This window comes from Desmodus rotundus, chromosome 11 (assembly GCF_022682495.2).
Source record: "Desmodus rotundus isolate HL8 chromosome 11, HLdesRot8A.1, whole genome shotgun sequence".
Lineage (NCBI taxonomy): Eukaryota > Metazoa > Chordata > Mammalia > Chiroptera > Phyllostomidae > Desmodus > Desmodus rotundus.
Genome location: NC_071397.1, coordinates 97,708,407 through 97,852,009, shown reverse-complemented (window position 1 = coordinate 97,852,009; position 143,603 = coordinate 97,708,407). Strand labels below are relative to the sequence as shown.

Below are 143,603 nucleotides of genomic sequence, written 5' to 3'. Positions count from 1 at the left end.
TGGGGCAAGCCAAGTACCAAAGGCAAATAATTCTGTGCCTGAACTTGAGAAGCAGATGCTACATGTATAAACATACAAAATACGCATGTTTATAGGACTGCAAAAATGACAATAATGTATCCATTTTTCCCGAGGACATAAGAAAATAAATTGGATCGTCTTTCAAGCTCATTGTTTTGGGTAAAGTAACATAGATGTGCACAGATAAATATACAAGTACTGGCAGCAATTTGGGGCTTGCCACAATAGCTTAACTCTGTAAAACTTATGGGGTTTCCCTTGGGGGCACCATATTTACCCTAAGATGGGGTCTCTACAGAAACACATTTGGCAGGGGGCTCTGTCCTTCCATAGGAAGACTGTCACCCACTTGGCCCGGCTTAGGCGTGTCCGTTCTTCCCGAATCTGGGGATGCAGACCCTTGAAGTTCTCTTCCAGGGCACTAAGAGCCCACACACACATGACATTCTTAACAGTTACCATGTTTGGAGATGTCATTTAAGACAGTTTTGATTTTCTGCCATATTTCCTTAGGGAAAAAGTAGAAGTCATCAATAACATTAACCATGTAACCCCCCAAACCTTTGAGGACAATGAGAAATGCCTTTAATAATAGAGAAAGCAGTAAGCTCTAAAATGAGTTTATAGTATGGCGGGCGAGCTATGGGAAATTGGCCATTGTACTCTAAGTCAGAGAAAAGGGAACCTGTTTAAATTTGCCCATCTTCTTGGTCTTGGAACCAAGTTCACCCTGGGAAGCCTCCACTCTGACAGAGAATGTAGGTTCTCCTAGTGACATTGGCCTGGAGAGAGGACTAGCTCTCTTCATGGAGCCCAAGCACCTATGGCTGACTTGGACCCTTGGAGTGCCTGGCCGACTCTGGCTGAAATAAGAGACCTCAGTCCAGATGCTTCGCTGAACAGCCACTGTCCTTAAGCACTTCCCGGGATTCAGTGTCCCATGGAGACACAGGACCTGCCCCTTGTCAGTTTTTGTTTTTCAGATCCCTGAGCCTGCCCACCCCTTTGTCATGTGATTCCCATAGGACCACCAAGAAACGTTAGCAGAAAGTCTAATAGAACTGGTTTGATCCTATCTTCCAATAGCAGTGGGAGAGTTCCTTGGGATTCAAGGGGTCCTATGGAGAGTTTGTCCGTTTCTCTGTTAATTCACTTTTTTGCAGATGTGTCTGGTATTTCACTTTCTCCTCTAAAAACTTAAAGAAGTTGTCCCTGATTTTTATCCTCCATTGGCATGTTCGTTGCCAAGTTAGGTAAACCAAAATGAAGAGTTTGCTGTCAGCTACATTCTGGAGTCTGGGATCTTATTGCACCAGTAGATAGGAAGGACCAGGGCCTACAGAGGAGGTTTGGTTTAACTGCATGATTTTACTGCTAGAAGCATCAACTAAACCCGGCCTGGCTGCCCGATGGGGTGGGCCTGGGACTCCTGCTCTGGTCTGAGGGTAGACTGACTCAGGGACGAGATTCCTGCACGCAGAGGTAAGGACAGCTTGGAATGTTCCTGGCTTTCTTCAAGCCCGGAATCCGAACTCTGCAGGGATGAGGAAGCCCAGGTACCTGGGCAGGCTCTTGGTGGTTTCGGGAGTGGTTCTGTCTTTATGCAGATAAACGGAAGGCCTGATAAAGGGTACTCCCTTTCTGGAGAGGCCTCGAACCACCTTGTCTGGTGTCAGCCCTTTGAAAGAGTCACCACGACAGCAATGATGGACACGCCCTGACCTGAACCTTGGATAGAAAACTCCAGAATAAAGCTGACCCTTGTTAGGGCCTCTCTTACGGAAGCTCTTCTCCCTGGTTCACTTACTTTTAGAAGATTTACTGTCCTCTCTGGTTCTTTCCCTGCTGGTCCCTTGACACAGCCTCTCCTGGACACAGTGCTCTCCATGGACCAGCTCACCCAAGGTAACCCGGCTGGCCTGACTGGCTTTTTTGGATACTTACAACCTAATGGCTTCCGAGTCGGTCAGAGCCCACCCCTCACTGGCAAGGTGTCTGTCATCACACCAACCAAAATGAAGAGCTAAAACTCCATGTTCCCTTTCTATAAGGTCGCTCTCAAGAGTGAACACTGGTTTCTCTATCAGTTAACTTAAAATACATATTTTCCACATTACTAAGAAATCATTGTTTATTATCCTAAAAAGGAGAACCTGTAGATAGTTCACACTCCTGAAAATTCCTGCATAAAGATACCCCCAAGTGGAAGGCACCCAACACGCCCCTCACTGATGTCTCTGGGTACCTAGGATGCGTTCTGCTGATACGTGAGAGCTCGTTCCCGAGAAAACGCTTGTGCAGGGACCGTCTCGTAGAACTAAATTCACCTTGACATTGTCCTCCATTAACCCAGCCACCCACGGAGTGACAAGCTTTCATCTAAGAGTTTCCCTTTAGTGAGTGAGAGAAAAAAATTGGCAGCTGATCATCGCTAGTCTGATTCCCGTGAGGTCTAAACCCATGAACTCAAATGTCCTTCTTATCTCACATGGTGTCTTTGTTCTGTTTTGTTATAAAATGAAGATTTGTGTTAGTGAACTTCTAATCATGGGAAAATTCCATGAAGAGTAGGAATATAGAGATGGCTTTGGTATAGAAATAGCAGGGTAAGTGGACTCTTAAGTAACCTCAAAGAGTTCATATTTATGAAGCCCCAGCCTGGTGCTGAAGAATACAGTCCCCCCCACAACCCTACGAGGGGGTGCTGCCTTTTCTCTTCTGCAGGGGAGCGAACTGGGAGGCTCTGAGCTGATAAATAAAGTCTTGGGGGTTGGCTAGCTGGCGAGGGGCAGCCACTGGGTTTGACCCCTAGTTGGTGCCAGACCCCAAAGCTACTCCTTACCCATCTGCTGGTAGGTGTAAGCCATCCCTCCCCGCAAGCAACCAAGAAGCAGCCCCCAAACCTCACAGGCTACAGTGTCTTTGTGCCATGTGAGCAAGGATTAATATAGCTGACCTGGGGTTAATGTAGCTAACTACTCCCAAAGTGACGACCCCCAACTAGGGAGCGGAAGTGTTAAAAAGCAGTGCATCAGCCCAGCTCCCAACGGAGCCGCGCAGTTCCGTGAAGGTTTTAATTGTGACTATTAAGATTGCTGTTTGAAACCCAATACGCTTGACAAATGGCCCTGGCTTCAAGCCTCTCCCAGTTTCCACATGGCTGGGTTATTACACTACAGTGACGATGTAGGGATTTGTCTCATTCCAAGTGCATTTTAAAGTGGAAAGTTTGTTGGACTCTCCCCCAGCTCTGATCCACTGCCTTCCTCGTGGCTTTCAGTCCCTGGCCCAGGCCACAGCTGCAGGAATCCCCTGCCACCAGAGCAAAGCGGACCGGGCCCTGGACTGTGTGAGAACCGGGACATGGGAACCCGCCTGGCTGAGTCCAGGGGCTCGTATGGCCTTTTCAACACTGTGCTTCACACCCCTCATTCCCTTTCCTGCAGAGCTCAGTTTACAAACGCAAGGATTGCCTGTTAAGCTTGGAAGCAAATATAAAAACAAAGCTTCAGGATGCCAGCTGGGGTCTGCTTTATAGCATCTGTGAAGAGAAAATTCTATTCACTAGGGTTTTAGGCAAGAACGTGACTTGAGGCTAAAGTGCAGATTCTCAGGAAGGTGTTAGAAGGATTTGCTTTCATTGCTAAAACTTTACTTTGCTCTGAAACTCACGTACGTTTTGAAATTTCAGTGTGGAACATGTGTATTTACATAGAGCCCACCTCACCTCTCCTTAAGGTGCGCAGGCCAACCCTCCAACCCTCGGAAGTCCTCATTCCCATGCCACCTCCAGTCTAGCCGCTTTTGTCTCCAGGCAGGTGAAGCACACGTTTCCTCCCCGCATCCTGTCAAAGCTACCTGTGGTGCCCAATGACTAAAAACACAAGGGGAGAGAGAGAAGTACATTTAATTAACATTAAAGAAAGAAAAGAATAGATAATCTGACATTTTCAAAGTCTTAAGGCTTGGAGCTGTTTTTTCAAAAATGAATGCACTATTCTTGTTATTGTTGTCAAGTTAAGGTAAAAATCGAGACTCAACTGGTCCCTTATTCACAATTCAGTCGGGGTATATTCAGCACGTCAGCCTGGCTGTTCTGCCCTGAGGACACATGGACATGCCTGTGATGCTGGCACCTAGCATGGAACACGTGTGTGTGTGCACAGCAGGCCCCTGTAATAAGTGCAGAAGAGCCCCGAGGCACACGGTTGGCAGGACGGGCACCGTGCTGCCAGCTGCCAGCAGCACCCCATCCTGCGGCCCCGCCCATCACGAGGTGGCATGGACTTCCCTCCCCTGAGTCAGGGCTGCTCGAAGACTGGCTGGGCCACCAGCATGTGGCAGAGGTGATGGTATGCCATGTCTGAGCCTGGGCCTCAGGAGGCCTCCCCACTTGCATCTGCTCCCTCTTCCAAGCCAGCTGCCAGGTTGGAAACTTGTGCTAGACCATGAATGGTGAGAGGTCACAGGTCACGGGGAAAGGGAAGCCACATAGACGGGAATGGAGCCGTCCAACTGACTTCTCTTCTCAGTCCTGCCCAAACTCGGAGGCACAGGATCGCGGCAGGGAGATGGCTGTGGCCGAGAGCCGCTGAGTCTTGGGTGGTTTGTCAAGGAACAAAAGGTAATAAAGCAACGAAGGCGGCGACCCACACAATAGGGAGTGCAGAGAGAACATGGTTAATTCTACCCGCCGCGTCTGCATGTGTCAAAGAGGCCACGCTGCCACCTGTGACAGGACCTCCTCGTCAAGGCCATAACTACCAGGCTCCCAGCTGAGGACACAGTCACGGGTGGCCATAGTGAGTGCCTGCCTGCGTGACACTTCCCTGTGCCAGGTGCTTAGCCTCACACTCATCAACTTACTCCGGCCTCACAACGCACCTCTGAGGCCGGGGTGCTGTTACCAGGGGAAACAGAGGCTCCAAGAGGTAAGGACCTTGCCCAAACTCACACAGCTAGTAAGTGGGGTACTGCCTCAGCCCTCCGGCCCGCCAGCACCGCTTGAGGCTTTTAGCCTCTATGTGTGTGTCTGCCTAAAGCCGGGGGTCAGGTAGGAGCCCCCGCTTTGCCCGTTGGCTCTCAGCATCCTGTTGGGGGAAAGATTGTGCTGATGAAGGCACGTTTGAAAACCGCAGCCGAGATGATCAGCAAGGTTCTAGGATTCTGCGACTTGATTGGCTGTGTCTCCCAAACCCCAGACCACAGACTGCTGGATGTCCCAGAGCACACGCCTCCTTTTCTGTCCCACTCCCCCTTTCCTGCATCAGTCTGGCCATTTCTAAAGGCTGCAGGCCCAGTGAGTGACACAATCTGATTTCCTGACTGTGTGTGACGCCCGTGCAGGGCAGGGGCGAGGGGATGAGGGTCTGTGCCAGGAATCTGTGCCATTCTGCACCAAACCCGATGACAAGCGTGGCTAGAGTGCAGCCCTGTTATTTAGTACTTTGAAGTTTTATTCGGATTTTTCCAGGAAAAGGTCATTTCTTATTTAAACCCATTTTAAAGTTGTATTATATGCTTATTATTTGGGGACCATATCAAGAACAGTCTGTAAAGTTTGGTGACGTTTACGTCTGAGGGTGACACTGATTCTGCGGAGTGAGGTGGCCCCCCCGCATGTGTGTTCTCTGTACTTTGCACCCACAAGACACCCCAACTTAGCAGAAGTGCAATTGGCTTAGAAAGCTTTCATTTCTTCTTGTGGAAACTGGAAGCGACTCTATCCCCGGGAGGAGGGTCCGGCGGGGAAAGGCTGTCCTGCCACAGAGTGACCAAGGTTGAGGGGCTCAGGATTATCTGAGGTTGACCAGCAGTGACGCAGCCTCTGGGGGCTCTGGGCTCCATCTCACAGCTGCCTGAGGTCACAGGCCTCCTTGCACAAACACTTGAAAACCTGCCCCCTCCCTCTTGGGTCCCTGCCTCCTTCCTCTCTCGGGCTTCCCCGCTGAGTGCCCGGGGAAACACATGGCTGGTCCAGTTCTCCACTCAGCTAAGACCCTCACAGCCATCTATGTAGGAAACCGAGGAAAACAAGCCTCCAGGCTGGCGATGGGCTGGGCCAGGGGCTGTGGGGGACCCCTCTGGCCCCAGGCAGACCCTGTGCGGCAGCAGGACGGCGGAGAACTGCATTCTCCCTTTGGCCCTGACACTTACTTACATCACCGCTTAGATTCGGCGAGTCACCGTCACCAGGCCAAGACAACCACACGTGTTCTCTCGACTTCACAGACTGACCACAAGGGCTCAGTGAGAAACGGCCAGAGCAAGTTCGGGCTGTCCTGCGCACAACATCGGTGTCATCTCTTCAATGAGGACCGCACGCCATACGGAGGTCCTCTGGCTCACAGAGCTGTGGCTTCTGTGCCTTCTGTCTCTGTCATCTCTGATGAGAGGTGAAGCAGGGTGAGCTTCAAAATATTAATCTCATGCCAACCTAATTTCTTTCTAGTGTACTGCTAACAAAAGCCGGTTCAAGTTTGGTTTGCTGCATAGGAAGAAGCACTATGTGAGATGTTATAACCTCAATACAGAAGGTCAGTCCCCATGGACTGTCCCCTGCCTTTCCGCCAGCTGCTCGCTGCCGGGTCACAGGAGCGATTCGGCACATCAGGGCCCCAGCGGGTGACGGGGAGCTCAAAGCTTCTGCTCGGAGCCCAGGGAAAGCCCCGCCCAGCAGTGGTGGCTGAAGAGTGGACTGTGTTTCAGAGGAAAGGGCTGTCACCAGCCCTGTGGTGGGGACGCTGAGACCCTGATTCAATCACCGTGTCAGATGGCAGTAGCCCCCTGTGTCCTCTGAGTGAGTCCACGGGACCAGAGGGCCCTGGACAGCAGGCCTGTGGCTGCAGAGACAAGAACGCTCATCTGGGAGGAGGCAGAGCCGAGGGAGTTTATATTGGAAGCTGGAATCGGAACACGGGTTTCTCTGCACAGAGTGGCCCCCACCGGAGGGCGGTCTCACTGACCGCCCTGCAAGGGCAGCAGAAGGTGGGACTGAGGCCCGCTGTTCCCAATCAGGTTTCCTGCTGTTGGAGCAGAAAGTTTCTGCGCCCCCACAGTTGGCAGGAAGGCTGTTTCCCTGCTCCCCGCAAGTTGTCTTAAGGGACCAGTGGCCGGTGAGGGCTGCCCTTCTCCACTGGACCCAGAGCAAGTTTCAGGAGAGGCTGGCAGGGAGCTGGGGCCCCAGCAGGGGAGACCTGAAGCCCTGAGGCTCTCCTGAGACTTGCAGAACAAATTAAATCTCCGTTTACTGTGCCAAAAAGCTTTTCTTTGTCTAGTTTGCACTCTGAAATGCTTTACCATCATTAAAGGTGATGTCTAGTAAGGGAAGTTCCACAGACCCACGCCCTGTCGTCCTTGCTGCCTCTGCGCCCTGGTGCTTGTGCCTGTGGCCGCTGGGAAGGAAGCAGGAGGGACATCCCCAGTGTGGCGGGGCAGGGAGGACCACGGCGTGGACTTGGCAATAATAGGAAAACGGTGACGTTTCCCCTTACTCCCTGCATCTGTGCCCATGCCCTCAGCCCGTTTTCAAACTGGGGAACTTTTCAAACATTGGCACAAATGTTTGTTCAAAACCCTTAATTAAAAGGCTAGACAGCAGATGAAGTCGGGCTGTTGATTCGGGTAGGGGCGCTTTCTGTCTGAGAATGAGACAGATGCCGTCTGCACAGCAGAGGGCCACCCCCGCGGGAGGCTGGCGGGTGTGGGGGCCCTCAACACCTTGCCCAGGGCCACAGAGGGCGGGGCACATCTGATGTCATATTTTCAGGCTATTTCTTTTCGAGTGAGCTTTGGCAGTTTATGTCTCTCAAGGAATTTGTCGATCTCATTTAAGTGGTCAGATGTATCTTTCTATAGATATTGATAATATTCCCTAATAATCCTTTTTAATATCTGTAGACTCTAGTAATATCACCTTTCTAATTCCTGATAGTTTCTTTCTCTCTCTGTCTCTCTCTCGTCAGGCTGGCTTGAAGTTTATCAATTTTATTGATCTTGTCAAGAAACAGCTTTCATTTCATTGATTTTTCATACAGCTTTCCTGTTTTTTATTTCATTGATTTCTTCCCTGGTCTTAACTATTCCTGACTTCTGCTTACCCTGAGTTTAATTTCCCCTTTTTTCTCCAGTTTCTCAGGGTAGAAGCTGAGATCGTTGATCTGAAGCCATTCTTCTTTTCTAATATAGATGTTTCATGGTATCAATACTCTTCCAATAGCTGCTTTTTCTGCAGGCCCCCCAGTTTTTGATGTTATGTTTTTGTTCTTATTCAGTTAAAAATACTTTCTAATATTCCTTTTTATTCTTTAGCAATTGATTCTTTAGAAGTTATTTATTTTCCAAATAGATAACTTTCCAGATGAATTTCTTTATTAATTTCTAACTTAATACCATGTGGTCATAGAAATACTTTCTATGACTTTAATCCTTTTAAAGTTATTGAGATTTGTGATATCAGCGAAGAAATAGTCTACCGTGACAAATGCCCTTGAAAAGAATGTGTAGTTGGTTTTGGGGCATCACACCCCACAGCTGTCCGTGTGGTTGGCAGTGTTGGTCCAGCCTCTACGGCCTTCCTGACGTTTTCTCTGCTTGTTCTGTATGACGGAGAGGGGCTTTGAAATCCTGAGTGTAACCTTTGATTGGTCTCTTCTTGTTGTTCCATTGGTTTCTGCTTCGTGTATTTTGAAGCTTTTGATATTATTGAGTATATAAACATGTAGGCATTTATATCATCTTGATTTTTTGATTCATTATGAAATTACTCTCTTACCTCTGATATTTTTCTTCTAAAATGGACTCTGTTTAATATTAATGTAACTACCCCAGTTTTTTTCTGACTAGTGTAAGCTTAGTTTATCTTCTAGACTTTTACTTATAATGTGGTTTTGTCTTTATCACTTAAAGTGAGTTTCTCGTAGACAGCATATAGTTCGGCCTTGCTACTTGCTATTTTTGCGGTCCTGACGGCCTCCACTTTTGCAATGAAGCCAGACTCCTCTGAGAACTCGCCCCAGCGCCCCAGAATGATGGACTTGTCTAGTCGGCTGGTGAGACAGCATCATGGCACGTCCTGTGTCACTTCCAGGTACTTGTTCCTCTAATCTTTTTGGATGTTTCTGACTGTCTGTCTCTCTCTCTCTCTCCCTCTCTCTCTGCATCCTGTATTTTTTTCACGTGCACAGGTTGAACAGTTCCCTGCTGAATATACAGGTGGACTCTGCAGGCCACTGGGCTTCTCTCTCTGTGAAGTCCTCTCCTCTCTACCACGTCTCACTGGGAGCTCTCATGACCTTGGTCTCCCTGAACTGGAGCTCCGACCTGTTTCCTCAGGCTCCAAGCTCCACCCAGTTCCCCCGTCTGTCCAGCACCCTGAAGGCTCAAAGCAGCAAGCTGGGGCAATCATGGGTCTTACTTCATTTGTTTCCCATTTCTCAGGGGTCACTGTCTTTCATCGCCTGAGGCCCAGAGTCTTGAAAAAAAATTGTTTTGCATGTTGTTTCTTTTTTATCAGTTGTTTGACGTGGGTGGGTAAACCTGTCCCTGTCACCCCATCTTGGTTGGAAGTGGACGATCCGAGAGGGAGAGCCCTTCACTCTGGAGTGAGCAGAGGCCGAGCCTGGAAGGAATTTGATGAGCCTCCCACTATGCAGCTATGAAGAGCTGCATGCTATTGTTTTTTTATCTTTATTTTTATTCTGACACTGTTACTGATATCCCCGTTTCCTCCCCCCTTTGCCCACCTCCACCCAGCCCCCGCCCCCCTTCCCTCTGGCCATCCCCACACAGTAGACCATGTGTAGGGGTCAGGTATACATGTTCTTTGGCTAATCCCTCCGCCTTCTTTCACCCAGTCCCCTTTCCCCTCCCCTCTGACAGCTGTCAGTCTGTTCCCTGTGGCCATGCCTCTGACTCTACTTTGTTTTTCGGTTTATTTTGTTCATTAGACACCACATGTGAGTGAGATCGTCTTGTCTTTCTCTGATTGGCTTATTTCACTTAGCATAATAATCTCTAGGTCTGTCCATGCTGCCGCATGCTATTATTTCTGAAACAAGTCCAAAGTATAAATTGAATTAATCTACTTAGTTATTAGCTATTTTCATCTTATCTTAGACTTTGCATGCTCTGTGATTTCCTTTTTCTGTGGAATTTAAAGATGTAAAATTATGGGAAGGTAAATTATTTTTTATACAACCCCCAACAAACTAAATAATAGATAAAACCTCAAGGGTTTTCGGCAAACATTGGGGCCCATTCTGGATGCAGATTTTCATCTTAGAATCATGCGTCCGAACCATGGCTGTGGAGCGGCCACCCCGACCCACAACAGAACGAATTGCATCATACGATTTCGAGCCGAGGCGCATGCCTCTGAGGTCAGTTTTCTGTATACATAAGGATTATCTCCAAGTAGAAAAAACGAAAGTGAAATCTTTCTGTGGGCACAATGAAAACTAGATTTGCCGCAGGTGCTCTCCTTCCTCTCCCTGTGGAAGGGGAACGAAAAGGTGCACTGATTTTGTAGGGACCCCAGCCACCAGTGTGTGCTCCGCAGAAGGCAGCGGGTCTCTCTCTGGCCAGGGCAGGGTCTGGTTACAGACACTCAACAACCTTCTTGGAGAGGCCAGACAGATATTCCAGGGGTAGAATTAGGAAAATCAAGGGAGGAGGAGCACAGGACATTGGGAATGAGGACAGTCTGTGTTGGAAGAAGGGACAGGGAACATGAAAAGATGGTAAGCTGTTGGAGAACGCTTAGAGTACGTTGATGACAATGAGGACCAGGCCTCCGAACAAACTCCCTCCCATTTCCTCTGTTGTCAGAAGTTAGACATGTAAACATAGGGTCTCTAAGGGTGTTTTAAGTGCTCAGAACATTTGTATGATTTAATGAGGCACCAGGAGGCAGACATCTTCCAGCTCAGCCTTCCGGAGAGCACGATGTTCATACATCCGATCTGGATCATTCATTTCAGATCCGGACCAAAGGAAGATCAAAGAGTGGGTGGGGTATCAGGGAGGTCCTCATCTGAGAGGGCAGGAACCTTGTCCCAGCGGGAGCTCACTTCCTGTTATCCTGCTGTTTGTCAATATCCGAGGCAACCTTCCTTCCCTGCCCCACAGAGTACATCCAGGACTCCACATTTGTGGAGGCCAGTTCCAGACACACATGGAACAGAGTTTTGGAAGGATGCTTTACCTTTAATCAAAAAAAAAAGTGTGAGTGGCTGGAACATTAAAATTATCATGGGGAATTAAAAACAAGAATCTGTTGGGGGTAGATTTTCCATTGCATTAGACTCCTGGAAAAGTGTGTTTGTCTTCCTATCCCCTGGAAGACGTGCTGGCAAAAGGGACATGTGTGTCTCATTCCCTCTGTCCTCGCAGCTGGGGACCTTGAGCTGCTCTGTGCTGGTACCTTTGGAAGGCTTCCAGGTACACCTTGTCCTGGCCCCACGCACCCCTCATGTCCTCCATCTGCTCTTGCTGCCTAAGGTCTGTGTTCGCAGACGTGGTTTAGTCCACAGGCGACCACCCTCTTGACACCGCAAGAGTGGCCCGGCAGCGGGTCTCCATGGAGGTGGCTCTCCAGCGACTCACCGAGCTTGGGGCCAGAGTCCTGCCCGAGAGTGGAACAGTGTAGCTCATTCGTTGAACAAAGCTGAGCTGGTATCAACAGGTGGAACTGCACGCTGAGCCAGCTCCTAACTGATCTTTCTCCCTAACTGACAGCAACCCACAATGCTCATTTACGTGAGCCTCCAGAGATGGCTTGGAGTGGTTGCAAGGAGAAAGCAGGAAAGAGTGTCGATGAAATCAGATGTAGTGGAGATCTCACTAAAAAAGTCCTCCTTGGGGTGGTATTGAGAAACGCCGACGTCGTGTGTGGTTTCAAAAACACTCTGAGAACAAGGAGTAGGACATGGCCGGGGATAAGCCATTCATAGTAAATAACGCCCAAGGAAAGACCCCAAAGGTTCTAAAATTAGTAATAAACACCCGAAAGAACAGGGAACTTGACTTAAAGTAAAAACTTTACTGATGTGATTTCCAACTGTGCAGTACACAACGATTTTCAGAGTATACTGCCCATCCACCCTGCCCCCCATTATATTCTTGGACCCTTGGAGTCAGACGGGGGGGGGGGGGCGCTGTCAAAAGGCAACCCTTTGAAACTGATTTATATTTTACTCATCTTAACAGCATCTATGTATATTTGGAAAGTATTACATGCCAGACCCCTTTGCCCTCTGCCTGTCAAGGAGCCCCTGCCCAGAGTTTGGGGACCACTGGTCTATTTGGCATAATATTGATGATGCCACAAGGAGAATTCTGGGAGGACATGAGCCTTTGAGACTCACTTAGCTCGTGTGTCTGAAATCATCAGTCCACTTACTTAGGTGAGATTGCAAGAGAAGCACTCTTCAGAGGTGCACGCTTTCATCCTTGATAAGCAGATTATCTTGGTTGACTTCCTCCTGAACTCCCCTTGAATCAAAGATGGCAGGGGAATTATATTCTTGTCAAGCTGTTAATAAGTAACACCTTGGTTTCTGGACAAAATATGAATGGAGATTACATTTCTAGAAGCGTAGTAGGCAGTGAGGCATGGGCAGAGCAGAAACAAGGGGCCAGGTGCAGAGGGCCACCAGGTGCCTGGCAATGGGAACATCTACAAGCCCTTGCATGACCACTCCCGTAAGCATTTAACCCTCGAGGAGGTGACACCTAGGCCTCAGCTGTGTTTCAGCTCCAGGCCCAGAAAAGCAGCAAAGTCAGACAGTGATGCATCAGGACCAGCTGCAATGGCTAATGACCCCCGCCCTGGCACCAACCAATCACTGTAGACCATGATGAATATTCTATGGAGATCCACCCCTGCGGCCTCAGGTGAAAACCCTCAGGGTAGGGCACTCAGCTGGCTTTCTCTATGGAGCACTCCCTGCCTTTCCCCACCCCCTCCTTTCCCAGGAGTGCTACCCCCTCACCCCCGCCCCCAGCCACAACCTCTCCCCCCTCTTTTGTCTCTCAAGGTGCAAGACTCTATCTCTCCCCACAAACCGCCCCCACTGCCCGCCCAGCCAAGCTCCAAGGACCTTTCTTTTGCTGAAACTTGTTTCCTGAGCCCATTTGTTCCATGGCTCACCTCTTCTACCTCTACAATTTTCTAAATAAACTTTCCCTTATAATTTGAATCCTGGCTCTGAATCCTCCCCTTAGCCAGAACTCCAGAACGGAGGTTGCTGAACCGCAGCTGAGGCCTGGTGCCGTTTTCCACCGCTGACAGAAGGACTCGGCTTTTTCCAGACCTCAGCCGCTCCAGGTTTATATTTGTCTAGACGGCATGAGGTGCTTTCGCCAGCACTGCCATCGATATTCTCGCGTGTGCGTTGCCCTTATGAAATAGGCTTTGTCAATTATTCAAGTGTTTTTTAAAAGTTAAGACATTTGTTTTACTTCTTAAATTTCAATATCTCATTTTAATAAGAAAACATATTTCACATGGAGCACCATTATTCAAATGCCCAGACATCTATATTTATGAAAAAGTCACGGCACACTTTTGTGTTGGTAGGTTTTATGGGTCTTAATAAGCTGAATAGAAATGGCTGGTATCCGCAACAAGCTGCCCTAGGCACCGTGGACAGATGAGAAACTTTCCCACAGAGCCCAAGACAGGAGCCAGGACCCTCTGTCCACATTTGCCAGGAAAGCCACCCATACTGCCAGGCTACTTCCTCTGTCTCCAAGGATGTTGTCGACCGGCTCACAGTGGCCTGACCCAGCCTCCAGGGGAGGTGAGCCTGTCTCCTGCAGCTGCATTGAAAGGAAAAAGGGACTCTCAGTGGGTATTAAGTGGCCCCGTGCAGACATGATCTCCTTGGAAGTGTAGTGAAGAAGGCCCACTGTGGGGGAAAAACCTGTCAATGCGTTTCCTCTCTACTTAGTCATGGTTTAGGAGGAGCAGGGAGGCAGTAGATGGAAAGGCAAGAACAGACAGATAACTTGAATGGAAGAAGCTCACAGTGGAATCAAGGAAAGCTGGTCAGAGAGGAGGGGGAGCAGCAAGGATGGGAAGACCACGCTCAATTGTGAGTGCCACCTGCAGCTCCCCTTCCCAAGGGAAGAGGAGGCCACCTGAGGCCTCTGAGGTTCTGCGGGAGTGGGAGGTGAGGACCCGGGCATGAAGGGATGGCTCTCGGACCCTGGCCAAAGCAGGGCCAGAGCCAACAGAATGGGATGCCCATGCTCACCTACCTCAGGGCCACACAGAAGCAGGGTAGCCTGCTCTGTCCCCACCAGACTTCACCAGGTCCCATGCCCCTGGTGGAGATAACCGGGCCACGCCAGAGAGCTGCGGAGTCCGACAGAGATGTGCTGGCGAGGCCACATCAGCACGGTGGTGCTGTGTAGTCCAGGAGCTGCACACAAGCACGCTGTCCCTAAAGAACCAAAGACAAGTGCCTTTCCCGCTTGAGAGCTCGGGTGATAGGGGGCTTCAGCCCACAGGGGCCCCTCACCAGGGCACGCTGTGCCAGGTGGGGCCTGCCCAAGGGTATGCAGACCCCTCAGCGACCCAGTCTTTTCCTCCCTCCCTCCCCAGGCTATGGGCAGGAGAGGAAATGCAAGGCGCGCGGGTGAAGGAAGAATCCAGTAAAATGAGGGGACACGGAGGCAATGACTTAAACAGTAACGGCCCTGCGCTGGCCGGTAGCTCATCTGGTTAGAGTGTGTGGGTTCAATCCTGATCAGGGCCCACACAAGCATCAACCAGTGACCGCGTCAGTAAGTGGGACAACAAATCCATGTTTCTCTCCCTCTCTCAAATTGATAAATAAACATATAAACATTGAAAAAATAACTCAATTTTTCTAAATCATGGGATACCCTCCACCTCTTTTACATAAATGTCCCCTAATCTGGTGGTTGCCACAGGAACCAGGAGTGGACATGGCTCTGTCGCCCCACGTGCGTGGACAAGAAAACACGGGCGACGTGTCCTCTTTGCGGAGAGGACCGGAGGAGCGCTGCTTTGTAAGACTCTGAGGCTCCTGCTGCCGCTGGGCTGTCCTCTTTTCGCACGGGCAGGCAAGGACCGGGTACATTTGTTTCCTTCTCTACTTACTACCTGTCTGGACAGGAGGTGGCTCCCATGCACAAAACCACTGCAGCCTCTGCCTCTGGAAAGTCCAGCCAGCAATGTAGGGTCCTACCTTCCCATCCCCACATAGCACCGGCGTCTTTGCCTTCCCTGGCTGTGTGTCCCCTTCTGTTCAATTGCCCAGCAGTGGGCTAAGGGGCAGCTCCCTGCATTGGAACACGAGCTCCGGGCTTCCCTGCACCATGCTGCTTTCAGCCAGCAGCCGGCCAGGCTGGCCAGTGAACAGGCTGATGGCGTGTCAGCTGACGAGTGGAGGACATCCAACACAAATTTCCCTCTCTCACCACAATTTTACAGAACTTTGCAAAGATGCACATCAGCACTTCTGCAAGCCGGGCTTTCTTCCGAAAAGAATCCTGCCTGTCAAAGCTCCTGATTGTATGCTGTCATGTTTAATGGTTTGATCAGTTACCCAGCACATGACGTTCCTGTAACCCTAACCCTAAGCCCTAGGAAGAGGGTTGAATACATGCCAGGGTTTCAGAAAAGTCCATTGGCCACATCAGCCAGAGTTTTACGGAACTCACCTCCTGTTCAGGGACTCACTTAGTGTATTTCCTCCTGTGCTCTCAGATTCTGGCCTCTTCCCTTTATCCTGACATCTCGTTGCTGGTTTTTTACTACACTGGAGCACATTTAAGTTGACTCTACCAGGCGGCGTTTCCATGAAACATCCTCCCAGCCTCGGTTCATAAGTGGATCTCCACAGCGAGGGCTGCTTGCTTCGGCTGACGGTAATGCTGCAGGAGAGGATGAAAGTGTAGGTTATTAGCAGAGCGACAGCCCCCCCACCCCATAAAAGTGCATCAGGTTCTAGCAAATGCCAGAAATATATTACAGGCCGCTGACCTCACTGTGCTCTCCATGGCTAACGGTGCAACTACTTAACTTTTCTGTGTTTCTCAGACAAACACTCAGAGCTCTCCAGTGGGAGAGGCAATTTCATTGTCCTGACCTTTACTCTTCAAAGTGAATCAAAACTCGTGAATGGCGACAGCACGTTTCAGAATCAATATTGGGGTTTCCCTTAAAGGGTAACGTTTTCTCCCGTCTGTGCCAAAGTAAAACTTGGCGAGGAGTTATTTTGATTTAGAGGCCTGACTGGTCACACACAGCGTGAGCTCTTTGAAGGCAAACTGATGCACAGTGGTCCTCTCGTCCGCACACCTCAGGAAGGACTCTGGTAGTGCGATGGGACCTAACACTAGGGGCTCAGCAGCCTCCCAGACCCCGAGAGGCCCCTGGCCGGGGCTTGCACAGCTGCCTGCCTGGCCTCTCCCTCTGCCAGGGCAACACTGGCTCACCTCCCAGGACCCCCCTTTTCCAGAGTCTTCCGTAAGCCCCTTCCATGCCCTCCCTGCCCCTCCCGGCTGCACCACAGTAGATTCGGCCATCCTGTCCACTGAGTCCCCGCCACCTCCTATACAGTCCTGGCACCGTGACACACCTCAACTTCACTGCACGTGCAGTTTGACACCCGGATTTCACTTTCTCAGCCAGGGCCTCTCGGTCTCGGGACTATTGACCTCGTGGGCCTGGTAACTCTTTGGTGTGGGAGCTGTCCTGTGCATCGTGGGATCATCCCTAGCCTCTACCCACTACGTGCCACTGGCACCCCTCCCCCCCCAGTAGTGACAACCATGTGTTGTCAGACAAATGTCCCTTGGGAGGCAAAATCGCCCCTCTTGAGAACCATTGTTTCAGGCTCTGAGGTTGGAGGGGGATGACGGTGTCACATTTATCTTTAAATTCCTGGCACCTGGCAGAATCCCTGCTCTATTGTAGGCATTTGGTAAGTATTTACTGAATTTTGAGAATAGACTGAGCCAGACCACATTAAAATTAATATTCAATAGATGTCACCATTCTGCTGTTACCTGGAACTGCGGCCCGTCTCAGCTCCAGTGAGGAGTCACACCTACTTCATAACTTAGTGGTGAGGACTGTGCGGTGCTGGTGCCTAGCACCTGGCTTCCAGCATTGGTTGACTCTGAACTTGGGCTGACCTCTGTGACAAGAGTCACGATCCTTGAGACTCTGGCCTCTTGCCAACAGGTGTGACCCAGACCTCTGGTAGTCCTGGCTTCTGGACTCGTAGTGCTTGACTTGAGTGGCTAGACCTTGCTTCTGGCTTCTGACAGGCGCCTGGCCCGGGTCTCCAGGCTGCAGACGGCTCGCCTCTCCCGACTTGCGAAAGGACGGCTCCTCAGAAGGACGGCTCCTCATCTGCGGTCAACCAGACCCGCTGCCCGTTCCTTCCTGCCTCAGCTGCGCCTGACGAGTTAGCCCGTGTCCCACCATGTGGCTCTTTTGCCATTTTCTGGACCATACAATTTTTTAAAACTGTGCAAAATCTGTAAGATTTTGAGCTTTCACCCTGTGTGTATCAAACTGAAGAGAGCCAGTTGCAAAGTAACCAGTGCTGGTCAGCAATTGAGTTCGGAACTCTGCACCAGGGAAAACAACATCCTGACTGATACTTTCAGCATCTAACTGCTTTGCTGCTTTATGAAGCTCACTCGTGACAGAATTCAGAGAGTCCTACATAACCAAAGCGGCGACTTGATCGACTATGGCCGCATTATGAAATTATTCCCGCAGAGCCCTCAGTAACTCTGGCTACTGTGGGCCTGGGCCGCAGCTTGGCCAATACCATCTCTGACATCTCCCTTCCACACTGAGTTCGCAAAGTGACAAAGCCGTGCGAGCAGACGTCACAAGAGAGAACCTGTCCACAGGACTCTCACCCCCAAAGGCATTTCCCGAACCTGGCTGCTCACGTATTCACGCCCTTCACCCGGCCATCCGCCCACCCACTTGTGCGCTCATTCGGCAGATACTGTCTCAGCGCCCACGGTGCTCCTGGTGCCGTGTGTGCTGAGACCTGGCACTCGGGGCCCAGTGAGAGTGACGCAGCCCCTGCTCTCGTACAGTTGTGGTCAAGTGGGGGAGACAGGTAATAGCAAGTAACCATGCAAATAAATCTCAATCAGCGCTGCGGCCAATTCTGTAGCAAAGTCAGGGAAGGCTTCCCTGAGGAGGCGATGCTTAAGGTACGTTCTGAAGGGCAAGTAGGCATTCACTAAGCAAAGTGTCAGAACAACAGGGGCAGCTTAAAGCACTTCCTTCCCTCTAGGAGCGACCTTCAGAAATTCTCATTCAGGAGGTCTGGGCGCTTGGGGGTGTATTTCCTGAAAGCAAGCGGGAGAACTGCCTTAGACTGTGCATCCCCTGCAGGAGGAGGCCCCTGACCCCTGAAGGCTCTGTCCCCGACAAGACCACTCATGGGGCCAGAGAACCGTAAGCACGTAGTGCGGAGACCCGACAGAGGGAGTGCAGGTTAGGGAAGGTCTGATCTATGCCCCCACTCCAAACCCCCGTCCTGATCTGTGCCCCAACACGTTTGGATTCTCTTGGACTCTTCTCCTTTCAAAGATAATTCCCATTTAAAATAATTTCTAATGCTCATCACTTTCAGTCCGTGTTGGTTGCCGTCCTGTTGGGTGTTGGCTAAACTTGTTCATCCTTACGTCCTTTGTGCTGCTTACTAGTATCTGTGTGAGACCCTGGTCCCGATGAGAGATCCGGTTTCTGCAGAAACCTAGAGCTTGCAAAATTAGCTGTGAAAGTTTATCCTGGAAGGGACACTCCAGCAGTGTCTTTAACTATTTATGAGTGAGCAATCAAGAAGCAGGTTTAATTTGCCTTTTTTCCCTGTGTGAGTTCAACTTCGATTCCAGCAGGACTGAGTTCATACACAGGATGAGGTTGGGAAGCTGGAAAGGCTCTCCCACGTCCCCCCCACCCGGGTCAAGGCCTGCACCACCCGAGACCCTGGAATGCGAGAGCCGGGTCACCAGACGCCTGTCATGCTACCGTAGCAGCGCCAACCTTCATAAAATTGTCTTATTCATATATATATCAGACTTAAAGAAGGGAGCCAAGCAGTAAGTTTTGGAGGCCCTGACTCTGACCTTGATGGCCCATTGCAGTGCAGGGCCCAGCGAGTTTGTTTGTGGGGTAATAAATACAGCCTTTGGAAGGTCTCTTAATGTGCTATTGAACTGGTGTCCAGAGGAAAATGTCAAAATACTAAAAAACAGACTGCAGTTAAAAATCTGGCCCCCAATCCATTAGAAGTTTATTCATTCCTCTGATTTTATACACACAGAGGTGACCTCACCCTGTCACATGCAGTGGGAGCAGAGTAATATGAAAACAATCAGATGCTTGCACAGAAGGTCCAAAAGCAGGACCTCGTGAGTGAGGGCAGGGGTGGGGGGAGGGGAAAGGCCCTCCGCGAGAAGCAAAGGCTGACTCTCAGGTCCATCTGCTCCAGCCTGGCCCCCACACCCAGGATCTCCACTGACCTCCATCAATGCCCGGTCCAGCTGTGCTGAATCAAATCTAGCTGATTTACAACCATTACCACGTGCAGAGTTGGAAGAGTGTTTAAGGGGTCTCGTTTAGTTTTCAAAATTTGTTCTTCAATTGCTAATGTCCCTTGCAGAAATTCCAGAGATGCCCTAAGATACAGCTGAGAGGGAGATAGCGGGGGCCAGGGCTCAGGCTCCCAGCCTCCTCTTCAGCCAGACACATCATGTTTTTATCTACTATTTATATTGGGGTACTGAATTCAGATCATTTTTAAAAATGCTTTAAAAACATTACACTCCCTAACCCCTGGTGAAGCTCAAATGTACAGAAGGGTGGAGAGTTGCCCAAGATTGCATAATTAATTGCTGGAAAAATACAATGGAATCTTGCTTCTCTGTCTCAATACACTTTGCAGATTTTGAATTTTCAATCTCAATTTCAGATTTCAAAACCCTCTGATTAATCCCTCAAATGCCTCTTTGCAGCCATGTATAAACTCGTGCTGTGAGTCGACTGGAAAAAATTCAGTAACGATTTATTTTGTTTTAATTCATTCTCCACCAACAGATCCTTGTAATTACCAATCTATGTTATTTTCTTAAGCACAAAGCCTATAGGCACAGACCCAAATAAAATTCTCCAGTTTGGAATCCGTCTGAGCCTTTCTATAATTTATTCCAGGGATGGAGAAGAAGCTTAGTTAACATGCCGATGCTGATCGATTGGTAGTGACTGACGGAGAAAGACCCTGGGACGCCACTGGCCGCAGAGACAACACAGTGATGATCAGCAATGTCTGCCGTGGATGTGGAATGAGAATGTGGTAGGACTGCTCACCTTTGTCGGCCCTGGCTTCCCCTAAGTACCATGCTTTGCTTACAAATTATCTTAGAATTATCCCTTCTTCCCAATTAAATGATGAGTTTTCAAATTTAGGGACTGTGACTGAAATGCCTAGCACGTTGCTATATGTAAATGTAGGTATTAATAAATATTAATAAGTGTGATAGAACTGAGCTGAGCTGAACTAAATCAAATCAAATTAAATCAAATGGAATTAAATGATTTATCGCCAAAGGAACATCAAAGGAACACTCCACAGGGAACATACATCTACTCAGAGGCCAAAAATATTTGCGGTGATACTCAAAAACATTCTAGATTTTGTCTGAGACTATCTCCCAACAAGTTAGTTTAAATTGGCACAGGGTTTCCATAAAATTTTTGTCTGTAGGGTATCAAAGCACAGGGTCTTGGAACAAAATTAAACTTAAACAAAACGAGGTATTTTGTAATTGTGCTGTGCCTGGCTGCTGAGTTATCAGTAGTCATGGAACCCGGGAATGCAGATAATGGGAAACTGAATCTCAGACGATTCTAAAACAGCAATCAGAGACAGGAATGAATTAGATCACAGAGCAGAGCTGACACCACAGAGATTCCTACACATCGCGAGGATGGGGCTTGTCTTCCCAAGATGTTATTTTTGAGTTCATTGTCTCTTCCCAGAGACCTTTGCCCTCAGCTCTCCTCAAGAGCTTCCCATTCCCTGCGCAAAGCAGAGAGTAGCACGTTTCTGAGTCCACTCAGGCTGCTCCAACAGAGCACCGTAGAACGGCGGGGTGCGGTGGTGGAGTTGGGGGGTGCTTCAACAACAAGCCTTATCTCCCCCAGCTCTGGAAGCCGGAAGTCTGAGATCAGGGGGCTGGCACGGTCAGGTCCTGGGGAGACCCTTGTCCTGGCTGTGTCCTCACAGGGCAGGGGAGGGAGAGAGCAAGCCCTCTGGTGTCTCTTAGTTATATGAGGCCTCCACCCTCATGACCGCATCACCTTCCAAAGGCCCTATCTCCTGACACCGTCACATTGGGACTAGGGCTTCAACGCATGAATTCTGGGGCCATAGCCACTTCCAGTCCAGTGCAGATTGTGAGAAGAAGGCTGGGTCTAGGGCTGACCCGGGGATGGTCTAGACCTGCCCAACTCTTTTGGAGAGGGGACATTAGCAAAGGAGCAGAGGAGGGGAGGTGGCAGAGGTGGGAGGAAGAGGGGAGGGTGCAGTGTGTTCCCCTCCTCCTAGGGGTAGAGCTGGCTCACTGACCTCCCCGGGCTGTCTCCTGCCTGGTCAGGGGCCAGCCGAGACTTGCTATCTTACTTTGACAGGCAGACCTGTTAAATTTGCTTTGCTGCTTTTCAGCATGGGCTTCAAGTACAAACTGTCTCTAGGAAGAAATGTTATTTGTGCCTATTAAGCATAAGTCTAGTCCACTGTGTGACAAAAATGTTAACTGGATTTTCAGCCTCCCTGCCCTGCCTCCACTGGGTAGCAAAAATGGAGTGTAAGTTCATTTCTTTGGGGTGGTGGCTACATTCCATGGGGCACACGTGAAACCAAGCCATTGTATGTGTGGGAGGCAACAGGGACATGCTAGCTTCAATGCTGTCTGTCCAAGCAGGTGTCTGCTGAGACTGCTCGCCTCCCACGGGGTGGTGGATCTGAGTCCATACAGGTCCTGTTGATGGGCCCCCTGCAGCCTCAGGGGCTCCACTCTTCCTTCTGTCCCTCCTCTGGGTACAGGGACAGTTTTGCTCCTGGGTTGGGGACCTTGATGAGACTTGCCCTGTCTGCCTGGTTTTGCTGGTCCCTCCCAAAGTGTGAGCAGGGTTCTAGAAGGGACACCACATGGGCCCCCCGCCCCAATATTTCTGGTCTACCTCAGGCTTTTTTTGCCTTTGCCAGGAGACGGGATGCAGGACCACCATCCAGGGGAAGGAAGGAGAAGTCCAGCCATACTTCTGTCAAAGCTCGAGCCATCCAGCATCTTGTGGATGCTTGAATTCTCTGACTCCCAAAGAGATGCTGGAAACTTGAAGCCAGAAGAGGCTGTGGGCTCCGTTACTCACAGCTTGGCCTTTAGAACTGAGATCTGTGCGAGGCATGGAGCCCAAGAAGTATTTATGAAATGAGTTCCTACCTGACTAAACGAATGCATGCCTGTTCTTGGCCCCTCCTGAGACAGGGAGCACAGAAGAACCAACCCCGGCAGGGAAGCGGAAAAAAGGAAGAAAGGAATCTCATGCAGGGTGGTGGAGGACCTAGGTTAATATTTCCGAAATATTATCCCACCACATGTTCTTTGACCTGAATTTGTAAGGAATTCAAAAACAAATCTCCGCAATTTAAGATTACACTTATAAAGTAAATTAGACCTCGCCTAGAAAACAGTTCCCTGTTGACCAGGATTTATGGTTAGTTGAGTTGGGTGCTAATCCTTTATGTGGCAAATGTATTAAATACAGGAGATCAGACAAAAAGACCTTACTCCCAGTCAGCTGTGTGAGCTCCTTGGGCTCAGTCTACTCATTTGTAAGGAAGAGAGTTGGATTTTTCCTTTGTTCATTCAACAAACTTTAGCTGTCCACTTAGAGCAGCCGGCACTGGTCTGGGTACAGAGATGCTGGCTTCCAACCAAGGGAGAGTGGCAGCCTTTAACCGAACACCTAATTACAAAATATGCTGAGAGTAATGATGAAATGCTGAGGACTATGAGGAACCAAGGTCCCGCCCAGCTCCACAGTTCTGTGACTCCACTGTGATCTCCATCATTTTCCACCCTGGGGTCTCCACAGTCTCACTAGTGGGCATTTTTCAGGGCATTGGAGGCACGTTACAGGCTGGAAGAGATGCTGGGAACCAGTGGCCTGCTGGGATTCCCCCAAGGGCATGTCTCCTAAGGTCATTTTGTCCAGGCCTTTTCTTTGAAGACTTAAAAGGAAGGTGAACATCAGTTGAACTGAAAATATTTTCTTGGATGAGAATGAAGCATTTCTCAGAAAAAGCTTTCACCATTGAGTTCTTCCTTTGCTCTAATCTAAATCTTTCCAGTCACATCAGAAACCCATCCATTGACACTCATCCCTCTGGAGATGGAGGACACCTGCCCTCGTCACCCATCAGCTTCTCAAGGCCAGTCTCTATGTGCCCCTTGCACCTGCGCCTCTGCAGAGAGCACTTCCCATTTCTGAGAAACCCGCTTCAGACACTTCCTTCCACCCCAGTTCTTTCCAAGTTGCTGCCAAAGGGACAACATCAAAACTAGACCCAATTCTTTGGAAAGGTTTTCACCAAGAATAAAAAGAGCATTAATGTTTAACTTCCTTTTCTGCTCTTTTTTCCTTTTCAGTTCTGAGCAATGGCACATCTTGATCTTACTACATCTCAAATAGATGATCATCCCTTTCCTGATGTGTGACCTCCTAAGCACTAGCATTCTAAGGCCAGGATGTCAAAGGAAGAAGACAAAGTAGTAATGACCACCGTGCTGTGGGCCATGATGGTGCCGGCTCGTGGAGCAGATGGTGCTTTGGCAAGGTTTACGTTAAATTTCTGAGATAATCAGCGCATGAGTTAGTTGTCAGTTAGTGGTCATCTGTCTGTACTGCTGACTAAATTTGGCTTCCAGAAATTTATCCAAATCAGTTCAGACAACAAAAACAAGGGAACTTTGTTCGGCATTGATTTCATTATGAGGTGCAGTATGCTCATTGTCTAAAAGGAATCGCTGGATAAAACAGGACCTTTTTCTCCGTCTGTTTTTTAAAATAAAATTATACTGGAAACTTTGATATTTTTATAGTCTCATATTAGTCGTTTTCTAATTCTATTTTATCATTTTTTCTGAGAATATCAATACTAGGCAGACAAAGTTTGTAGAGATTTTTGAAGATTTCTCAAGTCAAAATAGATGTTATAAACAGAGGAATTAAAATTGAAGAGAAAGAAAGTATTCTACTTTAAGCAGCCCTTACTGTGGCATACAAAGAGATGCACAAAATGTATAAACAGGGAGCCCTAATTGGCCAGGAACAGAGCAACATCAGCTTCCAGGAGCTGAGCTTAAAACCCACTTTAATTAAAAAGGACTTCCTTCCTGTCCAACATCTCTTGAACGACATTAACAATCTAAATACAAGGTCTTAGACTGTAGAGTCATTCACAAAAGCCCTCCTTGTCTCTCAGCCGCATCATCGCTCACAAATTCAGCCCGTAAGACTTTGGATCCATTCCAGTCCCACGTCGCTCAGCACACACTGCTGCAATCCATACTTACCTCTCCTAATTTGTACTTAAGAATTGCCTTGGGGGAACCCAAGGGACAGGGAAGCCTGTGACTCCTCCCCTGGTCCATGGCTTTCCTAAGAATATTAGTCCGGACTGTTTCAGGTTCCCGTCTCAAGCCCCAACTGAAATTGAAGCCAGGCTAATGACCAGTTTAACTGTGACATTACAGCAGGTATTTTTTTAGCCACAGCTGGATCCAGGTGCTCAGATCACGTCTCCAGGAATCCAGGTCTCTTAGCTCCGCCTTCTTTTGTGCTGGCTTTGATATATGTCGGGCTCTCTGCCAGTTGGTGGCGATGCAGCCACAAGCAGGATTAGGCTCGCACCCTTGTAACCTTAACACCCATGGGGAGATGCTCCTTAGCCTTCCTGGACCGTGGGCATTCTGGATCCTAAAGGATAATACGGTCTCACGGGCCTGGCGCTTCTCCCTCACCCATTCCTGGAGCCGGAGGACAGGCAGCTCCACCCAGGCCACATGGACAGTTGCTGGGGTGCTGGTGGGTCTCTTTGAGGGAAACAACAGGGCTTTTCTCTGAATAACAGGAAATGGATGCTGGAGAAGCCACAACAGCAGGTGGTAGTCAGGATGGGCTAGGCTGATGTGTGGTAACCAATAACCTCCCGACCCCAGGAGAAACACAGCGGAGGGTGGTCCCTTGCTCCGGCCACACATGCAGTGCACGTCGGCAGGAAGCTCTGCCCACGGTGGCCACCAGCGTCTAGGATGGCTGTGGATTCGTGGCAACACTTTTGCCTTCACAGCACCCAAAGCAGGGAGAGGGGGCTGGAGGCCTCACACGGACAGTGAAGTCCTCCTGCCCGGGGGGTGATGCCCGTCACTTTTGCTGCAAGGACAGGTGCTTGGACAGAGGAGAACTAGAACATTCGGGAAGAGCCCCAGTGATAACAGCTGCCCATTTACTGTAAAGCCAATAATGTCTGTAACAGGGAAGAAGAGCCTCGGGCCCCGTGGACACCACCGGCAGTGGTCACACAAGCCTCGCCTCCCCCCGACTGACAGGCCCAGGTGGACACCCACAGCCACAGACCCAACTCAGACCGAACGTGACTCAGCGGCCCGCCCCCTCTGCCTTTCTCTTCTTCCTCGCCTGTTTTATCTGCAGCCTCTCCTGTCTCTACAAAGGTTCTCCTCCCTCCAAAAGAGAAAAGAAACTTTGGGGTTGGTGAGGCAGGAGATTTTCCTCACCACGTCTCCATTTGGAAGGGTCCCGGGGTCCCACCTGGCTCTCTGGCCGACAGAGCCCCGTGTCCGGCTTAGCTCTCTGGGCAGCACAGGAGATAAGAGCAGCCGGAGGTGCTGGGCATTTGAGTAACTCGGTACCTTTAATAAACAATGGGCATTGTGTCTTCCAGTATAAGTGAAAGTTCACAGTTCATTTTCATTTCAAATTCGGCAACAGATTGGGATTATTTGAAATATGAGGAAGCTCATATAAAGCAGAGACTGAGTTCTTAAAAATCCTCTTTTTAAACAGGACTTTCCACATGCCTGCTCTGCACGCAGCCTACATGCACTGTGACATGCACAATAAGAGTGGCCCAGTCCACGGGCCCTGTGACAGTTTTTACAGACACCCTTGAGCAGCCATCATTAAATATAAGTGCCTAGAGAGTTCTCCCAGTGCTCGGCCTGGCCGCGTGCTGGGTTTACAATGTCGAAAAAGTCACACAAGCGGCTCACTCAGGGCTTTCCTCCAAAAGACACTCCACAGTGAAGTTGACTTTCCTGTGGACGTGGGCAAGTATCACTTCCTAACTCCCATCTTATACGCATAGATTTAATTTCCACATTTAAGAAATCGGTTATGATGGTGTCAGAACTCAGGTGGTTTTCTTTAAGGAGGTTCCATCAGCAATATTTGATAAAACCTGCGGAAGGGGCTGAGAGTACCTTGGTGGCTTTGAGGGGAATGTTTGTTCTGCACCGACTATTATAGCAGAAACCAAGGACGAGTGAATCTTTTATAAACCGAGAGCTGCCCATATTGACTCAGATCAGAAGCCACTAAAAATTAGTGCGTTTAGGATTTCAGACTGAATTTAGATTTTTGTTATTCCTCAGTTGCAAAAATGTGGCTTTTGCTCCCCCTCCCCCCACCCAGGCAAAGCCAGTCTTCCTGCCTGCAAATAAATAGAACTTTAGTTAAAGAGATATAGATGGATTGTCAACAAAGGAATCAAGTTTTATTAATAGGTGGGTGGAATTCAAGTTGCAGAAAGAGGCTGCGCAAAAACACTTGAATTTTAATCAAACCGGAGACATCCGAACAATGGTTCTGAGTGATTAAGGAGCACATAAGGATCTCAGAGGCCCATCGATGATACCATGGTGGGTGACACAGGAAGCCGCAAGCATTATGAACATGTGGCTGGCTCCCTGAGACCAGAGAGCTGATGGGGGATTGTTGTTCATCAAATAATAGTTGCGATTTATTGACTATTGACTATCAACCACATGCAAGGCACTGCCCAAGTACTTCAAACACATTTTCTTGCTCTGTCTTCACAATGGTCTTCTGAGTAATTATCTCAATTGCACCCCTTCCTACTACTGTGTAGCTCTGGGAAGGCAGGGATTCAGCCTGTCACGCCTCAGGTTTAGTGCACACAGATGGCTTCGCATCGCGTCTGGTATCCACTCACCTGTCTGCCAGACGCTGTCCCAGGTGCTCAGCACACCCCACATCCCTGACCTCCTGGAGTTCCCGTGTATGATGGGTAATTTATTGTGTCAACTTGACTGGGCTGACATCACACTTAGTGGTAAAAGAGCAAGTGCTTTCCTCCTCGAATGAGGGACACAGCAAAGGTGTCTTCTGTCACCACTGCTTCTCACCATTGCAGAGGAGGCCCCAGCCAGAGCGACAGGCAAGAAGAAGAAATAAGGTGCATAGAGACGGGAAAGGAAGAAATAGAACTGTCCTTTTACAGGACGTTCTGGACAAGGCAATGTTGTGGGGACAGAAAGCAGATCAGCTGGTGACAGGGCTGGGGTGGGGAAAGAGGAATTTGGGGGGCTGAGGGAACTGTCATCTGTTTTAATTATAGTAATGCTTACAGGACTATAAATTTGCCAAATTCAGACGTGTACACTAGGAATGTTTAAAAAGTGAACAATAACACGTGGCGTACACATACAATGGAATATCATTCAGCCTTTAAAAAAGAAGAAAATCCTGTCGATTGTGACAACATGGATGGGCCCCAAGGACATCATGCTAAGTCAAATAAGCCAGTCACAGAAGGGCAAGCATTGCATGATTTGACTTCTATGTGGAATCTAAAATAAACCCTGGAAGCAGAGAGTGGAATGGTGGTTGGCAGGGGTGGGGGAGGGGAATGGAGGGGGATTAGCTGAAGGGACGAAGTCTCGGTTACAACGCAGATACGCGATGACCAAGTTCGAGAGATCTACTGCCTGACACAGTGCCTTTAGTTAATGCCGTACAATATGTATTATATACTTAGATAGTATGTACTTATATACTAAGTATTGTATACTTAGATTCTGCTAGAAGGAAAGATCTTACGTGTTCTTATCACACACAAAATGATAGTAAATAGAAATCGCAGGTGGTGGTTGTTTATGGATTAGATGGTGGTGAAGGGCTCACAGGTGTGCACTTACCTTCAGACCCATCAAGGTGTGCACATTAGTTACACAGAGCTTTTTGTTTGCCTATCATGCCTCCATAAGATGGTTTTTAAAAAATCAAAACCATCCCCCTCCCCCACAAAGAATGAAGCCGCACTGGGAAGAGCCCCTGGCACTTGGAAAGGACTCACTACAACTGTCTGGTGTGGATGTATACACGAGTGCATTAATAATAGTTACCTTGTATTGGAACTGTGATTCAAGCTATTTCCCACTCAACCATCACAAAGTACTTCAGAGTCACCCCGACTGCAGAGAAAGCCGACTAGTCAACAAGTTTTGTGCCTCTCAGACCACCATCTGTTTCTCATTAACTAGAACATTCTCAGAGGACAAACAGCATCAATGATACACAGAACGGAGCTGTGGTCACCAAACAAATATTTCCGACACAATGAGGCAACGCAGAAATGCTGTGAATGGCGTTTAGACAGTTTCAGAGCCGCTGCGCCTCCACGGAGCTAGAGCCGCAGAGGTAACCGCAACGACTGAACACAAAATGCCCCTCAGCTGGGTGTGATTTCCCCGACCTCTCAATAAGCCCAGCCTTCCCCGCACGGTTTCAGGGTGGACTGCCCAAATTGATCACCTGAACTCGCTCCCTGCCGCACGTGGCCCCGGGAAGTTTGTTGAATTAAAGAAAAGATGGATAAATGCTGAGCCACGAAGAGAGCCTAGCATTGCTTCTGAACATCATTGCGCACTGTGGGCACCAGCTGGGCAGCATCCACTCCCCCAACACCCCCCCAAGTCTGGAGTGGGCGCCCTCAAGGTGCTGAGCCAGACTGGGCGTGCAGGGCTGGGGAGCCCCACACACGCACAGCCCCCTCCCTGGAGGAAGCGTGAAGGTTTTCCAGAGCAGGACTTGTTCCTGTGCAGAGCTTTCAGGCCCTTCATTGTTGCGCCTCCTCTGAACTCCCCACTTTGCCATCCCGAGGCACGTCCATCCACCTCCAAACCTCCCCAGGAGGTGGTAGCAGGGTGGGGGTTACTAGGGTCTCGGGCGGGTGGTGGTCCGTAAGCCGTGCCTGCCGAGGGCCGGTGGGGGTGGGGGTGAGAAGGGCATGCCTGGCTCCCACTGAGGCAGGGACAGGGGAGGTCACACGTGGTGGCTGCAGGGGGTGGCTGGGGTCACGACCCTGTGGTCAGTCTGAGCGGGCGGGAGAGGCAGCAGTGCCTCCCCCTAAATCTGAGCGAAATTGGAGGCTAGCAAACACATGCCCTCGGGCTCTCCCTTTGGCCTCCGCAGCAGGGAGCACAGGGCTGGTGTGGACCAGAGGCTTAACAATCCTTGGTCAATCGAACTACAAGGGAACTTGGTGCCGAAGGAACCCAGAATTGTCACCCACACCGAAACTGGGTTCCACTGGGTGGAAAACGCTGATTTAGTTCAGGCTCTCCTTTCTCCCCTGTGCTGAGCACATAGCGAGGGGCCCTGAGAGGGGAGGCGGCAAGGAGGTTTGACCTTGGTGCCATTCATCGGAGAGGTCAGGGCTGGCCATGAGGCTCTTGTCTAATCAGATTCCGTATGAAACCGCCTTCACTGAGGAGCAATGTCGGGAGGGAGAGGAGTAGGGCATCCACACTTGTCCACACCCATCTTCCCTGTGTGTGGGATGCACAGGGCCCCAAACGAGATGCATGCCTGTGAATTATGTTGGATTTCAGGGTCGTTTCCTTAATTATAAGATGACTTAACTAAATGCCCTTTAAAGTCTCCACCTGCTCCAGGAAGAGAAGGGCGTTTGAAGGCCCTTTCTCTTTAATGGGCTCTCTGAAAATGGCCCTTAACTCGCGCTTGCCCACGCTGTCCGCCTGCTGTGCAGAGAGTAGCAGGTAGTCGTGAAAAGGCGCCATCCCTCCCCAGAGGTGGCGGGTGTCGCTCCAGATCCTCTCTTCCTTCCTTCGCCCGGCATCTGCCGCAGGGGCTGACCTGCTTCACACCCCTCACCTGGCTCCCATGGAGGTTTGGGCAATGGGACCCACCTGCAGGAATTAGAAGAGGGAAGGCAGGGAAGGGAAAGGAGGGAGGAGCGTGAGGAGGAGAAGGAACTCGGGCTCCCGCTGCTGTGGTTTCCTGGGCGAGGTCGTCACTTCTCTACACTGGACTCGGCTTTGAGACTGTCCGGATTCTGCTACCCAGTTCTTCCTCTGGCCCTCAGGGCTCAGGGTTGGTGGAGACTATTGGAGGTAAGGTGGGGGTGGGGTGGCGAGTGCTGTGGGGGTTGTTGCGGAGTTTCGGGAAGACGTGCGAGGGGCAGTGCAGAGGAGCACGGTCCCTGAGGCGGGTGGATGCTAGTCGGGGTCCCATGAAGAGCAGGGCCCTGCAGGCCCCCCAGGTATGTGTGAGTGAGGGGGACTGGGGTGAGCCAATGAGGTTGGACCACTCACTGCAACCTGTGCCCTATCCCACCCCGACGCGGCCTGGGGCAAAAGGGTGTTCGCCCTCAGGGGACCAAGAGTCCTGGGCCACAAGTGCAGCAAAAGTGACAAGTCACCCCTCCCCTGCTCACTCAGCAAATGTCAACTGAATCCAAAATATGTTCCAGACACTATTCTTGATGCTGTGGCTTCAGGGTGACCCAAGTATCCCCGCTCCCTGCTCTCAGGGAGCTGCCGCGCCACTGTGTCTGTGCTCTTGAAAGGAAAGCCGTGGAAAGAGTTGCCTTCAGGTCTGTCCCTGAAACACCAACTCCCTTTAAAGGAGACTTGAGAAGGCTTGGCTCCCACCTGGGGGCTGCGAGGGAGCATCCAGGCAGGACCAGGGTCCAAGGAGCCCAAGCTGGACACACTGTCAAGTGCTGCCCAAGGTCAAAAAGAAAAGGACTGACCTGTGTCTGCTGGATTCAGCTGCCAGGAGAGATGGGGCCTGGAGAGCTGAGTGTGACGCAGCGGTCACGGGCACCCCTGCATGGGGACATGAGAAATGCTGGGGACTGAGGGGGGGGGCAGGGGGATGGAGCGGAAGTGACCAATTCGGGAGCTCAGGTCAAAGGAAAGTGTGATGGGAATAGTTGAAAGGGGACCTGGGTGATGAAAACACATTTTTAAATTTAAGTTAAAAATACTTTTTTTTAAGATGAGAAAGACTAGAGTATGTGTGAATACTGGGGAAGAATCTCTCAAGTGGGAGACAGAGCCATTGCAGGAAATGAGTCTCCGAGCTGTGCTGGGAGCTGGGCACAGGTCACCCCGGACCCCAGCGGCCCCTCTCGCACGTCACTTCCTGTCCTGGGATGGGGAGGCCAACCTTACTAAACCCTTGACCCCTCGGGCATTTCTATTCTTGGCCAACAAGTGATTTCTGCTTGAGAGAGTATTGCTTTCCCAAGTTGGACCAAGAATTGTGTGTGCGTGTGTATGTTGAATTTATTGCCTTCCATTTCTATATTAATTTTATTTCACTTTTGTCATAAATCCTTCAGTGCTTAGCTCTTATTCTGATTTTTAAATTTTGTCCATTAATAATCTTACACCTAAGATTTAAAACCACACCCCCTCATGACAAACGCGCTCTGGGTTTTCACACAATGTCCGTCAGCTGAGCCTAATCTGAGGACAGGGCCGTGGCAGGGTTGGAAAGGTATCTTACTCCCTTTTAAACTCCCTTTTTACCTCCAATGGAGAAGTACTTGCATCTCAGAGAGATGGTTTAAGGCATCTACGAGGTGTAAGATGCTACGGAAGCATGGGCTGATGCTGTGGGTGGAATCGTTTCACACGTGTGTGTCGTGGGTGAGACACGTGTCCCATGCGGAGAGACACAAGCCTGTTCTAACTCCACGTATCAGCACACTCAAATTTCCCGCTCTCACGAACTGCCGAGACATGTGGCCTAAACAGGTCAAAAGGGAAAAAAAGGGAGACAAAACTCGTCTGGTGAGGCCTGGAAATCATGTTTTCACCAAATGGTAATGTTAAATATGCACACAGCCGCCTGAAGAGCATGAAGCCCCTGAGGCCCCAGTGCAAGCGAAGGGCCTGCCCAGTGCGAACTGGGACTTCAGGATCCAACCCCTCAACACAGAGTTCAGGGTCACTGGTCAGAAAACAAATGAACTCAAGTAAGAGAAAAGCAAACAAACGTTACCAAGTAGGAGGCGATAGTGGAGACTTTGCTTCCCCCTCCTTTGAGCCTCAGGAAAACTCTAACCCACGGACGGCTATGCAAACTTTTTCTATGGGGTAAGATAGTAGATATCTATTCTGGCCTCATGAGCCACACATGCTTCTATAGAGTGTTACTGGGGTTTTGCTGGTCTGTTTGGTTGGTTGACAACTCTTTAAATTCATGGACATCACTCTGAGCCCACAGGCCATGTGAAAACAGGCTGTGGGCCTCCCAATAGCAAATTCAGACATTTCCAGGTCTGTCTCAGGCTTTGACACCTCACCATTTTCCAAGGAGGCTCATGTGGCAGCTGAACAAAAATGCTTCATCATATTGAGTCATTTTCTTCCCCTTTAATTCCCACTTACGTCTACTTCTGACCTCTAGAGTTGGCCAACTCTCTTCTTCTTGGGAAACTTCGAAGCAGATGGAGACTTCTTTAGGAAAATAGTCCCGTTTTCCTAAATGGGACTTTTAGAAGTGGACTTGTGTCCTCCTGAGTGGATACAAAATGGTGCTCAGCCCACGGCATTTCTGCACCCTGGCCTCTGGACTTCACACGGTGCTGGCACCTGGACGTGACCACCGAGGACTCCTCTGAGCTGGGACGCTGCCGCATTGGGATGGGATATCGGTAATGATACCACTGATGCTTGGAGTCCATGTTCCTGTTTTGGCTGCTCTACCATCTGGGTTTGTAGTGATTTCCATCAAAACTTGCAAACTCTTCTTTTTAATCAAAGTTCAGATTTCTACAGTCAAATACAGCCTAAGGTCACAGAGAGGTTTTGAAAATCACTGCATGAGTGAATTCCAGTGAGTTCTTTGTATTTCTGTGAAGTGAGTGAAATCCTACAGAGGGAACGTGTCCTTTCATCTCTGAAATGAGCATGGGATGCACCATCTAGTTGGGAAAAGTGTGAGTCGCAAAGGAGAGAGAGCACGCCTGCTCCTCTGTGCTGGTCCGATCTCCATCTCTTCCGAAGGAGGCACGGGGCCACGGGGGCTTATGGATCAGACCGAATGACTCTCCTCGTGCACACGCCAGTGAGTTATTTACACCGAGGAAACTCATTCAGGAAATTGCACCCTGCTGGCCTCTCCCCCAGGGACCTCATCCTGGCCTCTCTCTCTCTCTTTTCTCCGATGGCCGGCTGGTGGGTACTGAAACCAGAGGAGTTTGGAGAAGCAGGTAGGAGAACTAAAGGAAGGAAGTTATGTGCTTATGAGGAAAATTCATTCATATTTAAAGATCGTATCTTTGGCTTGGCATTGTAAAGTATGTGAGTGTTAATAGAGTGAAAAATAAGGTGATTAATAATCCTACTTTCATGTACAAAAGCTCCAAAAGTTGCTTGAAGATTCCTGTCCTATTTTGCGAATGAAAATATGAGTGGCATGTCAACCGGGCATTGGATCTGTGCCCCTGAGGGACCCTCGTGTTCTCCCAGGTTGTCAGAATGCATGCATGGTCTTTACTGTTGTCCCCTGCACAAAGGCAGTGGCGGAAGCCGAGCAACATGCCGGCTATCACAGCCCCATCACAAAGACCTGCCACGTGTCACTCACTTCCTTGTAAGTTTCACCCTCAGGCCTGCAGGGTGCATCAGGTCTCACCTCCATGACACGGCACCAGCCCGACAACGGCTGACTCCAGGAGCCCGGACTGCTCTCTGTCGTGACTTCCTGTCCGTGAGTGGCAAAGCCAGCGGGGCCCAGGAAAGCCTCTGCCTCCAACCCACTCCCACCCCTGCTTCTCTCACGTGGAGCCCTGTATGAGAGAAAGCCGACCCTTCCTCCGCAGAGCTGTCAGATGGCACAGCGGAGCCACACACGTGGAACGGACACCATTCCACGTCTATTTCAAGGAGGAGATACTGAGAAAGGGGGAAAGGACAAAGGAGTTTGTTTTGTTTTTTTAAAGACTGGATTTTCAAATCATTTGGGACTTAAAATCTATAATTAATTTGAAGTCATACTGGCTATGTCCGCAGAGAGGCAAGTGGCACATTTTCCACACAGGTATGCAAGACAGAAGGCACTCCATTTGCAACTGGTTTGTCATCCGTGCGGCAGCACCCCCATCACCTCATGCTCTGCACCAAGCACAGGAAGAAGGCGGGACTTCCCATGGCTGGCTGAGCACCTGAGAGAACGCATGCTGTGGGCCCTTCGGAAAGATGTTAATAAACAGCACCTCCACTCCAAAAAGTCCCCCACACACGTATCTGGTGAACAGGTACAAATTTAGTGATTTTAATCAACGTTCTTGCAGAGAAGTGCAGATATGTATATGCATATATACATATATATATATCAAAAAGAGAATTTACAAAGAAGAGTTGATACATTTGGTCTAGCAGTAGGTAAGTCCATGGGATAAACCTGAAGTAGGATATATTTCCTTTGGTGGTGATTTTAGTAATTCAGTTCTGCATAGAAAGAGACCCAAAGCTTAAAGTGAGCTAGTCTGGGAGGAGTCCAATGAGAAAAGAGAAAGCGTGTAGCATTCCGTGAAGCCAGCTTCTGCTGTTCCCTGGAGGTACGAGGGGTCTGAACGTTGTGCCTAAGGATTGGGAATCCCCCTGACTCGGTGGGCCTCCCCTGCAGCACGGGTTTCGATTGTCTCTGAGAGGCGCTATCACAAGCAAAACGTGTGGAGAAGCAAAGTGGACAGCAACGTTGAACCCTGCATGCAGTCCAGGCCAGGAAGTGGGGCTGAGGTCCAGACCAAAGATGCCCCAAATATCCAGTGTCCACCTCGTGGCCTTGTTGACACCGGGACACCATCCTGGGCCTGGGGCCTGGGACACCGTCTTCCTTTTCTTGCTCATGGCCCCTAGTTCAGGTTCGTCTCGGGGGCTGGGCAGGGTGAGCTTTCAGGGTGCTCGTCCTGTGGTTACCACTTCCCTGGGATGGAGACCCCACACTCGTACCAGCCCACGTAGTAATAGGGGGTCCCAAAGCCAATTTTGCCAAAGCTGACGGGCTCCTGGCGGTACTGGCGGTAGTAGCCTGGAAAGATAAAATGAAAGAGAGGGAGAGAAAATGCATCTGTGATATTGCAATTTATAGTAAGAAATAGGTATTTGGTCTTCATCCCTGCTTCTGGCAGAGAGCTCCTGAAATCCTTGGGAATTTCCCAAGTGATAAGCTCAATCAATAAAGGTGTGCCGATATTTCTAACAAACCCCTTTCAACCTCACCTGAGTTGATGTTCATACGGGGACTTTTGAAAAGCCCCTCAGCACGGGGGCTGGTCACCAGAAGGACCAATCATGTGATAAGAGGGTTGGAACTTTCAGCCTGACCCCCCCGCTACCACACTCTGGGGAGGGAGGGGTACCAGCGGTGAGTTCAGTCATCAATGACCGATGATTTCATCCATAAGGCCTATGTAATGAAACCCCCATACACCCCGAAGGGCAGGGTTCAGAGAGCTCCAGGTTGGTGACCACATGGACATTTGGGGAGAGTGGTGCCTGGAGAGGGCCCGTGAGCTCCATGCCCTTTCCCGCAGACCTTGCCCTGGGCGTGTCTTCCTTCTGCCTGTTCCTGAGTTACAGACTTTTAGCATAGACTGGTTATCTCGTAAGTGCACAGTTCCCTGCATTCTGTGGGCCAATCTAGCAAGTTAATCAAACCAAAAGAGGAGGTTGTGGGAACCTCAGACCTGCAGCCATGGGTCAGCAGCACAGGGGAGAAGCTGGACTTGTGACTGGTCTGACGTGGGCAAGGAGAGGCACTCTCAGGGACTGAGCCCTTAACTGTGGGGTCTGACGCTACTCCAGGCAACAGTGTCAGAATGAGTTGAGTGGTAGGACACCCTGCTGGTGCCGAAGAATTGCTTGGTGGTGTGTGGTGGGGGGAACCCATGTTTGGAATGGGTAATAGAATCATAGTATCAAAAGTGCCAAAACCAATAGGAAAAATCCTCATACTTACAACCTTATTCAGACAGAAGACCTCTGATAATCTGGTCTTAAAACAATGTGACTTCCAAATAAACACAACCATTTTTGGGGGTGGTCACAGTAGCCCCTGAGGCTTATCGCAAGCACGATTTGTGGGGATAATCCAGGCCCCACACGTGTGGGACACAGGTTGGAAAGTATTCATTGACACCCTCTCTCTTTCTCTCCACAAGAGAAGGTAGCCTAGCCCCTCCCTACGAGCACTCGCCACAGGGCAGGACAGACCTCATAGGCCCCGGGGCCTCGCGATGTGCCCCGGCCTCAAGTCTCCAATGGTTACTTTGTGGAGTCTCTGGTGGACTCTTAGATCTTTCCAGTACCTCCCAAAGGAAAGAGTGCTGTGGCACTTCTGACCACCAATCCCTTGAAGCACAGGTGATAGCCCAACCTCCTCGAAAAACTATTTTTGGTGACTGGACCACAGCTCTCACCCTTCGGCCCTGTTTACTCTTGCCGGATGAGAGATTCCCTGCCCTTCCACCAGGGAGCGTGCTGACTAACCAGCACCTCTGTTCAGAGCCAAAACCGTGACTGCAGTCGGAGAAACGCACTAAAATAGATTCATCTTCCCTTCTGGTAAGGGGAAGTAGGGCTAAGGTCTTCACTCCATTGTACCCCTACCTTCCTGGGCTCACCCCAATTCCAGCACATGACAGGAATATTTTTTGATTTTTTTATTTTCATGATCCGAAGTGCTGCCAACACCTGCCTTCAGGTAAAGCAGAGGCAGGGCCACAGTGAGTTTTCTCCTGGCATCAGCCCTCCTCTCTCGCCCCCCGCCCCCACCAAGAAATGTGTCAGATCTTTGTTCTCGTTACCTTGCATGGGAGGGAGGGCGTCTATGTAGGACTGAGGCCCTGTTCTTCCATCCAGGTGTGAATCCACAAACTGGCAGTGGTCTTCACCTCTCCCCCAGCTGTCCCCAATGCTGTAGAATGTATCTTCATGAAGGAATAAGACATGTCAGTGACTGTTCCAAAAAAGGCCACCGCTAGTTTAGGAGTTTGCACAGGCTTTGGGGACTACTTGAATTGGGTACAGTCCTTAAAGTCTGCATCATATTTTCCATGTGTGAAAAATGGTGATGATGGTGATGATGAACAATCTATACATGTTCCTAAGGTGTCAGAGACGACATGGGTGCCAAATACTTAACAAGCGTTCACTAAATGGAAACTATTGTATTAACATTACAAGCTGTTTCAGCCTATGAATGGTAGACCTTTCTGTTCCTTGGTTTAAAACAGGGGTGTCAAACTCATTTTCACCAGGGGCCACATCAGCCTCGTGGTTGCCTTAAAAGGGCCCAATGTAACTTTAGGACTGTATAAATGTAACTACTCCTTAACAGTTAAGAGAGAGCTCGGTGCTGCCGCTGGGTAGAAACAAGGTGCCGGGCCAGATAAAACAAGGTGGAGGGCCGGATTTGGCCCGTGGGCCTTGTGTTTGCACCTGTGGTTTAAAAAAGGAATAGACGAACCTAACCTCATTGGAGAATGCATTGTGAAATAATTATGAAAGGTACGAAGATCTATAAAAATGGAGCAACCTATTTTCACGTGTAACTAGTAGAGAGTGCCCTACAGCACGAGACACTGTCCGTGGTGCTGAACCGCAGCTGCACAGTAGGGCAAAGTGGTTGTTCTCATCCCCAGGATGCCGGAGATGGCTGGGCAACCTCTCCTGGAAATTCCCAGTCAGGGCAGGGCAAGGGCAGCGGTGGAAAAAAAAACCCAGGAAGAGCAGAGAGAAACAAACAGACGGTGGGTGTTGGGAAAGGGAGAGACACTGAGAAATTGCCGGAGTCCGGGATATTGAGGGAGATTTGTTCTGACATCATCTTAAAATGATACCACTAGCATGGAAAAAGCAAAACAGCAACAACAACAAAAACCCCATAACAAGTATAGACCAGCTGAGGGCAAACTGAACAAAATGTATATACTAAAAAATCAAAAGTTGTGCAAATTTTGAAATAACAAATTTGTGTAGGTGGGTGAGTTAAAGCTAGGTGGGTCAAAATGGCATTTTGACATGTTAGTAGTTCGAAGTGTGTTGGTTATTCTTTGTTTAAATCCCCACCCATGATGAAAACCATGCAATTTTTACTTGGACACAGGACAAAGAGTATTGCTGATGTACATTTCATCATCTACAGCAGGGGTGTCAAACTCATTCTCACTGGGGGCCACATCAGCCTCGTGGTTGCCTTCAAAGGGCCGAAAGTAACTTTAGGACTGTATAAATGTAACTACTCCTTAACAGTTAAGCAAGAGCTCGGTGCTGCTGCGTAGAAACAAGGTGTTGGGCTGGATAAAACAAGGTGGAGGGCCGTGTTCGGCCTATGGGCCTTGTGTTTGCCACCTCTGATCTACACTTTTTTCTCTGCAAAGTTGTGCCAGTGGCAGGGAATCAAGGGGATGTTTTCTTCCCTCAATGCTTCCAGCTTATACTCATACCTATTATTACTGAGTTATCAGCAAAAATTGTCCATTAAGTTTGTGACAGAATTTTGGATTTCATTCCTAAAATGTAGTAGATTTAGTATATATATATATATTTTTTTTTCTGGCTGCCAGTGTAAAAACCAGTCACCCTAAAATAGAGCCTGCAAGACTGGTTTGCATTTGAGCCCGATATAAATACACCCCTGCTATGTATAAAATGTATATCCTTACACCCCTGCTATGTCAAGTTAGTGCCTCAGAGAATCAGTTTTTTCATACCCGCCACAGCCAACCACCCTCAAAGACATACCTTTCAAGTTGTCGCTGAGGTAGATCTTATACCGCAGCGAGTTACAAAGAACGACCCCCACGAACTTTTTATACCACGTCCGCTTCACATACTGCCGGCCATGGCAGTCCGTGTAGTCGGGGTCATGTTTAAAAGAGAATGGGATCCAGATGGGCTCGCCACCTTGACAACAAAAAACACACCTAGCATTTATGCTTGCACAAAGTAACAGAAAATTTGACCTATTCGCTGGGTCTTCCTCTTTTCTCGGGGCTTTTCTGAGTTTCCCGGGTTTTCCCACCTCCCAGTGGGCACCCTCTTTCTCTTTCCCCTTCTTTCTTAGGACTGAAACACAATTGGGAAGCTCCTCTTACTTGGGCTTAGTTAAGGGAATCGCAGAGTAAGAAAAAGGCTCCAAGCTCAAGGAAAATGAGCTATAATGGCAGATTGGACCTTGTAGGGCCTGCTGTCCTAACCTTTCCTTGCTCCCCCCGCCCCCCCACATAAACTCCCTCTGTGTCGGCTCCTGCTGTTCTCTTCATGCACAAGACCTGTCCTGAACTCAAGCGATAGAGCTTTCTCAGGTTTTTTTTAAAGTAAAAGTTTGTTGTACACTTAATGTATTTTGCTATCTCTTCAGCAATATAAAATATTCAAAGGGTATTGAGTGAAAATAAACTTATGTGTTCTCATAGATACTGGCCACCCGGAATGGTTTTTATGGGTATTGGCTGCTATGGCCGTGTTAAAACATTCCCAGATCATTCTCGTCCCTGGACTGGGATGAAGGGGGCAAAGAAACCATACAAGTTGTCATAAAGTTAAAAAAAATGCAAAAATGATCCAACATGTCTACTTGTGAGTGATTGTAATGAACTCATATTCACTATCCAACTTGATTACTAATATATCAAGTTTATCAAGAAGAAAACTTACCCGGTGGCCTCACAACAAGCAGAGGATTGTCTGTAGAATAAAAGAGAAATAATTGACTTCATTATCATACTTCCCAATCATGCAGTTGTTGAAATGTTTATTCTAATTGAAAGGCCTACGCAAACTGGAATAGGTAAAGAAAAATATAAGATTTATTTGAGAGAGGACAACACTTTTCCTTAGTTTTTATTTTCTAAGCCTTTCCTTTTGAAAAATACTTCCTTATTTACATAGATGCTATAGGCATCTGAATATAATATTTTGACATTGGGTCCGACAAAATAATTGAATGCTCATTACGGTTTAAAATGTGTCTATCTGGGAAAACAGTTTAGTGGTTTCTTAAAAAGGTAAACGTGCATCAGCTGTACAATCCATCCGTTGTCCTCTCGAGTGTTTATCCAAGAGAAACTGAAACACATCCATACAGACACTTACGCATTTTGTTTTTCATACTCAAAAAGCAAAAACAACCCAATGTCTATCAACAGGTGACCAGATAAACTCACTGAGGCACCACCGTGGAAAACTGCTAATAAAAGAGAGCGAACTACATGCATGTCTTCCTACTCTCAGATTTTGGACCTCTGTTTCTTGACAGATGCTTAAATCTGAATTATTTGGATTTCTTTCTATAGATCGTTGCCACGTTAATTCTGATAGTTGCCAGAAGTCCGTTTTATTTTAGGAAATGCAGCCAAAAACATAGGCGCATTCCTTGATTTAGCATGTGAACCACTGGTAATGGTTTTCTCTTGCTCCTTCTTCATTGTTACTGACAAACACACTTCTTAGATGAAGTAGGTGAAAATGCTTTTGAGGTGGTCTGCCTACATGTCCGTAGAAAGCATATTCGCACAGAAGATTTACTTCTGTTCCACATATTGAATGCAGTAGATTTTAAGTCATTACACTGAAAAATATCTTCTAATGACCCATGTTTTATGATCAAGCTACAGGTGGGAAATAATATAACCAAACAGAAGCTCCAGTTCCTAGTTCAGTGTGGAGCTGGCTCAGCTGGACTTCTGAAGGTGGCCTCGCTCCAAGCCTTAGCTCCCTACTCTCCTGCCTGGCTTCCCCTGTGGAGGGGCCGCTAACCTGGGCACTGCCTTGTGGCCAGCTCCAGGTGCGCTGCTTCAGACCACACTCATAGGCATGCATTCTTAAAGGGCCGCAGAGCTCTGCACACCAGCACACAGAGGAGTGCTATAGCTTGCAAGGCTGCATAGCATTTGCATTCAACTCTCCACAGTCAGGAAAGGCGCCTGCATCTCCTAGTAAGAGCAACATCTTAGAGACTTAACTGATTGTCAGAAGCAACTGCTTCTCAGGCCTCACGACATTTCTGCTCTTCAGCTATTTGCAGTAACAGAAATGATCTCTGCAACTAACTCTTCTACAGACAGATTCCAGTTTATCTTTCCCACAGGGCTGAAGATTAGATGGTTTTCCCCTCCCATTGGAATTTGACCTTGCCATTTTCCAGGCAATTCCAAGAAAGACCACTTTTGATGTTGTTATCTGAGTTTTAACCCAGCAGAAAGAAAATCATGTTTATTTTATAAAGCAATACCCAATATGGATTCATGAAATACAAAAGTTAGGAATTTACTTCTTCAGTTCTTATTCTATTGTAGTCATTATTCCGAACTATTTGTTTCTGGGGAAAGGAAAAGAAGTGAGGAGGGAAGCCAACTGTACCTGATTCTGTAACAAATGAGACTGAGGGGCTGATGGGTCCATACCCATGAGGATTTTTGGCTTGAACTTTAAAATAATACCTGAAATTGGAAGAAAACACTTTTTGAAAGAGAAGCTTGTTTAAGTTCTGTGTAATAAAACAGATTCCCAAACTATTGAGCACCTGCTCTGTGGCAGAATGATTCCTATTTTTTTTTCACTAATGCATACATCACTGCTATTCATATTTTTTCTGAACTTTCTCATTTTCTAACAACTTTTCAAAGTAATACAATTACCAGCACAGACATGTGGATACTGGGAGCAGAAAGAATATATTGGGCAAATAAGTCACTTAGAAAGAGTGTGTTCCTTAGGGCGTTACGGGTTGTTCTGCCCCATGAGACATGTCCCTGGGCGAAAGGCTCCTCTGTTGTCCTGCCCTCGTCCCACCCTTGTCCCAGCTCAAGAGGGAGAAGCTGTGGCAGTAAAACACACGCAGCAGAATTCACACTTCAACCTAATGTGTGTCCCTGGTCCGCGTGGGAAAAAGCAGGCTGTTTGACCCGGAATGGCCATTGGCAGAGAGAGTGAACCAGGCCAGAGTCTTGGTGTCCTCAGTGAAGCAACGTGACAACAGTGTTGTGGGTGTGTCACGCGGGCTGTGGTTGGCTCTGGAGCTTTAAAGGAGTTTCGAGTTGCACCTCAAGGAAAGAGGAGGAAGTCTGGGAGGGGAGGTGGACAGGCCTGGAGACGCTGTGCTAGAGGGTCAGTCTTTGTCTTGGAAAGGAGAATGTGCTCGGAGGCACGTGGTCTGAATCAGTGAGCTCCTCTGGAGGGAGGCTGAGAAGCCAACTGGGCTGGGAGTCGGAAAACCTCTCGCTTTGCTCCTGAGGAGCCGCAGGGCGAAAAGCGGTGGTGGGACAATACTGGAGACCGACACCACAGCTGTGACCTCTGCTTCTCTGTGGAGCTCTGGGTTTCCCTCTCTCCTGCTCTCCCAGCCCCCGGCTACTTCCAGGCACAGAAGGGGGAAAATCCAGCGAGTGTGGCTCTCCGCCATTCTGCAGAGCTCTGGCCAGCAGGAGTTACGCTTCAAGGTTGCAGAATTAATTGTTTGTCAGGCACACAGATTATATACACTAACGAAAATGCACAGCCCTGACTGTTGTGGCTCAGTGGGTTGGGTGTCATCCTGCAAACCACTGGACTCCCATTCAGGGCACAGGCCTGGGGGCTGCCGGCCAGGTCCCTGGCTGGGGGCATTTGAGAGTCAACCAATCGGTGTTTCTCTTGCACACTGACGCTTCTCTCCTTCTCTTTCTCCTTCCCTTCCCCCCTCTCTAAAAATAAATAAAATCTTATATTTTAAATGCACTAATTTTTTAAAAGGTGAACAATGGGCCTTGAGAGAGCAGAGGCCCACATATGTGCTGTCCATGCACGAGGCTCTGAGTGTCTGGGGTCCCCAAGGGAGCCTGTGGCCCCATTGACACAGACATGGTACGAGAAGTTGTGTTTGATTAAATGGAGAGCTGGCTGAAATGGTTGGAATAATGAAGCCATTTGGTAAAATTAGACTTCTTGTAAGCCTTTCAAGAAAGTGATTCACGTCTCATTCAGGAGAGAATCCTTTTTAAAATTTCATTTAACAAAACAAGATGGGCACAATTAAGAACATATGAGTTTCCAAATCTCAATTCACTCAGCAGTTCATGTTTTCCCAATTACACAGACTTCTATTCGGCGGTTGTGGAGTTATTTGAGGCAAAACTGCAGGCAGTTCAAGCGGTGGGTTTGGCATATGTTAATGATACTGGTTAAACTTTACAGATACTTTCTTTTCCTTAAAAAAAAAAAAAGAAGAAGAAATCAAAGCCTAAAGAATGACACTTATATTCTAAGGCTACATTCTCATGCCTCCCCTGGGACCTCCCTGGACCTCTTCCCGGAGCTCCCAGTTAAGGAGATGGCGAGAGGGATGGCCAGTCGATGAAGCGGAGCCATCCCAGCTTCTTTGTTGTAACAATGTGCCTTACCGCTGAAACCTAAGAGCTCTCCAAACCCACCTTCCCCGTCCGCACAATAATTCTGCCCTCTGCAAAGCCCACGTGGCCCACTTCCAAAGACATATTTCCACTTGAACTTCACCTAATGTGTCAAAGTAAATTTAAATATGCTGAGTGGAAAAGCAGCATGGAACTATGAAAAAAAAGTAAAGTTCCCATTTTCAAAAACCACAGTAAGCTTTTTCTATGAACTAATATATATATTTCATTCTCTAAATAGTCTCTGCCTCATCCAAGTAGGGGGAGGGACCCATGCCTTGCCTCCTTATATAAGCTTTTGGCCCCTTCCTTTGAGCAGGCTGCGCAGAGACAAATCCCTGCACTTTGTGGATTAGAACACGCAGACTCCAGAAAGCACACTGGCGCTGAGTTGGGCGAACAATGCCCGCTCGTGTAAAGTCAAGAACAAGTTTCGACTATGAAGAACCGCAGCTGGCTTTTACACTCTGGCTCCGCGTGGGGCCATGGACTTCTTGTGTCCTCTGGGCAGGGGACTCTGAAGTCGGTTCCTGAGAAGCCCTGGGGCCTGTGATGACCGTGGGAAAACAGACTCTGTGGAGGAAGTCCGCGGATTCCTGAAAGGAGTCCACCAGAGACATTCTGCACTAGGGTCAGGCAGGGGAAGCGAGCACCCTTACATCGTGGTGACCCTTCCTGGCAGCTGCTCCAGGGGGGCTGGAAGAAATCTGTGCAGGGAGAGGCCTGTGCTCACACCTCAGCCAGCACCCCCCATCCGGAAGCACGGGGCGGAGGGGGGAAGGTAATCCTGGGGAGCCCACAGCAGCAGCTGCTGTTCCCAGTCTGTCCACCAGGGGGCTGACTGTGGGGGGAGGGTGGGACAGAAGCCCTCCCCCCACGCCCACCCCCCTCCCACCCTCAGGGCATGCGCATCACGGTGCCTGGCACGGAACAAGCAGAAAGCCTTTATTCAATGGATCCTGGCGCATCCATACCCGTGGGAAGTATGAACAAACCCTCATGCTGCATAACCATCTCTTCGTGTTATTCAAAACTCAACATCAGTCTGGAGCAAAAGCTGTGGAAAGAACAGTGGCCATGGGGGCGGGGCACAGAAGGCGAGCTCCGGCTGTGTGGCCAGGGTGCCGGGCAGAGCACGTGGAGGCCTCCTGCAACTTTTGGACATGGCGGCTGTGCTGTAAAAGCCTCATCACGCAGCACACACCAAGTTGGGCGTCGCCCCATTTCCTTTTTCTGTTTGCTTCCTCTAATTAGTTAACTTTTCATCACTCTTAGGGAAAAGTTCCGTGTTTTCTCAATGTCTTGTTTTGCTACGTGCTTTTTAATCTGAAATTCGTAATAGCTTATAAAAGCTCAGTTCAGGGGGGCCCGAGTGGCACATTAAAATGCCCCGAGGAAGGGTCTCAGCTACTTCACAAGTCTCTCGGTACCTGCAGCTGTGGTCCAGTTTCTATTCCCGTTTGCACATTTCCGTTTGAGGACAGTAGTTTGCTCCAGCCTTCCCCCTGGTCCTCTGACCATGCAGAGAATGGGAGACCTCGGTCCCAGGCCTGCCACTCAGTGCTCTTTGCCACCTAAGTGTGGTGACCTGATGTGACAGTGTGGGCTGAAGCCATTTGTACAGGTTTGAGTGGGCTGATCGTTAAATATTTAGGAATTCTGAACGCTCACTGGTAGCTTGGAATTGGCCATGGCGGGAGTATTTACATTACGGAGTGTGGCAAATGCCAAAAACCTGGGAATTCTGTTTTTTCCCAAAGAACTGGTTTATGAGCACATCAGTGCTTGACCATCACACACTTGGTACTCTGCCCATGTTTGCCCACCAGGGAAGCTTTCCTGATGGTCATTACCATCAAAACCAGATAGCACAAAAGCGGAAATGCATACTCTCCTGCTTTGCACTCTTGGGAACAACTTTTGCGTGTTTCCCACTGAGGGCTATAACCTGTGACTCCCAGAGGGCCCTCTAGCCAGCCAGCCACTTGCCCAGCTTAGGAAGATGTGGGTGTAACCTATATTGTGTAAAATGCATCTTTCTTGAGTGAGCTAACCTTCTACATCATAGAGTTTGAGTACCAGCTAATTAAAATGTTTAGTAATCACTGCTCCCTTAACGTGAGCTGTGAAGGTTGTGCCATCTACCACCACCAATGGGTGACTAGAAATGGACCGATTCCTTTTCAACACACAGGACAACCTTTCTTACCCTGGTCTTAGGTAGTATTTAGTCTCTAGAAACCAGGGAACAAAACACCCACATACTAGACTAACAGTCACAGTACATAGAGTAAGTTCTTCCAAGAAAAATACATGTCATGTGGCAAGTGTTCATTGATATTCTCTGAGAACTAAAGGGAGAATGCAAAAGAAGTCATAAAACCATTGTGACTGGGCCTTTCCTTCTCAGCCTCAGGATATCTGTAACCATGGACACAGGTCTCAGTTTTTGGCTTTTGAATGATGGGCACATTGTACCTTGTGTTTGGCTTCAGGTTCTCAATGGGCAGATGAGTCACTGATGAAGCTTGAGCGGACCACTTGTTCCTGATGAAGTCTTCATAGGATGCACTGTAAACCAAGTAACCTGCACGTGGAGAGAAGGAAGAACCACGTGAGCGTCCAGGAACCACATCATGCCAGAGGTACAACCCCGTGGGGTTGCGGGGGAGGCAATGGAGCAGAGCAGCTCTGTGGGAGAGGTTCCAGAAGGAGCCAGCTGGGTATTGGGTGAGGATGGGCTACAACGTTGGGACCTTCTGGTGATTCCAGATGCTGGTAACATGCTTCCTGAGACTTGCTAGTTCCCTACTTCTGTTCATTCTCCTCATCTCCCACATTCCCTGGCCTGCCCCCTCTCCTCAGAATGAATCACCCTCAGTTAGACTGTGCAGCGGGAAAGCGGAAGAGAAGAGCAGTGACCGGCACACAAGTATTTGAGAACTTCCTGGTAGAGACATCTACAACCGGCCTTCACACAAAACACAGAAACTGTGGAAACTGTGCCTGGGTGGCTGAAAGAGTCCAGACTCATGGGGGCCTCCCCCATTTGGTGAGGGCTGTCCTTGGATTTCTTGTGGTTGAACACCTGTGCTTGCCTTTGACCTTGATGTTTAATGACAGCCATCAGGCAGCTCTTCTTTCTGCCTTATCTGCTCTTCACAGACCTCAGGGGGGCCCTCCAGGGCTGCCTCTGAAGGCCTAGCGGAGTTCATGCCTCAGTGGCATGCCTCCCTCCCTCCAGCCGCCCACGCACCCATTCACACTTCATCCGACCATCCACTTCTGTCTGTATTTCCCACCTACGTGTTGATGGGGACTCTGAGCATCTGCCCGGCTAGACACACCTGTTACCACATCTCCCGGGGTGGCTTTGTCCCAGTCCACAATGACAAAGGAATGGCAGCCTTCCATAGCAACAATGGTGATATTGCGGGGGGCGTGCTGTGGGGGCCGGTCACTCTTCCTCATGTCACTTGGGATGATTTCATCCAGGCTCTCCACTTGGAAGTGATCCAGCGCATCGGTCAGGGAGCAAGGGGCTGCTGGGTCCTTATTGAGGTACGTCACATACGGAGCTGTAGAAGGACAGAGACACCCCCTCCAGCTGCTGAAGGCTCTCTCTAGAAGCAGACACAGGACATCTGCTCCATGGAGCCGACCAACCATTCAGTCTCTCCCCGCCAGACAGGGGCTCCAAGGCCACCAGCCCTGGTGCCAAGTTCAGAAGCACATCCCTAGCTCTCCTTAATGGATCCACGCAGTTACACCTGTTCACCTGTGGTTTCAAAAGATCCCACTGCCCCATGAACATGGATGACCATGGCCTCAAAGTGACTGTGATAGGTCCCCAGGCCGCAGTCAATGTAACATTAGTTGGGTCTGCAGTATTTCACCGTTCCAAAGCCCAAACATTTGGGGAAGTGTGGATGGGGCCCCGCTGGGGTTCTCCCAACACAGTTCGTTGCCTAGACTGTCTTGGGACCAGAACGAAATATACATTGATCAAGATAAAGAACCTCTAGCCTCAGTCCTGGGAGGCCCTCTCTAGGGCTTCAGAGACCCCCAGAACCATCTGGAATGTCTGCCAAGGCCAGGCCTGGCCAGCCTTCTACAACATTTCCGCTCAGTACAATAATAGCTACTCACCTTTATGAACAGGTTCAAGCTTTTTCTACACACATTATTTCAGTAGGTAACAAGGGCACCAGGAGTAAGGCAGGCCTGGACGGATGTCCGGTGCCCCAGCTGAGTCTGTGGCCACTGAGTGGGGACCCATGAAACAAGGGCCAAACAGGAGACGCTACCTGCAGCCCACAGGTCTTTCCGCGCCACATGCTGTGTAAGAAGTTACAAAGGCCAGGGAAATCGGAGTTGGGGTTTATACACGCAAGACTCCGGAGTGCTCTCGTGTAACAAATTCCTAATACTTTCTAAATGTTCCCTTGCAGCTTCGGTTCCGGTTCTCATTCTCAGGGACCGTTGCAATGACAAGCAATTTTTAGCTCCTGTACTTTCCAATAATTTGTATAAAATTGGGCCTTGGGGGTTTGCCCATGGATCTCATCAGGAAGTTTTGGGGAAAAATCTACTACTATGCTTTATAGAGTTCTAGACAAATCAGAATAGCCAGACAATGGTAAGCCTTTCAGCCTTCTGAAGAGTTCTTTGGAGTAGCTAATAATAGTGCTAAATGGATTTCAGATTCTGTCATGGAACTATAGAGAGAAAGTCAGGACTGGTGAATGCAGCCAGGCTGCTGAATGCCGCAGGCCAGCCTCAGCATCGGCCGCAGGAATGCTGCCTTGCCCTAATCATCCTTATCCTTCAAGTGTGCGCAGGTTAGACACTGGGCACTACGTACTGGCTGCCTCTGCTCATGGCACAGCACTTGTTTGGGAAACAAAACCAGTGATACTAGTTTAAGCTGTTGCCAGTCCTACTTAGTCATATATTATTTTTTCCCACTTAGTAATATATTAATCTGTCTCATTAGTGAAGTTCGTTAAGGGCATGGAAAAGAAGACTCCCAAAGGGAAGAAACACAATTTCGTGAAACGGAAATTCCTCTCAAAATTGTTTTCATGGCAGACAAAAAAAGAGTAGAGTGAATTTCTAGACCCCAAGTCCTTGAGGCCAATGAAAACGATGGGAAGTAACCAGGAGAAGCATCCCCTGCGGCTCTGTCGCCTGCTCACCTTTGAGGAGGAGCTTAACAACGGGCAGGCAAAGCGCAGAGGGCGCCTGGTGTGAGTCGCGGGCTGCAGTGAGAATGCTCGTGTTCCCTGGAGCTGACGGTTTCTGAGTGCCCCTTACTCTGAGGCTGCACCTTGCAGCCCTCTCTGCTCCCCACTCTGTGGAACTCCCAGCGCTCCCCTGCAGGCCCCCCACTCCTGATGGTGTGGAAAGCAAGTCCAGTGCTGCTCGGCGGGAACGACTCCCCGAATCGCCCCGACTGGAAACTTCACTCTGAGAAAGCTCTGCTCCAGATGTGCGTCCTCGGCCAGGCCAAGGGATTAGCTATGCTCTTCTTCAAAGAACGAAAGTCAAAAACCCATGTTTCTCTCATTAAGAAAGTTCTGTTTACCAACAAATCGTTTCTTTCCAGCCAGATCGAATTCTTCTTCAGGAAAGGAACCAATGGTGCCTTCAGGCAGGATGACTCCCAGCTTTGGCTCCGGCTCCGCAGCCGCAGTGGTGGCCGGCGTGGTGGTGGCCGGCGTGGTGGTGGCCAGTGTGGTGGTGGCCGGGGACCTCGAGGTCTCGAGTGTGTAATCTGAAATGATGGCAAGGTTTTGGGACTGGGCAGAAAAGGAGCACTGTTTGCAGTCAAAAGCTACCTTCCTAAGATTGAACTCTAGATTAAAGCACATACACTCCCTCAACGCAAGTGCCCAAATGTCATTTCTTTCCAGTAAAACCGCATTTCTCCTCATTTCAGCCCCCTCAGAAAAGCAGCACAGAGAAAAGAGAGGAGGGGAAAAAAGAAACACATATGACCAGAGAAATGAGGCTTCAGAATCTACGCTAGAACAAGCCTTAGACTTCATCCAGGTTAGCACGTTCCCATCACTGGTCCAAGATCATTCTCGACCTGAATAATTTTCCCTTTGAGAGCCAGGAAGGATTCACATCAGAAAGTAAACTTGATTTTTTTTTCATTTATCATCTTGGGGATTGTTTTTTTCCTTGGGAGAAGTTTAGATTAATTCTACTAAGAGAATTCTTTAATATTTATATTTTTATTGCTCTATTACAGCTGTCCCAATTTCCCCCCATTGCTGAATTCTTTAACATTTAAAAAAGAAAGTAAAACTCTGCTCCCTTTTCAACTGCTCAAGGATAGTAAGAAAGGCGCACAGTATTTTCAAAGGTGCCAAGAAACTTTCCTGTGCTTTCTGACATGCGGTGTTTTTCTTTGAAAGATTAAACCACTACATCAAACTGTATTATGATTACATCAAAGGTGTGTAATCATAATAAATTTGTGATTTAAGACCATCGGATCTACAGATAATAACCAGGAAGACGACATGCAAAAATGAGGACCTTCTGAGTGCCAAAGGCTGGCACCAGGGTAGGGACAAGATGCCTACATGAATTTCTCCAAGTACAGAGGCAACTTATAAAACACACAGGAGGGTCAGAGGGTCACACGTATACTATTAGTCGCCACTATTAGTCACCACTCATTGGGAGACTGTCCAAACAGGTATTTGTGTTCTTGATCTTATAAGCTTACCTATACTTGGAAAGAGTCTATGATTAAAAATAATTCTACACATCTGTAGCATTGTACTTCTTTTTATCCTCACCTAGGGATATGTTTTTACTGATTTTGGAGAGAGAGGAAGGGGGTGGCAGGGAGAGGGAGAGAGAGGGAGGGAGAAGAAGGGGGGGAGAGAGAGAGAGAGACATCGATGTGAGAAGAGCACTGGTTGCCTCCTGTACACGGCCTGACCAGGGATCGAACCCACCAGAGGTACATGCCCTGACTCTGGACTGCACACAACCTTTTTGGCGTACAGGGTGATGTTCCACCAATCAAGCCACCAGCCAAGGCATTGTGTTTTTTACATGTAATTAGAAAATGAGAACAGGGAAGAATGAGAAGAACCAAGCCAAGAGAGGAAGCTGAGACAGTGGTGTTACAAAGAGCTGTGGGCGGCAGGGGCGGCAGACCTGATGGCTCCAGGATTTCCGGAGGAAGGAGGGGCTGGAAGGGAGAGACAGGAAGCTCAGAGTACCTGTTCGAAACTAAGTTTTCAACCAAGCACACTTTTTCTTTGGGTCAAAGATGTATTGGGAGTAACTTAAAAGCATGGGGTATATCCACCCTCCCCTAAGCATGGCCACCCAGCCCAGAGCTCTGAAGGAAACTGTAATTCCGATCATCCACTTAGCGACTAAAATAAGATCCTCCCATCAGGAAAGAAACTGTCCAAGTAATGTGCTTAAAATCAGTGAGTACCTTCATCATAGACCATGTAGGGCTCCTCCGTGGGTGCTTCCGTGTCGGTCTCCAATCCTGAGAAATCATCTAGGGAAGAAGGAAGGGAAAGAGTCACCAATGCCCCAGGCTCTCTTCCCAGGCGGCTCAGAATTGTGTCCAGGGCATGAGGCTCCTTCCCCGTGGCTGTTTCATGGGAATAAGTCCTCTGAGTGGGGCGTCCTGTGCTTGTTCAGCAGGAACAGCATCAGCGCTGAGAGGGGCTGGACCCTCTCCTTCGAGCCCAGGTGGGGCCCTCAGATGCCCTCCCGCAAGCAGAGGAAAAACCCTGCTCAGCATCCTGGCTTCCTGCCCAGCGAGCGCTTTCTGACCTCCCTCCTGGCCACTCAGCACCCCTCACCCTGCCTGCTGGGGGAAGGTCCCCACACCCATTCTGTCACAGGCCCAAGGACAGGCATGGTCGGGAAGCTGCAAGGAGTCTGGGGGGAGAGTGGGCGGCTGGTTCTCAGGGTGGGGACAGGAATCCGCCACCTGAGGGCTCATGGCACCTTCATTCTCTCCAGCCCACGGCCTATCACATGTTCTACAAGCGAAGTGGTTTCCTGCCTCCCTGGCAGCTTAACTTTGCAAAGCACACCTACGTGGGTCCCCTGGGCCTTGTGCGTCCCTCCCGCCTCTCACTCTGCCTCCCCACTCAGGAGATAAATTTGCACTAATCAGACATCTTTTTCTGCAGATGAAGTTTGGAAATAACACTCCAACGACTACAAATTTCTCTTTACAAACAGGTTGGGCTTCCCTTACAAAACTACTGGGTCTATTATGCCTGCAGAATTATCCTTGAAATGCAATTAATACAACTTCATATGCGACTTTTCTCTGACTCTTCCAGGAAGCCCTAATTGTAAGAACCATTATTAAAATGACCATATTAATGATGGAACTGATATTATGAGCATGAATAACAATATGGTTGAACAAGGGGAGTGATTTAAGAAAAAAAAAAAGACCACAAAGCAAAACACACTTTTGCCACCATTATCTGGGTATTTTGAACAGAAGTCTTTTTTGAGAAAATGCAAGAAAATTGATGTATTGTTTCTCTACTTAGGGGAAAGTAGATGCCCTATAAAAAGGAGAACATCTCTCTGTAGTTGATAAAACTGTAAGGCAAAAAATTTTCTAATGCAAAACAATTCAGAGGCATTTCTTCCCCCCTTAGGACCTGAAGCCCACAGCAATTACACAGAATTCTGAGATCAGTGCCCCCTTAAAAGGCAGTGGGAGAGGGGCCAGCAGGAAGAAATAACTACAATTTATTAGATGCCTTCCGGGCACCAGACACTTTCAACGCAATGTTATTGGAGTTAATCCTCACATAAGACTCTTAAGGTTCAGGCATGGACTTCTACCCACTTTGCAGCCAAGGACATCAAGGATTTACAATGTGCCTGGAGTCCCAGCTGGTGAAGGACAGAGCTAAAAATGAACTTGGACTCCAAACCCTCTGGCTCCATAGACTGTATACTTTATCCTTCACAAAACTGCCTCCACTTTTTAAAAGCTAAACTAACCAATGGAATTGCTTGTAAAGCTTAAGGTGCTCCATTAGAGTCATCATTCCACAGCATAATAAAGGGGAAATTGAAGGAGAAAGTGTATAAACCTCCTTCGCTAAAAAATTATAGGCACCAATTTGAATTTTTTATTGTTAGAAAATCATTGATCATTCCCCAGAAATATTCCAGTCGAATCATTCCACTGGCCTGTTTTGAGCCTGGGTTGGATGTCATCACGGATGTAAAGGTGCCAAAACAAACCCCACCAGCGGGGGACATTGGAGACCTCACGCTACCACCCAGCCCTGCTGAGGAACACAGGTCAAAGCCCAAAGCCACAGGGGGCTTGGGAGGTGCCCAGCACCCACGTCACCATCGTGATGGTGACACCGGGCGAGTTCTGAGGGGTCAGTGGATGGCCACAAGAGACATACGGTCAATGATCCACCCTCTGGGGTCACAACGGTCATTTCATGAAAAACTATGAAACATAATTTTTCCTGCGGTCATTCCAATGTCAACATGCCTGGATCCAAGAAGAATCACTGCTGGGCTGGTTCAAATCAGGCGGTTTTCAAGTTCACCGCCCCTAACGTTTGGGGTTATCCTGCCATTGTTTCCTAGAACCCCATTTTCTTTCCTGCGTCAATTTAGCTCTTAAGAGCATAGCCTTGATTTTTTGTCATTATCAGTTCAGATCCATTTCTTTTCACCGTTATTTTTGGCCAGGTCAAAAATGAATAAATTGTACAATTTTTGCATCTCAGAGTGAACAAGAAAGGGGTAAAGTCTGGGTTTCCGTCGTGGATTCCAGGGCCAAGTGCAACGAAGTGCTGAAATACTCCAGGGCAGCAGCAGGTCACAGAAATGACGCCTTTTACCTGCAAATGGGGATCACTTCTGGAGGTGAGTGGCAGTTAAGTCTTCTGGCAAAAGTAAACGTTGTCCTGAGTAATCCAGTGCTCCTTCTTTTTGTACAGACCAAATAAAGTCAGGCATGTTTTTCTAAAACAGCACCAACTGGATTCCAAGTAGACGTTACCTCCAAAATGTAACGAAGTGTCTTTATATTTGTTTTTTTTTTTTAAAAAAGCTGACCATCAGAATTTGCCCCACCTGAGTGCCTTTTAAACCACATGGAACTACATAAAATTGGATGTTTCATAAGTCAACCCCACATTAATGTCAAAAGTTTCCACTTCTTCATATAAAAGTAACTGCCGGCCACCAACCACAGTGGTATGGTTTATTCTCTTAGGTGCAAAATATCCCCCCAAATGTTAGGGCCTTAGGTCCAGAGATATTTTTAAAACTATACGAAATATTCTCAGGGGGTTAGAGAGGAGGTGAGAGACAGCCATCTGAAACCCGAGGGTATTTGCAAAGTATGTGGTTGGTGCGGGCCAGGTGAATTTTTAATTATTCTCTTCGCATTTTCTGTCGTGAGAGCGAGCTGTGGTGGGTGGGGCCATTCCGTAGTGACTGCTGTTTTTCTGACACAGGCCCCGTCATGGCACAAACTGCGAAGATGTTCTGCTGGTGCATCCCATTGCCAAACTCACACGGTCTCATCAGATCCGCAGCAGAAATGGAACCTGAAAGGCAAGGACCACTGGATTTTACCTCCCAGTTAGAAAACTGAGCATGCCTAGAGCTGACAGTATTCTTTAGGTAACCCGAGGATGCAGGATTAGGGGCCGTGAAGCAGAAGGCACTCTCTCTACTGCAAGGACTTCACCATCTAACGGAATGTCAGAGCAAGCAGAAAGGGACGTGTGTGCATGTGTGTGCAGAGAGAGGGAGGAAGAGGAGCAGTGAAGCCAACAATACACTGGAAACAAGCACATAATACGCATCGAGGCCCACAGGAAGGTGCCCGCAGCATGGCGTCCTTAACAAACGCAGAAGTACATAAACACACTTGAATTACTGGAATGACTGAGTAAGTCAGGGTTATTCCTGGAACATGATTTTAAAGCAGCATTTTCCAGGAAAACGGGATCATGCTTTAACCAGGGGAGCCCAGACTGTGAGATCCAAATAGATGATTTTAACACTGGAGGGCTAGAAACAAAATTTTCAGACTTCACCAATGGCATCTAATGACAAATGTCCACTAGATGAGGGTTGGGGGTGGGTGGAAGAGCAGATGTTCAGTCACCGATCACTAACGTTGGTTCTAAATCAGGATTGCTACAACGATAACCATTTCGGGCTGTCAGGCTGCAAAGTGCCACGGCCAGCGTCACTTGGTAAACACTGGCTGTGCACACGTGGACCCCCGACCTGGGGAGTGTGCACTGCGGACTGAGCTATGCTTCGCGCACCAGAAGGGAAGGGGCGTGAGAAAAAAACACAGACTCGCGAGAACAGGGAGAGGCCGGGAGCTGTGGTTTGGGTGGCTCTGAAGACTACAGTTGGGGGAGACCTAGGACTGTCCTTCTGCTGCCATCGGAGCCTCTTCCTGGTGGCCCCTCTCTGTTCTGAGTGTCACTACGGCATTTACAGAACATGTTGGTGTATCAAGGCCACCACAAGGTGTTCAACCAGGAAATGGCAAGGTACTGTATTTTACAGACGATGCACAGGGTTTTCGAGAGTAACTTTGACTCCGATTTTCACATTGCAGTTGACCTTGAACAACACAGGGGTTAGGGGCATCGACCACCCATGCAGCCGAAAATCTGAGTATAACTTGTGACTCCCCAGAACTTAAGTACTAATAGCCTACTGTTGACCAGAAGGCATCTGATAACATAAAAAGTCAATAAACACATACTTTGCATGCTATGTATGTTATATACTGATTCTTATGGTAAAGCAAGCTACAGGAAAGATGTTATTAAGCAAATCATAAGAAAAATACATTTACAATTTGTACTGAAAAAAAGTCTGCATATAAGTGGACCCGTGTGTTCAAACCTGTGTTATTCAAGGGTCAACCTTATTTTTAAAATAATGAATTATATTACATTATAATATTGTTTAAAAGGACACGTTTTTTTCCTTTAAATGTAATTTCTTCCCAGAACTTTGTACTGATGTGGACTTATTCTGGAAATGCTGCCTAGAGGCAAGTTATTATTAACACTTGGATGTTAGGGGAGCAGAAGGTCGGACGTGGGTGAGGAAAAAGCATACACACGGAGGCAGGTTACGGTGGGTCTACAGCCATAGTGCAAGCAAACAAGACAAGAATTAATAATGACGCAAGAATAAGCTCTGTTTCCTTTACTCACGACTGTAAACCTACTTTGCCCACCCTGTATATGTTTCATGATTCGCAGAGAGAAGGAGAAACAAAATGCAAAGAAAAATATTGACTTTCATGCCAAACAAGAGGCCCCAAATACAAAGTAAATGAACATCTATAAAGCCTATATAAAAACAGACAAAAGAAAATGCAAAAAATTAATAAGAGTAATTAAAATGAAGTCCAAAATAGTTGCTCTTCTGTTTACAGCCAATTGTTAAGAAAATAGCTATTCTAATTCTAGTTCAATTTTTAAAATAAACATGTTCATGTATGCAGAACAGGTCAAGGAAAGTACATAATATGTCATACCAGAAATCCAAAGGTGAAATATAATTAGCCTCCACTGGGAGAATTCTTCCCATGCTTCTCTTCTTCAGTACATTTCCTGTTCTCTGGTGTGCATTTTTTAGATGTGTGCAATACTCCTCTTTGGAACTTTCTCGTGCAATGACTGACTTCCAACAGCGTTCCCATCTCGGATGCGGCATTCAAGTTCACATTGATTGGGCTAATGAAGGTCAACGACGCTGGGTAAGGATTCTGGGCATGCGAATGGTCGCTGAAATGAAGGGTCCTCACTCTGCATTAGCCTAAAACACATAAGCCTTACAGCCGACACCGCAATTCACTTCACCCCGAGGGGAAGAAGATGAATTTGCCTCCTCCAAGCCTGAGGCAAAGGCAGGGGACCTCTTCCAAAGCTGCTTGAACAGGGACTCAGCAGCAACGATGGCACCATCCCAGCTCCACCAGGACCAGACCGAAAGTGTCCTAGCTCCACTCTTTAGGGGAAGCAGGCTGTTCTCAGGAGGGGCAGTGGGCAGCCCTGACTGGGTGCCCCAAAGCAGGGAAATGGTGCAGTGCCCACCCCCTATGGAAAGCCCCTGCTGCTGATCCAAAAAATGTTCTGCTGCCAAACGTGCTTTAGAAACACAGCTTTTCGTGGAAATGCACAATAGGACTATTCAACGATCCCAGTGATCCAACAGTAAGAAACCCATTTAACTTTGTTTAAAGCACATAACCAATCACAGAACCGTTTCTATATGTAGTATACATCTCCATCTCTCTCTCTCTCTCTATCTAGTAAGTACTAACCTCCTATACCCAGTGGGACACACTTGGGAAATGCTAGTCCAAACTAATAATGTCCCATGTTTCAGCTAATTTTGTTACTTGGGTTGTGGAAAGGGTTGCCAGATAACACATAGGATGCCCAGAACTTTAAGTAGCAAATGCTTTACCATGTAAGTGTGTCCTGTGCATTATCCCGATCTGCTAAATCTGACAACCCTGGTGTGACACAGTCCTGTCGAACACACCTGCTGGGATTAGAAATGCCCCAGGTTTCCATTCCATCACGCACCCCACTTCCCCCGGCAGCCCTTGGGACCCTCCTCTGACAGGCGGCGCACCCGTCACGTGGGCTGCCATGAAAACGAAGGCCGTTACCTTCTTCAGGGTAGCACGCCGGGACCCCCCTGGAGCCCATTAGCAGGTTGCCACCTTCATCATGCCGCTCCACAGTCCCTGGGGGACAGGTGGGGGCGGGGGTGGTGGGCTTGAGGGTGGTGGTGGTGGTGATGGTGGTGGTGGCGGTCGTCTGCGTAGTGGTTCGGACGGTGGTCGCTGGGCGCAGGGTGGTGGTGGTGGTCCGGCGGGTGGTGGTTCTGGGCCGCGGGGTTGTCGTGGCAGGCCGAGGGACGGTGGTGGGCCTCGTGGTGGTGGGGGGGGCATGAGTGGTGGTTTTGACGACCTCCAAGCCCACCAGGGGCTTCCCTCCGAGACTCAGAATGGGCTTGTCCTGGGCACTGGCTAGGGGTTTGCCATGGCGCCCCTGCCCAAAGAGGGGGAGCCCATCAGGGCTCACCACAGGGGTCCCTCCCAGATCTGAAACAAGACCAAACACAATCAGTGCAGCGAGGGGACAGAATCAGAGGGAGTAACAAGCAAATGGAAAGTGTCTTCTCAAAGCTCATGTGTTCATATCTTTCAATCAGTAAAAAGGCAAGGAAATAATTAAAAGGATATCAGCTGAGGTAGAGATATCTGCTGTTAACACAGAAATTTTTAGACTTACTATTTTGCCCATTACTCTGTGCTCTCTTATATAAATTAATGAATATGTCATCCACATGCCCCATAATTCTTTCCTCTTTCTCATTCCTACATCTAAGGAGGAAAAGTGTTACTTTGGACCAGGGGTGGCAAAAGTTTTCTGTAAAAAGCCAGAGACTAAACATTTTTAATTTTGATGGGCCAGAGAGTGTCTGCTCTCATTACTCGCTCTGCCATTGTAGGGCAAGGAGCCACGAACACAAACGGGTATTTCTATATTCAAACAAATCTTTGTGCATGAACACTGAAATGTGGATTTCATATAATTTTCACATGTTACAAACACAGTGGTCCCTCGGTATTCATTGTTACCTTACTCCAGAACTCATGACCAGTGCTGGAAATGACGGGTACTGAGCAAGCCATGAGTGATGAATCATTTTCTCTTGGGGTGACTCACGCAAGTACCAAGCAAGCGCCGAGTGCTGATACATCTTTTTTCCTTGTCAAAATGCTGTAAGTACGGGGTTTGACAAGTTCTGCAGACGATGAATACCGAGGTATGACTGTATTATTATTCTTTGATTTTTTTTTTTTTTTTTGGCAATCGTTTAAAAGTGAAAAAAAGTCTTCTGAGCTCACAGGCCGTAGAAAACAGGCAGCAGGCAGGGTTCGGCCTGTGGGTCATAGTTTGATGGCCCCTGCACTAGGCTGCCCACTCCCAGAACAAAGTTGAATGCCACCTTTTCTAAGAGGGCAGGTTCTGTTGGAAGAGTTAAGTGACGTCTATATCAGGGAAAAAGCACATGGCCAAAAGTAACCAGTCCAAGGGAACCCATTCAAAGTCAGGGAGAGGAGGAAGAGAAGCTGATATTCTACAGCTAAGCCAGGACACTTCTGTTCCTTCGAAACCATTCTCACTTACCCACAATGGTCCGGCCATCTCCTCCTAGTTTAACCCGAAGAGGATTGCCATGTGAGTCTTGGAGGTACCTTCCTTCTGCATTCAACACTAACCCACGAGCAAGGTCCACGACCTAAATCCACGACATAGATTAAAGACTATATCGGACATTGCAAAACGTTCGCATTAATCCCAGTGCATGAATACATGCATGAAACTTCCACAGAAGGGACCCTAAAGTGAGTGGAAAATATTACTTTTGTTGGCATCCTTCATAAAGTTTAAAAAGAATACAGTGCACAGCAGTTGTAGTCCATATTAGTTTCTTACCCACATGAGACGTAAATTGTTTGAAGTTTCTCAAATATACAAAAGATGTGCAAAATACTTTGCCATTTAGTACATTGTGCGTAATGCTGGAAAGTAGGAAGCAACCTAAGTGTCCCTTGATGGAGGACAGAGATTAAAAACATTTGGCACATCCACGCAGTGGAATACTATGCAGCCCATGAAAAGGATTTAGAAATTCTACATATATTTGGCATATACAGATGTGAACTCGGATCAAAGGGCTGATCATTTTTCAAAAATAAAAATATATTCTTTTTTTGTCTCTAAGCTTAAAACTGCAAAGAAAAGAATCTAGAAAGATACATCCCAGATTGTTAACAGTGATTATCTTTGAAAAGTGGTCTGGAATGCTTTTTGTCTTTTTTCATGTATTTCTGAATTGTCTTAATCTCTTGCGATGAACATGTATTGCTAGTGTATCAAAAGCATGTCCTTTAAGAAATGGTGAGATGTATTTTTGGATAACCTGTGACTAAACATTTCATGAAATCCTTCAATATGTTTTCTGAAACCTGATTGGGACAGATGGGAAGTATTGACTGGGAATCAATTCTACCATGAATAATTTTTTGATTCTTTGAAAAAATACTTTTACCCTCAACCCACCCAAAATCCCTAACCATTTATCTTAAATCCAGGAAGCTGGTCATTTAGCTTAAATGTACTTACAGTACTAATACTCATTTTTTATTTTGGGCAAACAACAATCATTGGAAGATTCAAAAGGCAATCTGACAAAAATTGCCTACTTGATCCAGGGTTTTCTTGTTTGTTCATTTATTTTTGCCCTGCTTCCTTTTACACCGGGCTTGAGACAATTTACAGAAAATTTGGGTACCAGTTAATTAAACAATAAACAAGAAGTAAACTGGAACAACAGAAGTTCATTTGCAAGGCCACGCATCAAGTTTCAGGCCACAGCTGTGGTTAGGCCACACCTTTGTCTGAGCTCTCTAACCGGGCGAGGCAAAGGAGAAACAACGCCCGTGCCTTATCAGCTATGAGAAGAAAAACTAGCTACCTAGGAGAATCAGAGATTTTTCTGATCACTGGAAGAAATGTATATGGTATAGCATATTGAACAGATGAGTGGTTAAAACTAGAGAAAAGGGGAAAAAATGACCATTATTGTTACACAACGCCCACCATTTTCCTCCCACCATTTTCCTCCCAACCGCACGAGAGCTACTGAGAACTACCGAGATGCGTAAAGAAGTTCACCCTACCCACTTTGTTCCTTGAGGGCCATTGATAACTCTCTGTCCACTCGGTTTCCCATTGTTATCAGGCAGCACTTGCCCTTCTGCAGTCGGCCTGCCGTTATAGCCTGCACAGTGCAAAGAGAGAGAGAACCCGGTCAATCCAACATTCCTGGGGAGTTGGCTTCGCACCGATCTACAAGTAGTAACACCTCATTTCAAACAGAAACAATGAACAGAATTTTACAGCAGTAGCTCATCTATATGAGATAATGATACTGCGACTTCTATGTGGCAAATATGAATGTCAGTCAAGAGTAGTCACAGTTTTCTGGCCGTAGTGGAGGAGTGGGAGTGTTCCGCATGAGTGAATTATCCAGATGAAGAGGAAAGGCCTTGGTAGCTGTAGCTTTATTTTAACCAGTTGCAAGGTGGGGGCTGGGGGCTGGAAGGATGGAGAAACCTGTCTCCACAGTGTTCTAGCTGCTGTTGTGGTCTGCTCCGCAGATTCACTAAACGTGACAACCATTTCTTGCAGACTCAGGTCCCCATCCTCAACCGCCAAGTACAAATGCACCGCGCTGACTCAGAGCTTGCTGAGCCCTGCGGCCCTGCTTGGGAAGTATCCACTCAGAGAGGAAGTATGAGGTCCAGTTGGCGGCCCTTTCCGTTGCTTATTCCTTCCTCTTGTCCTTCCTCTCCTGCAATTTCTCAGCGGCAGTCCGTGGGAGGCTCTGCTGGGAGGAGTCTGTGGTCCAGCCCCTCCGTGGGATAAAGAGCTTGGGCTTTGTGACAATGATTTGCAGGGCAGAGACTTATTTCTCTTGCTCAAGTAGTTAAAGAAAATTAAACATTTACTGGGTGCTATGTACAAGGGCATGTGAGTTTTACATTTATTGTTAGGGCCTTAGGCTTGCTTAAAATAGTCTATTTTAATGGAAAACTGACCTCCAGTGTGAGGCCTGTGTTCTGCGTCTTTACAGTGGACTAAACTAACAATACACCGTACAGATTAACAAATACTAATACGTTCGCTCAGAAATGTTCTATTAAGCCCTGATTCTCTGCAAGGAGAGTACAAGGAATGCAGACTTAGGAGAAAGACCTTGGGTCCTACCCTGAGGTCCCTGTGAACCCCAGGTCACAGCTCAGAGCTACCTACTTCCTTCTGTCCTTCTGACCTGTCTGTGACAGCTCTGTGTGACTCTCACCTGTCACATGCATTTTCTACAGGTGTTAAACAACATACACAGGGTGCAGCGTCTCAGCCGTGCGCCACCGAGACAGCGGAGTGTGCTCTGTGCGACGGTCAGTGCAGAGTTCTGTGTGCCGAGTCAGCGAGAACGTGGTCCAAGTACACAGGAAGTAGCCAATTTCCTACTGCAATTCCTGAAACGTACCTGTCACAGGAACACCTGAAAATGACCCAAATACTGGAACCTGAGTTTGGCATGGTGGCTGTGACCCATTTTCACAGGTGAAGAGCATATGCCAAGGAATGTGAAGGGCTCTGTGGGATAGTGGGGTGACCCGGGCTGTGGAACTCAGTTTCAGTATCGAGGTTATGGCTCAGCCACTTCCTAGCTGTCCCACCTGGGGCAAGCCCGCTCAGAGCCCACAGCCCCAGCTTCCTAGTCGGAAAACCGGGAGACACCCTGCAAACCCTACCAGATAGCTATGAGGATGCAATCACATCCCACCTGCAAAGACGCTAATGCCCTCCCTGGGTGTAGCAGAGGCTTGATAAAATAGAGGCTTCTCAGGAATTTCTGTGACCACTGCTGAAAACAGTAAGGAAAATGTGAGGAAAAACCAAGTACCTTGTCTGAAAGTGGGCCTCCCGGGCTGGCGTGAGAAGGGGTTCCGGAACCTCGAGTTCATCATGCGCTGGCGCAGGGACAGCATGGGGGTGGTGGAGGTGTAGGCCGGAGGGGCGCGGGTGGTGTAACGCGGCCGAGCAGGGGTGCCCGCGGGGGCTTTGGGGGTGCCGGAGCTGTGAGCGGGGAGTCTGGGTGGGAGGTGCGAGGCTTTCGGGGAGCTGCCTGGAGCAGAGGGGCGCTGCACCGGGGTGGGGCTCTCATCCTGGGGGGAGCTCCCTCTGGGGGGCACAGGCGCAAGGGCAGACTCTGTCTCAGCGCTGTCCCCATTCGCGTATTTGCTGTCCCCAGCGGCCGAGGAGGAGGGCCACTTTGAGACAGAGGGAAACAGCGGGTCCTCATCCTTTCTTCCTTTGAAAAACCCCACGTCCTCCTCCTCCTCCTCCTCCTCGGCTGAGACAGACTGCGGAGATTTAGCGGTCAGGGGCTCCTTCTTGGATGGTGTGCCCTGGGCCACCCTGTCCTTCTTGCCCACCGCCTGGGGCCCTGCCCGGCCAGGGACCCGGGTGCGGGCGTGGGCGTAGGGCCTTCCAAGCCTCAGGAAGGAGCCTGGGGGTCTGCGGAAGTGGCCGTCGCTCGCACTTCCTACAGGAGCCTCCACCTGGCGGTGCTTGGGAATGGCCGGGGTGACGTCCTTGGCCCCGGCCGAATGGGCGGGCGCCCGTACACCTGGGGTCTCTACTTCTGTGCTGTCCTCATGGTTGCCACCGTATCTGCTCTCGGAATCCTCGTTCTGATTTTGGGGGGCCACGGGCGGCACCCCTCGGGAGCTCGTCCGAAGGGATGACTGACTGCTTCTAGAAGGGTAAGTGTAAGGGTCTGAGGAGGTGCTTTCCTGCGATGCAGGGTGGGGACGCCCAGCCTGGGGGAACGTGTGCTTCCTTTTGGGCGCACTAGACCCCGTGTGATGCTGTGACTGCGCCGGGGGCAGCCGAGCGGGGGACGGCTGTGTTTCGGGAGAATCCTTCTCCTCACCCGAATCTGTGCTCTGTTGCACATCCTGTGCCTTAGAAGCCTGAGATTTGTCCCAGTTCCCAGCGGATTTGGGGTTCTCTGCCAGGGCTTCCTTCCGCTGAAGGCTCATCCCTCTCTGGGGGCCTCTACTTAGGTGGTCCCTGCCCTGGGAGGTAGGCTGCTTGGAGGAAGAAGGCATGTTGTCATTCATCGTCGTGGCTGGAAGTGGCTTTTCCTTTTCTGCTTTGTTCTCTTCATCATGGATACCTGAGCCATGCCTAAGGTTGGAAGTGGGGTGAGAATTCCCCCTCACGTGAACTTGGGGGGATACAGTGGATGACGGGGAGCTGGAGGGCTGAGGTCGGGGTCCTCGGCCATAGCCAAACCTGTTTGGGTATCTACCGTGGATGGCAAAGGGCTTGTTTCTGTGCACACTGAAATGACCAGAGACAGGGGCACCTGCAGGCAGCCGGGCCCGAAGTGTCTGGGTGGTGACCTCAGCCTGCCTCCCCTCTTCTTCTGCATCATTGTCACCACCGCCATCAGAGGCATCCACTCTCTCAGGAACCTGTGTCCTTGAGCCGAGGCGTGAAGAGACCAAGGAAGACTTGGTAGGGCGTGATGGCGCATCGGCCTTCACGGGTGGGGCATTGTGTTTGTCCTTCCAGTGTGTGTTGGTGGGCAGTAGCCGAGACGATCCCCCAAGGGGTGGAGAAAGTCTCGAGGGGGACGCTGAAGCCCTTGAATTTTCCTCCCCAACCTCAGAATGGGGGGCTCTCCGCGCTGGCAAGGCTGGCCTGGCACCATGGTGCACTGGGCCTCTGTCTCGCAGGGTGCTGGAGGCCACCTGGCGTCCGGGCCACAGGGCTGGCCGAGAGGGGGCCGCACTCTTGGGCTGCAGATGCCCGGAGGAGGCATCTTTGAAGTGGGGGGAGCCTGTGGCTGGCTCTTCCTCCTCTTCATCCAGGGAGTCATTGTCTGCAGAGCCGGAAGGCCGGTTGGCAGGGTGGTGAGGGCTGCCCTCGGTGGATGTGTGGGCGACAGAAGAGGCCCCCAAATGAGGGTGGGAGGGCAGTGAGGAGCCAGGCTTATCCACACCTTCCTTTCGGGACAGCACCGGTATCCGGACTCTCCCTGGAGTCCTTCCAGAAGCAAGGGCCGGGTGGACAGACCGGCTTGGTGGCCTCTGCTGCCTTATCTGGTCCCGGGTCTCCGAGGGCAACGATGGCAGATCCCCTGGGGCATCCAGCTCCTCCTCCTCCATGAGTTCTGTCGACTGAGGTTTCCTGGGCACCCCACCGTTGGCCAATATCTTGTTCTTCAAGTCGGGAATAGGGTTCTTGACATTTCTCCCTTGGGGAGAAGCCGGCAAATGGGTGTGTTTAGAGGAAGCTGGGGCTTTGGGAGAAAAGGAGGAAGGCTTGGGGTTTTCAGATTTCCACTTATCCTCGGCGTCTGTTTTCTGCTGAACTTCAGACTCGCTGGTCCTGGCTGGAAGAGATGTTAAAGAATTTGCCATCAGAGAAGAAGTTCAAAAGCTATGCAGCAGAAAGTGAGTATTAAAGATGGCGGGGGAGGTACTTAAAATTGGTCGTTCTAACTGACATCTCCTCATTCTGTAGAACACTGGACACATTTTCTCAATTATAGCAATCTCTTTTAAAGTTTTCTTTTGCTTTAATAGATATTCTAGAAAATATGTGTGAACTGAATTTCTATAAATTGAATGAGGTTATGTCACAGCTTATTTTTGGAAGGAATTCTCTAATGAATACTTTGAAGTAATCTGTTGATTTTGCAAAAGCAAGATCTGACATAGGATTGTTTTTTATAAAACTAACTTTCAGTAAGTTACAGATGTGTTCTAGCCGTTCTTGACAATGTAGGCTAAGCAATCATATAAAATGTTGAATGATCTCTACTCCTAACAATGAGGGGATGTGTTGTGTGTGACTGGCAAGTGACTTGGGTGGGCAACAAGCCTGTCATTTTTGAAGTGTTACGAGAAGTTCCCTAGTCCCCCTAACATGTCCTTACTTGCTTTCTCCTTCTCCACCAAAATCTCCTTAATAATGGATACATTTGTAATTCCAAAATAGGTCCGAAAGTACAAAGACTCTTGAGATAGGCAAAACAGTCAGTGCCTGCTACAGTCCCCCCTTTCTTGAGGAGAGGGGCACTGAGAGGAGGCCCATTTATGTAGCAAAGGGGAACCCGGAGGGAGCAAACTTCATCTATCTCAGTTTCCTCCAGGACAGGGCTGTATGATGTGGGGCTACATAGGGGGTCCTGGTGATATGATGCGGGAGAGTGCTGCCTGTATCTGGTGGGAATGTGGGGACGCAGGGAGGGAATCTCTCCATTTTGGGGTTTCGTTAACTTGCTTGGTTCTGATACTGACCAGATGAATTCGGTACCTGAAGTGCTTCTGAGGAAAGCTGCACTCCAAGCACAATGGAATGCAAACTAAACATTTCGCATGTGATTTAGAAACTGAATAGAGCTAATAACTAGAAATGTCACATGGCACTTGTAAAAATGTCCTCTCCCTATCACCATAAACCCCAAACTACAGTGTCTGTCATATTTTTATAATAATGCAATAATCATTAATGTTATTAGCCATCAATAACATTTTAGTCTTTGGTGAGACTACTTTCTAAAGAGACTATAAAAATATTTTAGAAATCACTGTACCAACTTAGCCCAAAAAATCACCAATGGAGCCGTTCTAAGCCCAGGAACCATGGTTCATGGTCACACACTGCAATTAGCAAAAAGACAGGGAAGGAAGACACACACACATACACACACACACACAACGCTTACTTGTTGGCATAGCGACAATGAAGGCTTTGGAGTGAGGCCCCATTCCTCTCCTGTTTGCCGCCCGGATTTTGAAAAGATAGCGTTCCCCAGGCTGCAGACCATCCACTAGGGCAGAAGTAGTCTCTCCAGGATAGGTGAGGGACTTTGCTCCAAACGGTTTGAGAGCCGGGGCGTATGAAAGAATGTATTCTGAAATGATTTGGCAGACGGTTGGAGGAGGAAACAAAAGAGTCCTGTGTCCAGCAGACAGACTGTGTGAGCAGGATGGACGGGAGCGTGCGTTACCAGGCTCCACACTCTGGCAATGCACGCCAAGGCAGCGGCCGGGGCGTACAGACACGGGAGCAGGTGGACTCACATGCACTTGGGCTATGAGACAGGGCCACCTAATTAATCAGCTAGCAATTGTCCGTTCTCAGCAAACAGAACATTTGGGGCCCTGGCTCGGCAGCTCAGCTGGTTAGGGTATTGTCCCGATACACCAGGGTTGCGGGTTCAGTCCCCAGTCAGGGCACATACAAGAATCAACTGCTGAATGCATAAATGGGTAGAGAAACAAACAGATGTTTCTCTCTCTCTCCAATCAATAAATACAATTTTAAAAAGATATTTAACATATGGAACCTGAGAGGACAGTCTTCATGCAGTTTACCAAAGATATTTATACTGTGTTTGGGTTTTTTTCTTCACTGTAATTATATTGATAGTATTATTATTTTTTTATTATTGTTCAAGTAGAGTTGTCCCCACTTTCCCCCCATCACACCCCCTCACCCCCATCCCTGACTCCCACCCTCGTACCTACGCTCTTTGGCTTTGGCCATGTGTCCTTTATACATGTTCCTTGACTTGACCCTTCCCCTATTTCCCCCCATTATCCCTCTCCCCTCTCCCTTCTGGTCACTCTGAGATTGTTCTTTATTTCCATGTCTCTGGTTCTATTTTGCTTGCTTGTTTGTTTTGTTGATTAGGTTCCACTTATAGGTGAGATCATATGGTATTTGTCTTTCACCACCTGGCTTATTTCACTTAGCATAATGCTCTCCAGATCCATCCATGCTGTCGCGAAGGGTAGGAGCTCCTTCTTTCTTTCTTTCTGCTGCATAGTATTCCATTGTGTAAATGTACCATAGCTTTTTTATCCACTCACTTACTGATGGGCACTTAGGTTGCTTCTAGCACTTGGCTATTGTAAATTGTGCTGCTATGAATATTGGGGTGCATGGGTTCTTTTGAATTGATGTTTCAGGATTCTCGGGGTATGATCCCAGCAGTGGAATTGCTGGGTCAAAAGGCAGTTCCATTTTTAGTTTTCTGAGGAAATTCCATACTGTTTTCCACAGTGGCTGCACCAGTCTGCATTCTCACCAACAGTGTAATAGGGTTCCCTTTTCTCCACAACCTCACCAGCACTTGTTTGTTGATTTGGTTACGATGGCCATTCTGACCGGTATGAAGTGGTATCTCACTGTGCTTTTAATTTGCAGCTATTATTACTTCTGGTAGTATTGAACTGACTACCAGGGAGAGTCAATTACCTCTCTTCTTTCACCAAAGAGAGGTAAATGCAAATTAAGAAGGAAAGAAAATAAGTAATGGGGTAATAATGTCACTAAAGGAGCAATGATTCATTTTTTATAACTAAAAAGAGTAGTTGGCCAAAAACTGTCTTTATTCATTTTTTAGAAGCCTTTGAAGCACCACAATACTTAATTCAGAAGGAGCCAATGTTCAGCTTTTTATAAAAAGAGTTCTTAAAAGGGGCCAACTAGATATTTCTTTTCTTCATTTGTTTCTAATTTATTCCACTGGGGTAAAAATGAGCAAGAATAGCACAATATATTCTTCTTAAAACACTGGGAAGTGAGAAAGCATTAAGTTTAGAAAAGTCTGTCTCGTGCCTACCTTCCTTCTACTGTTCCTTACAGGTCAATAAAGATAACTCGGAGTTGTATACGAAAGACAACACTCATTTTTGTTTTTAATTAATTCTCAAAGGAGATCAGTGATAATTTTCTGGATTTAAGCTTATATAAACTTTTCATGGTTTTTGGACACTAAATTTCATAATTTCTTTTGTTAAAAGATTTTATTTATTTATTTTTAGAGAAAAGGATGGAGAAAGAGAGGGAGAGAAACAGCAATGTGTGGTTGCCTCTCACACGCCCCCCCCACTGGGGACCTGGCCTACAACCCAGGCATGTGCCCTGACGGGGAATTGATTCAGCGACTCTTTATTTAGTTCACAGGCCGGTGCTCAATCCACTGAGCCACACCAGCCAGGGCAGAGTGTCATAGTTTCTGAAGACAAAAGTTGTCTTCCAAAATTCTGTAACAGTAAAAAGTACCCTTAGGGTCCATTTGTACAAACTGATGTTTAAAAAAAAAAACAAAAACCGTACGCCCCTTTAAAGTATCTCCAACAGACTTGTGAAAGGCTCTTCAGTGTCTTTACATTAAAAATAAGAGTTGTGCTTTTATTTAGTATTCTCAACAGACTTTTTAAAATTTAACTATTTGGAACTACTTTTTTCTATTTTTAAATCTACAGTATTATTATTTTAAGGTCATATTTTCCTCAACTCCCCAAAAGTAATTAAAAAGGCTAACATATAGGAAAAAAATCTATTTTCCACTTGATTATCTTACTTGAGTTTTCAAACCCATTAAAAATGTTTTTGGTCCCATTCAAGACACTTATGTTCCCTTGGGGTACCACTCACTGCTATGCGCTATGACGTTACCGGCACAATGAAAAGACGCACACCGTGAGAAACAAGGTATGATTTGTACAGGTGAAGGTTAGGGTGTTGCACCCATACAATTAAAAATGAACAACACCCCTCCTGATGGCAGCACCCAAATCCTTGCGTATGTACGGAAGGTGATGGCATCTTCGTGTCTACCTGGATGTTACAATGAAAAAACCAACCCCGCACGACATAGCCTTGTCTGCTGGGTTAGCGCCTCACAGCCGTATGTCGCTTCCCTATTTCCTGTGCTGTCACCAGACCTGTGGTCAGAGCCTGTGCTTATCAGAGTCAAGACACACGGGCCTATCTGGGGGTTTCAGTCCCACATGCACCTCATACTTTAAGTACCGAGGTTCTTACCTTTCACTTTGCCCTCAGTCTCAGGCAGTGCGTCCCAAGCTACAGTGACAGCTGTGGTTTTGCCATTGACTGGCTGGACGTTCAAGTTCTCAGGAGCTGTAGTAGGAGCTACAAAAGGAAGGTCAAGGGTCCAAGCTTTAAAAACGCCCTTGGGCACACTCTAAAAGTAGATGATGACAGTCTTTATGTGCAGCTTTGTGGAAGGGTTTCTGGGTTAACTTTTATTGTCACGAGGGGAAATTCTACATTTTGCTCTTATGTAACATGATTTCTATCAGTTCCACAACTCACAGAGTGAGCTTGGACATATCCCGAGAAATGCTTTGAGAAATCAGGATTTCTCTCGTGGCTGAATATTGAAATAGACAAGATTAAAATCCAGGCTTTTTAAAATAAAGACATGGTTCAAAAGAAAACAACTTTAACATTGGACACAGAGCAGAATTCTCCCCGAGAATCAAATACAACCTCAGCCTAAGGACAGAAGTCTCCCCGCCACTCCAGAGCTGTGGCTGCCCCGTTCACACACATGGTGATAATTCCTGGGTGCTCTACTCTGGGATTTAGTGTGCTGCATGTGTCAGAATAACAGCTAACGAAAAGGGCCATTAGTGGCCCTTCCACATGGGTGGAAGGAAGTAGTTCCTACTTCTTGTGTTCCTACATAGACACACAACCAAGACTTAGTGTTAATGTTACTTTAAAAAAGCCTCTACTGGCCTTTATCACAACTTTTCTTAAACTTTTCATCTCATTTGAGGGGTGTTCCCAAACTGACAATCCAAGGGCCGCTTGCAGTACAGACCGGATTCCGGAGTTCTTTGGAAGACAGAGGTACTCCACTTGCCGTCTCTTTCACCCTGGGAAATACGGACTGCGAATTCGTACATGGTGTCTGGAATCAGGTTCTCGACCAGCACGCGCCTGTTGGACGCCTGCTTATAATCCCACCGTGCCAGTTCCCCCTTCTCTCGGTAGCGTACAGTGTACTGTCTGTAAGGGAACACAAAATGACAAGGCACCCAGGTGCCAGTTTGCTGTAGCTGAACACCGACGTTCTTCCTTCCCCAGAAGTGATGCCTGTGGGAGGTAAACTGGGGAACCAGAGAGGAGAAAAACCTACGCTTTTGGCTGTGTTATTGGCACAAAGAATCTACTTAAGTTACAGGCAAAGGTGTCAGAAGCAGGCCAGGAAAGACGACTTTCCAAGACTGAGAAGTCTGACCGCTCCAAAGCTGAAGCAGGGATTCAGCAGGGGCTCGAGGGGGGCTGGCTTTGATGAGGCAGGAGCCTTTCCAGGGGCGTGTGTGCGTGTGCGTGTGCGTGTTTGTGCATGTGCGGGGGGTGGGGGTAGAAAGGGCCGTGTTAAGGGTCAGAACTGGCCCAAGGTACCTTGGCTTTCCTGAGAAGAAAGACAAAACTACTCATTCGATGCCAGGTCAGGCATGTTTCCTAGAGGCTCAAGGGGAAGGCAGCATGGGGTTTTGAGTAGACTTATCACCATGAGAAGGAGCAAAAATGCATAACTAACGGCAGGACAGGGGAGCTGATCCAAAGAACCTGAGTGTGAGATGATCAAGGGGAAAGCACTGTGAGACTGAACATGGCGGTCTCCCACAGTCCCAGACAGAAGACACCCTCGGCACCCTGAGCTGTGCAGATGGCACCTACTGGGTTCCTTTTCCAAGTAATTGCCTTCGTGGACACTTTGCAGTAGAGAGCGTTCGATGCATTAAAAGTGTGCTGTGCGTGATGACATTTACTCAGTCAGGATAAGGCCTCAGTGGCAGACACGGCACACAATTAACTGCAGGCGTTCTGGGAAAACTCGAGCCTGCTTTTGTTTGCATCGAGCTGCTGGAAATCAGAGTCCACGGGAAACCAGGAACACTCACGAGGTGGTGTCTGGGGAGGGAATCACCATGAACCTCCCGAGGCCTTTCAAATGAAGCAGATGTCTTTTTGTACTAGCAGACAATGACAGAAATTGTATCTAAATCAAATAACAGTATACATATTATAGGTATATATAATAGATATTTCTCAGCACTATAGTTCATTCATTTTTTAAAGTACATTCACTTTCTCTGGTTGCAGATAGTTTCAAAAATTAAGACGTAATGACTAGGCCACCAAATCTGTGGCCGTCTCCTGGCTATATAAACTAATAAATCACTTATCACAAAATGTTGACTCTTTTAATCTACCAGTCTAAATGATGTTCACCAGTGGCCTTTTTAACACAAAAATTATTTTAACTTCGAGACTGGTTTTTGTTCTCTTGCTATTGCAAACCAGCATAAAAACCAGACTAGCACAAGGTCATGGCCTAAGAAAAAGTGTGATTTGTTTGTTCTGCACAAAGAGCTACACAGCAAGCAGCCCGGTGCCTGAGGAGCGTCTGCAGGGGGCCTGCTGCGTGCCAGGCATCAGACGAAGGCCACCACTCCGCACGAGGACCTTCCTACTGCCAGCTTCGTGGCCAACACGAGGCAGGATAAGACACCTCCTCAGGCCCGTATCCTCTGCATGCACATAGACCATTAGCGAGGCCAAGCGAATGCAAAGGGGGCGAAGAAAGAAGTGGGATCGAGGACATGAGAGAAGACCAAGCAGGTGAGATGTGAGGTCCTGCTGTGGCATCACACGTGAGGCCCTGGGAACGTCTGGTCTGTGTGACCGCACTCGGGAGTGGCTAGGTTGCTGCTGATAGTCTGTCGCTCAGCTACCAAAGAGACCAGCGTTCACACAGTCAGAAAACATAGTCATTCCAATAAATACAGGTCTCCTCGGGGCCAGAAAAACCACACCTCTCATTCGTAAAAGGCAAAGAGGTAAGAAAAGTACCTTGATGCGACAGCTTTCTTCTGTTTTTCCACCATAGGGTCCACCCAGGCCACCAGCACAGACTGGGATGACATGACCCGCACACTGATGTCCTCCGGGACGTCCAGTTCATCCTCCTCTGAAACGACAAGGGGGCGTGTGGAGAGGCTGTCCCAAATGACAGGCTCCACCCTAAATGCTCGGCCTCCACAGGTTATTAGTCACCCTGGACAACTTTTAAACCGTTTATGCTTAACGTCGATGAAATGAAATAAAAGGAAAGTTAAGCCATTGTTTGATTGGTCCATAGAAAAACCCAAGTCTCCACTTGCACCCTTACTAAGCACAGTCTAAGAAACAGGCCGTGCTCAGGAAAAGCTGCCCGACCTGATCGACAGAAAGCACAGTCCGAAAGGGAGGCTTTGCCTTGGTCAGAGCTGCTCTGAGTCTCTCAGTGTCTTCTCGATATTCGCTGTAAGTTTCTGGGGAATAACAATTTTTTTGTGGGAAGCAAAACTTCGGGGGAAGAGAAGCCTAAGCCAGCACGTCCTTGGTGATCATGACGTGAAATGAAAATGCAAACAACAGCACGAGTCACAGCGGGCCCAATGTCCTCACGCTTGAGAGCAGAGCATCCAAGACAAAGCAACAGTCATCTTCTGTACAGAAGGGGATTCAGTTTGCCAGTTTCCAGTGGAGTACATCACACACACAAAGCTTGCAGTTTTTGTTATCTCGAACATCAACTCATAAGATGTCTTCAATTTCACTTTTGAGTCTCTTGGGCTTTTTTGTCTGTTTGCTGTTTTCTTTTCAACTTTCAGGGACTGTTTGCGGCTTTAACTACAAGCAGGGAAAGGTGGAAACACTTAGCCTGTTAGAAAAGTGACATAGGAGCTTCTTCTAGAGCAGCAATTAATGACTAATAAAAATGAAACATCATGTGTGCAGGCCTCCTGTTAAACACTGTAAAAATTATAATCACAAATATATAATTATAGTATGTTATATAGTACTATAATATATTATGCAATATAAAATTATAATTGACAAATAAATTATAAGTTCATGAAAATAATTATGCTATAGGTTGCCTCTTCAAGGCGCATGATCCAGAAAAGGTTTATGTAATTTGTTAATAAATGAGTACTTTAACAAGTATCTGTGAGTGGATGTGGGAAAAAGTGTCCCTTAGCACACACATGACCAAGTGACCAGGCTGTCAGCAAGCTGATCACTCTTCTCTGGGCCATTTTACTCAGTTTCAGCTGAAGTAAAGTTTGACTGCAGTCTCGCAGGCCACCCTGTCCACACTCTGCTCCGTCTGTCATGGGCGGAAGTTTCCGCGTGGGTCACACTGTGCGCGTAAATGGGATCGATGTTTGGCTGCTCTTACCATGGCACATCTATGGCATCGTGAGGATACTCAAAACATACAGAGACCTATGTTTCATCACAAGCATACTTGAGCCTCGGAGTACAAAAGAAACACGCGTGTATCCAGAGGGTGGCCAAGTCCACCCTACTCTTTCCTTTTCGCTGGGGAAAACCCACGGACTTTGTCACCCTGCCAGCGTCCTTTGGAAAGAACTCTGAAGTCACACTGGACCGTGGTTGCCCGATGCGCCCGCAGGCACTTACCTGAAATCTTGCGCTTGGTGAGCGCCGCCCTGTAGACCGGCTGGCTCCGCCCCCGAGAGTTCAAGGACTGCAGCGAGACCACGTACACCGACTCTGAGGCTGTGGAGCAAGGGGCAGGCAGTGAGGTTCTGCGGTGGGTTCGCAGAGAGCATGTCCCTCTGCCCCTGGTCCCCTCCCCGACCCTCCTTTCCAGCGCATCTTTCTGGGGTGTTCCCCCTTCTTCTGGACAGCAGGCCTGATCTGCACAGGCTTCCTCAACCAGGACCCACGGTCGGGGGTCCTAGGATCCCAGACAAAGCTTAGAGAACAAAATGGGGACAGCAGAGCCACAATGCAAAACAAATTAGCTCCTGTCCTGTCCAGATGCACAGCCCAACTCGAGGGACCCCTGCTGTCAGGCCAGGGAACGGCTGACCTGGGCTGGGGGGCGGCCTTGTCCTGCTGCTAAGGGAAGGTCAAAGGACGGAGGCAGAGAGGGAGGGCAGAACAGAGAACGTCATTCCGAATCATTACAATACCTGCAAAATCAACATGGCAACCAAACACGAAGGAGCCTCCACATACCGAAATGATGAGGAAGGTCAGCAGATCCTGAACAGCAGTTAACACGGACTCACCCAGCTTTTTAATTTCGTGCGTGCGCTCGTCTTGTGTCAGTGGGACATAATTCATCTTCCGGCCACTTTCCCCGTAGCCCAGAAGGAAACCCCGTGATCTGCGTGGACTCTTGGCTCCAGACAGGCGTGGCGCCTTCCAGGCCACAGACAGCCGGTCATCTGAGGGTCGGACTCGGACACGCAAGGGCTTGTTGGGCACTTCCTTTTCTTAAAGAGGACATGACACAGAAACTATTAAACAGTATATCTTTGGAGCTCACCAGCGAGTATGGGAAGTCTGTCCAAAGACTGAGCCACAGCTGGGCTCAAAACACCCATTTTGGTAACAATCCTAGTGAGAACATTCTCCCCAAGCGCATCACCCCGTGTGCCCATGTCCCTCCCGTGTTTCAGACCAAGACGTCGCAAGACTTAAAATGAACACATACCATGAGTGAGATGGCCAGCCAGGAATCTTGAGTGTTTCACAAATGTTCTCTGTCATCTACTTCCTTTTGTCCCCTTAAGTCCAAAACTATATATTCTCTGGTGGGAGCTAAAGGTCAGCGTAAAAATACAGCAGACACACATTACATGCTACTATTTGTAACTGCTCTCCGGGACGCTTTTTCACCGCAGAGCTGAGAAGACAGGCTTTCCTGGCCTTTGTGGGGAATGACTAGGGCTAAGCAGTCACTGACTTCTGGTTTTGATCTTAATTTTTCTGACATGTTTAAGTCTGCCCCTCCAGACAAATGCTGGTCCTACCCCGCCATTGCTGCTATCCTGTCTCTTGTTTCCTTCTGGCTAAATCAGTCAATTTCGAGAAACCTTCTTGCTAAAAAGGTCAATCTCAAGAAAGGCTCTCGTGGTTGGCTTTCTCAAAGCAAGGCCTTCTGGCAGCCAGTACTCAGTGTTTCGAGTTTTGCTTTTACCTCAGTGAAGAGCCAGTGATAAGTTGGGGAACAAGGGCTATAGACCATGTGACGACTACATTGTCCTTTTCTGATAGGGGACCATATCTTTGCTGTTATTTGGGGGCCCCATTGGCTAGTGAGCGTCTCTCTAGTTCCCTAATCCAGTTACTTCCCCGGTGTCCTTCCTCCACTCCACACATTAACCCCATGGCCCACGCTGACCCATTTCATTAGACCGGAAAATTCCCAGCTAGGCTAAGGCATAGAAACACAATCTAATGTCATGAGTCCGTATGAACGTCAATGGTGCAGTAAATAAATAAATACCCATGGGAGATGGTTATTCTGAAAGCCAGATACCTGGTGTGAGTGCTGAATCTACCAAAAGGAATGTCCATTTTTTCATTTACTGGAGTTACTAACATGTTATTGGGCTCCCCTTTCCTAAAGGCTACCAGAGACTACTGTGCAGTGGTCCAGCAAATATTTCCCCCATGCAAGGTAGTACGTAGTAAGGCTTTTTGTCTGGACTTCAATAGAGTAGCCAATGGACTAACTACACACAACTTCTCCTCGCACCTGGGGCCGTGAGTGTAACTACTTCCGTTGGGGTTATCCTGAACCGATCTCTGTTTTGCTAGGTTACCAGGTGAGCTCTCAAGGTCTGGCCTCTATAAAAATCGAGGACCACCCTGTGGTTCTGGTGATGACAGATGTGCTAAGTCACATAGTGCAAGAGCAAACAATTGTCCCAAAGTGTTCAGTGCTAATAGTCCAACTCACTGATGGCACGGCATTGATTCAACGTAGGGTTCCCATGTAGATCCTATGACTTGTTACGTCCTGTGGGTTCCAGTATTAATCCTGTAAGTTGATTGTTTTATGAGGTTCTGTGGGGGGTCACTTTCTTCATACGCATAACAATGCAATGTCCAAGGAGCCACATCTTAAGTGTTTCAGTCACTCGTGGGTGACTGTGTCACAGCGTGTGCCACTGCTAAACATACCTTGCATGACACTAGGGTAAGAATAGTTTTCTTAAAAAATCCTGACCGGTGTGGCTCAGTGGGTTGGGCATCATCCCGCAAACCAAAAGGTCACTGGTTTGATTCCCAGTCAGGGCACATGCCTGGGTTGTGGGTTCAGTTCCCAGCTGGGGATGTGCGAGAGGCAACCAACTGATGTTTCTCTCTCACATCGATGTTTCTCTCCCTTTCTTTCTCCCTCCCCTCCCCTCTCTCTAAATAATAAATAAAATCTGTTTTTAAAAAATTCCTGGGGAAAATATATAAACTACTTATGAAAAGCAAAATCTAGACAAAGAGCAACAGTCTTATTTATCCACCACGAAGCTCTGGTTTGTTTTTTAAAGTTAGCAGATTCTTGTTCATGGACACAAAATACATGAACCAGTTTAATTTATCAGGAATACTGCTCACGTCATTTTAGATTTATGCAACATCATGAAATCGGCTTCATGTGAGCCATGAGCATGGGAATAACAGTTGAGAGAAAAAATGTTAAAGGAAGCAAAAGATTATGCTTCATTCTCTTTGCATCTCCTAAGCCATTTTTCCCTCCATGTACCTCCAATACTAACTCTCACCACATTAAAAAAACAACAACTCAGTTTTAACAGAAGGCCTTCTCATGAGTGATGTCACATGCTATCCGTGGCTCCGAGGGCGAACCCGAGGTTGAGGTCTGATTTCACGGGCTGCGCATTTTGGGGCAAGGGTCGGGGCTATGTTTTTAAGTATTCTATAATGTGAAAATTATCTCTGAGAATAACATGTGATGTTTATTTTATTGTTATGGAAAGCCCAGACTGCCAGAGGATCTCCGGGACGTGGGGTTGAGAAATGACTTCTGCACAAGCTGCCACAGGCCCGTGCACGGCTTGCTTTCCCCGGTAGGACTGGCAGAGTCGCCAGCCAAGCAACACGGCTGCTGAGATCTCTTCCCTGAGGGGCAGCGGTAAGTGGGACAGATGTCCATGGTGCTGCCATCATCTTGGCTGGTCTCGGTGCCACCCTCCACACCGCTCGGTCTAAAGCCCTCTGTGCCCCAAGGACGCCCCCTCCCCTGCGGAAAGAGCACATCGGTGTGGAGGCTCTGGGGTGACCTCCAGCACAATGGGCAAGTCTACAGATTACAGGCACATGGGTCTTACAGGAATCAGCTACAAAATAAATGATTGACACAAACGGCATTCTCTGCCCGAAGCTCTGCCCCGGTCCTGGGAGCCTTCAGTGTCCCCTGACACTCAATAGTAAAATCCTGAACAGAACAGTCGTAAGGAAAAGACCCTTGGAACTTCCTAAAGTGATGGAGTCTCCGAGGGGTAGGGAGGGCTGAGGTTCCAAGGACAGGAGCTCAGTCCCGGATGGCACAAGCATTTGCCTGAGGTACCCAGCCTGCGGCTCTGCACTGACCCAGGCTGGGCCCACCACCCATCAGCCACGACACCCGGAGGCAGGGACAGAGCCTTGTGGGGGGTTTTCCCCGCCAGCTCCAGCCTGCTGTTGAACCTCTCCATGCGAAGGTTCGAGGAGCCAGGCCCACTGAGCCCTGGGTGGGAACAGGGCTGAGCTAGCCCTGGCAAGTGGCCACAGTGCCTGCTTGACACAGAGCCTTACGGTTTGTCATCGGCCTGTGCGTAGCTTGTTTTAATGGCCCTTAAACAGCTCCCAGGTACGTGGGATAGCTGTCATAATCCCCGGGAGAAACTGGGGCTGGAAGCAGTGAAGGGACTGACCCAAGGCCACATGGCTTCTAAGTGCCAAGCAGGGACCCGAAGTCAACCACTCTGGTGCCAAGTCCCACTCTCTCTAACTAGTCCCATTAATTTATGCCTGCTTGTCACCACAGGTGCCACCCCCCTCCCCAGCCCCCTAACTCTTCTGCTGATGAAGGGAGAGCCAGGGCTCTGAGCTGGGCAGGCCCCGTTCAGAGTGCGGGCACGGCACCTCGCCCCACGGGCGGTGAGTGGGCGAGTGTGTGGTGACCAGTCTGGGCACTCAGCAGGCGCCGGGGAGCCAGAGAAGACCTGCCCCCGTCAACTGCCCCGGAGACCTGGTCCCAGACTGCATGGCAGTCACTGACCCCAAAAGCCAGAGCAAGAAGACACCATCCCTTAAACGCAGTCCTCTGTCTCTCAAGTATTTAAAAAAATGTCCTTTCTTTGCCATTCTGGGTGATACGTACCGTCGAACATCTTTTATAGATCTTTTCTAGGTCATACGGTAATCCTCTTTTAAACTGATGTGCACACTGAAAAAACCACCCAGATGGCTCAAATTCACTCGCAATGAAATTTTTAAGTGTTTCTCTAAGCCACATGGGATGGCCGCACAGAATCACTCTGCAGTTTTTCTAATAAATCCCTGTAAGTCTTTTATCTTGAAGACAGGAAGTCATGTTCTCATCCCCCAGGGCTGAGTGCATTACAACCAGGCCGGCATGTCAGCACCTCCTTGCTCCCAGCACGTGCTCCGGTAGCTTTAGAGGCGGTTGTTAACATTAACCCCACTCCGTCCACTCACGGTCAGCAGGGTGAAACAATCCCCACCTAGATTAGGCTTCAGAAAGCCCGAGGCATGTCTCCTGAGCTGTAGCATCAGCTACCCAGAGTGGCCAATATTCTAAAACCGTACAGAATCAGAATCTGTTCTTTTTACAAAGAAAAAAAAAATCCCAAATGCAACATGCTGCTTCATCCACATACAAGTCGACGCCAGTTCAATGAGGTGGCCTCGGCCATGGGCTCCCACAGGCTCTCGAGTCACCGGCAAAGGGGCTCTGAGACTTGCACTGACCCTCCTTTCCCCTCCTTTGCACAGTGGCGTGTAGCACGGTGTGTTTTGTAACATAAGCCACATAAAGCACTAGGACCATACCTGGCATGTACATGAAGCACCCGTGAACTGCTAATTGTGTTTGTGGTTGTGATAGAAACAAAATCCCTCACCAGATTCACGGGATGGGTGGGCAGTCCCCTCCAGAATGGAACCCAAGTTCCCATGACAGATTCGACCACAATGCCTTGCGTGCAGGGGGCACTAAAAACACCTATTTCAAAGAAGCGGGCATGAGGGAAAGAGACAGACTTGCTGTCACAGGTTTTTATGTGAAAACCCGTCTGAGAGGAGGTTGTCTATGTCCAGGTGACTTGGGCGCATCCTACTCCGAGAGCACTGTTCATGGTCCCCATCAACACCTACAGTCGCCCTTTACTCCGAGAGAGGCCCTCCTCTCGTTGGCATAAAAGACAGCGTGGCCATCTTCTCCTTGGTGTGGTCTCAGCTAGCAGAACAAGCTCATTGCCCAGCAGAGCGTGAGGTCTCATTCAGTCTACAGCTCTGAAGAGTGAGTGGTTTGTCCCTCTAATGCTCCTGACCCCCCACAGCCCTACCCTGATCCCCCACAGCCCTGCCCTGACCCCCCATCGCCCTGGCCTGCCTCCAAGCTCTGCAAAGTTGGGCTTGATCTTCGTCCCCTGAAAAGGCAGGCCTGTGGGCTCACTGCCTTCCGCTAGCCCGTCCACAGCCCCAGGCAGCTCCCCCACCATCTCCAAATACCAAATCTCAGGGCAGTCTGGGACACTGGCCTGTAGGGCACAAGGGGCCCAGCCCATGTGGCTAGGGTGCTGGTCCTCACACCGCAGTGGTCATCAGAGTCTCCTGGAAGACTCCCATCTGTATCAGGCCAGGTGAGGTTCCGGAGCTCAGGGGCACTTTGGATGAGGGTCCACGATAAGGAAGGGGGGCAAATATGAGTTGGAGAAGGGAGAAGTGAGCTGTCACAGGCAGAACACAGACGGAACGAGTGCTTTGCTGTCTCCACTCTGAGTCTGACTTCCCTGCTCCCATCACAGGCCCAGACCCAGCGCGGAGGGACTGGCTGCCAAGGAGGGTTAGCCAGCGCCTCCCCATCCTCTGTCTGCCAAGGGCTCCTTCCTGGGTGAGTTCTGACACATAGTCCTCCGGAGACACTTGTGAATGAGTCACAACACTTTTCTCCCACACCCCGACATTTGCAGTGTGTATTCCATCACCTGTCTTGAATGCCACATTTCCCGCTCCAGTAAACCGCCCGACACTTTCAACCGTTCACGCATTCTTATGTGGTGGCTCACAGTAAGGGGCAAGGGCATCTCATTTCTTTATTTTGGAGCAGTTGCTGCCAGAGTGTCACCAGCCCACTGTCACGGGTCACCCACTTAGAGAAAATGCCACCCAAGGGCCTGGTGCTCTTCAGGGGAGGTCAGTCCCCGTCCCCTGAGGACCCACCCGTCGCACTGTCCCCCGACACGTGTCGTGTCTTGGGTCTCTGAGGAAGGACCACCCAGGAAAGAGCCCAGGGGCCCCACCGATAGCCTGGCTGACGGACTGTGGAGAGCAAGGGCAGAGCACGCTGGACCCCTTTGACAAGCCGGATGGAGTCACTGGTGGCTGTGACAATCATGCCAAGCACTATGTCAAGGCTGAGGTAATGGGATGTAATGGGGATGCCCTTAGGAGGGGCCAGAAGACCCAAAACCTCAGGTCTGGACACTCAGAAAAGGACTCCTTGTGGACACCAACGTGAGGGCCCACCCCTGTGGGCTGTAAGAACTCTGAGCTCCCGACGCTCAAGCTGGGCTGCACCATGGGTCCCGCTCCAGGCCCTGCCGGACTTCCACCCTGCTGGACACACAACACTGCAGCTACCTGGCTGGAGACCCACCCCCACCTCTCCACCTGTGGACGCCACCAGTGACCGGGACTTCGTGCCCACTGCTCGCTCTCCTCCCTGTCTGCCTGTGACCTGCATGTGACTCTGTTGGCTAATTGGGGAGGTCTCCCCTAACACCTGGCATCGTGGAGAGACACAAAGGTGATGCTCGTGACAATGACTCACACCGCCGGGACACTAAGGAGAGATTAGTGTGACATCTCACCATCCTTCAGAGACACCAGAACAGCACCCTAAGCCATCGCCGGGGGTCAGTAAGTCCTTGCTGCCTTTTCAGGGATTGGGAGAAGAGAGACGGTCTTAAAAGGAAAAAGAAAACAAAAAAAAAAAAAAAGGAAAGGAAAAAAGAACCTTGACCTCCCCCGTGCTAATCAATGCCATTTACTAAAAATGTTACAGGTTGTGGAAGCCTTTGTAAAGCATTTGAAACTGTCTTGTAAAACGAGTAAACCTAAGGGCCTTCCGTCCAAAATTTCTGCTGCTCTCTGGACCCAGACGGTATGCCACAAAGCTTCTTTCTCCTGCTCTCTAGGGACACAAGTCCATACTGTCACCAGACAGGAAGCCCCAGGGACTCCTTCTACAGGGACGTGGAGCATAGACAGGGATGGTGAGGTCAGTGGCCAGCCCCACAGGCGGGCACAGGGCAGCCAGCTGTTGTACCCTGAACCCACTTTGCAAAAGCCAGCGGGCCTGTCTCAGGAACAAAGCAAATACTCAAGCCGTCCTGCGACCACTCGATTTCAACCATGTGGTCCTGTTTCTCTCTGTGTTTCACAAAAGTGCTGAGTCACTTTCTCACTGAACAGGGCTCCTCAAACTCTTCCACAAAGGTGACCTCAGAGGCTGAGAGAAGGACCCTGACCCCCGGGAGCCTGGAGCTCGGCGATTAGGTCACAATTGTGGCTTCACCTCACAATTGCACTTGAATTTTGTGGAGTGCTCCATAGTATTTTGGTGTTGGTTTTAAAGTAAAAAATTGTACTTTAAATGACTGGCCATCAAGAAAACACCCCCATTGGGTGTGGCTAGTGCACCTGTGCCCCTGCAGACCCCATTCTACTGAGGTCCACGAACCCCGTTTGAGAAGGCCGGAGAACAACTTCCTGTCATCAGCTCCAGGATGTCCTCCAAAGTGTCAACAGCAGCTGCCTGACCCCAGCAGTGCTGTGACAATCAGTGACAACTACTTCGTGCCATTGACTTCACCCACAGGACTCGGGCTGTGTGTGGCTGTGAATGGCCATACCACCTGCAGACAGTGGCCAGTGCTGCTATGTTAGCGACCCTGGTGGACTCTGCACAGGTTGGCAGTGATGCCCTGGCCACAGCAAGAACGAAGGGGTGCTGCAGCCGCTGGCATGGGCACGCCCCTCGGTGTTCACAGGGCAGAAGCCTCCTGTGGGGCATCTCTGCCTGCGCTGAGCCAACAGTCTTACTCCTCCTGTAGGAGAGCGGGGGGTGCTGGGTCCCGCCCATGGCAATGACCTAGATCTATGAGCCTAGAAGACCAGCACCCCCTCCACTGCCTCAACCAGGGAGGGGTGAGGCCACCCACGGCCCCATCCCCACTTGCTTCCTAGAATTCACTGAAGGGAAAATCAGTGAGCTGATATTTACATTCATCAATGTAGAGGAACCTCACAAAATGTTGGCTCGGACACTGGTGCCCGGGAAGGCTGATCACAACCGTTGCCTTAAGAGGCAGCTGATGGTTCCGGCGTCCCTTCCACACATCTACGCTGGGCTGCAACTCCTGAGTTCTCTGCTCCTACCCCAGAACACGTGGCTCAGTGAAGCTCCACACGCAAGCCTCTACACTTCATGATTAAGGAGTGGGCTCAAAGCTGGTAAAGTCCATCTGTGTTCTCGTGTGAGCGGCAGCTTTGCAATGGGCTCTCAGACAGAGAGATCAGAGCCCTGGGAAGAAGGGGCCTGTTACCAGGGAAGGAGGGCGCCCCCGTCACAGCAGACAGATCTGACTGGACACACCTCATCCTCTGAGCCCAGCCACCTGGAGGAATTCCAATCTGCAAAGGCATTCCACGCCATTCCTCAGCCAGTTCCCTCCAGGTAACTGGAGGCGAGAATTAGGATCTCTGGTTAACGACCGCACCTCTCGGTGGCCGACAAGCTGGCCTGCCAGGAACCACCCCCAGAATCAGCCGCTGAACTAGACAGGTGACGCTGGCCTTCCGGCGGACAGCCCTGCATCACTCAGGACCCAGCTCTGGTCAGCACACACTTCCACCTCCAAATGCATTTCCACTAAACATTTACTGAGCACAGGCCATGTGCTTGTCCCAGGCTCTGGGGAGACAGAGATGAGGAAATCTGAGTGACCTGCCCTTGAGGGCCTCAGCCACCAGGCCATGAACCAGAAACTGAGTTTTGCCCTGAAAATTGTACACTACATAAAACTTAAAACTGCATGAGAAAATAATGACATTATTTTCCAGACATTAACTCCCCATTGGCCGAAGACTTTAATTAAGCTGCTATGTGAAAAGAAAGCGGTCTCTGATCCGTCATCTGGCACACAGCACCCCACGGCCTGGCCCCAGTGTGAGTGGATGATGCCCAGAGGCAGCATGATTGACACTGCGCAGGGCCCCGCTGAGGGCTACAATGCCCCAGATGAAGAGCTGGGCGAAAGCAGGTGGCCTGCAGAGTTGGGCCTGGGTCTGGTCTGTTGTTGTCCTGACCCCCAAGGCCTGTCTTTGTGCATGACAGATAAGCCCAGACCTGGAATAGAAAAGATGCTAGAACGACTTCAGAGCACTTCAGAGAAGTCTGCAGGAATGGTACATAATAGGATTCCACTCCGTGAAAGGACCTGGGACATCTCTGCTGTGGGGACAGAACAGAGGGGTGTAGATTTATATCTCAACGGGAGAGATTTTACATGTACACGTACGTACAAAGAAGGCTTTCCAACTAAAAGGTACTAAGATGAGCCCCCCAAAGAGGAAGCCCAAAGTCTGCCATGGACTTGCAGGTTCTCTGAGCCCTATCCCTCTGAGTCCTAAGAGTTCTCATACCTGGACCAGTGAGTGGCCAGTCGGAGACTCACTCAAGGCCTCCAGCCTCCAGGACCCCCAGCATGCTTTTCCTTCTCCTCACACGGCTTCGCTTCACTGCTGGGGCCCCACATGGCCTTGTGCTGCTCCCTTACCAGGCCTCTAGGCCCTTACCAGTTGTACATCACAGAGCTGCCTGTTTTTCAAAGAATTTATGACTATGTTGCAAGCTGAATTTTGCCCACCCCCAAATTGGTATGTTGAAGTCCTAACCCTGTTGGTTCAGCATGTGACTATTTGGAGACTGAGCACTTTAAGAGGTGATTAAGTTAAATGAGGCCAGTAGGGTGGGCCCCCATCCAACCTGACAGATGTTCTCACGAGAAAAGGAAATTTGGACACAAAGAGACACAAAGGGATGTGTGCTAAGGAAGACAGGCCACGTGAGGACACAGAAGAAGGGAGGCATCCGCAAGGCCGAGAGAGAGACAGACCCCCGGAGAAATCAAACCTACTGACACCTTGATCTTTCAGCTTCCAAACTGTGCGAACATGAGTTTCTATGATTAGAGTCACCTAGTCCTCAGTAGTTTGCTAGGGCAGCCCTAGCAAACTAGTACAGACGACACGCATGAGCTCCTGTTTCTATGCCCACTGCATTTCTTGCACAGGAGAACACAGTCTTCATGAAGGCAAGCCCTCGTGCATCTTGGTCACCGGTGTCTCCCTAGCACCCAGGCCTGGGCTTGGAAAACCGCGGGTGCTGAATGAATGAATTAAACAACTCTGGCGCTACATTTAAGCAAAGGCGATGAAGTCAAGAGAGTCTCAACCAGGAAAAGGAGGTCTTCCGGAATGTGACCTGAAGCCACTGATTCAGAAAGGATTTTCCTCTAGTTTCAAATAAAACCCTGGAAGAAAGTGAGGTGTTAACAGTCAAAGCACTAAAGCAAGCCCTCGGGGTTCACACCAGGTACTGAGGGCAAAGTCTCCGTTTCAGGGCAAACCTCCCCCCACCCCCCACCCCTGTAAATGAAGACTCATGGAATGAAGAATCCTTTTCTTGTTTGGCAGGACAATCATAGAGTAACCATTTCTCACAGCAATAGCAAAGCATATTGTCCAAGGGACATAAAAAATATAGATGCATGTTGGTTACTAATTGATCATTTCTCATACATTATTCTTATTTTTTAATTAACAATTAAATGGTTTTTTTTTTCCTGGAGCCCTGTAACCAAGTCTATGCATTTTTAAAGTCTGCTTTATATCATATGCTGCAAATGGTTTCAGCTAGTAATTTCTTCCAGTATCTTTCTTTTTTTATCATAATGTATGACAAATGTAGTGTCATGTATTACAGCTGAGGGCTCTTTGGTGACCAGGGCCTACAAAGGCCCCTGCAGAGAGAGATTAAATGCTTTCACAGTACATGCAACCATACTGAGTTGGAACATGATGGTTTCTGATCCCCAGTTCCCAGGGTTTCTGTAGCACATGCTTACTCAGAGAGGTCACACACATGCACACACACATGTTTCTATTCAAGAAGCCATACAAAATTAATCACTTGAGAAAAGGCAGGAAAATCACTTGTTCCAAAACTATTTGTCATTCAAAAAAAGTATCAGGATGATTATAACAATGAAACAGTCATTTAAACTGCGAAACATAAGATTCAAATGCAAGGCCCAGTACATCTGTCAGTAAAAGGTTTATGCGTCTCTGTGAATGTTCACACGTGTGCGTTCAGGAACAGGCAACCCCCGAGGCAAACTCCTTGTCCTCTTTTGCACACTGCCTAGGCGCCCTACCTTCCTGACCGTTTTACTCTCAGTGGCTGCCAAGGTTTGCCCCTCGCCTTCTGGGCATCTCTTGTAGTTCTTGCCCCCTCGTGTACTCTCTCTACTTCAGGTCCCACTCGGCAGCGTGACTCCTAAATCCATGTCTGCCTCCGACTTCCCCCTTCCAACTTCCATTCTCTCGTCTCCAGTCACCTGCAGCCATGTCCCTCACCATACCCCAAGGCCACCTTACGTCCAACATATCTGAACAAGCACACATCCCCTTTCCTCCAAAACCAGTTTCCTTTTCTGATTGTTTTTTCTCCCATACTTTTTTATATAAAAGGACTTTGAACTCTGCCTACACCCATCGAATCTGATCTGAGAAGCAGATTAGAGTCATTGGTTTCAACATACTCACCTTCCTCTCAACAATAACGCAAGATTGATGTATTTAAAAACACGGTTCACGAAAATAAAACACAGCTCCTCTCCCATTGTCTTGGGATAGTAGCCAACACATTCTCAAATAGCTGCATTCATTTGGCATTGTTTTTTCACCATTAATTAAATACATTCAAGGAACACACAGAAATGTCAACATTTCTCTCAACACGTAAAATAACACTATTGGACAACACCAACATCCAAACAATAAAACATACATGTGTACAAATATGGAGCGGAGATGGAAGGCAGGCAATCTAACATAGCATCACATATCCCATGGTTTGAAAAAAAGAAAGACTTGATGTAGCCTATTAGCCAATAAAAGCCACCGGTTGGTGGGCCCCATTTGTGTCTGCCATCCACAGGTACAAGAGCCGCCAATGTCTTCTTCAGGCCAGGACTCCATCTCAGCCACCATATTTGCCTGTTCACAGCACGGCACAATCCCCAGATGAAGACAAGACACTTCCCCAGCCCAGGAGGTGAGAGAACAGTGAGAAGTGAACGACGTCGGCCGCAGTCCAGTCCACCAGGTGCGCAGCAGGTTGACCAACACTGGGGGGCGTGTGTGTTAGTTTAGCGATGGGAACTGAGTGAAGGTTGGTGAGCACATGGGTGTAACAGAAGCACAACTCTCTTGCGAGATGGTGCTTCAATGAGGACATGAACCAAGTGAGCAAATAGTACCTGTGACGGTTTCATTAAATGGTCCTGGACCCTTAATGGGAAAACCATCAATCTTGATCCATTCACCTCCTAAATTAGGAAAATGCAACCTGGTAGTTAGAAACGAGGACCGGAGGATTTTCCACATTTCAGAGCATCCCTAACATATCGCTAAGTGGTCTTTTCAACAGGCTTCAAAGGGATCAATCAGCTCAGGCCACATGAGTGACTCGGCACTAAGCTGTATGGACAACACACCTTTTTAGTCTCTTGCACATGGCTTACTCCAGTGAGTGCTCAAAAGTTAAAGACAAAACGCTAACACCCTACATTCAATGGCTTTAAAAGCAGAGATAAATCTCTCCTAGTTTTCAGACTCTTAGCTTGCTCTGCAAGTCTAAACATTTGTGTTCAGGAGCTCTTTAATGATTTCGAACTTCTATTGACCTCAGAAAGCAAGGAGGATGTTTCTCCCAGAGTCTAAGGAACAAACACACAGCCTCCGATTCCAGGTGACACTTACCAGGCAGGCTTTCAGCTCTGTAAACGGGGCGGCTCACTCCACTGCGGTTTTCTGCAGTAACCAGCACAAAGTACACTACCCCCGGCTCTGAAACACACGGTTCGTATCAAGCCACCATTTCAAATGTCCAAGAATGACAGTTTTTGATTTGCTTAACTGTTTCCCTTATACCAGTTACAACCAAATATAAAAATTTGAATTAAGTGACAAGTCTAACTATAGCTTTCACTCTCTCTCTCTCTTTTTAATCAAAATACTAACATTCCTCTCCTGCAACAAGAAATATGTCTGACCAAAGAACACACAATTTCTTTAGAACAAAGTACATGGATTCATGAATAGTCAACAAAAAAGCTTTTAAGCTTTTTTATGTGAAATCAATGTAGGAAATAGGAACACACTGTCTACTAAATAAATGTTTTAAGCGACAATGTCTACGACTACAGATAACATTTCCCCAGGAAAGCTCCAAATGGAAATCTTCAAAAATAATTAGAAAAGGTAAAGCGTCATGAAACGTTCTCCTTTTCACAATAAGATATTCACCTAACTATGTCTGCATGTTGTCTTCGACTATTTCGGCAAATATCTAGAAAAGTATTTCCTGGAGTCTTGGAAAACACTAATCTTGAAATAAATGGGCTTTGCTTTCTGACTTGAATCTCTGGGTCAAGGTCAAATAGCAGCGGTCTCTTTGGCTGAGCTCCCGAAACTGTTGGGATGCAAAAGGAAACCGAGACGCCAGGGTAGGACATGAGTGTGCCCTGAACTTGCTGCTTTGAAAAGCGAAACTCTAGCGGTGCTTGTTTTCCTCAGAATGAATTATTATCCTAAGAAAGGTTAAGTGAAGTTGCCAGTCCCTTGAAGAGATGAGAGCTGGCAGGCGTTTGAAGGGACAGATGCTTGGAGAGGTTGGAGTTAGTTCTATCAAAGGCAATGATGGTGAGCACATTCCTCACAGTGACGAGCGTTCCTGTCATGGGCTTCAGTTCTTGAGCCAGAGGCCCAGGAACCCGGGGACAATGCCAATCCCATCTGGGACACCTGCTGTGCCGAAGACCGGGATGGCTGCTGACTGACTACGGCAGGTCCTGGCGGCATTGACGGTTTGGCACGACCTGCCGGCCCAACTGGGGAAATGCTTCAAGTTCGGACAGAATGCAAAAGTCTGCTCTGCCAGGTACTTTCTCCCTTCCTTCTGAGTTTACTTGTTTTTCAAAGAAATGTAACCCACATGTCTCTGATTCCCGTTAAGTCATCAGAGTTGCTTTTCAGTGAGTTCTCAGTCTCTCTTTTTGCATGTTTCTCTTCTCTGCAGCAATCGTCACAACCTGAGCTTCGAGCTAGCAAATGGGACCCTGCTCAGGCCTTTGGTGCGACAGAACCACCCTGTAACCCGGCAGCTGGACCCACAGGGCCACAGGGATGTGAAGGAGTCAGAGAAATAAGGGTCTAGCTGGAACCATGAGGAAGGGAACCTGGCCCCTTGGTTTCCCATCTGTGCGCTTTCTGCCCGGATACCCTGGATGCCTGGCGTGATAGCTCAGAGACGGAGAAGGAATGTGTAGTGGACTGTGGCCAGGAAGCTGAGGAGCCCTGTGGGTGCGGACCCACTGGAGGAAAGCGCCAGCACGTTAGCCGGGCCCAGGGAGGCCTGACGCCGCACCCACTGACTGCCATTGCTTCCCCATGGTCCACTGTGAGGTGGGACCGTGAGATAAGTGGAGGGTAAGTGGGGTTTCTGGCTCCTGGGACCAAAAGGGCAGAAGACAGGGCACCCACAGGAGGCAATCCAAAGCCTAAGTCAGTTCAAAACCATCTACACCTGCTCTTATAAAACAATATATTTGGGCAAAATGTAAAGTGCTCCAAACTCCCAGAGTGAACTTGCATGGGGAGAAATGTCACACCTTTGAATGAGACGTGGCTGACCACATGTACCACGCACACGTCTACAGGCGCGTGCTACTGGGCGATGCCCAATGATAAAGTTGGTCACCAAAGAGAGACCTCCAGATCAGACAACAAAGTCACCCAGTCGTCACGTTTCCATGAGATGAACCAGCACATTCGGAAACTAAAAGTGGTTTCCGACATCAGTTTGGAAAGAGATCCAGGAACTGTGGAGTTCAAGTGTGGGACGGGAAAGCCCATGGGCAGGATGAAGGCTGTTAAGCCACAGATTCGTGACCGTGGCTCCCCGTCCCCAAGCAACCACGTGAGCCTGGACACGCTCTGTCTCACCAATAGTCACATCCTAAGAACGCACCGAGAACGTAGGTGCACAGCTAGTGCTGACTGTGAACAAGACAGAGTGTCACTTACCCACATCCTCAATAAGGTAGGACCGTGTCTCCGCATTCACTTTGATGTATTTAAGACTTTTCAGTGACTTCCCGTAGGCAAGGTTGTAATACTCCACGGGTCTACCGGTAGCGTCTTTGGGTGGGTCCCACGTGACTTTCAGGCCCATTTTAGTGGACAGCAGTCTCACATGCCTTGGCTTCAGTGGGTGGTCAGCTATGCAAACAGCGCAACTATCAACTTACGGGAATGGCAGAGTGGGAGAACGGATTTTTTCCAATGCGCTCTGACATGGTTAGCAAACAAGCAAATGGCTGTTAATCTGCCTGATCCTGAGGACGTTAAGCACAGTCATGTGTGGACATCGTTACAGTATAACAGCAGAACAAACACACCGAACCTGCAAGCCTGCATCTACTCTGGATACCAGTGGGTGGTGCATTTAAACCCAGAGTGAAACAAATGAAAGCAAACTCGAGGCTGTCTCTGGCTTGATTACGTTGCCTCACTAGCGCAAGGACAACGAATTAGTAATCTGACATATTCTCCGGAGGCAGCCATATATTAAATAAATTCTTAGTACTTTGCCTGGTACGGTTAGACAATCTTGAGATGACCTCTGAGAAGAATAACATAAAACTCTCATGATGGGGAAGAATATCCATTGTATCCAAGATGAGATAGCAGAAGCATTCATTTCCACAAAGACAACAAACCAGAATCATTCACACCTTAAAAGGCAGGTAAACCTCTGGTTTTATCTGCAGGTAGCTAATTGAAATACATGTTTCTCTATTTTGTCACAGAAGAAGAAAAACAAGTTATTAAGAAGCACACTTACATTTTTATCTTCAGTTATGAGGTTCTAAAAAGTATTCTTAATTTTCAAAAATAACCAAAACTGAAACATAACATGTAACTGATATTGCAATGTAACATAATATAAAGATAGGCAAAATATTCATACAGAAGTCACACTTGGGGCATACTGGGACATGAAACTGTTCAATGATACAAGACATTTATTTTCAGGGGTGGGGAAGGAGTAAAAAAGAAAAAAATAACCCAGAATCTTTTAAACTTAGTAACAGTTGGAAAGATGATTTTGGACACTCACGGTAGGGGAAAGGGCAGGGAGAGTGTTTCGTGAGGACACAGAGATTGATTAGTACGTGATTTCAATACCGAATGAGACTTCGCACAGAGTAAGTATGGCCCAGTCTAGCACACGTCACAGATTCTTCCCAAACTGCCCGACCGCCTCTGGGGTAAAACAATTACAAATGGAGAGAACTTCTTTGACCCTGCTGGAGAAATTTGAGGAACTGGAAAAAAAAAAAGGTATGAAAATGATGATTTCAAAGCATTAGGGACCAACAGTCCATTCTGGAGACAAAAGCGTGATGTCAGCTGTGGGCGTGGATGGAAACCCACAAAGCCTCCCCTTTGCAGGGTCAGAGCTGAGGTTCCCGTAAGCCGTGGTAGGCGGGGCCACGGACAGGAAACCCACAGCCAGCGGGGTGTTTGGTTCAGGGGACAGTGGAGACAGCGCAGCGGTGGGCTTCTGGGCCTGTACAGCGAGCAATCGCGGCCGGGCAGTAGCTCTCCTTCACCCCTTCTCGCCTGCGAGAAACTTCAGGATTTTCTTTGCCAGAGGCCTGGGATTCCCCCTCCTCAGTTCCCTTGGTTTCTCCCAAGGCTTCACTACAAAAGCCTCTCCTCCCTCTCTGCCATCTGTCAGCTAACTTTTTCCAGTTGCAATCCCTATTTCCCGCATGGCAGGAATCGTCCCGGGGGTCCCCTATTTCCCACCGACCCAAGAGAGAGGAGCCAAAGCCAAGTCTCAGAAACTGCGACGGGACACTCACGGCCGCGCGATTCTCAGGAAGAGGACAAATGAATGGATGCATGAATGACACTCTTCCTTGCAGTTCCTTTCCAAATCTCCCTTAGAAAAGGGCGGCCCTGGACACAGGCTGCAGGTGACACCCGCAAACCCCCAACTCCCTCGCGTTTCCCACCACACATTTGCGATCCAATTGGTACCCAACAGCCTGGGCCTGAACCCATTTACCCCCATCACTGACATCTGAAAAGAAGAATGTCGGACAAATACTGGCAATGCTTCGCATCTACCCTTGGACACGACACAGAGCGATTTCTAACTCAAGTGAGAACCCATATTCCAGTGGTCGCATCGGCCCAGCGTAAGGAGAGACGTGCAAAACCTTCAAGGAGCTGCAGCAAGGTGGACAAAGGAAAGTAGGGCAAGGAGCACACGCGGTCGCGTTGCCAAAACCTGATGACCGTCAGTTCACTCTGCTTGCCCGTCAGACCTCCACGCGTGTCCACGCATGAGTGTGTGTGTTCTCCTCTTGTCAGTGACCAAGTACCATCAAGCAGTGTCTCAACACAATAGGTGCCTGCACCAGCATTTGTACGTTATTAAAAAGGAGTCAGATGGTGTCAAAGTACCCTGTTTAAAGGTAAGTGGATAGGATAGGAAAGTGGATAGGAAAAGGGGGCTTACTGAGGGTCTCCCACCTGCCACCCACTCCTGGGAGCGCCTAAACTTACACTGCAGGGTGTGCAGAACACAGGCACCCAGGAGGTGCGGCTGACTCCCTCCACACCAGGGCGGGGAAAGCGGGCCCAGAGTGGGGAGGTTAGCGGAACTGCCCGGAGCCACACAGCTGCACTGGACGGGAGCCCAAGGCCAAGGCTGCTTTGTCAGCTCTAAAGCCCGGTCTTCTCGCAGCTCACGGGCCTGCAGATTCTGTCCCTGCTCATAAAGGACTGATGACTACGTTCACCGAAAATTAATTAATCCAGGAAGCCACCACTACACTAAAACAAACTGTGAAACCTCCACCATTGCGCTAACTGTTCCTCTACCACCCACCCCACCTTCCTGTGCCACTTGCATCTGGGCGGGGGGGTGGGGGACATTCCTGCCCCCACCCACAGTCCCATCCCCTGTGCTGGGTGTCCTAGCCGCCCTGCTCTCGGAAAGAAACGGACTAAGTGACAAATATGCTCTCCAGCGAGACCTACGTTCTGACCACAAAACCTTACACAGAGGAATGACTTTCCAATAGTGGCATTTCAGGCCTTACAGAGTTACTGAAGGAAGGTTGATTTTGAGCACAAAGGCCTTCGGGGGACCCCGAAACCACACTTTCAATGCAACCTTAGGGTCAATCTCCTTGTAAGATCAGTTCTGAATTTCAGGTTCTCTAAAGGCCTTTGGCCCATACACCCCACTTCCCGCCCTACCCCCAGCACACACAGACTGGGCCAGCAACTCGGGTAGGAGATACTTTCATTCCCTGGATTCCCGTTGACTTGGATAGTTAAGGTTGATGTCACGTTTGGGGAATGCCATCCATGCCTCGCTCTGGAAGAACTGGACGAGGAGAGGAAGGCCGGGTAAAAGGCACTATTGTCTGCTGTCCAGCCCCACCTGAACCCCTCCTCCCCCCGCCCAGTGCCTGGACTCTGAGTAAATTCATCCAACCAGCATCCATCTAAGGAGCAACCGACCCAGGCAGGCAGAGGCCAGTGTGCATGAACTTGGACTAGAAAGCTCCTCCTTGGTGTTGATCGCATTGCGTAGGTCTCACGACTTTGCGCCTTTGGCATGCAGCGAAGGCGCAAGGAATATGGAGTCAGCTGCAGAGTCCACAGGCTGCACTCTGGGATCTCTGCTGCAGGATCCACATTCTGGAAGCCGATGATGAACTATGGTTCCTCGTTGAGGTTTGCGTGTCCTTACAAACACTACAGACCAGCCCCTCTGCTAGGTAAATGAAGCCCATGACCTTCTGTAAGAGTGTCCAGCACTCTCATCCAGTGAAGATGGTACTGGGCACTTTCTTCCAAGCTCTCCATCCCATGAACTGCCCCTCTAAGGAGAAGAAGGATAAACCCAAGGTCAACACAACAGGCATTAGGTGGCCTAAGGCAGGGAACATTGGGAGGTTCCTCATAGGGTGCATGCTGGGGCAGGGCCACAACAGGCTTCGTTTTCACCTCCACAGGATGCAAACGAGGCAATGAGCTGCAGCTGCAGCCTATGGGATGGTGGGTGAAGTAGAAAGAATTCCCTGTCTGTGTCCTGCCCACCTCTCCCCAGTCAAGGCTGCCTTTGAATGGAAGTAGATGCCAAGGTGTGCCAGACGGAAGAAGGGAACCAACGAGTCTGCTATACTCACGCCATTTCATACCACAACAAAGTCATTTTTGCACTTCATACCAGTGACCTTTACCCAGATTCAAAAATATGTTGCCAGATACCGAGTGGTAAAATGATATTCTGGTGACCTTTCAGATGCCTGGCAGCTGCCAGGCTAGACAGCTCCGTGCCATTGGTCCCATGAGACCTCTACTGGTCTGTCCTGGAATGGGACATTGGGGCACAGTCAGCTCCTAGAGTTTTCACCTGGACCTAGCCCCAAACTCCAGGTCTTACCCAAGCAGGCCAGTTTGGTTCCAGGGACAAAGTATGGGTCTGTGTCTACTCAGGTTTGGAAACCAAGATGCCAATGGTGCTGTAATGTCTGTCTTTGGAGGGTCTTCAGCTTCTGCTGAGTGGCCTCAAGGGATTCTCCAGGGCTGGCAATTACCCTCAGAAGCCTGAGTCCAGAGCTAGGGCCCCAGGCCAGCCTGGCTGACCACTATCTTCACAGCCAATTCATTGCGGTAGACAGGGGCACAGTACCTCACCTGCCCCTCCCTCGTCTTCCCATTCTGGCATCTCTCTTGGCACCTTTTGCAACCACATACCCGGTACTCACTTAAAATGCTAACGGATTCAAGAAAAATATGTTAGGAGGATTTAGACTAATGAGGTCAACCAACAGTCTCCAACCAAAACACCTCCAAGAACCAGGTATTGCCCGATGCCTCGGGCATGACCATCAACCTGACGTCAACATGCAACTTCCCTTCAGAGTGAGGGTCAGGACCCCCTGCCCTGCCTTCTGGAGCCCCTTCATCCCAGTACTAATCACTGACCCGCCATGGACCCTCCTGGAGTTGTAGGTGGGGATTTCCCTCCCCATCCCCAGTTTCCAAAAGGCTCTGAGATGAGGAAGACTCAATCTTTAGCCAACTCCAAAGCCAAGTTGGCCTCTAGTCTGAGTTGATCTCCAGGTCTTTGCTGGTCTGTCCGACTCCAATTCCAAACGTTGCCCTGCCCACCCCATCCTCAGTAGCCCCCCAGAGTCTCAGCAAGGCGGTGAAACCGCAGCACAGAGATAGCCTGATATTATCATTTCAGCCACACAAAAGTGGCCCGATGTCAATAGAAGTCTCTCCCCTTACAAAATTCCCAGGGAAAATTGAAGTCTGAGAGCAAGGACTTCTTGGCTTTATGGCTTAATTTCAATTTAAAGAAATTAAAGTCCAGGTTTTTTCCCCTTAAACTGATTCTGTTTCGCCTCAGCCAGAGTAGATTCACTGATGTGCCCAGGTGGGCTCATCAAGAGGCTGCACTTGCTGATGTGTCTCAGCAAGTACAGCCTCTGCCACGTGCCGTTCGTTGGAAGTGGTGTAGACCCTTCAGGACTCCCCGAACTACAAAGAATGGAATCTAGTCTCCCACTCGCCTCAGCTCCTACGGCCCCAAGATGCTAGAATCTCTACCAGGCAGCAAACCGGAAATGAGCTGTGTACAGACACACCATCGTTTTGTCTACCCGGTGAGCCCTGGTTCGAGGCTTTCCCAGGGCCAGCACAACCCCTGAACTTCCCCACACACAGCTCCACATGCCCAGGAGCTCTGGGATTTAGATTGCCGTATTTTGCCGTGTATAATGCACTCCCATACATTTTTTGCCCAAACCTCCAGGAAAAAAAATATTTTGTTTTTATTTTTTAATTCAATCTTTATTTATTCATAGTTAGAAACAAAACCGATTATCCTACTCCAGGGTATTATTATTTTGCATACGTTTATTCTTACTGCTTTCTAGAGTTATACTTTTAATGCATAAGCATAAATGAAAGAATTAAAAACATTTATATAGATACAGAATTAGTACTACCCGTGTATAATGCACATCCTTGCTTTTCCCTCAAAAATTTAGGCAGAAAGGCGTGCATTATACACGGCAAAATACGGTAGTTCAATTTGGGTTTTTGCCACTTGCTTGCAGTCAGCCCCCAGATGGGCAAAGAGACTATTAATCAAGATCTTCTATGCAAGTCAAAAATAACTCTTTGAAGCAACCAATACATTTGGTCACAAAAGGCTGCCACTGCAGACACACCCAAAGACATTGGGCGCACACCCGCCGGGGATGGCTGCCACTCTGAGCTAAGTGCCCAAGCCGCCCAGCCTGGCAGCGTGAGGAGAGGACAGCCCTGGAAAAGGAGAAAACCCCCAGAGGAACGGTAAGGGCTTTTGAAATAAGCTAGACCCTGAAAACCCCAAAAATGCAAAAATTATTTCTTAAGTATACTGAGGATTGCTCTTTAATGCAACAAACGCTCGTGTTTATGTAAGTCTGTCTGCTCCATCTTTGTTTGAAACTCAAGTTTTACTTTCCACTGGAAACCGCCAAATACTTCCCAGACCCCGAAATGAAGAAAACACAGCTCTCAGTGAAATGATGAATCTTCCACCAAAAATCCAACCCATAAGCCAGAAACGGTTAGTGTGCACTAAAACTGTAGTATTGCTTGGGGACAGGAATCGGCGTGAGACGCAACTTTGAGACTATGATTCCCAGGAAAGGTGGGGAAATTCAGATATTGTCCCTGAGACACCAGACAGCACGGGAATATTCCAAAATGCAGAAACATCCAGACAGTTGGCAACAAGTGGGCAAAACACGGAAAGGATGGAGTTTTAAATAATTTTTCAAATGGATGCTGGGATCATATGTGCCAAGTAATTATGATCCTTCCATCAAAAAAAAAAAAAAAGAAAACAGAGAAAGTAAGTAGAGGTTGTTTTGCAACCTTGTGAAATAAAAGTTCTACTAGTGCAATTCCCAGATGGTGGACTGCCTTTCCCACGTGGAGGGAAGGCTGGACTGAGCAGACACAGGCTCAGTGTCTAAGTGATGGGCTGGCTCCTCTTCTGACCATTCCCAGGACGCGTGGGCTCGGTCACACAGTTGCACACACTTGGCATGGTTCTCTAGGGATAACAGTACAAAAAATGAAGCCAAAATCCAGGTCTTTGGAGTCTTTAAACTTAAAAAGCACTCCAGGAGCTGAAAGAGCTTTGCAAACAGAACCTGCGACCCCACCACGGGAAGGCCACACAGTTACTGTCCTCCCATCAGAGAGGAGCAGCCAGCCAAGCAGACGGCCGGTCCCGCAGAAGACCTGAGGCAGCCAGGCTCTCCAGACTTTACCCCCGGGGGGCACAGTCCCCAAAACGCAATTTCCCCACATCACGGGGACTGGCTGGATTCTGCCCCCATGCCCAAAGTGTCCTGTACTAGTTACCCAGTGAGGATATAAGCCAGTAGAGTAAGAAACTAGAAGATTCCAAATGCCCCACACTGCTCTTTGTGCCTGGGTACCAGTCACTCACTCACTGCCCTCAGTGTTTCTTAATAAACAGAGGTGCCAGCTGGGCCTCTGGGCTCAGTGTGTCCTCCTGCTCACTTCTGCACTGGCCTCGGCCAAACCTGAGTTCCCCTGGTTACCCCCGACCCCTCAGGCATTTTCCAGTATTTTGATAACAACAAAGCATCACTTACTCACACTCAAAGGCCAAATCAGCATGCATGCATGCCTATGGGCTTATAAGGGCACTCAGTGGTCACTAAATGCAATTGTGAATCACGTTTTTTCTCCATCAGCCCAGAGAAGCCAGCCGGCAACGCCATCCCAATCTCAAAGTCTTTTAAGTACAGTTTGTCTGGATCCATTTCTAGTCTCTCCGGCAGTCAGCACCGCCGCTACCCTCCTCCCTCTCTGGGCAAGCATTCTCCACCCGCTGAGAGTTTCAGGGGCCACGTGCCAGGGAAAGAGGGGCTCCTCCCACCTGGCTTCAGGAAACGGCTCCCTGGGCCCCACCAACACCGTGCTGCTCACAGCTGGTGGCACCACGGTCACCAGGCTCTCCTGCTGGCAGGTGGGAATTTCCCAAGGAGAAAGCCCGATGCTGCCTGCGCAGTGCTCCCTCTGCCTTGTCCCCTTGTCCTCAGGAACTGGCCCCCAACTTCCCACCCAAGGCACCCCCAACCCAGCCACCATCCCGTGATGCTCTCCCGTTACCTGAAGGGTTCATGGCTGCTCACGGACAAAGCTTGCCTATAATGTTCTAGAGTCTAGGTTGTTTGTTTGTTTGTATTTTAGGGAAGCAGATGAATCAAGAGAAAGGCCAAATATTTGTTAATATAGTTTACTTCACATGGTTCCCTTTCATTATCCTCTTTCTTCCCTCCTGCCACCTCCTAACGTGGGAAAAATCTACAAAGCAGAAAAACACAAAAACGGACAATAAAATGAAGGAGCAAGGAATTCTGTTTCAAATTAGCAAGTGGCGAAACTAAAATCAAATCCTCAGGTCCAAAGATTACTCTGAAAATGAATCTGCCTTCTTCCTCAAGATGTTTCCTGAGACAATTAAAGTTAAGTTTTTATGAGTCCCATTCCAGTCCAGGTTTCCCAACTAATCTGTAACCGTTTAGAAGCTCGCATTGAATTCAGACACTGGCGGGGGCGGGCTGGGGGCGAGGGGAAGACACTGCAGGTTGGGTACCCCCAAGCCACTCCCCGCTGCTGCTTCCTCCCTTGCCTTCTTCCACAGCGGGAGCTGGGGTGCTGATATCCTTGACCCTCAGCCTCCCCGGCAGCCAGGGGTGGTGGCCACATGACCAATTCCTGCCAATGGCACCAATGTGGAAGTTCCTGCTGTTGCCCCTGCCAGGAAAGCACTTCACAAAGGGGTCAGGATCTGCTGTCCTGTGCTGTTGGTCTTTTCTATCTTCTCTGTTTCCCCCTCTGGGATGTCAGCACGACACCTAGAGATGCAGCAGCCCGTCTCAGACCAGGAAGTGACAAGCCTGAGAATGACAGCCTGGCCTTGGATGGAGGAGTGGAAAATGGAAAGGCCCTGGGTCCCTGGGTCTCTGCTCCCAGGTTTACTGGTGAGATAAGCAATTCCCTTCCAGATTTAGCCACTGTTGTTCAGATACTGCGTTCTCGGCAGCTCAGTCCGTCGCGACCCGGTGTCATCATTTCCCGTCCCTAAGTGGGAGCTGCTTTGTTTTAACTTTAATTTCTTCCCGTGTGTTCTTTCTAAGCGATCTACCCTGGGGGGGCTTAATTTTGACAGTGTCAGAGCTTTCTTTGTCGTAAGCCGTGGACTTAAGTCAGCACATCTGTCCAGACAAGGATGCCGCCAGGAATGAGAGTGAATTTCCCCAGCAGAGCTGGCTGAATTCGATCATTAGGATTTAAGGTTTTAAGGCTGTTGGCCATTTTGTTCAGGAACCAATATAAGCAAAAGCTACCGTTCCAGAGAAAAAAACAAGAATGTTTCCCATCTAGGCCATGGGCTTCCCAGAGTGGTTTAGGGAAATGAACTTGGAGGAACTCCATAGATACAGTTATTTATAACAACACTAAGGAAACAAGGGACCCTGAAGAGAAAATGCCCATGATGCAAAGGGGACGCAGGACTCGTGCCTGCTGTTGACCAGCATCAGAGACCCTACAAGGGCCCTGCACTTTCCAGGTTTTTGTGGGACCTTTTGCACATTCTTCAAATTCAATTCACAACTGAGAAATAGCTTCTTAAGGGCGCATTGTTTTCTGGTCCAGCTTGAACTCAGCCTACTTATAAACTGCTTGACATGCCTGCCACAAAACTCCCTACAAAATTCATTCCTTTGCCCAAAATGTGAAAGTCATTGTCTAACTATGTTAAACACTTGGGCATTACTGTCACTAAAACCACCACCCGTCTTACTCAGAAAGCTCCCAGAAAAACACCCTTAGGAGGCAGGCCAAGCGAGTGTCGTGGCACGGTAGGTATGAAACAGTGTAAATGAAAGAGACATGACCGGAAGCCAGCCACCCAGTGACAGCTCAGAGTCCTAACAAATACCGCCTTTTTAAATATTTCAGGTAATCACTTCAAGGTTTATGAATGGGCACAGGAAAATACTCTTTTAATGAAGAGGAAAAATGCACAACACACCTAATGTAGCGAAGAGTTTGTTTTGCAGCAGGGCCATTTGTAATAAAAAAAAAAGAGAGAGAGAGAAGTAAAGGAGAAGACTGGACATCTGTTGTAATCTGCTAAATGCCAGCCACTTAATTTACTTCTACGACAGGTATTATTGAGTACCTACTACATGTCAGCTTCTGAGCCAGGCGCTGGGGATCCAGAGGTGATTGAAAGGGGTTCCTCGTTATCGTAAATGTTAGCCATTGAATCCCCAACCCTGAGTACTCTGCCTGGTGTTCTAGAAGTGGGGACTCTGCATTTTAGAGACTTTGGTGACTTGCCTCGAAGGTAAACACCTATGGGTGTGTTACCCAGGTGCGTGACGCAGAGTTACTAATACAAGCCAGTTAAGCACAGACACAGCGGGGAGGCAATGGCAGTCGATCTCCTGAGGGAAGCAGTCTGTTGGCACAGGCCAAGAAGAGGGAGGGTCTCAGCACTATCGGCTGAGCGCTACAACAGGAGACATTATCAGGGACCAGTTGGGGAGGGGAGCAGGAAGGGAAGTCCTCCTCCAGCTCGGCTGACCCAAAAGCATGGCCCTGGCGGGGTTCTAGGAGGAGCATTGCTCTCCTCAGCTTGAACTCGAAGTGGACACTTACTCAAGTCCTCTCTGTGACCCTGGCCCAGCCTGCCCCCCCACCCCCAGAATGCTCCGACTTGCTCCCTGTCATGAACATTCATTACACTCTCAGAGCATCAGCGGGCTCCGTGGACTCACCCCAGAGACCCCAAGTCAAAGCCCTCATGTTCTGTGAGAGACACACATCTATCTGCTCAGACAACAGCCTGCATCCCACCTCCCAGACCCTTTCCTCCCAGACGTTGGAGTCCCAGTGGACTCGCCACAGACGCAGCTGTGACAGAAGGTCAGTTCGGGTCTCAGGGAAGTCGAAGCTTAGCTTAGGAAAGCTTAGCTTTCCCTGCCCCTCCTTTCTCTTTTCTTTCGCTGTGGTTTGCTTGGACTCTGAGAGTCAGTAAGCACAAGAAGATGCTTTAATTCTCCAATCAATCAGAAAATAATAGAAGGAAATTGTTGGGTGGGGCGGGAAATGATCTTTAAAACCAAGTAGGGCCAGGACATCTGTTATAGCAGAAAAGAACGTGGCAGCTTCCCACAACGTAAGAATGTTCAAGAGAGCAGATGTTCGGTGGGAGGACAAGGCTGCCTCATCTCATCACAGAGAAGTCTCAACAAAAAAATAAAATCTGCCCTGGCTGGTGTGGCTCAGTGGATTGAGCTCTGGCCTGCGAACCCAAGGGTCACAGGTTCAATTCCCAGTTAGGGCACTCGCCTGGGTTGTGGGCCAGGTCCCCAGTAGGGGGCACATGAGAGGCAACGACACATTGATATTTCTCTCCTTCTCTTTCTTCCTCCCTTCCCCTCTGCCAAAATATAAATAAATGAAACCTTTAAAAAAAATAAATAAAATCTACATAAAAGAAAGAAGTTTTACTGAAAAGGAAAAAAAAAGTGGATTGAATCAACATCCAAGTGTGCCCTGCAGGCAAAGTCCTCAGACAAATTGTGTGAATTCTCTTGCTGATCTTATACTTCTCTGTGCGTCCGTGTGAAAATGTCTGAACTCAGCCCTGGAACTGTCCAGGAGAAGTTAATGACAACAGAAGTACCAGAGGATCCTATGTCACTACACTTACCACGGTCAAGGCCATTATTTATCACCATACTGGTCCCAGCTTCTCTATTATTAAGTGTTTGTGGCCTGTTTCTCAGAGCCTAGCAGAGTCACTTGCCCACAGAAGCTCTGAGTTAATTACTTAATTACTTCCTTTATGAATGAAGGCTCTAGCCACGCTTGAGCTACGAATTAAGCCCACTGAATGTGCGTAGGACTTTGGCACTCTGGGGTGACAGTTCAGCACACACAATACACCCAGTGACTCACGTCCTCCCACGTCTCAGTTGTGGCCCAGTGTTGGACGCCATGTGAATTCTTTCACCTACTCAAGAGGAATTGTGTCGATCAGCATACCGTATCTTGTGGGTTGCATTGTGTCCACCCCCAAAAGACATGCTGCCCGGGACCTGGGAGTGGGGTTTGGAAGAAGGATTTTTGAAGGTGTAACCAAGTTGAGATAACATCATGCTTGATTGGGGTTGGTCTTAATCCAGTATGACCAGGACCCATAAAGAAGACTCAAGGAGAACACCACCTGACCACGCAGATGGATCGGAGTGGCGCGTCCAAAACCGAGGAACAGGCAGGATTGCCGGCAGCCACCAGAAGCTGAGAAGAGACAGGGGAGGCTTCTTCTCCAGAGCCTTCAGAGACCATATGAGCTGGCCATACAGATTTCAGATTTCCAACCTCCAGAATTATGAGAGAACACACATCTGCCGTGTCAAACCACCCAGTTTGCAGTCCTTGGTTATGGCGGCCCCAGGACACCAGTGCCCTGCGTAAACATAATTCTTCACCCCTGCTGCAGACTGGACCTCTGGCTTGAGCCAGTGCCCTTCACAACTCACATGCTGACCCCACCGAGTGAGGGTGACAGGGATGCAGAGGGCTGTCCCACACTCGTCACCCCCACATAGCCTGCTGGTGTCATGTCCACCTACATAGATATATTGAGTGCCCATCATATAAAATGAATACCAAAGAAGGCGTGTCCAGTCATCCTTCAGAGGTTTACTAGGCAGGTACTGTTTGCTGGTATTAAAACTCGTGAGAACGAGGCAGCGCTGCCCTTACAAAAACCATGCCACCAGGTGGCTTCCCCTATGTCACCCCAGAGGACCTGCCTGTCATCACCAGAAGCCTCACAGAATGCAGCTCACAGGAACCTGCTTGCCCCGCTTGCCACGCCTCACCTGGAGGAGGTCGCTTCTCCAGTCCTCCTAGGAGGCCATACTGGACCCTTCGGGGTCTCTGGCCTCTTCACCCTGCAGGGCCCTGGGGTTCTGGCCACAGGCGACTGCCCGGGGGATTTCCTCTCTAGGACAGCTTGGTGTCATCTCAGATTAGGAGCCATGGATACAGCCCTGGTCACGTCGACTACATGCTGACTAGTCCAGGTGCACAGGGCACTCACCGCCCACCCTTCCTCCAAGAGCAGCACAGCTCGGCCCCGTCTGGTCTGCAGGCTCTGATCAGTCATCTGTTCGGGACCGAATGGCTTCTGAGCCCTGCACTGAGTCAGTTTTTAGCTGACCTTCAAGATGGACCGTCACTATCGAGACTAAAAATCTACATAAATTATATCCACTGATTTTCTCTTTAATCCAAGTGGCCTACCCCTGGGAGTTGCAGTGACTCCTAAAGCCACTTGCACAGAGATCTTCCCCTTAGAAACCACACTGAATTCTGTCCACAGGCCCCAAAGCCTTTCACGGAACCTCAGTGCTCTCGAACCCTGAAGTCTGCCAATCTGCCCACGTGTGAGCGTGACACCCAGCACGCTGGAACCCATTCCAAAATGGGACTTCGCTAGAACATAGGAGCCATCTCAGACAGGACTGAAGGTAAAGACACTCAGCTTGGTCTGTATTGTAATGAAGAAGCCCCTGGCCCCAAATAAGTGAGCAGATATAAAAGAACCCCCAAGCGCAGTGAATGGAGGCGTCATCTGCCCCCACCCCACCTGACTGCAGCGCCGCCCTCCCCCCTGCTGTGCCCGCGACCTTCCACTGGTGCTGTGGTGTTTGCTTTGCATTGTGGTCACACTCCAGGACCTTCCTGCGCTGGCTGCTGCTGCCCCCCAACCCCAAATGTCACCGCTACCCCACAGGGCCACTCTGCAGGAGCCACCTGGAACACACGTGTTTCCTCAAACACGTGCCTCGGCTTCTAGCTGTGGTGCCTTCACACATGCAGCTTCGTCTGTTCCTCCCCCTGAAATGTCCTTCCTTGCCTTCCGCTGTCAAAGTCCAGCTCAAGGATGGTTGTCCTGGACCTTCCAGTCTGATCCCCCCCCCCACCTGGGACTGTCCCAACATGGGCCACACTGTCTGTATCCCCTCCCCTACCCTCTGCCCCTGATTTAGATGGTCTGCTGTAAACAGCCTTGAATTCGGGGAGCCTTTTGGTTCAAATGCAAGGTTGACAGGCTCGAAGTTGGGAATTGTATGATGGGCTCAAACATTCACCAAGAACCGCTGTATGAAATGTTGAAGGGCTGATGTCACAAACTGCGCCCAGGGCCAGCTGTCCCGGGGCCCACTAAGCAAAGGGCACTTCCCCCAGCAAGGATCTTGCTTACATCCAAATACCAAATCTCCTTTATCATACAGAGTAGGGTTGACGGCCACTTCACCCGAAGTCAAGCCCTACTGGAGAGGAACACACTTCCAGGTGAGATACAGCCATGCTCAGCAGCCAGCAGCGATGGGAGGGGCATGTGGAGCGAGAAGGGCATCCCCAGCAAATCAGAGATGGCATTGCCCTGCACCCCACCCTAAAGAAGGAAAAGGAGGGAAAGACAGGCAACGCCCAAACCAACGGGAGCCAACAGGAGCCAGGAGCGTCTGCAGGCAGAGCGTGGGGTTTGGGTCCAGGACACTGGGGTCCAAATCCTGAGCTGCCACCTGTCAGATGACTGACAACGCCCCCACAGCCCCTCCGAACAGAGAACTCGACCAACTTCACAGGCTGCTGTGAAAATTCAGTGAATGACATGCAGGGAAATGGAGAGCTCTGTGGCACTTTAAACTGCTGGTTGTTATTAAAAAGAAATTAAAGCACACACCTGAGAGCTCATAAAAATAAAAATAGAATTAAGTGGTTGGTACTTTATAGACCATGATGACGTTATAATTTAATCATTTTCTGCCCACACAAGGGCCACAGTAGGGAAGTGAGGCAGCAACGTGAACAGCTCCCCAGGGATCACGTTGCATTTACAAACCTGCCTTAGAGTTTGCCTCACTCTCCCTGATACGAACAAAATCCATTGGGGGGAGGTAGTTAGACCGATTGATCAAAACTCACTCAAAACCGATAACCAGTGCTCAGGAGGCAGTTGCCCCCCTCTGGTGTCCCTTGTCCCTCCGTGGTCCCCCAGCTGCTGCAGCTTGGGCAGGACCTGCTACAGGGCTGCTGACCCAGCGTTAGGGTTAGGCTTCGGATTCTTTCTCACCAGCGGTCAGTTGAAAATTACTAACAAGTAGCAAAGTTGGGGGAGGAAGAAAAAAGACAAACGCTAAGGGAAAACCAAAGCAGATGAGTGAATGTCCTAATTCTCTTAGCTCCTGGGGGCCGCGGGCGTAGGCAACGCCGCCGGAAGGCCAGGAGCGCCCTCTAAGGGCCGCGGGGCGCAAGCGCCGTCGCCAGCCGAGGCCAGAGCGGAAAAAGAAGGAACTGGGAGAAAATCTGGGAGAAAAATCTGTCTTCCACATGACATCACCTAATACTCAGAGGCACAAAAATTCCATAGCCACAATTTCTAAATCTTAACCATCTGGTCCATACTGGAGAATTTTTCTTAATTAGATAGTAATAACACAATTCCCAAAAATTGAATTAAATTCATACTCTGTAAGATGAGGATAACCTCTAGAAGGAAGGAAAAGAGGACGTTTGCTCATATGTATAAGGGATACCTATTTCTAAATTCCCTAGCGTATGGCTACCAAACTGGTAAGAGAAATAATGAAACAATTTGCCTCCCCCCCACACACACAACCCCCCAGCTACCCAGTTCACCCCAAAGGGGCCCAAGGGTTCAGTTTCTGATCTATCCAAATGTAAACATTCTATAGATTAACAGGTGAAGACATAACTGTTCTTTTATCTCCTTGATTTTTACACCTTTTAACACTCACCTCTATATTTTCTAACTAAAGTAAAAGCTCCTGAAAAGCGGTTTAGCTGTAATTCGAGAAACCCCCAAATCCCATAAGGAACAGTGAAAAGAAGCCTGATCCCGGACCAGAAAGCGTGATGGGGCTTCCCCCTGAAATCCACCCTCGCCCTGCAGAATAATGAACCCCCGAGATGTGTATGTCCTAATCTCTGTGACCTGTGAATATGTGACCTCCGTGGCAAAAGGGGCTTTGCAGGCATGGTTAAATGAAGGGTCTGGAGACGGGGAGATTGCCCCGTGGGTCCAGTGTAATCACAAGGGTCCCCGTCCGTGAAAAGAGCAGACAGGAAGGTCGGAGTTGGAGAAGGTGGTAGGTGCACAGAGGTGGAGGATCGCTGATGGGGATCATGAGCAGAGGAACACGGGCCCCTCTAGAAGCAGGAAAGAGTGAGGCTGGATTCTCCCCTAGAGCCTGCAGAAGGAACACAGCCCAAATTGCAGCCCACTGAGCCCCATTTCGATCTTTGACCTCCCGAGCTATAAGATAATAAATCTGTTTGGTTCTAAGCCACTAAGCTTGTGGTAATTTGTTACAGCAGCTATGAGAAACTGAGACATACTAATAATGCTCTGGGACTGTCTGGTGTTATCTTTCCAGGGACATGAGTCGTCTCTGCAATTCTGTGGCGACCTCTCATGCCACAGTAATGAGCTGTACGCTCAGCTGATGGATCAAACCGTTCTTTCATCCAGGTGGGCTGCAATGCCCACAGCACAGGCCAAGAGCATGTTCACGCCCTGCGGTCAAAGAGAAGAGAAGTAGGAGGGAAACACAGCAGAGCTGGAGGCAAGCTGGGCCACAGGAAGTCCTGAAGGGCTGCTACACTGAAAGGAAGCTGCCCTTTCTCTTGGTCCAGCATTTTCAGAAAAATGTCTCCACCATGGGGGGGGGAGGCTCACTTGCTTATTTTGTTTCCTGTTTTAATTGACTAAGTTGAAGGGTTTATTTAGATCTTCACTGTGCCCTGCAAATCAGCTCTATTTTAAGGAAAATCCCTCTGAATGGTGATCTGCCACTGTTAATGTGGCTCTCCCTGATTTCCTTACAGGGATTCTGGCCCCAAGGGTTTGGGCGGCAGGGGAGGGCCTGACTCCAGCCGCTTGCTGGGCGTATGCAGGACTGCAGCCGGAGAGGGAGCCCCGGCCTGGCTGGCAGACCCAGAACACAGAGGGGAGGAGCCTTCTGGAGGAGCACGTGAAATAAATATGGGGTGGGGGCACTTTCTACAGGTTCCGTCTGTGTCTTCCTCCTACTATTTCATTTAAATGCAGTGAATATCCATTTCGAAATGGGCTGGTCCTCCTTTGTCCACTTCTAGTCCGGTCATCATTCCACCGCACACGCCGGGTCCACACACTAGAGAGAGAAGCGCCAGCGGGAGTTCCAGCGCCAGCATCTCGCGGCTCCGGAGCGCAGCAAGCCGGAGGAGGTGCCGCAGGCAACCCGGATTCAGACAGGCTCGCGGGGAACCCGACGCAGGTGGCAGGGGAAGCTAACAAGACTAAAGCGGCAATCATCACGAAGCCAGTCTGGCATGGGTTCCATTCCAGTCCGTCTTCTAAAACAAAAATGCTTTCAACATTCAGAAAATTTTAATTAAGAAAAAAACAAAAAACAAAAACAAACCAAAACAACATGGGTTGTAGGTGGGGAAGTCAAAAGGCTTTAAAATAGTTTTATTCTTGTTAAATACTGTACAAAGTGTTCAGTGACGGCTTTCCTAGAGATTGCTAACAGAGAGGAAAACAAAACCTACAACTGATACTGTCTTTTATGGGGGGAAAGTGGCATTTGGCATCCCAGCACTTGGTGTGTGCCTGAGGTGCCCACAAAGAGAATCACAAGGCGATGAGACCCCCGATTTCCCCTGTAGGGAGAGGGCAACAGAGACACAGAAAAATGGCCCTCATTGGAATCGCATCTGAATTTTTATAACCCAGCCGGGAGGGAACTGTACTGACAAAAATGTCGACTTCTTGGATTCCTGCAAACCGATGACATGAGTAAAAGCCACACAGTTCCAAGTGTGAAAATGCCTGCACAGGAAGTGGGAACAAGGGCCACCAAAGGCCTAGGGATTCAAAAAAGAGAAAAACCCACAAACTTGTCTGGTACAAGACATCTGACAACAGCGCGCTGGCATTTTCTGAAAAGTGTCACTCACATTTCAGTCCCCAAAGAAAACTTCCAGCCCCAGCCTTGGAGGGGAGGGTGAGCTTCTCCCCAAACGATTATCTCAATTCCCTCTCCCTCCGCTCCGGACGAATGTCATCTCGCAGCTCCCAAGTCCCCCCCGGGATGCGCGGCCCCCACAGGAGTGAGGCTTCCCTTGGACGCCACGGTACCAACCTTTCCCCCCCGACGCGCTTCTGGAGCAGCCCTGCCTGCCTGCCACCTACAGTCATCCCAGCCTCGGGGCAGGTGAACCGGCGGGAAGAAGGATGTCTCGGGGAAATTGTGGGGGAAGGAAAGCAGCACCCCACCCCGCCGCAGCGCCAAGAAGTCGCTTTTCTCCCCGACCCCACTGGTGCCGGAATCTCCCCGGGAAGTTAGACGGCTCGAGTCTCCCGACTCCCGGGCGTTCGCCGTCAAAGTTGGAACTGAGAGCACTGAGCTCCCCTGGCGCAGACGGCGTCCCTGCTCCCTCCTCCAGCGCGCGGGGCTCCGAGTGCCCAGACTCCGCGCCCTCAGCCGCCCCTCGGCGCCCTGACTCGCGAGCGATGAGGACGCACGGGTTAGTGACACGACACGCAGCCAGCACAGAGCGGGGCGGCGGTGCCCGGAGCGACAGACGGGGTGGGTGTGCATGGAGGTGGACAGAGAAGTGGTGAGGAGGCGCGGGGAGCCTGGCCGCCCAGATCGGGCTGCGCGTACCTGGAGCCCCCGCAGAGGAGACGACGGGCAGCAGCGCTGCCAGGAGCAGCAGCGCCGCCCAGGGCAGCAAGCGCGGCGCGCGCGGGGGCGCCCTGGCCTCGGGCGCCATCGGGACCCCGAGGTGCGCGGCGGGCTGGGCGGGGGGGCTGGGCGCAGGGCCTGAGTCGGGAGTGCTGAGGCGCCGCCGTCGGGTCCCTGCCGTCCGAGTAGGTGTGTGCGCCCTGCGCTCTGCCCGCCGCGCCCCGGCCGCGCGCCGATCTCACGCTGCCCGCTAACCAGCCGCCGAGCTCCGCACTGAAGCCGCCCACCACCGGCCGCGCCTTTTAGCCGCGCGCGGGCGCCCCCTGCCGGCAGCAGGGCTGTGGGGCGGTGGGGTGGCGGGGGTGGCTGGGACCGTGGCCCGGGATCGGGGTGCCGATCTCCCCGGAACCCCGCTTGGTGTTTCTGAAAATTCGGTGATTGACGTGCGGGGCCAAGTGGCTGGGAAAGTTCCTCCCATTGTCTAACCTCTCTCGTCTTCTGGCTCGGAAAATGACCCCAGGCGTCCAGTCGCTGCCAAGCCCACGAATGCCCCATGTCCCCTTAAATAAATATCTCTGGTTTCAACGTCAGGGACAGGGGCCAGGCCCCCTCACGTCCATCCGCACTTTGCGGTCTTTTTTCGGCTCACCCCCGCCGGCCTTCCCCACACCCCGTGCACCCAGGAGAGTGGTTTATGGTGCTTAGACGCTGCGGTTCCTGCTGTCTCATCGGTGGAGCGCACCAACTTAGGTTGAAAGGCAGCCATCCTTAACTAAGTACGCGAGGAGCCCCGGCCAAGGACTTGATCGGCCTTGCTTCCTCCAATCCCTACCATGCTAACACTGCCTAGAGTTTCCCTATTCCGGAATCCCACAAGTTAGCGGTCAGCTCCCGGCCTTGGAAGCCTCTGGCGCATCCACCTGGACTGGAGCGCCCCTGGAGGCGACCGGGACGCCTGCGCCAGGAGGGCCCGGGGGTGGGCGCCCAGTGCTCCTATCCGCCCAGCGTGTCTTCGCAAATTTACCCGGCTGAAGCTGACAACCTAAAAAACCTGAGCAGATTTGTATCATTTTGTAGAGAGGAAAAGGTCGTTAAATAAATCGTAGGCCGATGAAACGGAGAAGTGCAGCATCTCTTTTCTGAAACAAAACAACAGCATAGCCATGCCAATGAGCCCTGGTTGGCGCTGGTGCCTCCTGCCCGAGAGCATCCACAAAAGGCACGGCCCTGCAGCCTTCCTTTCCGGGAAACTCTCTCCTGGTCCCCAGTGAGGGCTCTCCTTCAATCATCTGGTAGGCTCAGTGAGCAGCCCTTGGGGTTTGCAAGCGTGTTAGTGTTTAAATACACACCATCTTACATCACTCCCTTCTGTGTGCCCACATGCCATTTATGGAACTATGGCTTTTGGCTGCCCAGCACTCTCCCCACCCTGCCCTTCTTTCCAGAATAGTAGTCCTGCCCCCCATTCCCACCAAGTGGCTCTAGTGTGCCTCCCAAACACCCTTCACCCCCACCCCCATCCCTGCAATTGGTCCAAGGATCCCCAGTGGCCCGAGCCTGGTGGATCAGAGTCAGGACCTTTCTAACTGCAGCTGGTGGAAAGCCTCTTCTTTCTCTCAGTCATAGGTGTGGGTGGATGGTGGCTGTAGTAGGCCAAAATATGACCCCCCAAAAGATGCATGTCCTGATCCCTGGAACCCTGAATGTTACCATATAGGTGGGGTAGAGGAGGAGATAGTCCTTGCAGATGTGATTAAGTTAAGAATCTTGAGATGGACAGATTACCCTGCATCTTCCGTCAGGTCTAAACGCCATCACCTACATCCTTCAAAGGAGGAGGAGAACGAGATGTGACATGAGCGGCGGACAGAGATGGGAGTGACTGACGCAGCCACAAGCCAAGGTGGCCGGCATCCCCGAGAAGCTGGAGGAGAAGAGGAACCCAGACGGTCTTCCCTGCAGCCTGTGGAGGGAGCATGGTCCTGCCAGAATGTTGATTTCAGCCCATTGGAACTAATTTTGAGGTTTTGGCCTCCAAAACTGTGAGAGAATAAATTCCTATGGTTTTACACCCGCAAACTGGCCATCGTGACAGCAGCCACAGGAAACTGGTACAGCAGCCAAGAGGGGCCCAGTCCCTGGCTGAAGCGTTGAGGGGCACCCCCCGGAGAGAATGAAGCCAGCACGTGGAAGATGCTGCACAGGCAGCAAGGGTCGAGCAGGTGTGTACATCCAGCTCCAGCCGCGCGCTTCCTGCAGATCGGTTCTCAGAGACAAAAGTTCCATTTGGCTCCGTTGGGGGATGATTTCTGTCCCGTGTAACCAGTGAGTACTGACCAGTACACTCTTCCATCCTGAAGAGGATGAGGATCAAGATGTACCTGTACTTCCAATATGCCTCCCAAAGAGGCCATCGCCGCACCAAGCACAGGTGACTTCCAGGAAGTGCTTCTAGGTTCATTGCTACTCATTGCTCATTCAGCAGATACTTATGAGTATCTAGTATGTCCCCAACACTGCTCTAGACATGGGGGAGCCGACTCAAAGCAGCAGTGATTAAAATTCGGCAGAGGTAAGTTAAGGCAGCTGAGGGAAGGGGTGGTTAGGGCGGGGTGTGGGGGGGACAGGGAGGGTGGAGACCAGTGAGCAGGCTCACACCATCCAGCTGAGTGAAGAGGGTGCCTGGACCGGAAGGATCACCATGGCGGGAGTGAGGGCAAGTGAGGCCCTGGCACAGCTTGAAGGTACCAGTAGATGGTTTTCAGACTAACGGTGCGGAGGGTGGGGGGGAGAGAAAGAGAATTGGCAATGTACAAAGTCACACTGTTCCTAGCCTGGTCATTCACTCTCCATCAGGACTTCTGATTTCAGGAGTTCACTCTTCAATGTTGTTTTAATAAAATTAACACAGGGCACGATCTGCAGAAGCTCACCGTGAGGGCTCCTCCAGGGTAGTTTCGTTCCTTCCTCGTGAAGTGTGTGTGCGCTCACCTCCCTCCCAGGATATTACAGATTAGAGTGACGTCCTCACATGGACATTTCAGGGTGATGGACGATGCAAAATTACCTCTAACTCTAGCATTTGGATGCCTAGACCAGAGCAGTCAATGACGTGAGTTATGAAATGACATCGGTAACATTTATGAGCCCGAATTCTGATCTGATTACAAATTTGACTGTAATCAAATTCAATTTAAAAAGTCCTGAAAGTTCAAAAGAATCTGAACCAAAAGCCAGTCATCTGTTGCAAACACAACCATCTCTCAAAGATAAGGCCTCTGAAGTTTCCTCCCTTCTAGTCAATTTTTAGTCTACTCTCTTGTCATTATTGTCCTCAGAGACATTACTATTTCCACATAGTTTCTTTTTTAATTTTTTAATATATTTTATTGATTATACTATTACAGTTGTCCCATTTCCCCCCCCCCCCGCCTTTATTCGCCTCCGCCCTGCACACCCCTTCCCACCCGCATCCCCTCTCTTTAGTTCATGTCCATGGGTCATATATATAAGTTCTTCGGCTTCTCCATTTCCCATACTATTCTTAACCTCCCCCTGTCTATTTTCTACCTACCATTTATGCTACTTATTCCCTGTACCTTTTCCCCATCTCTCCCCATCCCTCGCTGATAACCCTCCATGTGATCTCCATTTCTGTGGTTCTGTTCCTGTTCTAGTTGTTTGCTTAGTTTGTTTTTGGTTTTGTTTTAGGGTCAGTTGTTAATAACTGTGAGTTTGTTATTTTATTGTTCATATTTTTTATCTCCTTTTTCTTAGATAAATCCCTTTAACATTTCATATAATAAGGGCTTGGTGATGATGAACTCCTTTAACTTGACCTTATCCGGGAAGCACTTTATCTGCCCTTCCATTCTAAATGATAGCTTTGCTGGATACAGTAATCTTGGATGTAGGTCCTTGCCTTTCATGACTTGGAATACTTTCCAGCCCCTTCTTGCCTGTAAGGTTTCTTTTGAGAAATCAGCTGCTAGTCTAATGGGAACTCCTTTGTAGGTAATGTCTCTTTTTCTCTTGCTGCTTCTAAGATTCTCTCCTTCTGTTTAATCTTGGGTAATGTAATTATGATGTGCCTTGGTATTTTCCTCCTTGTGTCCAACTTCTTTGGGACTCTCTGAGCTTCCTGCACTTCCTGAAAGTCTATTTCCTTTGTAGGATTGGGAAAGTTCTCCTTCATTATTTGTTCAAGTAAGTTTTCAATTTCTTGCTCTTCCTCTTCTCCTCCTGGCAGCCCTATGATTCGGTTGTTGGAACGTTTAAAGATGTCCTGGAGGTTCCTAAGTCTCTCCTCATTTTTTTTGAATTCTTGTTTCTTCATTCTGTTCTGGTTGAATGTTTCTTTCTTCCTTCTGGTCCACACTGTTGATTTGCATCCCAGTGTCCTTCCCGTCACTGTTAGTTCCCTGTACATTTTCCTTTATTTCACTTAGCATAGCCTTCATTTTTTCATCTAATTTGCGACCATATTCAGCCAATTCTGTGAGCATCCTGATTACCAGTGTTTTGAAATGTACATCTGATAGGTTGGCCATCTCTTTGTTGCTTAGTTATATTATTTCTGGAGCTTTGATCTGTCCTTTCATTTGGGCCTTTTTTTTTTTTGTATCCCCGCAGCTGATATGTAGTAAGGGGCGGAGCCTTAGATGTTCGCCAGGGCGGGGCAACCCATGTGGCTGTGTTGTGACGCTGTGCATGGGGGAGGGTCCGACAGGGAACAATGCCGCATGTTCCACTCTCTGCTGGCATTCAGTCACTTCCCCCACTACCCACAAGCAAATTAGGCTCTTCTGGTGCTGATTTCTGGGTGGGTGGGTTTGTGTATGTTCTAGGACCCTGTGGGTCTCTCCAATGAACTCTCCTATGTGGCTGGGAGTTTCTCCCGCTGCCGCCACAACCCCCATAGGTGTTTTCAGTCAGAGGCTTTGAGGCTTTATTTCCCTGCTGGGACCCTGGTTGCGGGTCTGTCTGACTCCCCAGTTGTTCCTCCAGGTTTACCTGCAGGAAAATTTGGGACCACCCGCTCCACCAGCTGCCACCTTGCGAGTCCTCTCCACCCGGCTGCCCGTCTCCGCCCCTCCTACTGGTCTGGGTGAGTGTTTCTTCTTTAACTCCTTGATTGTCAGACTTCCATACAGTTCAATTTTCTAGCAGTTCTCTTTTTTTATTTTTAAATTTGTTGTTGTCCTTCTTTTGATTGTGCGAGAAGGCACAGTGTGTCTGTCTACCTACACCTCCATCTTGGCCGGAAGTCTCCACATAGTTTCTTAAGCTCCTGGTTGTTGCTTCTATTTTGTTTGTCAAACCAAACTGAGTGGGTGTCATCAGCTATTTCATTGTGACCCTTTCCTGACCTGCCTGCAGGTTTTTTCTGTGGATTATGTCCAGCTTTACCTGCCAGTCTGGGCTCACACACAGTGTCTCTGCTCCTAGTTATTTTTAAACAGCACACACTCAGAGAGCGCAGCACTCCCTGCCCGTGTTGGCAGGGCATTTCTGTGTGGTCGGGTAACTGTGAACGCTACTCTCCTGTTTCTTGTGGATAGATGAAAACCAAGTGCAAATAATCATCCAGGAGAAACTCTACCAGTTTGGAAAGTGCACGTCTCATGCCATCATCTGACATCAAATCTTGTTCCAGCTTCAGACGGCTCTTGTGGCTCTTTAATTCCTTTCTAAGCACCGCGTTTGAATATATCTATATGCCATGACAGCAGCGGGGCACGATACAAGACTCACACACAATGGTGATGGGCACACAACTTTTAAAAGACTGCTAGAAGTGGAGTGAAAGAAGGGGAGTACCCACCATGTTTGGAGCACCCGGGGAAATCATCGATTCAGACACAACAGATCGGGAGGAAAACAGTCTCTAGGATTCCATAAACAGAGAGGAAAAGGAGAAGAAAACGAAAATAGAGGTAGGCATGTAGACTTCACCTTGACATGGGACAAAAAAAGAGATTTCTTCTCGCCAGCAATAAAATAAAATAATGTTTACCAAACTTTTCTTGAGCAGTACCTATTTTGTTCTGGTTCCCACAACACCCTTAGAGGCACTAATCTGACTTTGCAGAGAGAAAAGCAAGGCTCCGAGATGTGGTGTGGCTTGTCCACCCCATAGTAGGGACTGCTGAGGGTGTGCGTCCACGGAAAACCACCTGACTCCAAGTGCGCGTTCATTTCCACAGCACCATGGTGCCTCCGATTTTTAACAAAAGCACCAGGGTCTACGCAGGATCTTTCACATGGCCCAGTGGCCAGGACAGATCTCTCAGAGGCACCTCCTTATCAACCCAGTGGTGAGCGATCCTGCTCAGCAAAGTTACACAAGACCTCAGCATCACATCATCCATCTGCTCGGGGCTTGGAAGGTGTGGGAAAGCAATGGTGTTCCTAAAAAAAAAAAAAAAAAAAAAAAGGCCATAAATCCATCATCACCTGAAACATGCTCCTTCGGAACAGAAGTTCTGACTTGTTTCACCGCAGGCAGTGCCAAGGCAAGTTCTCTTGTACAAATACACCGGGAAGCAGGGGAACCCAAAGGATTAAGATGTCAGATACACAACCCAGCCTCTGAATTGTTCAGGACTCGAACTGAGAGTGTTTCGGTCGCCATGGTGTGAGAACCCACAGACCCGCATCCTGGGTTTCTGTCCCATGGCCCAGGCCCTGAGACAGGCACGCTGCAATGGAAGCAGCTAAGTAGCCCGCTTCTGTCGTCCACCACATGTCCGTAGGCACAGGGCTTGAGCTACAGTGAGAGACATCATTTATCCGTCTATTCCTTTACATGACCTTTCAGGACACCTGTTTCTGTGCCAGGGGGTGTGTTAGGATCTGGGGATGCAAATGTGTGGAGGCTCAGGCAGCTGTTGCCTCAGAGAGTTCACAATTAAGGTAAGAGAGAAAGAACCCCCCCACCCCGCAGGTTACAATCTAGAGGGCCATGATAGTTAGGCCATGAAACTTACTTATGGGAGCTGTTCTAAATGTTGCCTCCCTCTGCTCTTACTTTCTTTTTCCCCAGAAGTCTTTTAACCGTGTGTGTACTTCTGTAGGCAGACTTTGGGGTGCACTCACTCTAATGCTGCAGCAGTAAAGGACCCAGTTTGGGGAGGAGGCATTAACAAATCAGGGTGGGACAAGATCTCAAAATGTACAGGCTTTGAGTTGCAGTTGGCAGATTTAGAAGTTGGCCCAGGCATTATGCTGGAAAAACACGCATCTGGCTGCCTTCCAGCTGCGCTCGCCTGACCGCCCACCCTCCTGTGGAGAGAAGAGCCCCACCGCCAGTGGGTGGGTACCCCAGAGGCACCGGCACAGAGCTGCTGTGTGCAGAGTGGGCCACACCAGCCACGCACACCTCCAACAATGCACACTGACAGCTCTGCCGTCGGCAGCTCAGTGGGCTGCCCACAGACAAGCTACAGAAAGGCCCAGTATTTCACTGGTGCCCAGCAGGACCCTGGTTGTGGCAACATGCTGCTTCCTGGCACCAGCCCAGCAGCAGGCGATAAAGAAGAGAGTTTGTTGGTGGTGACCTCCAGCCCCTTTCCTCCTGGGTGGTGTCCCCTCTCATACCACTCACCCAGGCACTGAGCCCTTTGGCATTCTGCCTCCCCCACCCATCAAACATTCCTTCAAGGGAGGATCTGATCACCTTCTTCCCACTGAGATGTGAGTGACTGATAAGGCTTCCGCTACTCTACTTGAGGTTAAGTGCCTAGCCCACATTTATGGAGTAAGGCCATGGCAGAGCCAGGAGGCAGACCCTGACACTCTACTGGCAGACTCAGTGGCTCTTTGCATTACAGGCTAGTGGAAGAATCATTCCCCAGTGCAGAATTGGCAGCAGAGACATATTGGCAAGGAGGCATTTTGGACTAAGTTCTTTTTATTTGCATTTAGGTTTTCCTGATTTTAGAAAAAGCACCGTTGCCCTGGCTGGGTGGCTCAATTGGTTGGAGCAATGTCCCATACACCAGCAGGTTGTGGGTTCAATTCCCAGTCAGGGCACATGCCTAGGCTGTGGGTGCAGTCCCTGGTTGGGGTGCTTATGGGAGGCAACCGACCTATGTTCCTTTCTCACATTGATATTTCTCTCCCTCTCTCTCCCTCCCTTTCCCTCTTTCTAAAATCAACAAGCACGTCCTTGAGTGACGATTAAAAAAAAAATGTGGTCACTTTGGGTATTGCAATAGTTAGCAATCTCTGCAACAAGGCTAATTAGTCAAGCTGCATACACTTCTCTTCAGGCAACTGTTAGCTTGGTTTGTAGATCCTAACAAGAAAAAGTCATTGGAATGTATTTTTTTAAAAGCAAAATGTCTTGCTCTAACTGTTGGCAAGAAAGAAAATATGCAAAGTTTCGAATATCACAGGGAAAACTTGAAACTGCTGAGCCACCAAATCAGGTGACTGTTACAGTTTGTCCAAGAGGAGAGACCGCCAGGCCTGTCTGCGAGGGAGCAGAATCTTCTCAGGAAGCAGGGCCCATCAGCAGGGCGGAGGGCGCCCGCCCCACACTGCCGGCTTCCTGCCTGTGCTCTGACACCCTTGTGAGGCCAGAAACGTGGCCACTCATCCGTTCCAGAGGGAACCATAAGTTCAACATTGTATCTCTGCCTCTTTTTCCTCTTTTCCATAGAAAATACAAGTTAGTAGAAAAACTGTTTAGCCTTTTAGTTCTTAAGCATGAAATCCCCTGAGATCATCCACTAAATGCACCCAAGTCCAGTCCCACCATCCACGTAGAGTGCCTTTGGGGCCCCAGCTGTGCATCTGCAGTTGGGACCACAGCATTCTCCCCATGGAGGCCTCCCCCATTCTCCTCCCTTTAACAGACGAAGGAGCCTATAAATACATTTCTTCTTTACGTAGAAGAATTATTAAAGGTGGGGTTGGCGTGAATAAGCCAGGGGACTGGCTACAAAGGTGAAACGGAACGTGACCTTCAAAAGCAGCTTGAGAGCATCAGGGAAGAGGAAAAAGAACCCTGAGACAAACTACAAAGCAATTAGCTTCTGAGGGAAGGATGTGTGTGTGTGTGTATGTCTGTGTCTCTGTGTCTACGTGCCTCTGTGTGTGTTGCTTCATGCACAGGAGAGCATGTCCAGCTGAGGAAGCAAATGAAAGGTATCTTGAAAGAGTCTGCATTTGAACCCAGACTGAAGGAAAGGTATCGCCCATGTTGGCAGGACATGCGCCTCAGAGGGACCAATGAGAGGAAGGAAAAGGAGAGGTTTGGGACGTCGTGGTTGGCTGGGCGGTTGGCTGGATGGTCGGCTGGAGGGTCGGCTGGAGGGTCGGCTGTCAGGTGGGTGAAAGGGGTCAGCAGGGGGCACTGTTTTAAAGGCAGGGTGGCGCTAGTGCTAGACGGAGGTAAAGACAGAGCTGGGGAGTCTGGGTTTGCCCTGAAGGCGTGAGGAAGCCACTGAAAAGGAACACTTATCGGCTGTTTTTCACAAGTTACTGTGAGGTACAAGTTAGATCATCTAGTGGCAGCACTTTCAGAAAGGTGACAAGTGATACAAACCTAAGGGGTTTACACTCTAATCATCAGAATTGTGCTCTAGGAAGAGTTATGAGTCAGCCGGCTGCAGGGCTGATTGGACAGGGAAGAAATGGAGGCAGAGGGGCAGTTAGGCTATTGAAATAAGCTAGACAAGAGGCGAAAGGTCCCAGAGGGGGGTCTTCAGCAAAGATGTGACTTCATAGAGAGGGTACTGCGATTCAGAACTAACAGAATGTGTAGTATGTGTGATGGCAAAGCAGCTTTTAATAGGACCCACCACTCATCTTTGGGCTTCCCACAGGGCAGAGACTGAGTCTAAGCACCTCCAACCCCTAAATAAGCCTGGAGTCCTCAGTGAGCTAGGTCACAGATGTCTTCCATCCTTGGCAGGACAAACAAAGCCTCTCCAGATGAAAAATCCCCAAGTTCAGCCCTCAGAATTCCCATAGTTCAATATCAATCAAATATGGGCTCGTAAACCCCCCAAAAAACAAACACCATAAGAAGGGTCAGCAAAACAAGATTTGGGCTCCTAAGTGCTTTAGATATTAGAATTATTAGATTCAAAATATAAAATATTTATATGTGATATGTTTAAAGAAATAAATAGAATAAAAAATAATTGTGTGAACACTAGCCAACATAATATAAAAAGGAAAAATATCGCCATAGGTAATAAAATCAGAATAGAGAGCTAAATAGTAGATTAGACGTGGCAGAAGAGGAAATTAGAGAACTGGACGACCAGCAGAAGACTCATCAGAAGAAATTACCAAGATTGCAGCACAGAGAAAAAGGAGATGGAAAAGGTAAAGAAAGAAAAAGATATGAAAGAAATAGCCCCAGAAGAAAACACTAGGCAGAGCAGATAAGAAACAATGTTCAAAGAAGTAACACTGAGAATGGGTGAAATATACGAATCTGCTGATGTAAGAAGCACAACAGACACCAAGGTGGATAAATACAAGCAAATCCACACCTGTGTATACTGTAGTGATTCTGAGAACCCAGAATGTAAACCGATGATTAAAAGCAGCCCAAAATGGATGCGAGAATACCTACGAAAGGACTAAGTTAATCGGTGGTCTTCTCAACAGCAGGAGCCTGAGGATGGTGGAACCATTTCAGACTTAGAGAGAACAACAACTGCCAATCTAGAATTGTGAGCTCAGAAATAGCATCCTTCAAGAATTAAGTAAAATAAATGCATTTTCAGATAAATAAAATTTGGGACTACAGCGGCTACAGACCTTGACTATAGGAACTTCAGGAAGAAAACAGTGACTTAGAATAAGGCCTGAGATCCAAACAGGGATGGCGAACAAAGGAATTTGGAAATATGTAGGTAAATCTAAAGAAACACCAGTTGGAGTTAAAAAAAGGAAGACAACTAAAATACTGATCACAAAAGAATGAAATCTTAACCAGTGTTAGGATTGTTCAAATGAATTTTTACTGTTCAGGAAAGAGGTTGGGAAATTAAATTTGAATTTTTTAATTAAGTATAGCAAAATTTTTAAGAATAATAACTGGAAATATAGACTGTATAGCTTTTGAACCACCGGAAGGAGATATTTCAATATTTTTCCTCAATTATAGGTAGATAAACAAGACAAAGCAGTAAAGTTGTAGAGACTTAAACCACACAATCATCATGTGTGATTTAATGACCACATATAGAACACATGTTATTCTTGAGCACCCATAGAACACGTATGGACATTAGCCACGAATTAAGCCACAAAAAGCCATGTCAAATCTCCAAAAACAAAGGTGCTGTTATGCAGTTATGTCTCTTATCATAGTGCAATGAAATAAAAAATCAAAATCACAAATGTAATTTTAAAATATATTTTTGAAACCGAAGGTTGACAAAATCATAGTAGAAATTTTAAATGTTCTAGACTGAACAATAATAAATCTCTTACAAATCAAAATTGGTAGGATGTTGCAAAGGTGAAAAATATATACCCTTACCTATTTAAATACCTGAGAAAAACATGTAGCCTAAACACTTGTATTTAAAATCACAACATTGAAAATAAACCTAATGTCCAATTAGCAGTTAGGAGAAGAACAAGAGAATAAACCCACTGAAGAAAAAGGACAGAGATTATAAAGACGGGAACACACATCAACAAAAAGGAACACAAAGTTATAACTGAGAGAAAAGGTTTGTAAAAATTGGTTTTAAAAAAGACTAATATAGTAACCAAATCTTTTGTGAGATTTATCAAAAAAGAGGAAAAAAGGCACCAATTTCAAAATAATAGGAATAGAGGACAGAATCCACCACACGAACAGCAGATATTAAAAGGAAAAAAAAATATTATGAAGTACAATTGTATTATCTGGTAAAAATAATTACTTGATCTGTTCATAAATATTATGTTAATAAATTTGAGAACTTATATGAAAAAAACAAATGCCTAGAAAATTATAATGTACTAAACTTAACTCAAGAGGAAAAAGAATGCCTAGAATTAAATAAGTACTTAAAAATCCTCCCATAAAGAAAATAGCAGGCCCAGTCAATTTTATGAGCAAATTCTACATAACTTTCAAAAAAATTGTTCCAACTTCCTAAAAGATGGAAAATGCAGAATTAACTCCCCCCCCCCCCCCGTAGCATTCCATGAGAAACTAGACACGCCAAAACTAGACCAAACTGATACAATGAAAGAAAGTTCAATCTACTTGGTAAACACTGATACAAAATCCCTAAACAACATTAACAAACTCAATCCAGCCAAGCATAAAAAAGAAAATGTATCTTGTCCAAATTTGTCCCTTCCCAGAAATTCAGGGGAGGTTTATCATTAGAATAAGTGTAATTTGCCACATTAGTAGATGAGAGAAGAAAAGCCATATGGCCTTCTTATATGACTCAGAAAAGTATTAGACAAAATTCATCATCCCCTCCAGTTAAAAAAATTTTTTTTAAAGAAACTCAAAACACAAGGGAGATCGCACAAACTGAAGAATAGTATCTATAAAAGTCCTACGGACGGCAAACACACTTCTTAATGGCGAAACGTGAGAAGCATGTGATGCCCTCTCTCCTCAGCCCACCAGACACTGGGGAACTTGGCAAACAGCCTTTATCTATTTCAGGCGCTTGGCAATTTCTCCGCCTGTCAGTTGCACGGCTTGGCACACAAAAGGCAATCTTTTCCCCCGTATCTTAGTAACAAAACAACATAACTTTATTTACTTAAGTAAGCTTCCTTTCTAAGGTCCTGTAAAACACGGGGTGACCATGAGTTTAATTCTGCTTTATATACTAATTTACATGATAACACTGGCTGTTCAATATTTCAAATAGCATTCCTGCTCTTATAGAAAACCTTTGGAAAAGCCTGTTCCAGCATTATCCTCCTCTCTCCTCTGGACATTTTTCACACTTTAAATTTCAGCAAAGGTTGGCGGAGTGAGCAGAGGAGGGAAAAGTCAAAACTGTGCATTATTTCCTTTATTCGCAGTGCAGGAAACGTGTCCAGAAGCTGGGGGCGGGCGTGATTTCATTTCTCCGTATTCTCCCTGGGACACACAGGTTTTGGTGATGGAGGGCTCACTGTCGTTCGTCTTTATGTACGGCCCCCATTGTTCATAAATCACCTGGCCATTTTTCTTCACATGGGGCAGAAAGCCCTACATGATTCCCTCTCATGATGGTATGTGCCTGGGAGAGAAACCGGAGTCTTCCTCACATGCCTTCCTCAGATCCCATTGTTCTACTGCGACAGCTGGTTTTGCTAATACATATTTAAAATACGGCTAACGTCACTGGCAAACATGAGGTTACAAGGGAACTTTGTGAGGGCACCCTTCACTCTTCTTCTGCTGGTGTTTCACGATTACATCATTATTTATGGTTGCTAAGGTGGTCATGTGAGAAGAGTCCGTTTTGGAACACTTGGAGTCCAAGTGCATGGCTCATGTCCTTGTGAAACCCTCCACTTATAAATAAAATGAATTTGACACTGAGCCAGTCCATCAACTACCCCTGGCAAATTAATACAAACCAATTACATTCTAACAATAATAAATGAGTTATTGATTGGCCAAGCCCACTGTGGGAAATGACATTTCAGTTACCTAGAAGTAGACAGAATTATTAGGAAATCAAATAATCAAAATAAGCCTCATCCATACCACAGAACTGTTTAAAGGAAATCTATATAAAACGAAGCCCGGAAGCTTCCACCTGTTGGCAGAAATTTAAATTGCCACCCCAGATGGAAGAGCAACTAGAGGTATTTGCCAAAATACTAAATTCACATATTCTTTATATTCTTGATGACAGAGGCACGCTGAGGCTAGAATAAGCGAACAACAAACAAAACTAGGGCTAGACCCCTGGATGAAGAAAAGGTTGACTGACTAGGGCCCGGGAAGGTGAGCCCATGGCCAGAAACATTCGGCCCCTTCTTGAAGGCGCTCTTTTCGAGACAGAGCACATCTTCCTCTTTTCCATTTTTGTGTCATTCTGTCCAAAAGGCTGGGTCCAGGAGGGAGCGTCTGATTGGCTTAGTTGGGGCACATGACTCCCTTTCCACCGCTAGAGGGCGTGAGACTGCGCAGGGCAAGCAGCACCCACTGCATTCGGTTTTTTAAAAAAAACAGCAGAAGTCAAAAATTTGAGATGTTTTCTTATTACATCTCCATTTCCTCCAAAGGAAAATAGAGGTGCTACCATCAGTGAATACACGCAGAGTCCACTGATCTCCATCACACAGGTGGGGAGCGGTGTTTTCGCAATATTCATTTATTTTTATTTTTTATTGTTCCTGTGCTATTACAGTGGTTCCCACTTTTTCTCCTTTCCCCACCTCCACCCAGCCCCAGCCTACCCCCTCCCCAAGTCAATATTATTCTTGATGGTAAATAATAGAAGGGATTGCAGGCGGCCCTTAAAGTCAATGCGCAAAGTTACACTGACCAGGGCTGATCCCATAAACCAGTGGTAAGTGGGAAAAAGGACGTTTCAGAACAGTCAGTAAAGTGTAATAATGGCCATGTGAAAACTTAAAGCCTCATAAGGTGTCGTATTATGAAAACTTCCTCATTTTTGTCTCCCCCACCCCATTCCTTTAAAATATAAACAGTGAACAAATTCCCTCTTCTGCTCCAGGGACCGAACTCCAGGAGCCACGTGGCCTCTGTGAACTTAGAGGCAATAAACAAATCCTATGGTTGCTTTAAATCATAAACACCGTGTCGATTCAATAACTAAACCTGTCTAATCCTGTATAATAGAAACTTCAAACTTGACTTAAATCAGATTTTCTCACGGCCCTCCATCTGGAGCCTGCTGGGCCTTCCGCCTGCAGATGTTCAGGCTGCTTATTCTGATTTTCTTCCTTAGGTTTTTGCAGCCCTCAGCTTGCTGAAGGACGCTGACCCGTCCAGGTCCCAACCTAAGAGGCAGTGGGAGGGGCGCAGGTGAGTTCGTGCCTGGCTAGGGACCTTGTTGGTTGGCATCTCTCTGTCATGGGTACTTCTGCTGGTTCTTCACAGGTCCCCTGGGGGACCCATCAACAGCACTTTATGAGGGGACACAAAAAAACCGAGATTTATTCATAAAAAATTGTGTATTTATTCTTACGTGTGGGAACCTCAGTCACGTCCGAAGTACTCTCCATTTGATGCAGTGCACCTACCCAGACGTTTTTTCCACGGCTCAGAACAGTTTTTGAACTCATTGATTTTGATAACCTTTTAGTGCTTCTGACATTTTTGGTTTCGCCTCTTCCACATCATCAAAACATTTCCTTTTGAGGACTTTTTTCTTCTGGGGAAACAAAAACAAAAAGCCTCTTGGGGAGAAATGGGGTGAATAGGGAGGATGGGGCATAGGGTCATGCCATTTCTGGTCAAAAACTGCTGAACACTCAGTGTGGTGTGGGCAGGTGCGCTCGTAAATCACCCATCATGAAATGGGCAAACGTGTTGAAAATGTTCAAAAAAATTCACTGAAGCCAAACGCAGCCTCTCATAACAACGCCAGCTGGCACACTGATACAGATGGGATCCTAGAACACTCACCTAAGGGGCAAGCCTGTGCTGCAAGGGGACTGTTCCCCAGAAGATAATTCCAGTTTTTTGGGTACATGATGCTGGCAATATTGTTTTCTCCAGAGGGCTGATCGCCCATGGCCCCTCTGGGCAGCCCTCTACAGTGGGATTTTGAATAGCCAGCTCTCTCTCCTCTGTGGTCCACGTCTGCTGCATGAGAAACACTCATGACCCGCCTCCCACCCTCCCCGCCTGCCATCTCTGAATTCATGACTAGCTGCAGCGCTTCCAGGCCCACTCTCTGTCCAGCTGCCTTGGACTAAGAGCAAAAGCCTCCTCTTTACATTCTTAGCTGTGGTCAGCTGTTCACCCCCTCATTTGAAGGCCCTGTTAAAGCTCCTGAGATAAAGAGGGATCGCCCCTATGCTCCCACCTCTGGGAGGTAGGGTTGGTGACCGCAGTTATGTCTTTCCAAAGCAACCTTCCTGACAAATGCCTTCTAATCTGCAAAACCTAACTGATCGTGCCCTTCATGGAAGTGAGTCAGCCAGCCCATTCTTGACCACCCTTTTTAAAATCCCTGCCTGGTGGTATACCTCTAATCTCTCTCCCAGACCTCTAGACTCACAAGAAAATAAAGGTGTGTTGTGTCCAGCCACACGCTTGTGGCAGTTCGTTACAGCAGCAAGAGGAAACGCAGACGCCAGGTGTGTGCGATCCCTTGTGTTTCTCAGGTTCCCTGCAGTGAAGTGAGGCAAAGAGACAGAGTTCGGGCCAGGGGAGTGTCGATCAAAGTCACAGGCGTGGCTCAGTCTGGCATGTCTTGGTTTTAGAAGTTGATCTCCCTTGGCTTTGTGAAAACGCTCGGGCTCAGTTCTAACCAGCCTTGAACTGGGGATTACATGGCCTTGGGAAAACTCAAAAGTAAAGCAAAAGGAGAGCATAAAATGAGGGTGTGCTTTTGCATAGGGTTTTTCTTATTTATTGGTTTAACCAACTCTTTTACTTGTCCTGAAGGTCTGATATTAGACACTTTGTACAAGAAGACACTCATGTGGCAGAGCCTGTCTGACCCCAAAAAAGTTTCCCACACACGTGAAATAGCATGGAAGTGCGTCCCACACCGCCGACGTGGCCCTTGCTCCTGGGTGAGTGGTGGCCATGGCTCTCAGTTCTTGTTTTCTGTACCTTGGCTGGCTTCCTCACCATCCTGCCAGGGTGAGGAGAAGGGCAATCTCAGCCCCCTCGGGGTCTCCCTATCCTTTCCCTGTGGGGGCATCTACACTTAGGAAGCTTAGAGGGGGCAGAGTCCCCGGGAAGGTGCCATCTGACCCCCGTTACGTGTTCATGTGTGTCCCCACTGAGACATCTCCTTCTTCATCCTGGTGGGTGTTCCTGTGACTTCTGCGTCCCACACAGAACCACTTGGACCGTGTGTCACACTTGGGACCATGTGACTGCCCCGGCAGCCCCAGGTGGGAAGGGGAGGAATGCAGAGAGTGACCTGCAGGTGGAAACATGGTGTGTTGCACTCTGGATTTGGGGAGATGGAAGAAAATGCGCAGAGCTGTGGGGATGCTTGACATGCCTTTATTCACGGGTGGGAGAGCCACGCATGCAAACTGCATGTCTCCCTGCATGTCTCTGCAAGTCTCTGCGTGTCACCTGTCCCCTCTGCGTGACATGCAGTGTGGCCCTTGCTCCCCAGGGTGGTACATGTTGTGGAACCCAGCAGGGAGTCCCTACCTGCTTAAGTACTAGAGGCAAACAAAGCCGGAAGGATGCCAACAGATCTTATGCAACAGAGCTTCACACTGCGCATGCGAGCCCACTTCTTGTTATGGGAACAGTTTACCGGGCCCAGACTCAAGGCTGTGAGAACACTACTTATCAGGCCCAGTCAAGGTTATGGGAACACGGCTTCCCTTAGCTGCCCAGACACCTGCGTGAGGAAGCCAGGCTGCCTCCATTTACCCTACATGGGGGCCAATACGAATTGAATAATACCCCTCCCCAGTGTATTTTGAAATGTTAAGCTACAATTTTCACCTCTCCCAAACAAGATGCGATTCCCTCCAAAGCATCAACTGTGCCTTATGTCCCTATATGTCCTCGCTGGTCAGCAGAGTGCCCACCAGTACATTTTATTGTTGATAATCACCTTGGCTAGACTGTGCATATTTAAGCAGGTCCCATGACTGTCCCCTTACACAGGATGTGCGCCTTCCTGCAGAGTTCCCCAGGGCTCCCAGGGCTGGCCAGAAGTGAGGAAGGCACAACAGGGTCCCTGCAAAGGCTCCGTCTCAAGTCCAAGCCCCACAGAGCCAGCTGGAGACTCATCTGGCCGAGGGGCCTTGGAGGATAAATCACACCTCAGGGTCGTCCCTATAGGAGCTGAGCTGGACCCCGTGGGGACTGGGGCCTAGCTGCCATCACCCGAGTGCTGTCCTTTAAAAAGGGTTCCGGGGGGAGGGGGGTGGCACACAGACATGATAAGAAAGGGCCAAAGGGATCTGAGCAGAGTGCCCCCCACTGGCCGGACAGGTGAGTTGGGAACCTTGGTATGCAGGTCTCCAGGGGAACGGGCGCCCAAGCAGGCCAGGACTCAGTGGCTGCCCGAGTAAGACAAATGGAGTGAAGAGAAGAAAACGTTTAGAGAAACTCCACACGAGGGTGTGAACCCCCCCGGGTTCCCCCAGATGCTTGAACAGGTAATGCCAGCAGTAGTGTGACTTTCTGGGCAACGGCCTCGGGTCAGGAATTTACTGAGTAGGCAGAACTGCAGAAAGTAGTGGCTGTCGTTGCGCTGTGCGTAAAATGTCGGCATGGACCGGGACACACGGTGGAGGGTTTTACCCAGAATCCAATTTACAGGCATTTGGAATCTACTGCGCTTAGCATATTGCTTCATACAGATGTGTTGCATAGTTTAAGGAAAAAATGGTCTCATAAAAATTCAGGAGTTTTTGGATGCAGCATTTTTAAAGGAGCAGTTATTCCAGAAAATTTGGGAAAGTTGGAAAGGAGATGGTGATTTATGACTTTGAAGCACCGTTTTCCTTCATTTGACTGATGGTTGTCAAAGTAGGATGTGTGGCTCGGGACCAGTGGTGTCAGCCCACCTGGAAGCTTGTTAGAAATGCGAGTTCTCGGGCACTGCCCGCCCCCCAGGCTAAGTCAGAAACCCAGGGACGGGCCCAGCGAGCTGCACTCTCAGCCTCCGCGGGCTGGCGAGGTGGGAGGACCCCAGATATAGAGCAAACCGTGTCCCTGAGCTCAGCATCATGGTTCCAAGGGGAAACAAGCCTTTGGGAAAGAGTCCTATTTGCTACTTAGAATTCCTCGTTCCTCAGAAAACTTAACCTTGCCGAGGCAACGCACAAAGTGGATTCTATTTTCAAAATAACAATATTCTTAATGATTGTCTGACTGCTAAAATGATCATGTTCATTATTTTCAAATGTGAACCACTACAGAAAGAAATAGACTAAGAACGTAAGAGAGCACTCAAATCCTACCACTTAGGGAAAACATCACAGGTAACATTTTAGTGTACATTTTTTATTTGCATAGATACATATAGTGATACTTTTTTTTTTTTTTACAAAATAAGCTCAAGTTAGACATGTTGTTTCCTAACGTTTTGCAAAGTGCTTTTTGATTTAATAACACATCATGGATATGTTTTAATGTCAATAGGTAGAGAACCACATTTTAATGCCTTATGTTTTAATGTCTGCATAGCATTCCATGGGAAGAAAACCCATAATTTTAAACTGCTGCCTTGTTATTCAATAGGTAAGTGTGTCCAGCATTTCGGTATTCCCAACCATGCTGCATTGAACGTCCCATACTAACCCCTTTGCGTGCCTCGTTGAGCAGATAGACACACTGCAAACCTCCTTCCCAGACTGCTCAGTCCTAGCTCCACACGTAAGCCACCATGCCCGCCAGAGCACAAGGTCCCAGAGGCTCAACCCTGTGCCAGCATCCCGCCCTGCTGGCTGCCCTCCCTCTCCTCCCTTCCTCCCTCTCCCCCTCTTTCCCTCTGTGCTCCCTCCTCTCTCGCTCTCTCCCCACTCCCCCCCCCCCCAACGAACAGAAGCTCTGAGGATGAGGAAACAGCCTTACCTCAGCTTTCTTTCCCCTCTTCACTTGCTCTGGGCCAAACCCTAGAACAGATGCCAGGGACTTAGGCAGGAGGGGGTGCAAGAATGAGACAGATTTCTATTAAAAACCCTAGTTTCTGAGCCCTGTCCTGTATTTTCCCTCGTCTGCTGAGGGAAGCTCCTGCCTGCCCCTCTGGAAAAATAGCTCATGATTTGTCCCATCGCCGATGGAACCGCAGGTCCAGCCCCTGTTCTATTCAGAGTTTGCAGAAGGGCCTGGCCAGGCACAGGAGCAGCTGCTTCCTTTCTTGGGGTGAAGGAAAAAGAAGTGAGAAAAGGAACAGAGAGAAAAGTTGAAACGAGAGGATAGAGGAGAGAATGAAACGGGGTGAAAAGGGTGGCAGGCACTTTCCACAGAGGCTTCTGTCATTTAGGGGCAGAGAGCAAAATAAATCTGTTGCCTCGCGCCCATCACCTGGAGCTCCCATCACACTTAATACCCTTCACGGGGACGCCCCTGCAGTCTGTGCCTCCATAAATCCTCGGCCCTTCCTTCTCTGCAACCTCCAACAGGATTCCAGTTCTGCTGCAGTGGCCGCAGGCCATAATAAACACATCTCCAGCAATTTCAGCTCTCGAGGCTGCCAGCGTTCTTGTGCCAGATTTAATCCAAAAAGCTGAAGTTGCAACTGTCTCAGCTACAGATTTTTAAGTGTGTTTTTCCTTTGACCATATAATTGAGATAAGAAAGGTAACTCCCATAGAAATATCAACACACATCTCAAATTGAAAAAGGGTTCAATAAATCACCCTTAGGCTAGTGATAAAAATCCACCCACATATTTTTCATTCTATGGTGTCACTTGCACCAGTAAGTGCCAGGTTAAAAAAAATGAGTTTTATAACTTTTTGATAAACTTGCTAGGACTGTATAAATGCAATTTCAAGAGTCACCTGAGCAAGAATGTGAGACCGACTAAAAATAATATCGTGGCACCACTCTCTATGATAATGTCAAAGGAGCTGTAGCTGGTGGCCTCTTCTGCCACCTCCCCTCGGAACCCAGGCCCCACCGCAGGCCCCACCGCAGGCCCCACCGCAGGCCCCACCGCAGGCGCCTCATCCTCTGTGCAGCTGCTTCAGGGCTGCAGGCCTGCCCCACCTCTCAGGCCATGGCTGGGGCTGGTGAGTCGCCCTCCCTGGGCGGCCTGTGCCCACCTCGGGGGCTCGCAGTGGACAGTCTTGGGTTTACTCAGCTCCAACACTGGGTCACGGGCACCCAGACTCTGAATCCTAAGAGGGTGGGGACAGTGTCTTCATCTTTGCTCTTCAGATGTGGGGGTTCCTAAAAAGTCCCCAGTCCCTCTACCCATACCCTCTGTCACGTGACTTTGTGGCTCCTTCGTCCGCTGTGCCCGCAGGTGGCGTCTATTGCCCCACCCCCTTGAAGCTGGGCTTGGCACGTGATGTGTCTTGGCCAAAGGGACACCATCAAAGGTGACAGGTACCTCATGAAGGAGCCCAGAACAAGGGATGACATCACCCCACCATTAGCCACGCCTATCCGGCCCAGCCCCCGCAGACCGAGAAGCAGCAATAAAATGCCCGTTTGGAGACGAAGGGACCATTCACACTGGAAGTGAATGGGGACTGTCCGGTGTTCACAAACCACACGGCCTTCACGTACACACCTCCTCCTGTTACAGACACAGGGTGCACACACTTTCAGAGGGCACGTACTGGATTCGTAGCTAATTAGCCTGCAACTAGGAAACGCCACACACCTGTGTTTGGGGATGGGGTTGGAGCTGTATCATCCGGAAGAGTCAGGGATGCATCAGTCATGAATCTTGGGGTTGCTCAGTGCCTGAGAACCCCAAACTCTTCCCAGAGCTGCTCCACTCCCAGCCGTGGTCAGAAACCACCAAGCTGTCCATTTGTGCCCGTGTATACACGGGCACACGCACACGCAGGCTCATACACATGTCACACTCATGCCCCCACACATGCTCTCGTGGTAGTGGTGCTTTCGGCACATACAGCCCCACTGGTGACAAGGGCCACTGGCCAACCACAGGGAGCCTGCAGCTTTTCCCAGGCGAAGCGGCAGAGCTGACAGCAAAGAAACTGTTGACGGAAGAGGGAGATCCGGCCCGCAGGGCCCTGGATTCTGCCCGCGGAGCCGCACTCGCGGTAACCTTGGAGCGCGGCATGTGCGCAGAGGCCGAGCTCCTCCTGGAGGCCAGTCTCGCGGGGGCCCGGGGTGCGCTCCCGGGCCACTGGGGGAGGACGGGGGCCAAGGCCCGGAGCTCTCGGCTGGGATCCCATTCTCCTCCTCCTAGCGTACTTGACAGAAAGGACGGCTGGGATGCAGGAAGGAAAGCCGTGTTAAGAGACCCCCGGCGGGGGGACAGAAGGTAACAGGTACCACTCGTTTGCAGTGCTTCCTTGCTGCACTTAATTCATTATTTAAAAATTCCATATATATCTTTCCCAAATGTACTTATAAAGTGTTTTGGGGCAAGAATCACATGTTATGTTTTCTGGTGCTAAGAAAAGTGCAACAAGCCATGTGAGGGACATTTTGACTTGAATCCACATGAAAGGGAGGAACGTACCACACTCTATTTTTTTTTAATTTTTTTTTATTGTTGTTCAAGTACAGTTTTCTGCCTTTCCCCCCCACCCCATCCCAACCCCCTGGCCCTCCCCACCTCCCTCCCATTTTCACCCCTCCCTGTTATTGTCCATGTGTCCTTTATAATTGTTCTTGCAAACCCTTCACCCATTTCCCCTGAAATTCCCTTCCCTCTCCCCTCTGGTCACTGTCAGCCTGTTCTCAATTTCAGTGCCTTTGGTTATATTTTGCTTGTTTGTTTGTTTTGTTGATTAGGTTCCTGTTAAAGGTGAGATCATATGGTGTTTGTCCCTCACCACCTGGCTTGTTTCACTTAGCATAATGCTCTCCAGTTCCATCCATGTTGTCACAAAGGGTAGGAGCTCCTTCTATCTCTCTGCTGCATAGAATTCCATTGTGTAAATGCACCATAGTTTTTTGATCCACTCATTTACTGGTGGGCACCTAGGTTGCTTCCAGCACTTGGCTATTGTAAATTGCACTGCTATGAACATTGGGGTGCATAGGTTCTTTTGGTTGGTGTTTCAGGGTTCTTAGGATATAGTCCTAGCAGTGGAATTGCCAGGTCAAAAGGCAGTTCCATTTTTAGTTTTCTGAGGAAATTCCATACTGTTTTCCATAGTGGCTGCACCAGTCTGCATTCCCACCAACAGTGCACTAGGGTTCCCTTTTCTCTGCATCCTCTCCAACACTTGTTGTTTGTTGCTTTGTTTATGATGGCCATTCTGACTGGTGTGAGGTGGTATCTCACTGTGGTTTTAATTTGCATCTCTCTGATGGGTAGCGTTAGTGAGCATCTTTTCATATGTCTCTGGGCCCTCTGTATGGCCTCCTTGAAGTGTCTGTTCAGGTCCTTTGCCCATTTTTTAATTGGGTTGCTTGTCTTCTTAGAGTGGAGTCATGTGAGCTCTTTAGATATTTTGGAGATTAAACCTCTGTCTGAGGTATCATTGGCAAATATGTTTTCCCATACAGTTGGTTCTCTTTTCATTTTAATACTGTTTTCTTTAGCCATGTAGAAGCTTTTTATTTTGGTGAGATCCCATTTGTTTATTCTTTCCTTTATGTCCCTTGGTCTAGGGGACATATCAGTGAAAATATTGCTGCATGAAATATCTGAGATTTTCCTGCCTATGTTTTCCTCTAGGGCTTTTATGGTCACGACTTATATTTAAGTCTTTTATCCACCTTGAATTTATTTTTGTGCATAGTGTAAGTTGGTGCTCGAGTTTCATTTTTTTGCATGTAGCTGTCCAGCTCTCCCAATACCATTTGTTGAAGAGGCTATTTTTACTCCATTTTATGCTGCTGCCTCCTTTGTCGAAAATTCATGGACTGTAGAGACTTGGGTTTATTTCTGGGCTCTCTGTTCTGTTCCATTGGTCTATGTGCCTGTTCTTATGCCAGTACCAGGCTGTTTTGATTACAGTGGCCTTGTAATACAGTTGGATATCAGGTATTATGATCCCTCCTGCTTTGCTCTTTCTCAAAATTGCAGCAGCTATTTGGGGTCGTTTATGGTCCCGTATAAATTTTTGAAGTGTTTGCTCTATATCTGTGAACTATGCCATTGGTACTTTAATAGGTATTGCATTGAATCTATAAATTGCTTTGCATACTCTATGATTTTTAAATGACAGCTCAGGTCTCCACTGACCGAGGGAAGCAAAGAGCAGGGTTTGTCTCTATCAAAATACACTTTTAAAATGCAGATAATTTGGGTGGCACTGTGGGCAGAACGCAGGACCGCGGGCCTAGAAGCCTCATCTCTTCTGCGCATTTCTGGCCCTGCCACTGCCTGCCCGCGTGGTGCTGGGAGGGTGATGTCACCTGGGCCTCAGCTGCCTCGCTTCCGCATGGGCGACATTTGGACCACTCACAAAGGGAAATCTGCAGCCCTGCACAGCTGGACACTTCATTTTTACTGTCACGCATAAGTATACACAATTGCAAGATAAGTGGAAACCATGTGGGCTTCTTGCTCTTTAGTAGCGCCAAAGCTCATTTAAAAACATTTTCAAAGTAAACAATAACACCACCACAAGTCGATAGAACTCAATTGGAAAAACGGACTTGAGCGAGAATGTCACCTTCCTGAAGGACACTGCCTCCCTCCTCTCCCCCCAGCGCGGTGCTGACGGGCAGGTCATTTGCAGGGAGCTTGCTTGTCCTGCTGGGTCTGCGCAGCGGCTGAGGTTCTCAGCCTTCCTTGGTACAGGGAGCCCAAGCCTCCCTGGGCCTCCCTTGGCGGTTGAATTAGTAACACTTGGCACCAGGTGACCACAAGCACAAACACAAATGAGGAGACAGAATTTCAGAGCAGCAGATATTAGAAAGTGGCCATCCACGGAACCCGGAATATGCTTATATTTTAGATCACCACCCGAATTCAGACAAAGTTTTAATCTTACAGGGAATTCAGAGGCTTTTCAGAATTGGTCCCAACACTCCAGCTGGAGAAATAATGGCTTGAAACCCTCTAAGGGCCCTTCAAGCTTTGACAGTCCGTTCTATGACAGCCCAACCTTGCAGGAGCCTCGGAAATGGCCACGGCGGTGCACAGGCCTGCCACGAGAGGGCGATAGAGATCCATCCTGGTGAAGCCGAGGAGGCAAGGTCGCTGGCCTTCCCTTCAGCAAGGAGGGTCCTCCAAATACAACAGCTCAATCCCGCTGTACGTGGTAGCTGTGCAAATGAGACAAATGCATTCTTCTACGGAAAGCAGAGGGGTTTTCTGTTTTTGTTAAGTTTCTCTCCTTTATTTGCATCTATCAAACAACCTTTTGAGTGCCACTGTGTGCATGAAAGGACCGTGTGAAAAGGAGAACGTGTCTGTAGAATTCTGAGTAGACGTCTCACTGGGTCGGGGTGACGGTTCTCAGAGAGTCTCTCTCTGAAGGTCCTTGGTCGGGGTCTTCCCGAAGTGCACGGGCTCCAGTGGGGGTGGGGCAACGGACGCAGCGTTTGAAAATAGCACAGAGGCGTCAGAGCCCAGGGGCCGCTGCACCCCGATAGAAGGAACGCCTTAGGGGTCACCGTGGTAGAAAATCACTGTTTTCTGAGACATTCATTCAGCTAACCTTTCTTGGACCAATATGTTTACTTACAGATTTTTATGTCCATGACCGGAACTAATACAGTAAGACCCTTAGAAGGAGAGAAAATGTGTCCCTACTAACTAGATTTGTAAGAAAAAGTACAATTTCAGATTGAGCTAGACCAGATGAAATACAAATCCAGGTGCTGTAGCTCAGAGCAAGGCACAGAGGATGCAGCAATGACCAACACAGCCGTAGCTGTGTCCTCTGGAGTCCATGGTCTGGGCAGCTCATGACCTTGGCCTGAGTGTGTGCTGTACACACCACACACGGGCAGACAACCCAGGCTCCCTGGTGCTCTCCAGCCCTGCACCTTCTCCCATGCCAAGAGCCATCCTATTCTGGACGCTGTGTCCTTTCAAAACGTGCCTGCCTGGGTCACTCACCCCACAGCCCTGCATCTGTTGCCAGCCTAGAGCCGTTGCTAAAAACTGATAAAATGGGACAGGAATCAGGCCCCGGCACACAGAAGACAGCCCAGGCCCGAATTCCAGCGCTGCCGCTTACTAGCTGTGTGGACTCTCCAGGCTCAATTTCTCTGTGTAAAACGGGATAGTAAAAGCACCTGCAGAAAAGGATGGTGGTGAAGAAGAGCTAGTCTATATAACACACCAACCACAGGGCCGCAGAGTGCGTGATTAGTAACTATTAGTTGATATTATTACCACCACCACCACCACCATCATCAGTGCATTCGTGGCCCCCATCTTCTCTGCTCTCCAAAGTAACTAGATGCCGTTTAGTTGGGGCCTGCTTACGAGTTGAGCCTTTGTGTCCCCAGGTGCTCAAGGGTGAAATCGAGCTAGCGTGACAGGCTGGTGGGGAGCTTTGGACACAGGTGTGCTGCTCAGCGCTGCTCAAGCGCAGGCTCGGGCGTGGATGTTCTATTTATAGCGCCCTTTGTGGTCTTTGCAAATGTAATCTGAAATTTAGGTACATTCCGCCTTTCTGTAAAGTTGGTTCTGCTCACAATTTTGTTCGCACCAACAAACAAAGATATTGCTTTCCTCACTTTGCTCATCCAAAATTTTCCATGTTCATAATGTAATTTGACATTTTTAACTGCTTAGTGATTGGGCCATCTTTACTTTCCAATCTTACCTAATTCCTCTCCCTTCAGCTTCAAGCCACCTCACTCATCAACGGCCTCCCAAACACCCTCTGCTCTCCCGCCCACTTCCTTTGATAGCAGGGCTCCCCAGACAAACCCGTGCCTCCCTAGCCCCCCACCGTCTCCACCATCTCCTCCATCATCAGCCAGGCTCATGATGGGCACCCTTCCAGAGCATCCTATCAAATCCGCATCACTGCTTCCACCAGGCCTCACTCCCCACCAGAAGTCCCGTTTCCTCTCTCTCTCTCCCATAGCATTCAAAGCATTCTTCTAGACCAGTGATTTTCAGCTTACAGCACACATAAACTAATTGCTAAAATTCCACAGCACAACAAACAATGTATTATGTTTTTTGCCAACTTGACAAAAAAAATAGGTAAAATTTTTATTCAGTGACACCGGATGGCTGTTGTTGTGTTGGCTGTTGTCATTTTTTAATTTGATAATCTAAGGGAAAAGAGGTCAGTGCCCAGGACTAAATAGTCAGGTACTTCATGTTTTAAAAATTCTTGCAAATGGCTGTTCTAGAACATTCTGCCGCATTCTGATTACTTGAATACATGTCTTATCACTGATACCTCACTGTGAGTGATTGTAACTTTGTTATTATAACATTGTCTTTCATTTTGTAGCATCCAGTCAGGGGCTTGCAGGTAGAAGGTACTAAGCTTGTTGAGTTGAACAATTTGCACCCTTCAAAACAACTGAGCTTTAAAATTAACTCCTTCAATGTCCAGTAACACCGTGGTACAAGTTTACATCAAGAGCACTCCTGTACGCCCGGCATTCTGTCGTTGAGTCGGCTCTGTGTCAGCAGGCATACCTCGGTTGACGCCCGGCTGTGTAAACTTGGGCACTTTCTTGGATAAAATGGGCACAACATTTTAAGGGCATGGCCTCGCAGGGCTCCAGTAAGGACAAAATAAGTTTGTCCACATAAACACCAAGGAAGGAGCCTGGCACCTAGAAAGTGCTCAGTAAATGTTAGCGGTTACTCACCTCAAAGCCAATTTCCATCTGGCTTCTACCCTGGAAAAGTCTGGGGGAAAAATGGCCATTCAGATGCTGCAGTTACCAACTCTCACCAGTATGGGGCGCCCAACCTCCAGGGCTGTGATAGCTTGCCTTCCAGATGGAGCCCAGGAGCAGAGAATTCAGTTTGGGGTTGGGGGTAGAAGTGTGTTTATAAATATCAAGAAAACCCAAGGTTATAAATGTCACCACAAGGCTTCTGCAAGAGTTTCCCTGGGAGGACATTTGACTGCCCCTCCTTCTCTACCCACCACCTGCTTAGTAAAGGGAGGGGTGCCAGGGGTGGGGGTGCGGATGTGAGCAGACGGCCGGTCACAGGGATGCCAGAGGAGGAAAGCTGGGTTTGTAGCAGTGATGCATGTATTGATTTTGACTCTCCGATTTCTTTCCAAATGAGCTAAAGTGTGTCCACTCAGCCTAGCCGTGTGTCACTTCCTGAACGAGAGATACAGTACCATAAAATCTTCTTCCTCTGGCTCCTTCTCCAGCCAGAGTGTTAATCTATTCCCTACACCTGAGCGTGCCCAGCACATTTCCAAGTTGTGCTGGAGCCTGTCTGCTCCAATCCTGGTGGTATTTCTGGGTCCAGCTCAAAACCCACCTCCTCCAGGAAGCTCTCCCTGACCTCAGTAGCCCAACAAACCCTCCTCTTCTAAGCCTGTCCCCTTGGCCTCTCCACAATCAGGCACTTTCTCCAGTGCTGCGTGTCAGGCATGTACCTGTTTATGTAGCTCACTGAGGACAGGGATGTGCCTTGTCTGTACACACACACACACACACACACACACACACATCCATCACCACAGGGTCCTGCATGGAGCTAGGGAGATGCTGACTGCAGACTGATTGGAGACGGGCCAATCAGGTGTTTTGCAGGTGTGCGAGAATGAATGGGTGGCTCCTTAATCCACGCGGTGGACAGAGGTAAACTCCATCTGACACAAGTTATCTTGCCCGTGGCTTTGACTTGGGCCATTTTCTCCCACGCTGCCATTAAAAACGGCAGGGGAGACCTGTTACAGCTGTGTCTCCTGTAGCTACTACTGTGCATTATTGGGCTCTCGGATCCCCTCCACTCACTCCAGCAGCTTTAAACTTTAAATTTAAACGTTTTTCCTTGCGGTTGACTTTATTTATTCAGTACCTGGCGAGTGAACGCGTTAGGAGTTAAATTGCTCCCACCCACTCTGCATTCGGCCAAGTGCACCGAGCTGGACCAGGCTGTGCGGGGTGGCAGATGTGGCCCTGCCCTCACGGGACAGACAGCCCTTCATTCAACAACAGCTTCCTACACTTCCAGACACCTGGCTGGGGAGGCCCTAGGGAGAGAAAACAGAGTAAGAGGACACTGTCTCTATCTCGGGGACAAATCTGCTGGGGGAAACAGCTAAACCACATTCCAGTCAATCAGATGACCAGAGGATTTGATGAAGGTGTTAGATATGCAGACTTACTCAAATTCTGTTTCTGAGACAGTAATACATTTTAAAGAGCAAAACAGAAGGAGCATTTTGAGAGCAAAGAAAGGAATAGTAACCATTACCTCTCCCCCCAAAATCTCCCACCTGGGCTCTGATATTTTCATTTCCTTTTATAAGAAAATAAAAGATGTTATCTCCCAAGAGGCAAGGCCTAGAAAACAGACTTGAAATAGTATCATAGTCCGGATGGAAGCAAGGAAAGCGGGGAAAACGTAGGTCACGCCCCTTCTACAGCTTCGGAGACTGAGGCTCCGCACGGAAGGGCTGGTGCTCTCGCTGGGCTCACAGGGCGAGTCAGAGGTGGCACGGCTCTGGCCCTAGCCTCCTGGTTCTCAGACATCCTCTCCCCCACCCCCTCCCTTTCACGCTGCATGCCAGCCCAGGGCACAGGAGGCAGCCGTGGGATCCCAGTACAGTGGACTGTCATGGAGCCAAGTCCAGAAGCTAAGGTGGAAAACCAGCATGAGGCTGCTTCTACGGGGCACCCGGGGCCCCACCAGCCCGGGGCCAGTGCACGGCGTTGACCGGCTCTCCTGCTAACACAGGCAGGTGGAAGCCCGTTCAGTGCAATTTGACTGTAGGGAGCCAGGAAGTTCGGCCAGTGCTCGGGGGAGCTGTGCGAAGGAAGAGAAGAACGTGATGTGTATCTGGCTGGTGACTCAGAAGGCTGACTCGGCAGAGCACGATGGCTGTCATACCTGTGGCTCGAGGGTGCCCAGAGCCAGACTGACCACACAGAGATGCGAAGTCGGTCCTCTCGGCTTTCAAAGCGCTGTTCCTCTGGCACTACGCTGTTCCTGGCTCTACGCTCATATGAAAACCTGCCTTCACAAAGGGAATAGGTCACGTCATCAGTCTGGAGGTGGGAATGAGTGAGGGCACCTTCCTGTGCTGTTTGTCTTTTGTCAGGGGTCAAGAAACCTTTGGGAATGGAATGCCCCCTAAGGGTGGCACTAAGCCGTTAGCTGGGACACAGGCGGGATACCTAGAGAGGAGAGGCTCCATCTTCACTAACTACCAGGCCAGTTAGGAGCCCCATCTTCCGTCCTCTCCTCCAGCTCAGTCTTACCGGTTCCTCACACACCCCAGACCCCACACCCCAGAGAAAGCCGGCCCCGCCCACCAGCACCCCCTCCTCTGCGGACCTTTACTTTCCACCCCGTTTGCCAAGGGTAGGTGCAGCCCAGTTTTGCCATCCACATCCTGGCTCTGCATTTACCTGTAAGTTCACCTGAGGCTAGAAACCACACCCCTTCCCTTTCCTGCCTTACCCTGCAGGGTCAACATAATGGTCCATAATGAACTTTATGTGTTCGACCTTGGAATGAGTTCTTACCTTTTGTTGTCAACAGGTCTGACATGCAGTGACATCTGATGCCACACCTAGAAATGACTGGGCCCTTCGAAGAGCCAGGTGACGGCATTACAAGGGTCCCAAACTCGGAAAGGGCTGGCTCCCTGGGCTCCAGGGAGACAGCCGGTTCTCTCTGCTCCTGCACATCACACCTCCCGTCCAGGACTAGGCCCTTGTCCCCATCCTTGTTGGGGATTCCTTACTGTCTAAAGTAGGAGTCTATAGAGAGTGTGAGATGTCGACAAAACAATGGAAGGGAACAGATGCCCTCCCCCTGAAGCAGCAGAGGTCTGTAGCCTTTCCTGATAAAATCGGAAACAAGGCTCTTTGAGAGAGACCAGCTGAGCACCAGCCGACACAGTGGTGATGGGCAGAGTGCAGAAATAAAGCCAAGTGCTCTTGGCAGGGCGTCCAATTGTTGCCCACGGAAGGCCTGGAATACAACCAGTTCAGGGTCAGCCGCCACATCAGGGACCCCTACGTCAAGTTGACTTAGAATAGGCCTAGCCAGGTCTGGAGGGCAAGCTTTTCTGCTGGGTCTTCTCCAGCCCGCGTGGTTCCCTGGCCGGGGTAGGGGCAAGGACTTGCACGGCCAGCCCCTGCTTTCACCCTAGTGCCTCAATGGGCTTATTTTCTAAGCCAAATGCAGTTCCATCACTGACGCCTTCAAAGCGTCCACAGCCCACCCCTTTCCACTGGGACTGTGTGGCATGCCTTCTAGCCGGGCCCCTGCTACTCGCCACTGCTCTGGGGCTGGGGCCTCATTGATAACACATGTTTTTCCTGAATTTAGGTGCGACCCCCATCCAGGCACTGGAGCAGTGGAAGATCAGAGATCGCTTGGTGTTGTAGGTTTGGGCTAGAAACACACTTCACGCTGGAGGCCTTGCCCTTGAGGGCTACCTGAACGACGTAGGCACCTGGACATTAAATCAAGCCACGTCACTGTTCGGCTTCCAACTGCTCTTGGGATAAAAATCAGACCACTAGTGAGCATGGCCTTTACCGTCCACCCCACCTCCTCATTTTGCACCGTGTCTCCCCACCCCCAACTTGTGCTCCATCCAGACTGTCTTCCCTCAGTTCCCCCACCACGTATGCTGGCGCCTACCCCAGGGCCTTGGCACGTGCCTTTCCTTCAGTCCCTGCTTTTCCACTCACCTACTTCATTTCTACTCCTTTTTCAGAGTTCAGTTCCAATGTCACTTCCTCACAGAAGCCCCCCAACCTCCCAAACTGGGGCAGACCCTTCATCTCCTGCTTCCCAGCCCCTTACTCTCCTCTTTAACGTGTATCCTAGTTGTGGTGAGATCGTGGTACAGCCAGTGGATTCGATCTGTGCCCCTCACTGTACTATCCCCTCCCCAAGGCAGCAAGGCGCCTCTTCACTCAGCTGTGCAACCCTAACTCCTCGTGTGCAGTGCCGGGGCTGGGGCCGTGGGGCTGTATAGATCTGGTACCAACATTTGTTGAACGACTGAATGAAAGAATGGGGTATGCCATGTTATGCACATCAATGGATTTCCTGTTGAGACTCACACTGTACTGAGAGAAGGGAAATGCCCCCATGCAAACCCGAAGCACATTGTCTTGTGCTGAGAAGGGCCTGGCAGTCACCTCATACAGCTGTCACCCTGCAGATGGCAGAAAGGCAACACCTTGTCAGCGCCTCAAGGCTCCAGGCCTGCAGCTCCCTCTGTCTACTGTCCCCATCCCATTCTGGGCCTTTGTGGGGAGGGAAAGGAAACCTATTGGTTTTCAAACAATAGTGGTTGCCAAGCTTCATATTTGGAGGCATATGAATGGTGAGATTATGCAGCGGGCCCTAGGCAGGGATTCAGGGGCCTGACCTAGCTGCACTGAGTCCAGGGGAACAGGGCTGGCCGGGCAGCAAGGGTGAGGAGAGCCCCCCTTCTGCACTGCCAGATGCCTGGGCGTGCAGGCGTGTGCCTCCCTGTCACTCCCTATCCCACAGGGACGTGGTGCTTCCCAGGAATACCGCTGTTCCCTACAGACAGAGAGACCCAGACAAGCCCCGCTGGGCTCTGTTTCCGCGGATCGGCAGCCTGGCTCAATGCTGCTTCTCAGCGTTGCTCAGTCTTGCCCAGCTGCTGGACTGGGCAAGACTTCAAGCAAGGCGTGGCCACCACCAGGTAGATGGACACCCACCACGGTGCCCCTGCTTCTAGGGAACTCGCTGAGCTTGCGACCCACTGCTGGGCGGTCTCTGAGGACTTCCCACGGGGCAGCTGGGGGAGGCCTTTGCTCGTGCCCAGGCCTGCGGCCTCATGGGGCCAAGCATCAGGCTGCTCACTGTGTCCCCAGGCATTTTTGGCACCATGGGGGAACACCCCAAAATTAACCAAAGAGCAGACAAAACAGTTCACAAATACCAAAAGTAATCAATCTAAGAGCGTTGTTTGAGCTTAATCCTTTCCTGACTGAACTGGTCCAAACTGGGGCAACATCAGGATCCACCCCCAGACCCCCCCTCCCCCGCCCCACCCAGGGAACCTGTGCAGAACAAAAGGCTGGAACAGGTGCTGCACCAGCACTCCCTGTGAGCCAGGGGCTGTGCGCCCTGGAACCTGCCCTTGGAGTGGATACAACTCACCCCCTTGGACGTGCGGTGGTCAGTTCAGACCTGGGTGATGCCAAAGTCTTGGCTCCCACCTGCAACTCCCAATGAAGGGGTTGGAGGCACCTAAAACGGCACAGTCAAGGATCCTGGGGGACGGACCACCCAGCAGGCAGAGGACAGCCTGTGGAAAAGCCCAGGTGCCCACCGGGGACCAAGGACACCTCCATGGTCACACTGAGGTCTCTCCCTCACCCCAGCCCCACCCTCAGGCACAAGGCCCCCACTCGTGCTGCCAGGTTCCGCAGACCCATGTCCACGCGGGCACATGCCGGAGGGCCCCCAGCTTTCCCTGTGAGGCGCCCCTCCCACCCCGGAGCCCGCAGACCGCCTTCCTGCACGTGAAGCCTTCGCGCCTGTGGACCAGCAGCTTCTGTTATTACAAGTCAGCGTTTGGAAGGAAGCCGCGGCAGCGACAGTGGAGGGATTTTCCCTCGCCGCCTCGTGTCATTTGAGAATGAAGGTCACACAGCTGTTGCTTGATGGGCACCTTTGACTCACAGGGTTGATGTCATGACTTTTGTGAAAGGTTGGGGCGGAGACGGGGAGCAGAAAGGCCCGAGGGGACCACTGCAGACACCGCCCAGCCTCCCCTGTGAGCTTGGGCCGGGGGCTGAGGCTCCTGCCACGCCTTCGGGATACTGGGTTTGGGGGGGCCGGGAGGGAGTGCAGAGAAGGGGCCCGGAGCAGAGCAGAGCATCACACATGTAGGGACTTGAGTGTCACTGAGCTGGGGCCTTAACTGTGCTCTGTGACCCCCGGTCTCCAATGTGCAGGGGCGCAGAGTGGGGAATGAAGAGGGGACATGAGGGGGATGGCGAACCCTCTGGGAAAGTTATGGGAACTTATTTTCTTCATCAGGCAGATGAAGACGACTTCCCCAAGCTCTTTGGACCTCAGGGAGACTTGTCTGAAAGCCCAAATTACGCACTTGGCCTTCGGGAGGGCAGGCATCCCCACAGGGTGTTTGCTGCCTGGGAAGGCCGGCCACTCCTCACCCCTCCACGCTGGAAAGAGGCCCAGGCACCACTGGGAGGAGGGGTGAGGTGGGAGATGGTGTAAATTTTCTAGCCAGGAATAAATATCTGGCCCCATGGAGAATACTGGGTTTTGGAATCATCTTTAGCGGTTAAAACTTCACGTGAAGGTTTCAAAGTTCTCACGGACCCTAACGCTCTATCGTAAGCTAATGTCCACGATAGGGAAGGATGAGAAAAATCCCGAATGGGCATCTAGTGTATAGAAGAGTCAAACGGTGGTTGGTTTTGAGCAAAACTGCTTTCGTGGTTAATGACACTCCAAACGGTGAACAAAATTAAAGTGTGTCTGTCTCTCTGCCACCAGCGTCGATGGCTTTCGCACTTCTGCTTCCACGTCCCAATGTTCATGCAGCACTGGGACCCACAGGCGATCTGACTCATGTGATCAAGTCCATTCTCCTTCCAAAGACACCAAAAGGACCCCTGGCTCCCTTGCCAATGGACCTTTGTCACTGGGTGTTCGGTGTTAGGATATGCTGCGCACCTGTGCGAGCGTGGGAGATCACCGAAGCTCAGGCCACGTCATACCCAGGCCAGGGGATGTGGTCACAGGACCAAGGCAAGGTCAAGACCTGCAATGCTCCATGAGCTTTCCAAAGCAAACGGAACTCACACGTCGTCTTAGAAAGGGGTACAGTGCTTGGCAGCCAGGAGGTGCTCAGTAAGTCCCTGAACTCCCTGCCTTGGTTGTCATGGCTAGGCCAGACGAATGCAAGTGACGGTTTTCATCTGACGTTGAAAGAGTGCTGTGTGAATCAGGCCACCA

At 49.1% G+C, this 143,603-nt stretch overlaps 1 protein-coding gene across 3 annotated transcripts; it reads right to left on the bottom strand.

Moving 5' to 3' along the window:
- Nucleotides 1-34,705: 34,705 nt before the first annotated feature.
- Nucleotides 34,706-109,038, bottom strand: FNDC1 (fibronectin type III domain containing 1). Of its 3 annotated transcripts, none has more exons than XM_053914298.1 (23): nt 108,763-109,038; nt 89,885-90,103; nt 87,560-87,646; nt 87,058-87,126; nt 74,485-74,691; nt 73,868-73,966; nt 72,248-72,365; nt 70,206-70,393; nt 69,401-69,508; nt 66,288-66,476; nt 62,448-64,949; nt 60,655-60,755; nt 59,099-59,210; nt 57,568-58,005; nt 51,322-51,390; nt 49,438-49,626; nt 47,198-47,428; nt 46,329-46,437; nt 41,824-41,903; nt 40,120-40,149; nt 39,205-39,366; nt 37,266-37,388; nt 34,706-35,488 (listed from the first exon to the last, which is right to left on the bottom strand). In XM_053914298.1, exons 1-23 carry the CDS (start codon nt 108,869-108,871, stop codon nt 35,373-35,375), a joined length of 5,655 nt encoding a protein of 1,884 aa, XP_053770273.1. In that variant the 5' UTR covers nt 108,872-109,038; the 3' UTR covers nt 34,706-35,372. The 3 variants fall into 3 exon arrangements, with proteins under 3 accessions (XP_053770273.1, XP_024407874.2, XP_053770274.1); XM_024552106.3 differs by having other exon boundaries at nt 89,885-90,079; XM_053914299.1 differs by lacking the exons at nt 87,058-87,126; nt 87,560-87,646; nt 89,885-90,103.
- Nucleotides 109,039-143,603: the final 34,565 nt, after the last annotated feature.

Bases quoted from the DNA above. Each gene is read 5' to 3' on its own strand.
- FNDC1 (XM_053914298.1), bottom strand. From the start codon at position 108,871: ATGGCGCCCGAGGCCAGGGCGCCCCCGCGCGCGCCGCGCTTGCTGCCC. The intron at 64,950-66,287 runs GTAAGCGTTGTG...CATCTCTTCCAG, and splicing joins CATTGTCGCTATGCCAACAA to CCAGGACCAGCGAGTCTGAA. The intron at 37,389-39,204 runs GTATGTCTTTGA...TCCTTCATGAAG, and splicing joins CCTCAGCGACAACTTGAAAG to ATACATTCTACAGCATTGGG.